At 39.4% G+C, this 144,179-nt stretch overlaps 5 protein-coding genes and 1 long non-coding RNA gene across 6 annotated transcripts in view; 5 read left to right on the forward strand and 1 right to left on the reverse strand.

Moving 5' to 3' along the window:
* Positions 1–2,587, forward strand: part of LOC117288050 (sodium-coupled monocarboxylate transporter 1-like) — a 16,469-nt gene extending 13,882 nt beyond the window's left edge. The window contains exons 10-11 of the mRNA XM_033768732.1: positions 2,154–2,284; positions 2,495–2,587. Of these exons, the coding sequence (XP_033624623.1) occupies positions 2,154–2,284; positions 2,495–2,587 (224 nt within the window). The remainder of the gene's footprint in view (positions 1–2,153; positions 2,285–2,494) is intronic.
* A 13,709-nt stretch (positions 2,588–16,296) lies between these two features.
* LOC117288056 (NADPH oxidase 5-like) lies at positions 16,297–33,262 on the forward strand. The gene is made up of 14 exons (XM_033768748.1): positions 16,297–16,497; positions 18,057–18,177; positions 19,260–19,410; positions 20,185–20,395; positions 20,909–21,114; positions 21,792–21,992; positions 23,275–23,465; positions 25,397–25,591; positions 26,472–26,604; positions 27,532–27,872; positions 28,956–29,051; positions 29,713–29,925; positions 31,158–31,418; positions 32,149–33,262. Exons 1-14 carry the CDS (start codon positions 16,445–16,447, stop codon positions 32,278–32,280), a joined length of 2,505 nt encoding a protein of 834 aa, XP_033624639.1. The 5' UTR covers positions 16,297–16,444; the 3' UTR covers positions 32,281–33,262.
* A 4,679-nt stretch (positions 33,263–37,941) lies between these two features.
* LOC117288431 lies at positions 37,942–41,119 on the forward strand. Its single transcript, XR_004518880.1, has 3 exons — positions 37,942–39,020; positions 39,727–39,807; positions 40,990–41,119. It is a non-coding gene; the product is annotated as an uncharacterized LOC117288431 (long non-coding RNA).
* Positions 41,120–51,941: 10,822 nt separating this feature from the next.
* LOC117288339 (ATP-dependent RNA helicase DHX29-like) lies at positions 51,942–92,192 on the reverse strand. The gene is made up of 31 exons (XM_033769158.1): positions 92,160–92,192; positions 90,942–91,047; positions 88,500–88,696; positions 87,054–87,183; positions 85,391–85,536; positions 83,808–83,933; positions 83,283–83,409; positions 82,108–82,317; positions 81,716–81,890; positions 80,902–81,025; positions 79,483–79,584; positions 78,802–78,939; positions 78,206–78,316; positions 77,463–77,624; positions 76,256–76,381; positions 75,268–75,411; positions 73,998–74,174; positions 72,939–73,085; positions 72,255–72,293; positions 71,828–71,917; positions 70,227–70,363; positions 68,427–68,600; positions 66,913–67,041; positions 64,926–65,001; positions 63,434–63,658; positions 61,916–62,052; positions 59,153–59,243; positions 56,040–56,402; positions 55,420–55,551; positions 53,819–53,915; positions 51,942–52,558 (listed from the first exon to the last, which is right to left on the reverse strand). The coding sequence occupies exons 2-31, from the start codon at positions 91,033–91,035 to the stop codon at positions 52,509–52,511; spliced, it is 4,176 nt and encodes a 1,391-aa protein (XP_033625049.1). The 5' UTR covers positions 91,036–91,047; positions 92,160–92,192; the 3' UTR covers positions 51,942–52,508.
* Positions 92,193–120,659: 28,467 nt separating this feature from the next.
* On the forward strand, positions 120,660–132,822 carry LOC117288443 (solute carrier family 49 member 4 homolog). Its single transcript, XM_033769308.1, has 12 exons — positions 120,660–120,712; positions 121,993–122,258; positions 123,467–123,577; positions 124,343–124,433; positions 125,342–125,542; positions 126,282–126,349; positions 127,010–127,139; positions 128,866–128,977; positions 129,580–129,647; positions 131,268–131,386; positions 131,832–132,017; positions 132,640–132,822. Exons 2-12 carry the CDS (start codon positions 122,009–122,011, stop codon positions 132,774–132,776), a joined length of 1,473 nt encoding a protein of 490 aa, XP_033625199.1. The 5' UTR covers positions 120,660–120,712; positions 121,993–122,008; the 3' UTR covers positions 132,777–132,822.
* A 2,688-nt stretch (positions 132,823–135,510) lies between these two features.
* LOC117288369 (solute carrier family 49 member 4 homolog) overlaps positions 135,511–144,179 on the forward strand; it is an 11,783-nt gene continuing 3,114 nt past the window's right edge. Inside the window, exons 1-8 of the mRNA XM_033769207.1 lie at positions 135,511–135,766; positions 137,396–137,506; positions 138,770–138,860; positions 140,359–140,559; positions 141,381–141,448; positions 142,000–142,129; positions 142,875–142,986; positions 143,739–143,806. Coding sequence (XP_033625098.1) covers positions 135,511–135,766; positions 137,396–137,506; positions 138,770–138,860; positions 140,359–140,559; positions 141,381–141,448; positions 142,000–142,129; positions 142,875–142,986; positions 143,739–143,806 — 1,037 coding nt within the window. The remainder of the gene's footprint in view (positions 135,767–137,395; positions 137,507–138,769; positions 138,861–140,358; positions 140,560–141,380; positions 141,449–141,999; positions 142,130–142,874; positions 142,987–143,738; positions 143,807–144,179) is intronic.

Consider the following 144,179-nt stretch of genomic DNA (forward strand, 5'->3'; position numbering starts at 1 on the left):
ATGGCTTCCTCTGAAGTAGCGTATAGGTTTTGAGAAATAGGTAGTTTCTCACTCATTAAAGCAATTGGACACTATTGGCAATTACTCAAAATAATTATTAGCATAAAACCTTTCTTGGTGAAGAGTAATGGGGAGAGGTTGATGGTATAAAACATTGTGAAAAACGGCTCCCTCTGAAGTACCATAGTTTTCGAGAAAGAAATAATTTTCCACGAATTTGATTTCAAGACCTCAAGTTTAGAACTTGAGGTCTCGAAATGAACCATCTAAACGCATACAACTTCGTGTGACAAGGGTGTTTTTTCTTTCATTATTGTCTCGCAAGTTCGATGACCGATTGAGCTCAAATTTTCACAGGTTTATTATTTTATGCATATGTTGTTCACCAACTGTGAAGGCTAGTACCAATAGTGTCCACTGCCTTTAAAAGACTTCAGACCTGTAGCCTTTTGATGTATCTAATCTGAAAGTACATTTTGTGCAACAAGGGTGTTTTTTATTTGTGATTTTATTGCAACTTGGTTTTCACAGATGTATTATTCCTATGCTTGTTGAGATACACCAAGTGAGAATACAGATCCCAATTTCATGGCTCTGCTTACCACAGAGTTCTGCACTTACGGAACCCTTGTAGCACACAATGTTATGATACGTAAGTGCAGAACTCCGCGGTAAACAGAGCCATGAAGTTGGGCCCTGGTCTTTGACATTTACCAAACGTGTCTAGTACCTTTAAAGACACTGGACACTATTGATGATTATCAAAGACCCGTCTTCTCACTGAGTTTATCTCAACATATGCATAAAATAACAAACCTGTGAAAAACTTGAGCTCAATCGGTCATTAAAGTTGCGAGATAATAATGAAAGAAAAAACACCCTTGTCACACGAAGTTGTGTGCTTTCAGATGCTTGATTTCGAGACCTCAAAATCAAATTCTGAGGTCTCGAAATCGATTGGTGGAAAATACTTCTTCCTCGAAAACTAAAGTGACTTCAGATGGAGCCGTTTCTCACAATATTTTATACTATCAACAGCTCCCCATTACTCGTTACCAAGTAAGGTTTTATACTAATTATTTTGAGTAGTTACCAATTCAATTCAATTTTCAATTAAAGAACACATTTATTTCCATACTCTCATAACAGAGTAACAACAGTTACATGTATTACGAAGTAAAGCAAAACATATCTTTAAGTAAGAGTAAACATGAATAAATAAATAGAGTACGGGCCGTTTTGGTAAGCATGAGCTTGTAAAAAAACAACCAGACAGACAAGAAAACAAGACAACCAGACAGACAGACAAAAGGACAGATGAGCATAATACATGACACAACGAATCCGTAATAAAAGTGACAAGATGGCAGAACAGTAGTGTCCACTGCCTTTAACAAAGAAACAGTATTCAATCAACCAACAACAACATTAAATAAGCAACCTGTATTGTTAAGTAGGATTTGAAACTTTGCATGGTGGAAATAAGATATAGAAGAGTTTGCGGTAACACCATGTAATGACTTTCTCTAAATGAGTTGGGGGTGGTTCTGAAAAGAACCGTTGGATTAACTCGACGTTTCGATCAGTATGCTGTGATCGTCTTCTGGAGAATGCTGGACTCTTATGCTGCATGCTGCTTCGAGTTCAACTTCCCGCCTGTATTTCCCGCCTGTATTTCCCGCCTTCGTGCATCACCAAGCTAATCCGCCGCCCAGTACTTAAGCAGCATGCAGCATCAGAGTCCAGCATTCTCCAGAAGACGATCAGAGCATACTGACCGAAACGTCGTTTTGGTAAGCATGAGCTTGTAAAAAAACAACCAGACAGACAAGATAACAAGACAACCAGACAGACAGACAAAAGGACAGATGAGCATAATACATGACACAACGAATCCGTAATAAAAGTGACAAGATGGCAGAACAGTAGTGTCCACTGCCTTTAACAAAGAAACAGTATTCAATCAACCAACAACAACATTAAATAAGCAACCTGTATTGTATTGTCTGTCTTTTCAGAACCACCCCAACTCATTTAGAGAAAGTCATTTAATACATGGTGTTACCGCAAACTCTTCTATATCTATACAACTTGGTTATTAAACACTGGTTATAAAACAATTTAATGTATTGTTTGTTTTTCCTTTTTAACAGTTTTAGTTGCATCAGTGAGCACTCTTGCGGTATCGTTTGTTATCCCCTTTATTGGCGATATTGTTGCGGTAAGCGATGACATCTTTGCAATGTTTTTCTTTTTCGATCCTGTTCAGTGTTCAATGCAGCCTGTAAGATTTGAAACTTTTCACATGTGATACTACAAAGTAACTAATAGAAGAACCCGAAGAAAACCTTGGTTTATGTTTGACATTTTTTACGGGGTTTAACGTCACGTCAATGTATCAGTAATTGTAAAATGAATCATTCTTAATTCTGAAAAGTATCTGGATAAGAGTTGACCCGGATTTCCTGTCCCATGGGCCCTGACCCACTTCTAGGTCAAACTCCAAATCTGTGTGGAAATGACCTCTGAGTGGGTCAAACTGACGCATAATCCGTTGGACACAGATTCCGAGTTAATTCTGACCTAGGAGCTTTCGGGTGTTGGTTGTAGGAGGTAGATCCACATTTTGGGCTATAACCTGACCCTTTTTGGGTTACTACAGAATCTGAGCCACAAAATACGAAACATGAGATTGCTGGCTAATTATCGAAACGGGTCAAGCTGACACACAATCAAACGTTGGTCTGTCTTCTAGGCCTAACCCTGATATCAGAAATTGCTCTGTCTCATCGGAACTGGATCAAGCCCAACCCTGACCACAAAACACAAAAATAGCCTCGACTCCTTTAGACCCCGCTCCAGGTCAGTTTTGACCCGGAACTTTTCAGAATGCGTACGCTGCATTTGGGAGTTCGTTAGAAATGTTTATTACTCTTGCAAGAGAGTACAACGAGAATTTTGGGAGAGAAAGCAGACTTATTTTTTTCAAATCCTCTACAATGCACCCAACCCCAATAACATCAGTTGAATAAAATTATCTTAATTTTGATGAATTACAGATTTCACTGACAATAGGTGCAGCTTCTCAGGGAACCCTTCTTGCGTTGTATGTGCTCGGTGCATTTTTCCCCTTTTGCGGTTCAAAGGTTAATATGTTAATGTTTGTCATGTGTAACTTTAACATCATGACATCTATATAGGGCCATTTTAAAATAATGCTGAGCTAAGTTTGAAACTGAATAACGCAGCTATTTCTTTGCCGTAACATGCAGTGCTATACAGAAACGCAACCCTGTGTACTCTTAGCGGAGAATTCCAACTTTTGTCTGTATACTATAGTACACTCTATTGAAAAAGTTGCCTGTATTCTGACAAAACGCTTGGTGGCGCCCTATATTATGAAGCGCCCAAATAAACCAATGTGCATTTCCGCCAAACTTTACGACATTATTTAGTGAGTCTTTGCAACTCACATTGATTGCCAAATCAACTTTACATTAAAGTATAAACAACGAACAAATTGCACTGTTTATTGTTAATTATTTGGCGTAAATTGGGTGTGTTTTATGATTGACTTAAAATGACGTCATGCATTAGTCAGGTCACGGACGTGATAAGATGTGCCAGTTTGTTTTTGACGGCTGTTCTTTTAATTACAGAATGCAGTGGCTGGTTACGTGCCTGGGTTAATCTTAGGTGTGGTCCTGTCGGTGGGTGTTGTCCTCTACCAGGAACATAGCGAGAATCTGCCCCTCTCTGCAGAGATGTGTATGAATGGCACTGCTACGTACCTTTACAATGAAACCGTAGCAACAGCTACGTCATGGACGACAGATGACGTCACATTGTGGACCGCCGACGTCACTCAGACGGTGATGACGAAAAGGTATCGATAGAAGTTTGTTGAATCCATTGACATTGGCCCAATTTCCCAATAGCTCAAAAACTTGCTCAGCACAGATAACAACTTACTGAAACAGGTTACCAGCCGAATTTTCATAAAATTTAAATTGTTGCCACTGGTTCCTAACTATTTTTTTTTTCGAGCAAAGACCTTTTCTGAACAGTATTTTCTGACTTATAATTTTATGACATTGGGCTATGATGGCAATGTTTTGTTGAAGTATAATGACTTTTATGTGGTGACCAAGGGCCGAAAGAACGGCTTTAACAAAAATGCAAACAATTAGTGACCTTGGCTGAAACTTACTAATTGTGTTAATCCAATACGGAAATTTGGTTCACATGAGAGTAAACAGACTTTAAATTTTAAGCAAAAAACATTTTGAATACCCTCCTCCAGTGCTTTTCAGAAAGATTTGCGAAAAGCCCTGTTACGTCATCACTCATGTGCCATGTTATGTCATTTGTGGGATCTCCGTTTTGTATAACCGCTTTGTCGCAACATGGAGGTATGATTTTTGTTATTGTGTTCTCAATAGTTTCACTTATATTCATGATTTCACGTTTTGGTTTCAACGGCTTGGAAATTCAAACTAAAAGTGATTAGAGCTCTTTCTCCCTCAGCACACCGGTGATTTTTACCTTGTCCAAAATATGGCTTGCAGTTCCCACTTTTGTAACAACAATGCTCGTGGCTCTGGGGACAGTAGTAATAACAGGTAAGCTAATTTTGCTAATGTAAGTTTGCTTTGGTGTTTTTTGTTTGTTTGCTTGCTTGATGGGTTGTTTGTTTGTTTGTATGTTTGCTTTTTTTTGGTATTCGTTGGGGTCTTTATTTGTTTGTTTTGCTCTTTGTTTGTTGTTTCGTTTGTTTTATACATGCTGGTTAGTGGCTTGAACTATTGCGTGAAATAATGCCAATAATAAGAAGAACGCGCCGGTATCCGTCAAGTCTTGACCCTTATGGCGGCAAAACAATGTAAACCAGAAAATAGTAATTTAGCAACATTCCAAGACAACTATCTAAAAACAATATCTGAAACTAAGTCAAACTACGTTGCTGGAAGAGAAGGTTTTTGAGAGCAAGTATGAAATCACTAAGGGCAGGATAGGCTACGATGGGAGTTGATTCTCAAGGTAGTGCTAGCTTTACAAAATGATCTACCTCAAGAAATGCGTGGTATTGGTAGGGGATGACTTATAATAGTTTTTTATGAGCTAGGTCTGGGAGAGCACATCTTTTTGATGACAGTTTTTGGATTTTTGCCATTCCCTGGACGGCCTGTGCTTGTTTTATTATTTTGCTTTTTTTTTGTCCGAAGAATTAAAATAAAATAAATAAAGAACTGATTGAACGATTCATCGGTTAGTTTTTTATTTTCTGTGGCTTTTATTTCTAATTCAGGAGCTAATGACACCTCCAAACTGGATCCTCGACTAGTGGTGTGGAAGATCAACAGTTCATACTCACCAGCACCAACGGATCAAAAGGTAGACGATAACATTATCTTAGTAAAATACATCAGCATCAAATCAATTTTAGACAAATTGATCATAATTTTTTTTATATGCAAACATTTCATTTGATACATTAAGTGACACGAAGAAAATACTGAACATTTAGAGGCAGTGGACACTATTGGTAATTAGTCAAAATATTTATTAGCATAAATCCTTTCTTGGTGACGAGTAATGGGGAGAGGTTGATGTAAGAAACATTGTGATAAACGGCTCACTCTGAAGTGCCATAGTTTTCGAGAAAGAAGTAACTTTCCACGAATTTGATTTCGAGACCTCAGGTTTAGAACTTGAGGTCTCGAAATCAACCATCTAAACGCACACAACTTCGTGTGACAAGGTTGTTTTTTTCTTTCATTATTATCTCGCAAGTTCGATGACCGATTGAGCTCAAATTTTCACAGGTTTGTATTTTTATGCACATGTTGAGATACACCAACTGTGAAGGCTAGTTTTTGACAATTACCAATAGTGTCCACTGCCTTTAACATATTAAATGTGGTTTACATTAGGGAAACTTACTAATTCGGAGGTCGTTGGTTCAAGACCCGCTCTAGTTGTTGTTTTCTTTGTTCAACCCCAAGTTATTCAAAATATCAATACATTAAACTTAAACAAGAGAGCTAACAACCAGGGGAAAGTTAGTAGCATGAAGTTCCAGTATCATTTACTCGTGGTAAATAGAAAGCTATTAGTATGGAATTATTCTGTCAAGAGCAACACCATAGAATTGATAGAACGATGAATTGATAAAATGATGTCGGCTCAAACCGAAGATAATACATTACATACCTTTACCCTGGAGCCACCATCGTTGTCTTGGTCCCTGTATTCAGTAAAAATAATGGATGCCTACATGCATTGTACAAAAAAGGAACCTGACCATTTCTCTGTGAAGCCTCGAATTCGTTACATTGAGTTGAATGGCAGAACAATGCCACGTGTCGACTTGCTTTTGTCAACTCGACACTTTTCAAGAATGTCGACAAGTCGGATAACATTTCCAGGCACAAAAACAAGCTAATCAGAACAAAATTATGCTTACCAGAATAAAGGTTACCAGCCAAAATTCCATGTCACATGTACAGTTCCCTGCTCAGCCATAACGAGCAGGATGCTCGTTATGGCTGAGCAGGGATTTTTAAGCAGTATTTTCTGCCTAAAGCAGCTCGAAGAAATTGGGCCGTGACCTCTGGACAGAACACATAAACTTATTGTACTTTTTGTGCGTGTCTGTCATTCCTGTAGAGTTACAGCGCTGAGTATTCAGACGAACACCATGAGGAAGCCACCCATGACCAATTCTTGAAAGAATTGGATTCTAGAAAAGCTTCAACAAAGACTCGAGATAATGAACACACTGTTTCTGTTCAATTTGAAATTGAAGGCTGAACAAAACCTGCATCTAATAGTCTTATTTTTGGCATAGGTGCCCACTCAAATGACCCACGATATAGCAAACCAAACGGGGCACAATAATATTGGAACAGAACCATTTGGGCCGGGCAAACGCATTATGATTGGGCCCTATTTTTGTGGGTGATAGGGGTTAATTCTGGATGAGTCCCATAAATTATAGATTAGATTAGATTAGATTATAATTCTTTATTGTCCGCATAACATATACAGATAATTGTTTTCCGTTGGCAATTGGAGACATTAAACAATTATTATTATTATTATTATTATAATAAACATGTTCATAAAACTGAACAATAAAATGTAAAGCACAATACAAAAGCATTTCATGATATTGGATGTTAATGCAATCGGACGATAATCATTTAACACAGTAGCCTTCTTTTGCTTTGGCACTGGGACTATCATTGACATTTTCCAATTTTTGGGGATAGAACCTTCATCTAATGTCATTTGAAAAATTGATGTGAGTACATTGGCAAGTTGATGGCTACATGACTTTAAAATTCTGTTACTAATACCATCAGGTCCAACAGCTTTATTTAACTTCAGACCTGAGAAGACATTCCTAACATCAGCTTCATTAATGGTAACATTGTCAGTTAGTGAAACATTTGCTAATGAATTGTCCAATAAAGTGTTCTCTGCAGTAAAATCGCGAATATCAAATCTACAGTAAAAATTGTTCAGTTCATCTGTGAAGTCCTTTGAGCATTCAGGCAAGCGTTTCTTTGATTTGTATCCCGTTATTGTTTGCATCGCCTTCCACGCAGCTCGAGAGTTATTTTGTTGAAAATTCTTCTCTTGTCGACGTTTATAGTCTGCTTTGCAAAGTTTAATTTGTTTTTCGATGGACCTTTGCAACTCCTTCACACGTTGTAGCTGGCCAGCTGCAAACAACCGTCGTTTCTCTTGAAGTAACGCTTTCAGTTCACGGGAGATCCATGGTTTGTCGTTAGGGTATACCTGTTTGGTGCTTGATGGTATTAGCATATCAGTGCAGAACTTAATGTAGTCAGTTACAACAGTTACGATTTCATCTATTGAGTTCGAAGTGTCTGTGAAACTGTCCCAGTTGGTGCAGTCAAAACAAGCACGTAGCTTTTCTACGGATTCACTGGACCACAGTTGTTTCACCTTTGTCACAGGTTTTGATCTTTTAAGGACCTGCCTATACGTTGGTAGCAGGAGAATGGTATTGTGATCGGAGTTGCCCAGTTGGGGACAAATCCTGGTTTTATATGCAGATTGTACATTACCATAACAGAGGTCTAAAGTTGCACCATTCCTTGTGGGTTTGTCGACATATTGGTGATATGATGGCAACACTTTATTCAATCCACACTGATTGAAGTGTCCCCCAGTATAAATTTGGCAGAATCGGGAGAAACTGTTTCAAGTTCTTGAATAATCAAGGAAATTGCATCGCTCGCAACTTGCACATCCGCCTTGGGTTGGATGTATGTAACAGTGATGAAGATTTGATTAAACTCCCTGGGTAGATAAAATGGCCGCAGGCCAACTGTTAGTATTTCATAGTCAGGGGTACATACTTTCTTCTTCACAGACCAATTATTACACCATATTCGGTTAATGTACAAGCACAATCCCCCTCCCTTTGATTTCCCAGACTCCGGTGTTCTGTCCCCCCTTACAATGTCAAAGTTGGGAAGTTCAATGTTGCTATCTGGGATTTGGTCATTCAGCCAGGTTTCCGAGAAACACATCAGGCAGGATTCACGAAATTCATGGAGGTAACGGGTAGAGGCATTCAGTTCATCCATTTTATTAGCTAATGATCTTACATTACCAAAAAGGATGGTCGGAAGCGGTGGATTTATCCGTCCAACATAGTCCAACATCTGGCAGGAAATACTGTATGTTACAGCGCCAGGAGCGTCAGGTGCGCTATATAAGAAGCCACAATTATTATTATTATTCAACACACGGGCAATCCCATAAGGGCAGAATATGCAATGGTCTATCGAAGTCGACCTGCCGCAGGCTTTTTCATTTGCAAATGAACATTATGGTGACTGAAGTATAGTCTGTGTCGCCCATTATTATACAATAATAATGTAGTAATAATAATTACGACATTTATAGAGCGCTAAATACGGATGTTTCTAAGCGCTATAACCAGATTGTCAAAACAGATGGATTTTAAGTTGAGATTCGAAAGTGTCCAATGAAGGAGCTGCTCGAACGTCGGTGGGTAGCTTGTTCCAAAGTGTTGGAGCTTTGACTGGAAAGGCCCGATCGCCATAGCGTGCCATAGTGCGGGGTCCCGGGGAAAGCTGGATGTGAGCAATTGAAGAAGAGCGAAGGCGACGGGTAGCTGATGAAAGTGAAGAAGAACGAATGGCTATAATGTGGTCTTGGCGATATACCGGAGCCAAATTATGAACAGCTTTAATAAATGTTGATACACAAAACATTGTTCTGGTATTTTATTTTGTACAAAGGATAAAAATGTGACTCTGTTAACAACTACATGTTTGACGCCCTAAACACTTCAGGCACCATTTAGTTTAATGATAAGTTGATTATGATTGTGACCATTTTGTTGGCGAATAGCATGCTCTAGAGTCTGAAAAATGTATGTGACATGTTTGTCTTACAACTGGATTTCTTAGGGGATTCGAACTAGTCGCCAGCAAAATTACAATTTTGTGACAGCTGAAACGCTAACAAGATAACTCAACGGTCTTTGAATAAGGGAATCAATGTGTGAAGAATAGGTTTTAAACTAGTGGTTTAATCCCGCCGAGGCCTGGTTCTTTATAATTTTACCGAGACGAAGGACCAATGTTGGCTCCAGGTCGTCATTAACACATTGTTTTAACGCCGGCACTCACTGCCGAGCCAACATAGGTTATTAGTGAGAAAGCCATAACGTTTTTTTTTATGGTGACGAAGGACCATTGTTGGCTTTAGAATGGCAACATCACCATTGTTTAACGTTTGCGATCAGTTTGATTTCAAGAAATAACAGTTTTGGTCTTTGCCCAAAGAGTCTATCACTGAAAAAAATCGTTTGTGTAGTTCTTGAGTTATGGCCCTATTTCCGGTTGACCCGGGAGTTAAGGTCATCATGGGGTCAAGCTTACACAAGGCTAATCTCCAAACCCAAGGAGTCTTACAGCGAACATTTATATTGGCTCGATACTGGTGGTTACATTTGCACATTGGCACTTAATCGGCCCAGTACAGTTGCCATAACTCACCATCCCGTTCATGTCGATGCTGACACAATTCTTTATTGGACCATTACAGTCATGTCACTATTGACCCAGAATCAGCCCGTTATCTGGCCAGATATGGCCCACTGCTGGCAGAAGGCTGGTCCAATACTCTTTGCATAGGCCCAATAACGTTCATGTCGATGCTGGCACAATTCTTTATTGGACCATTACAGTCATGTCACTATCGGCCAAGAATCAGCCCGTTATCTGGCCAGATGTGGCCCACTGCTGGCAGAAGGCTGGACCAATACTCTTTGCATAGGCCCAATAACGTTCATGTCGATGCTGGCAAAATTCTTTATTGGACCATTACAGTCATGTCACTATCGGCCCAGAATCAGCCCGTTATCTGGCCAAATATGGCCCACTGCTGGCAGAAGGCTGGTCCAATACTCTTTGCACAGGCCCAATAACGTACGCGCCAAATACTGGCACTTCTGTTTTTGGTCATTACAGTATGGCACCATGGCCCTGAAATGGCAAGATAATGCCACAGCTGGCCAAAGGTTGGCGAAAATACTGTTTGCACAATAACAGTTGCCATCACTCACCCAGTAGGTTTTACAGGCCCAATAACGTTCATGATGATGCTCACACTTCTGATTTGGCCCATAATTGGCCCGTTACTGGCCAGATTGTTAAGTGTGTAATTAATACGTTAATTAATTAAATATTCTACTAATTGCACCCTTAAAGTCACCTGGAAGTGGTATTTTTTCAAAATAAAGCTTTTGTCACTAATATATGTGTTTTGATGAGTGGAATGTGAATAAACAGTTAACTAAGGTTTTAAAAAATCAGTTCTTATGTTATTTACAAATTTAAGAGTAGACCCCGACCCGAGAGGGCGCTGTTCATGACGTCAATCGAGGCAGACTTTGCCTGTAATGCGTAGAGTAAACACAATTGCAAAGTACATGTACGGACCAGTTTGTAAGTTTTTTTTCCCCGGCAATTCCGACCAGGTGTATTGCTGCTAAATGCAGAAAAACACTTTTTGAAATGTACCAACTCACGACTTGGACGTACATGTACTTTGCACGTGTGTTTACTATACGCATTGTAGGCAAAGTCTGCCTCGATTGACGTCAAAAAAGGGGTAGGCGGAGTCAGCCCCCCAAACAACTTTGTACATTTTTTAAACATAAAAATCGTGACAAACAATTACTAAAAAAATTGTTTTATTGTTCGTTAGCATATACTCTTATGTTTGAAAGAAAAAATTATATTTCCAGGTGACTTTAAACACATAATACATGTAATTCTACTACTAGTAAAACACACAATACAAGCAGCCTACAGCCTAATATGCTGTATAATAAGCACCGAGTGATAAAACATATAAGTCAACTTCCGTTGAATGTGTACGAATGGTTGTAATATTGATTATCAGCTACTTCAAATTATTACATTATTGCAATCAAGAAAAAAAAAAAAAAAGGCTCGTCAAATAATATTTTCAATTTTGGAGGTATTGTCTATAGCTAAAAATCCCAACAAATTACATTACTTTGTCAGTTTTTAATATTTTTCACAATCTTAAGCCATCTTGTGGCACAGCTTTGACACCCTGCCTTGAAATTAGCATATTATGACTAACATTGGTTCAATTCTTGCCCAATGGTGCGCCGTTACAAAACCAGTATGGCACAGAAAAGTTGTTTTTATACCATTATTTGCCAAAATGGTGTGCCGCTTCGAAACCGTTAATGGCCCAGAAAAAGTTGTCTATACCATTTTGCCAAGAATGGCGTGGCGCTAAAAAAAACCCAGTATTGTCCCAGAAAAGATTTGCTATAGTACAGCTACAAAAACAGTATTGGCCCAATAGAGGTTTTCTACCATTTTGCCAAAATGGTGTGCCGCCAAAAAAATCAGTAAACAGATGTCATCAATTATTCTGCGTTGAATCAGACGAAAATCCAACCAGCATTTAAACTCTTCAGTTTTGACCAATAAAATAAAAATGCAAAAAGTATATCAAGTGTATTGAATTTAAATGAAATTACTTTGCAATAAAAAAGTCCATTACAATAAAGTGTAGTTTTCCATGATATATATAGAAAAAATAATAATAAAAAACAGCAGCAATGAATAAATGAATTTAAAAATGCTATGTAAAAACAAATAAAATAATAAAGGAGGTATACACTTTAGCACATTAACAAAAAATATTAACTTGCATGGCCTGATTCCTTTTTAAATATTCCATTTTAGTAATAAGAACATATTTTCTTACTGTTTGGTCAAAACCAGTATTGGCATGATTGGCCCAGAAACAGTTTTCTATATGATACCATTTTGACAAAAATAATGTGCAGCTACAAAACCAGTATTGGCCCAATAGAGGTTTTTGGCCTGTTTGCCCAATTAATGGTGTGCTGCACAAAACCAGTATTGGACCAGTGCGGGTTTTCTACCACTTTCCCAAAATGGTGCACCGCTACAAAACCAGCATTGGCCATTAAAGTTTCATCATTTTGCCGAAATGGTGTGCCTTCAAAAATCCAGTATTGGCCCAGAAAAGGTTTTCTACCATTTTGCCCGAAATGGTGTACCTTTCTAAGGCCAGTATTGCCCCAGTAAAGATTTTCTATCACTTCGCCAAAGTGTGCCCCAAACAAAACCAGTGCTGGCCCAGTACAGACAAACCTCCGTCAACGTTGGGCCAACACTGGGCCAACTTTTACTTTGGCCCAAACATAAGGCCGATGAGCAAAAGTACGTTGGGCCAATGTTGACAGCCAATGGTGGTCCAATGACAGTGTTCCGTTTGCCCAACGTTGGTCCTATGTTGTGATGCTATCATAGACCAGAAGAAATACAACGATAACATTGGCGACAAGATGACAGAACAGTTTAAGTAAGCAGAAGCACTACAAAATAGTTATGTTGCGAAGTGGATGTGGTTGAATAGGGGAAGCTAACATGCATAGTGGGAGATATAGTCACGATTGAAAGAAGAAGATTTCTTTCGATACCGAAGTGTTCCGTTTGAATTCAGAGCAGTCTGGTGCTTCCGACACATATTAACCCGAGTTACAAGGTCCATGTTATTGCACTCATTCTGCCATATGGTTCCATGCGTTGAAAGCGGTACTTGTGTGATTCCAAACCACTTTGACGCGCTGTGTGCATTGTGAGTGGTGTTTGGTGGCCGCCATCCGGTATGAGCTTGACGTACTTAGTAAGTAGTAAAGTGCTTCCATTGTTTGTTAAAGTTCACCATAGACCATCCCGAGTTGCATTAAAGCCATTGGACACTTTCGGTAAAGAGTATTATCCAAAGGCCCACACTTCGTGTATTAAAACTTATATACAAAACAACAAACCTGTGAAAATTCAGGCTCAATCGGTCATCGGAGTCGGGAGAAAATAACGGGAAAACCCACCCTTGTTTCCGCACGTTCCGCCGTGTCATTACATGTGTTTAAAATAAATCCGTTATTCTCGATATCGAGAATTGATCAGTGTTTTAATGTTTTCACCAAAAATAAAGCATTTCATGGAATAATATTTCTAGGGAAGTCTTTCACCATTACCTTCTGTAAACCCTGTAAGTTATTTGTAAATCTGTGAACTTTTTTTGTTTCTATCTGTTCCGAAAGTGTATAATGGCTTTAATCTTCAAGTGTTTCGGACAAGGTTAAATCGTGAAGAGTGAGGTTAAGATATTTTCTACACAGATGTTTTGGGTGGGCTTTATTTTATACATCACATGTGCAATTCTTTTGCTCCAAAAGTTATGCTCCAAACTTAAATTTGTTAAAAATAAACAAACAACGGCGCCATATAAAACAAACCGAATCGATTTGGGGCTTACGAAAGCCTGTTGCACAATTGACATTCGATGGTATTTTTATAGAACTTTTACCATTGCTTATTAGGAGTGCGGACATGCTTTGAAGATCAATCTGCTAAATGGCTATGGACGATTATGACGGGAACACAACCATAACGTACATATAGTATAACACTCAACATACCCTAATGATATTATTTTAAGAGCAAGCAGATGCCTCAATAATTACCTTTTCTCAAATCTCGTTACTGCTCATACCACCGTAACCAAAAACTAAGCTGTACATCTGTTCGTACTAATTGTGTCCGTCTATTAATACTCGCGAAAGACCGCCTTCTCATAGTCTATACCAGATTTCCAAAAAGGGCTCTAGTTCAGGAAGAGAGCGGCATTTTTTACTAAAAGTTGGTAACATACCTGATTTAACTAATTTGGGGGTGCTGAATCCGAAAATGATGGATACCAAAGGCTGATATTTAGTCCTTGTCCCTGAAAAATCAAACTTAAAACAATACAGAAAACCTAGCACACGACGGACTTCTCACGTGAAAAATAGTCAGGTTCAATATTGATGTTGTCATGATACCATACAGGGCAGGTACCCGGGTGCAGGTCAGGTATCCGTAACAAACTTTTGATTGTACTGGATAGATCTACAACCAAATTGCACTTTCAGAGGGACCAACAGGTGCTTTCAATGTCAATTTGAAACTATCTGAGTTAGTGGTTTTTTCTAATAAAGAGTTATTTATTATTTGAACATTAAAAGCACGTTGGTTATTTTCTCTTATAATGTAGGCCTACACTACTTAAACAGGTATAGGCCAACCAGGTGTAGTCTAGACTCAACAATGATACTTCATGGCTTGAAATTATCTTACCATTTTCGGATTCAGCACCCCCAAATTAGTTAAATCAGGTATGTTACCAACTTTTAATCAAAAATGCCGCTCGAAGTTTTTTTTCTTCTCAAATCTGGTCTAGACTATCACAAGGCCAGGCCCGTATATACCAGGAATTTCTTTTTGAAAAAGTACATCTCGGCGCGTTAGGGCTAGAAATTGGGCGTGTGATTGACTTGGCAGCTTGGCCCACACGCAAGTTGGCGAATCATTTTCGATAAGTGAACCCCCCAAAATACATACTTAAATTTCTTGGAAGAAACGAAAGTTCGTGAAATTGCGTTTTGGACGACCCCCCCCCCCTTTTCATCAACAGCAAATTTCATGGATTCGTAATCTTTGCAAATATCTTTGCAAATATCTTTGCAAATATCTTTGCAAATATTTGTGATGTCGCAAATATTATTGCATGCTTGTTCGCATATTTCGTCGCCTAGTTTGCATATTTGTCTCCGATATTTTTTCAAGAGCCTAAAAGGTTGTTTGGGTTCCAGCCTTCATTCCATTACTGTATGTACACAGCGAGTTGTATAGTATATTTGGTTGTACTGTGTACACAACGAGTTGGTAACGGCGATTCGCGGCTTCGCCGCCTCGCGGTGATGGTCTTTTTTCGTGCGTTACATTTTTGGGGCTGTGCGTGCTATCCGGTGTGCCGCGTGCTCCTTGACTAAATGCTAGTGCAAGTTGTAATTGCATCAAAAAAATACACGCGCGGACTGTATCCGACTATCCACCCGTGTGTACATGTTAATGGAATGAAGGCTGGAACCCAAACAACCTTTTAGGCTCTTTAAAAATGTCTCGCCACAAATATGCAAACTATGCGACAAAGTATGCGACAAGGTATGCGATAAAATGTTCGACATCGCAAATATCTGCAAAGATATTTGCAAAGATATTTGCGACATCACCAATATTTGCAAAGATATTTGCAAAAATTTTTGCAAAGATATTTGCAAAGATATTTGCAAAGATATTTGCAAAGATATTTGCAAAGATATTTGCGACATCGCAAATATTTCCAAAGATATTTGCGATGTGCGATGCCCCTTCAGGGCCACCATAATACAGGCACCTGGGAGTTTTACGTACAAACAGACACGTTACTTGCATTTATATATTATATATACGATTTACGTAGTTGTTTTGTCTTTGTGCCTAGTACCTGACTTATGTCATGTCCACATCAATGTTTGTCAGTGGAAAGTCACTGCACAATGGTATCGACCAATCGGGTACAGCAACCGTTGCTGCCCCCCCCCGAACTCACGAATGGCCACGTCTCTGGCTACTCTTGGATAGCCATTCGTTGAAGTATAATATAGGACGTCCTTAGAAACTGTCGTAGCCATTGCTGTATAGCCGGCCGCCGATTCGGATACATCCTTTTTTGTGGGCTGCTATTAAAAACCAGTCTCCAGGGATAGGTTGACATTGAAAATGCATTTTTGTATCATACGTTTTTTTTTGTATAGAAAGTTTCATTACGAAACAGGCAGTTTTAGAGAGGAGTTCAGCTACACCAGTGAGTCTCTTTTCACCCGACTAAAGAGCCAACCGCGCGTTTTGTACAATCTAGAAATTAAACTGAAGGGTTTTGTGCGGGAGGCGGCTTTCTTGAACCTACGTTACTATTCATTGTACCATAAACAATGGGTAAGGCCAAAGATAGATCTGTTAAAAGGAGACGAAGTCAGGAAGGAAGGTGAGTTTATTTTCTTTTAAATTTATTTTTGTCTATTACTACTTCTGTATTTTACTGTTAACAATACATTTATACAGTTGTAGATACTATTTTTTTTTTGTTAATTTGTTTTCCCGAATTCGGCCCTTGTATGGTCGCGATGGAAAATGTAATTTCAAATGAATGTTAAAAACCAATAATAATATATTACGCTTTTTATTATATACTTTTTAGTTAATGTTGTGGGAATACTATTCCCATGGAACCATGGTGGACCATATATTTTCTATGGACCGTAGATTATTCTTGTCGGGGACACTCGGGCAAGCCGCTCTCCCCCTCACCCCTCTCTTTCTCGTACAATTTTTAGTCCTATTGTGTCTTCGTTATTTGGAATCTCGAGAATTCCTTTGAGGACTTTATGGGGTAGGCATGTGTACAAAAGATAGTGTTATAAAGGTGTATGAACATTAGGGGATACCTCTGCCCTCTGTCCCTCATCGAGCCTGAAATGTTTCCATTGAAATGCATTGGGTGTGTTCGTTCAGATTCCCTGGGTCGACCCCGGTCCTGCCCCTGTACGTTCGAATAGCTTGGACGTCATTCCGAGGGCTCACCCGGGTGAGCCCCAGGTGCCCTGCTTGTCGACTGGGTCACTTGGGGGTGACCTGCCGTGCATGGCGTCACCACGAGACGTGATCGTTCGATTAGGACTTGTCGGGGGCTCACCCGAGTGAACACTGCGGGGTCGACCCAGGGAAGCTTATCAAACGCACCCATCGAGGAACACATGGGACTACGGCTTCAAACCTTGGCCAAAGCCACCATTGCCATTGAGTCTGGTTCTACGATACAATTTGACACCACCGGAAAGTGAACACATGGTCTTGTAACACCAAGAGATACAGTAAAGCGCACCACCAGATTGCGACAGTTTTATGATACCCCGTTCTAATAATATACCATGATGGAAAAGTGACCGAGATCGTGGCCACTCGTGGGGCCAATCGCGGGAGGATCTCCTTAAAAGCAAGGTGTGGTCGGGTGGGATCTCCTAGGTCTGGAAGCTGCGTTCTCTACCCACGCTTATTTTGTGTTCAAAATAAGCGCAGCCGGGTCTTGGCCAACAATAACCGGGGCAAGTAGTGTGGTAGCATCCTGGTGAGATCTCTGTGGTTCGTAACGTGTACCGTCGGCAACCAAGTAGAAACAGCTGCTTGGTCGGTATTGACCTATAGGCGTACCGTAGTGGCAGCGAGTCAGCAATGCTTTTGACGTAGAATCAGTACCGTCGTGATGCAGTCCTTAATTTACCAAATTGCTGGATTTGGACGGCGATTGTGTCCCAACTTAATAACTTTTAGAGATCGGGGTGGTCGGCTGGTCTTCGTAAAAAAAGGTCACAGAGCTGCAGTGTGAACGGGTATTAACATTTCTAATGTTAATTGATACAACAACAAAAACCACGCTGATTGACATCGACGCCCGCATGTATGTGAGCAAAATATTCAATCATCTTTAAAAACAGGTATGTGGTAAGTTCAAAACTATTTGACAGAAATTGCTCCTAATTTTTCCAGACGTGTAAGGGATGTTGACTCCGAATGGCTTCAGTGGGCGGAGTCACAGTTTGCAGAAATCGCAGGAAAAGATTCAGATATTGACAGGGAAAGCTTCAAGAACGCTTTGGGGATACGAAATGTAAGTGAATGAAAATTCATTTTATTGTAACCTCGGGTACGAGTACCAATTGCGAGTAGGGCCTACCTTCAAACCGGTACTCAAGTTGGACTCGGGTACGAATACCAATTGCGAGTAGGCCTACCTTCAAACCGGTACTTAAGTTGGACTCGGGTACGAGTACCAATTGCGAGTAGGCCTACCTTCAAACCGGTACTTAAGTTGGACTCGGGTATACCAAGTGCGAGTAGGCCTACCTTCAAAACGGTACTCAAGTTGGACTCGGGTACGAGTACCAATTGCGAGTAGGCCTACCTTCAAACCGGTACTTAAGTTGGACTCAGAAACGAGTACCAATTGCGAGTAGGCCTACCTTCAAACCGGTACTTAAGTTGGACTCGGGTATACCAAGTGCGAGTAGGCCTACCTTCAAAACGGTACTCAAGTTGGACTCGGGTACGAGTACCAATTGCGAGTAGGCCTACATTCAAACCGGTACTTAAGTTGGACTCGGGTACGAGTACCAATTGCGAGTAGGCCTACCTTCAAACCGGTACTTAAGTTGGACTCGGGTATACCAAGTGCGAGTAGGCCTACCTTCAAAACGGTACTCAAGTTGGACTCGGGTACGAGTACCAATTGCGAGTAGGCCTACCTTCAAACCGGTACTTAAGTTGGACTCGGAAACGAGTACCAATTGCGAGTAGGCCTACCTTCAAACCGGTACTTAAGTTGGACTCGGGTATACCAAGTGCGAGTAGGCCTACCTTCAAAACGGTACTCAAGTTGGACTCGGGTACGAGTACCAATTGCGAGTAGGCCTACATTCAAACCGGTACTTAAGTTGGACTCGGGTACGAGTACCAATTGCGAGTAGGCCTACCTTCAAACCGGTACTTAAGTTGGACTCGGGTATACCAAGTGCGAGTAGGCCTACCTTCAAAACGGCACTCAAGTTGATATCGGGTGGGTACGAGTGCCAAGTACGAGTAGACCTACCTCCAAAATGTTACTCAAGTGGTAATCGGGAACGAGTATAAAGTCTGAGTAACAGAGTCACAAACGCTGCATTTTTAGTGTTTGGTTCTTCCGTCTTGCTGTAGGTGTTTTTTGCAGATCGTTTCTTTGACATGTTCGACGATGACAACAGTGGTACGATATCGCAGGTCGAGATGCTGAATGGTTTGTTCCTCCTCAACGAAGGTACAACGGAAGACAAAATCAAATTCTTCTTCGACGTGTACGATGCGGATCGTAAGTATAAACATTTGTATCTATGACAGTAGGTTTCGGGTCACAGATTGGTAAATACCACAACGATTAATGACCATTCATAAATACCTCAGACAGTTTCGCTATTCTTACTGGTGGAGAGCGCGTCACGTGGGGGTATTTAAACGTTTGATAATAACCAGCTGGTCAGGAGCTGTTTATAACCGGTTGTTTTCGGATACAACGCGTTAGTCTTCGTGCAGGACTTTTTTCGCTACGGGCCATGCGGGCGCTGTTGGTGAGCTGGCCGCGCTGTGTGTGAAAGGAAAACGAACAAATCTTGCACCAAGAATAGCTACACGCACGAATGCATATCCAAAAACTGTCTCCGTCACAAAAATGCAAAACACACGTACCATGAAGGAAGGTACAGAGCTCAAGGACGCGGAAAACTGATAGGTTTTACAGAGTTTCTTACTTTTTTACGCCTTTCAACCAAAAAGGCATTCATGAATGGGAATACAAGAAGAGTGACTCGTTCTTAAACTACCATTTGTTTCCCTTATTCAATGCACTTGTAATCCACCGTAGACATAATATTATTTTGTATAGAGGACCACAATGGAAATAAGCTTATTTTAGCTTTTTTGTGTTATCCTCGACAATTCCTCAGATTCAAATGTCTTTTCCCTTGTATTTTTTATCTGTTTTTGTCCAATTGTTGTATTTTATAGAATTCTGTGGAGATTGTCTAATAAACAATAATAAACAAACAAATAATACAGCCTTTCTCTGCACCCCCCCCCCCCCCCTCAGATACTGGGTTCATCGATAGAGATGAGCTACGATGCCTCGTGAAGACCGGGATGGAGGAAAGTTCAGTGCGTCTCAGTGAGGTGAAGATGGATCACCTGACAGATACCCTGTTTACGAGTGCCGACAAGGACAACAGCGGTACTATCTCATTTGATGAGTTTATGGGCTCCTTGAGGCGGTATCCAGATATGATCGACAACTTCTCCATTGGGTGTGTTTATATATTTATTATTTGTTTATTTATTTATTTGTATTTGGCGTGCCATTTCCTAGCGGTTAAGAACACCGGACTCAAGCTCTGGTGATTCTAATTAACAGAGTGTGGGTTCGAGTCCCAGTCGTGACACCTTAGTCCTTAAGCAAGACGCTTAACCATGATGCTTCGTCCTTCGGATGGGACGTAAAGCCGTTGGTCCCATGTGCTGTGTAGGCACGTAAAATAAGCCAGTGCACTTATCGACAAGAGAATGGGTTCGTCCCGGTGTTCCTGGTTTGATTTGCAAGCACCGTGTAAAAAGAATGTGTCTCAGTCATAATTCAAAGAGAGTCCCACACGCCTTGCAGGAAAATAGTGAATGTTCGCTTAGGAGCAACCATATCAAGCACCCAATAAATGCTGTGTATTTATTTACAAGATCATCCACGTCTAGATTTTGGGTACAATCTTCACAGCTCACTAAATCAATATTTATTACTATTTCTTTGTTAATTTCTTTGATCACAGAGCCACAGCTTGGTTAAGATCTTCTGGTTCTAAAGCAACACACCGCAAAGAAAGTGGTTGGCTGACGCGAAAGGCCGTCTACATTAGGAACAATGTCAAGTTGATTGTGTTCCTCCTCGCCATTGTTTTAGTGAATTGCGCCCTCTTCGCCTATTCCGCGTATCGGTATTCGTTAGTACCAGACACTAATGCGTTTTTAATCATTGGTGAGTGATCGACGAGGTAAAAGTATGTATTTCTCGTTGTATTTCCTGTGATCTATCATGTGTGTCAGAGTAGCTGTTATGTCTTTTACCCGTCTGTCCTTTTGTTTGCGTGTCTGTCTGTTTGTTTTGTTTCTGTGTCTGTCTGGGTTTTGTTCCTGTTTTTTTTTAAATAATTATTTTACATGCTTCTGCTTCTGAAGACAGTCCCATACTCAGTATTATAAAATTTATCCTGCCAACTGCTACATCTAACTCTTTTTTTCTCAATTAGTTACATGTACTGTTTTTTTCATGGAAGTATTGAAATAAATGTGTATTTGAATTGAATTGAATTGAATTGAATGTTTGACGCCATGATTCATAGACCATGTCTAGGGCATAGATCATGCCAACCGGGCCTAGTGTCTGAGGATTGAACTGAAACTGTTTTTGCCAAAAACTGAGTAAATTTTAACTAAAATGTGCTTTCGGTTTACTGGCTGCAAAACCGGTGGGCCATCGAAGGAATTAATATATTTGGTGGTAAATTTTACAATGACTCTTAATGTAGAGATAAGAAATTACGTCAAATTTTCCTCAATATCTCAATTTATTATAACACTAAAAAACTTTACTGGAAATACTTTGTTTGTGACACCACTCACCTGGGTTGTATTTTTCTTTAAATCGCACTTCAGCTCGTGGTTGTGGTATGGCGTTGAACTTCTCCGGTGCAGTGGTAGGGATTATGATGCTTCGTAAAGCCTTGAGTTTCCTGAGGTCGACTTGGTTGATCCGTATACTTCCCTTTGATCATACTATTGGAATTCACAAAAAACTTGGATATCTTATTCTCACCCTGTCGTTCATACACACAGTCTGCCATGTCGGCAATGCATGTAAGTGATTTATTTTGCACAAGACTTGTCACCCTTACTAAAAGATCAACACACATCACTCCAACCCTCAAGGCCCTGCACTGGCTCCCGGTTCAAAAGCGCATCCACTTCAAAATTCTCCTTCTTGTGTATCAGTCTCTCCAGGGCACGGCACCAACATACATTCGGAACCCGCTACATCTTCATGCTCCACCCAGGCACCTCAGATCATCGTCCACCAAACTTCTAAACATTCCACGCACACGCCATTCATGGGGAGCCCGTTCCTTCTCACACTCTGGCCCATCACTATGGAACGAACTTCCCCCCTAAACTCCGACAACTCACTACATATTACAGCTTCAAAACCCATTTGATAACTTATTTGTGTGCTTAACTATATTCTTTGCATTCTGGCTTCGGCATCTCTCCTGCGCCAGGAGTGTCTTTTAGACAGACATGGCGCATTATAAATTGCCACTATTATTATTATTATTATTAAGAAGCTAATTATCCCAAAAAGGACGGAAGAATTACTACACAGCAAAAAACAAATAAACAAATGGACAGACAAGTGTAACAGCTGGTGGTCATTCATTTGACCGCCATGGGGGTTATCATTCGGTTCAAACAGCTAGCAAATGGGAGTCTTTTGAACGCTAGGTGGCAGCAGACTTACCAGGTAAATTCCCAAGGTATATATTACGCAGTGGTCATATCACCGAGAACAATGCATTTATATGTAAGTCTGCTAGTAGATAGGATAAAGACAGGTACCAGCTACTCAGATCCAGTGATTCCATTGGGTATAATGATACCATTGGATAAATGCAGTGACCGAAAGCTACCGTAGCTGGGTTTGTTTTGATTGGTCTGAGGTCCCCTCGGTTGGCCAATCAAAACACAGATATGGAAAGCTTACTTTCGGTCTTATGGAAAGCTTACTTTCTTACTTTCGGCACGTGTGTGTCCAGGTGTGTAGTAGTATGTATACAGTACATGCATGGTGGATACGGTACTTGCTTGGTCATGTTGGTGTAGAATTTGTGCGTATCTCTATGGGAGGTCAAAGGTCAAACCACACCCCGGTTTTTGGCCGGTCACTGGTGTTATTCACGAGCCTCGAAGAATGGCGTCAGTAGCACCTATCGTCCAAAAAAGTAACAATACATGGTCAGATACAAACTCACACACTTGTAGGTCTCAATGTTCGAAATACGCGCGAGACTTGAAATGTCTATGCTGACGTCGACATTTTAGTATAAACACCTTGGTAATTGGCCTGTTCTGTTTTGCCGTATAGTTACTTTACAGAGCTACAAGAACTTCACGGCACTCGAGTTGCTACTCACCGACCCGTCCCTCGTACCGGTAGGACTACAGGTCGGTAGGCTAGAGGGGAGCGCCTTCATCACGGGCTGGCTCCTTGATGCCGTACTGCTCGTCCTCATAGTCGGATCTCTCTCATTCGTCAGACGATCGGGTCACTTTGAGGTCAGTATGGAGATTAACGGCAGTGGACACTATTTGTAATGACTCAAAATAATTATAGATCATAAAACCTTTCTTGATTACGAGTAATGGGGAGAGGTTGATAGTATACAAATATTGAGTGGCTCAGAGTGGAATGGGAGGAGTATTATCGCAAGGTAAAATGTGGAGACGAGTGAACTGGAACAGTCCAAATTTTACCGAGCGATAATATTCCTTCAATTCCACGGAATGAAGCCACTCTATATTTGTTTTATATAACTGACATATAGATCCTTGTCATTTGATGTGTTTTAAAAGTATAACATTATGAAAAATCACACAAATTACTGACAACCAAAAATCATATAGCACCGCGTAGCGTCACAACCTTTTGCACAGGTGCTCCTTTGTTTTAGCAGCGGCGCGGCGGCGCTGTAGGCCTACTGCTCAAAAACATTTGGAACAAGGATGATCCTAACTGTTGGGTGGGAAATGCTATTCCCCATAGGCGAATAGGTCTTTTTGATCGCCGGTGCGGATGGGAGTAAAAGTGAATGTCACGTGAAGTATTAGTTCCACCAATCAAATGACAAGGATCTGTATGTCAGTTATATAATATACAAATATTGTGAGAAACAGCTCCCTCTGAAGTGACGTAGTTTTCGAGAAAGAATTAATTTTCCACGATTTTGATTTCGAGACCTCGAGTTTAGAATTTGAGGTCTCGAAATGAAGCATCTGAAAGCATACAACTTCGTGCGACAAGGTTATTTTTTCTTTCATTATTACCTCGCAACTTCGACGACCAAATTGAGCTCATATTTTCAGAGGTTTGTTATTTTGTGTATATTTGTTGAGATACACCAAGTGGGAATGCTGGTCTTTGACAATTACCAATCGTGTCCAGGTCTTTAACAGTTATAGTTTGATTGATACTCACTTAGTACAGCGAATATCAATGTTGCTTTTGAGATATTGGATATTGGAGATGGTAACGGCTTTGATTGGTTTTGTTACCCAAACTGACGTTAGAGTAGACATTCGCTGTGCAAATATATGTAAACCAATATCCAATATCGATGTACAAAGTAAACTTTCGCTGTACACATCTATGGGAATGTCCAATATCCAATATCGATGTACAAGGTAGACATTCGCTGTACAAACCTACGGGAATGTCCAATATCCAATATCGATGTACAAGGTAGACATTCACTGTACAAATCTATGGGAATGTTCAACATCGATGTACAGAGTAGACTTTCGCTGTACACATCTATGGGAATGTCCAATATCCAATATCGATGTACAAGGTAGACATTCGCTGTACAAACCTACGGGAATGTCCAATATCCAATATCGATGTACAAGGTAGACATTCACTGTACAAATCTATGGGAATGTTCAACATCGATGTACAGAGTAGACTTTCGCTGTACAAATCTATGGGAATGTCCAATATCCAATATCGATGTACAAGGTAGACATTCACTGTACAAATCTATGGGAATGTTCAACATCGATGTACAGAGTAGACTTTCGCTGTACAAATCTATGGGAATGTCCAATATCCAATATCGATGTACAAGGTAGACATTCGCTGTACAAATCTATGGGAATGTTCAATATCCAACATCGATGTACAAGGTAGACAAGGTAGACACAGAATTGTGTTTTAAAATAACAAAATAAAGTTTCGTTGGAAAACTGGAGAGTGTAACTGGGACTCCACACATTAAATTGAGCAGAGGGTTAACGTTCAAAAGTCAATGAATATTTTTTTCCCTTTACTGTAAAAAGCTGTGAGACGGTTAAGTATTTTCGAGTATTTTAGAATATTTTATATGTAGCATGTTGAACTGTTTGCTATAAAAGTTTACTTAGTGGATGGGGTGCACCCTTATTTGCCCATGGTCGATCAACCGAACATATTAAAATGTTCCCTGTATCAGGTGTTTTTCTGGACTCACAAGATATGTTACATGTTGTTCTGGGTCCTTCTCATACTACACGGGCCGAACTTTTGGTGTTGGTTTGTTGGCCCCGCCGTGTTGCTGCTTCTCGAGGCGTTCAGTGAGACAACAATCGTCAAGGCACTTCGCTTCGGCAAGACATACGTGAAGGAGGTTAACTTATTACCTTCTGGTGTAAGTATTATTAGTTGCTTTTGGTTTAATCAAAGACAAATGAATTGTAACTGCACTTGAACCAACGGATTCATGATGTATGGCTTCTGACTGACACCCAAGACAAAAGAAATCGACTTATTGGGAGAACGACAACATAATTATAGAACATGTACAGCTCATCAGTTGGTGATGACCCTTTTTATACTACAATCACCACCTTCATATTATAAAAACCTGCAGATAAAGTAAAGAATGGGAGACTTTCTGGGACGATAGAGGGCAGCAGACTTACCGGGTAAATCCATTGTTCTCAGAATTATGCGCATGTTCAGAACTACGTAAACAATGGAAATTTACCCGGTATGTGTGCTGCCACCTAGCGTTGGAAAGTCTCCTATTATACGTTATTTTCTTGTGGATGTATCCATTAGAATGGGACCATACCTTTAACTCTACGATGACGCTATTATCTTAGGACTTTTGAAACGCTAGGTGGCAGCAGATGGACAAGATAATTCAATGTTCTCTGTGCGCATGCTCATGCAGAGTAATGAAAATTTACCTGGTAAGACTGCTGCCACCTAGCGTTTCAAAGTCTGTCATTGATCTGACGGTACCGAATTATTTGTATCGTCTTTAACTAAATTTAGTTGAGATAATGTTCGGAAAGATGTCTTTCTCCGTCAGTCAAAAGACTGAGATTGCGGACCTCCAAAGGTAGAAAAAAAAAAAAAAAAAAAATGAATACAAATCCCCAGTTACTGGGTCTAGTTCCCTCTTCAACTTTTCAGCAGTGACATGGGAAATGTTATAACTGTTTCCAGTAACCTGACCCCTTCATATTAATTAAACTACTTGCTTCATTCATGTATTTCGTTCAACCTTTGTGTTTGCGTAGGTTACTCATTTGGTCTTAACGAGACCATCTAACTTCAAATATCAAGCAGGTGATTACATCTTCATACAAATTCCCAAGATGGCACCCCACGAGTGGCACCCGTTTACAATAAGCAGCGCTCCCGAGCAAATGGGTGCGTATATTTTGAAAATGTCATGTCCATCTTCGCATCATGCTTTTAAGTTGCCCTCACTAGAGACTCAGTTAAAGGAGTACCGGAGGCCCTAGCCCAAGAAATCTAACAAAACACAGGAAGGTTTGACTAGTTCATAATCATAATCATCATTTAGGCTGTGTTCAGCTAGTGTAAGATGTAGCCCACCTTATGTAAATGCACTTTCATTTATATTTGTTGCAGTTTTGGCCAAGTTGTTTCCCGTTTCCTCTTTCCCGTTTCCCTGTTCCATTAATATTGTCATTTCGCCGGGCAGTGTCCAGCCCATCCCAATTTAGCTTGTTTTTCTGCCCTATAAGGTCTCTTTCTCCAGTTTTTCTTTCGTATTTCTGTGCATTAAATCCTGTCTGTAATTGAGGTGTGTTGCATTTCTCTCTCCATTGCTCACTGGCTCACAAATATTCAAATAAGGAGGATTGTTGGGAGGGCGTTGAAAACCTCAGAACTTAGCACTTCAACTGAACTTTTAAACAAAACAAAAGTTTCCCTAAAGGATTTGGGTACTTATTCAAAATGTCCATAGATTTACATTAAACTTACAGGGTTTGAAGATAATGATATTGGAAAGCTTCCCTTCAAATATTACTTACTGAGGTGCTGTAGTTTTTGAGAAATGAGTAATGAAAATACGTGTGTAAATGCTTAAAATAATTTTGGTCTCATGACATTGTTTGACTCATTTCCCTAAAACTACAGCACCTCAGCACGTACTATTTTCAGGGAAGCTTTCTACTATCATTATCTTCAAACTTTAGTGTAAATCTGCGGACATTGAGTTTTTTTGTCCTACAAAAAGTACGTACACCCTTTAAACGGAAGCATAGTTAAAAACTAGGCTAAGTATAGCCTAAATTATTTTTTGTTTTTGAACCCATGTTTTCGTAGATGTTATTTCTGTCCACGTACGGTCGGCCGGTAACTGGACCAAGTGCATGTATCAGTACTTCGATCTGATGACGTCATTACAGCGTCCTCACAAGGTATCCGTTCGAGGGAATGTCAACCGTGGTTTTGAAATGTCTTCGGCAACAGAGGGGGTAAATGATGGGACCATCGCTACTGTATTTGAAACATCAATTGAGATACTGGATGATGACGGAGATTCGGAGATCAAAGATGTTCACGAGGATGGACCGCAAGTCTTGAAGATCCGCAAGTTTCAGCCGCCCTCAAAAGTGAACCCTAGTGGCCCAGATATTGCACCTGGATCAGCTGCGGAGAACCAGGTAAAGGCCAATGCCGATACTTTGAAATTGAAGTTGGTGTTTAAAGACACTGGACACTATTGGTAATTGTCAAAGACCAGTCGTCTCACTTAGTGCATCTCAACATATGCATTAAATTACATACCTGTGAAAATTTCAGCACAATATTGGTCATCGAAGTTGCGAGATAATAATGAAAGAAAAAAAAACCCACCGTTGTTACACGAAGTTAAGTGCTTTCATCAGATGCTTGATTTCGATACCCTAAAAATCTGTAACCTCTAAAATCTGTCAACCTGTCCCCATTACTCATTACCAAGTCGGGTTTTGTTCTAATATTTATTTTGAGTAATTACCAACCGTGTCCACTGCCTTTAAAGAAAGGAGTTACACCCGGGTACGAAGAGCGTGTAAGTGCGTTAATATTTTACGGATTTGTTTTGTTTTTGTTCTATTTAATCATGTCAAGTATCAAACGTCCATGTGATTTTCAGGATAAGCAAACAACAGCTGAACAGCAGTAACAAGCAATATGCAACAAATGTAAATTTGGATGGTTAACCTGTTTTTTTCCCATGGAAGAAATTTCATGCTAAGCAAATTTTTGTGCTTAGCAGCTTTATGAAATTGGGCCCTGGACACCAAAACATGGAAGAAGAAATAATATGTGAAGAAAAATGCTCAGCTATACAGATTTAGTTTTAAGGGTCATCGGAGTTTATCCAGCTGTTTCCCCCCCCCCCCAACTTAATGAGGGATATACAAAAATTGATATATCTCGACATGATTCCTACCTCTGTCGACTAGAGAGATATTTTTCTTGTTTAATATTTCAAAACATTTGTCTTTAATCCCTTTGTTCATAAATATCTCAGACAGTTTTGCTATTCCCATTGGTGGAGCGCGTTACAATTGGGGGGGGGGGGGGGGTGTTTAAACCCTTGGTATTGACCAGGGTCGTCGCCGCGTGATAAAGGCCCTCGCCTTCGGCTGGGGCCTTTATCAAACGGCAACGACCCTGCCTGTTTTTAATGGCCGTGAAAGAACGAATCACTACTCTTTTATTCCCTTATTAATATTTGATTTCTTTTTCTTTCATCAAAGGAGCCAACTGTCAAGCCTACAGAAATCCAGAACGAAGAACAAAAACGAAACTCCAGCAACATGAAGTTTGATTTGAAAACCAAGGGTAGAATACGTGTAGGTACCAAAGAAGACCCATGGTATTACATTTTTGAAGTGTGTTGCAATGCGATTCATGATATTTTTACGATAAAGAATTGTTAGTAACTTTGATGGTGAAAAGATCTAATGAAAACAAAGGCTTTCCTAAAAATTTTATAACATAACTTTTTGCACCACAGGTTCAATTGTTATAGTTCTGAAAAGAACCGAATAATGTAATATAATCCATTTGTTATGACTACAAGGGCATGTCTTATTGTGACTATAAATTTGAACAATTACTTTCTTTACATGTATTTTCAATGACCAAGATGTTTCAGAGCTAATAACTTTGAGGAGTTGTTGTTGTTTTCGATCAGTGCCTTAACTCATTTCATGGATTTAGCTTTTATTTTTATTGTTTATGTTTCCTCCCACCTCTGGGAAGGAACATAGCTTTACTGTTTTCCCTCACTCGTGTCTCCATAATGGTCGATTAAAAAAAAATATTCTCATTTAGGACTAGTCCTGTGAGATGTAAAAAACAAATTGCGAGTGACTCGGTCTATTACTCGATACAAGACTCGATATTAACTCTATGTGAAATCTACCCCAGAGTTTTAAGTGTTAAAGGTGTCCGAGGATCCGATGGTTTCATTTCTATAAAAATATTAAATACTTCCATTATTTTGTTTAGGTTCATATCCAAGGGCCATACGGTACCCCAAGCACCAGTATCTTTCAGTCGGAGCATGCCGTACTGATTGGAGCAGGAATTGGTGTCACTCCATTTGCCTCCATTGTCCAATCCATTATTTACAGACATCATAGTATTCTAAATGAGTGTCCAAACTGCAATCATTCCTGGGTGGACAACGAGAAACAAGAGCGGGCACTCAGAGTAAAAAAGGTACACATTTATGGTTTCCATAACTATTTAAAAGGCACTGATATACATCCCCATAGAATTCAAAAATCTATCTGAATAGACCTTATGCATTGACGTCATCAAGCCGCCATCTTTGAGGTCAAACGTGACGAAACAATCAAAACGCACATAGATTGACCAATGAACAATCTCCTTTTGACCTCAATGCGGGGGCGCCGTACTGAAATGACGTCATGTGCATAAGGTCTATAGTTTCAAACACGGGATCTGTGCCAAGAGACCTGTGGAACATAGACATTGATGTCCTTGGTCTTAACGACACTGGACAACTTTGGTAATTGTCAAAGACCAGTCTTCTCACTCGGTGTACCTCTATGTAATTTATGCATGAAGCAACAAATCTGTGATTCGTCTTCGAAGTTCCGAGAGAATAAAGAAAATACACCGTTGTTGCACAAATTTGTGTGCTTTCAGATTCCTAATAATAAAATACTTCAGGCCTGAAGTTTTCTTATATATTTGAGTGAGAAATTACTTCTTTTTCAAAGACTACGTTACTTCAGTGGGAGCCGTTTATCACAATGTTTTATAGTATATCAACAGCTCTCAAGTGCTCGTTTCTAATTAAGTTTTTATGCTAGCAATCATTTTGAGTAATTACCAGTGTCTTTAAAGGCAGTGTACACTATTGGTAATTACTCAAAATAATTATTAGCATAAAACCTTACTTGGTAATGAGTAATGGGGAGAGGTTGGTAGTAAAAAAAAACATTGTAAGAAATGGCTCCGTCTGAAGTGGAGTAGTTTTCGAGAAAGAAGGAATTTTCCACGAATTTGATTTCGAGACCTCAAGTTTAGAATTTGAGGTCCCGAAATCAAGCATCTGAAAGCACACAATTCCGTGTGACAAGGATGTTTTTCTCTTTCATAGTTATCTCGCAACTCCGACGACCAATCGAGCTCAAATTTTCACAGGCTTGTTATTTTATGCCTATGTTGGGATACGCCAAGTGAGAAGACTGGTCTTTGACAATTACAATACGTGTACCTTCCCTTTAAGTTAGAAAGGGTTTTGGGCTCTTACCAAAGTAGGACATGTTTAGCCCTGCGTATCTTTTGTGGAAATTTTGACTTAATTGGTAATCAAAGTTGCAATAGAACAATGAAAGAAAAGAACCAAAGGTCCTTTTGATTGATGAGCAGTTCGCAACAGCTAATTTATTAATTAATACAATGGTAACACATTTCAACAGGTAGATTTTATTTGGATGAACCGGAACTACATGGCCTTCGAATGGTTCGTCGACCTGCTGTTACATCTGGAGAACGAACAGAGTCACTATTCACTGGATCGGTTCCTAGACATCCACCTCTTCATGACCGGTATGAAGCGATTTGACATGAAGAATATTGGCCTCCAGATGGCGCTAGACTTGGTTCACGAGAAGGAAGAACGTGACTTACTGACGGGGCTCCGGACCAAGTTGCAGGCTGGTAGACCTGACTGGAAAAAGGTATACATTTCTAGGCTCTTACCCCCAAATGGGAGACTTTGAAACGCTAGATGGCAGCAGACATACCAGGTGAATTACCACTCTTTACATTTTCTGGGCACGTGCACATAACCAAGAACAATGGATTTACCTGGTTAGTCTGCTGCCACCTTGCGTCCCAAAAGACCCTCAATATTGTAGTCTGAACATCGGACGTCATACCTTGAGGCTCTTGAACTACGCAAGAGAGATGCAATTAAGCCTTCGTCAATCCCCTTTCCATATTAATCGCCTTCCACATTCATTTCAAATGTTGAATCGAGTCAAATCCTGCATTTTAAAACAACATCACATGCAAATACATGTCCTGTACCACAGTGCACACACACTGCATTCAGGGAACGAAAGTAAGCTCCCATATCTGCGTTTCATTGGTCCGAGGTGATGTTTGTCATGTTGCACCCACATCACTCGGACTAATCGAAATACAACACTGCACGTGTATCCAATGAAATCATTGTATCCAATGAAAATCACTGTTTCTGTAAAACCGATACCTGTTTTTATCCGGGGCTTATCCTCGCAGATAAAGACAGGAGACCAGTTTACCAATTGCTTAGATTTGGTTCAGCCATAGGTCAGCTACCTTGCGTTCCAAAGTTTCCCATTGTTGATTAGTCGGTGATTGTATTTGTCAATCCTGTATTTGAAAAGATAGAACTGAGAAAAGGTTTGTTGTTCTCATTATCAGCTCTTCAACAAGCTCAAGTCTGAGAACAAGGGGAAGGTATCGGTGTATTTCTGTGGGGCGCCAGCGCTGGGAGCAGTCATCAGGAGCCACTGCAATGACTTCAACTTTACTTTCCACAAGGAAAAGTTCTAAAAGATATAAGAGAATCACAGAGAAAAGGATATATTTTTGCCCGTATTGGATTGCCCATGTTTCCCCCATAATGATACCCACAATATGGGCCACTGCATACTCTGCCCATAATATGGGGTTGCCCACATAATTCCCAAGATACCCATTATGGACCCTTATTCTTGCCCATTATGGACCCTTATTCTTGCCAATATGGGAATAATCACCATAACCCACGCACAGAAGGGCCCATATAGGCCTAGGTACCACATGGGTTGGCCCACAGCCCGGCCCATATGGCCCAGATATTTACAATATGGGCCACATAAGGGCTTGCTAGGGATGGATTCCACATCGTCTCTTACATGGACATAAACAGATTGGTATACACAAAATACTTCTATTTCCAAGTAAAGTGCAGACTTCATGGTATGAGTATCAATATGCCAGCAAATGACCAATCTATTGGTTCTGCTCACTGCCGTATATTAAATTAAATTATACTATATTATGGGTTAGTAATTCTAAGAACGCTTTTGTTTTTATTGTTTCTTTGCATTGCGCTTCTTTTTAATGTCATGTATGCATAATATTGTAAATAGAAAAGAGTTAATAATTGTATTATTTCCGAATAATATTGTTGGTATTATTGGTAATTTTTGTTGTGACTACCACTGATTAATAATTTCACCCCAATTCCCCAAGAAAAGAGGACTTCCACGTTTGTAAAAATAATAAACTTATAAGATCATTTTAAGAATCAAGATGTTTGAAAAAAAGTGCACTCAATTTCAAACCAACGCTAGGCCAATATACAGACTGTGTCTTAAAAGTTTAGCCCATGCAATGTGCCTCTTGTTGTACGTGTCCTGTGCTTTCTCAATGATCTAAATTGTTAACAGGGAGATTTGAGAATTAGAAGCGAGTGAATTTAAAGACACTGGACATTATTGGTAATTGTCAAAGACCAGTTTTCTCACTTGGTGTATCTCGACATAATATGCACAAAATAACAAACCTGTGAAAGTTTGAGCTCCATTGGTCGTCGAAGTTGCGAGATAATAATGACAGAAAACACCCTTGTCACACGAAGTTGTGTGCTTTCAGATGCTTGATTTCGAGACCTCAAATTGTAAACCTGAGGTATCGAAATCAAATTCGTGGAAAATTACTTCTTTCTCGGAAACTATGTCACTTTAGAGGGAGCCGTTATTCACATTGGTTTATACTATCAATCTTTCCCCATTACTCGTTACAAAGTAAGGTTTGATGCTAATAATTATTCTGAGTAACTACCAATAGTGTCCACTGCCTTTCAAGACTATATGCTTCTAATAAAGTAGATCGATATTGTTTTAAAGATGTAGATCGATAGTATCAAAACAAGGTAATTGGAAACATGTATCTTAGAGCTGCTTCACTTGTTTTTTAACATCTTTTCTTCACCCACGATTTGTCGATTTATAGTAGAGCTGCATAGTTGCATTGTTCATTTTATTGCTGTGGCAGGATGTTCCGTCCCCCTGTATGGTGAACTGTGTACAAAAATCTTCTGGTAGCGCCCTCTATTGAACCATCGTCCTTCAGCCAACGCTAATTTCTCACATGGGGGACATAATCTCCGTCGGACAGATCTCCCTGGGACATTTGCCAGCCATGATTTTGTGTAAAAACGTAACAATACATTTTAATTTAATAATGATACGATTCGGCGTTTAAAATAGTCAAATAAATCATGATCTAAAAACTTGTTGAGAATGAGAACTAAGTAATTTACTTGAGATATATTAAAAATCTTACATTATTATTGAACTTTAAAAGCCTATCATTCCTATAAGTGTGAGAGTGTTCCCCATAAGAGGCCTTGACACCTGGAGCCACGGCTTAAGACACTGGCCACTATCAGTATTTGTCAAAGACCAGTCTTCTCACTTGGTGTATCTCATCATATGCATAACAGTACAAACCTGTAAAAATGTGAGCTCAATTGGACGTCAAAGTTGCAAGATAATAATGAAGAAAAAAAAACCTTGTCACACGAAGTTGTGTGCTTTCAGATGCTTGATTTCGAGACCTCGAATTCTAAATCTGAGGTCTCGAAATAAAATTCGTGGAAAATTACTGCTTTCTCGAAACTACATCACTTCAGAGGGAGCCGTTTCTCACAAGGTTTTATACCAACAACCTCTCCCTTACTCGTTGTACCAAGTAAGGTTTTATGCTAATAATTATTTTGAGAAATTACCAACGGTGTCCACTGCCTTTAAACTCCGTCAGTTATTCTGAAAACGTGAGCTTTCCTTACGAAGTATCAATCAGGGGCCTATTTCATAAAATATGCTAAGCACGGACAAATACTGCTTAGCAGAAACTGGGCACATCAAAAATTCCGTAAGGTTAACTTGTTACAACTTGTGCCCCAATGCACTTGATTTGCAAAGAATTCTGCTAAGCAGTATTTGTCTGCTTAATAATGACAGTAATGACAATAATGACATTCCCGAAATAAAATGTTGATCAAGTTAGTAAACGCATCAAAAACCATCTGAGTAAAAAATGGCAAATAACCATTTTCGGTATCATTCATTCGAAATAACTTATTGACTGTAATTAAATGAAAGCATAGCATTCATGTCACCCCCCCAAAAAAAAAAAAAAATAATAATAAAATAAAATAAATAAATAAATAAATAAATAAATAAATAAATAAATAAATAAATAAATAAATAAATAAATAAATAAATAAATAAAAAAATAAATAAATAAATAAATAAATAAATAAATAAATAAATAAATAAATAAATAAATAAATAAATAAATAAATAAATAAATAAATAAATAAATAAATAAATAAATAAATAAATAAATAAATAAATAAATAAATAAATAAATAAATAAATAAATAAATAAATAAATAAATAAATAAATAAATAAATAAATAAATAAATAAATAAATAAATAAATAAATAAATAAATAAATAAATAAATAAATAAATAAACAAAAATAAAAAATAAAAATGGGATGGTACAAATATCATTTAAACGAGAATAAGGGAATACAACAGGAGTAACTATACCAACCCCTGCCCAGAGAAAAGGCATTCCATTCCCAATTACTTAGTTCTTTTGAGTCAACAAAGTTCGTCACAATAGACCCTGCTGCATCACTGCCTTTTGTTCACGACCATTGAATAAGTTAATTCAGCCGTTCAAGATTGCGACTTATAGACAACGTGCCAATTCTGTGCTTTCATTGGACGGGGTCATTGTGGAATGTCACCCCATTGAAGATCTCCACCATTGTTATACTCGTTGTAAGGAGTTTTGCGCTTTTTTTTTTTGAGACACCATTGCAGCCATTGACCGCATGACATTTCTCACCGTGTCGGGCACTGGAGCAGCAGGCCGTACCACTCGGCTCTTGGACGTCGCGTTTTCTGATGAACTTTACTCGTAAAATGAGTCGATATTCTTACCCTTGCCAGCTATGTGCATTAAGACAAATTTCTACAATAACTGTTGCACGTGTGGTATCAGTTTGGCCGAGACTTGAAGTAGGCCTACAAGACACCAAGTATGAAAATTGTGCATCACTGCATGACCAAACAGGTTTTAATAAAAACTGAAGCCTTCAACACAATATTCACAGTTGAGCCTTTTAGTACATTCGAGAGTTCCTCAAACTTCCTAAGTTCCGACTACAGACTTTGAAAGCAGAATGTTAACTTCGGTGTTTGTGAGTGGCTGGGGAGCTCTGCTGAATTGCCGTAGACTGCAGTGTGAAAATCACACCCCCACCTGGACTCGTTGACCAAAGACATCTTGTTGAGGTAGGCTTGGGAACACTAAAAAGGGGGTCGGAGTGGGCGGGGGGGGGGGGTTGAACCTCAACCGGCAGTTACAAGTTGTATTGCATCTGAAGGTCGTTGTAAATTTGTCCTTGTTCAACCCCAAATATCTCTTTCATTAATGACGGACTTTATACCCTTTTAAAAAAAATTTCATTTTTTTTATTTGATTTGTTTTAGAGACTGACCAGATGGCTGTTGAAGATCTATGGATATGTGGTTTGTGGACGTACACTGGAGGTCACCAAAGGACCAAGGTAAAAACAGCTTTGCCGTATATCTGACCTCCACTTTCAAAGCCGCTGGTTTACACTTAAAAAAAAAAGCATTTCACCTGCATGATACATGAATTGAATTGGATTAAATGTGCACTTTTATGAGTTGTGATGTTTTGAAACAAAAGAACTAGGGCTTAAAAAAAGTCATATAATTGATAAAGCGAAAAAACCCAAAAACAACCAAACAAACAAATCTTCCCCACACGAAACATGAATTGAATTGGATTGAATGTGCACACAACTTTCTTTAATGAGTTGTGATGTTTCTGAACAAAAAAACTAGCGCTTAAAAAAGTCAGATTATTGATAAAGCACAATAGTGGAGGTTGGATAACGCAAGTTGACCCTCAATATCAAGATCAAGACAAGATGAAGACTGCAAAGAGTAAGAAGAGATCTAACCCGTTCTCTTGCAGAGTCCCACCCCTCGTACCACCCCTTCCCCTTCATGATATGTTCTGCGATCTTGTTGATGTTGTCCTTAGTTGTCAATTTTTCAAGGTGACTTCAGAGTTTCTTGGTAGTTCTTGATTTGCATATTGGTCGAAGCCAATGATGCTTTTTAATTAGGAGACAAGTCTCACTGGACATTTACGTTGGGTTGATATTTCAAGTCATCAGTTGTCATGTTTATTTATAATTGACATGATTTAAAATACATAATGTTAGCTATACCAACTTAGGATGAATACAAAATGCAGCTAAAACTTCATAAATAATAATTTTCAATAGTTCTGATAAACCCATGATTTTGTTTTTTGTTTTTGCCAAAGCATTGCAGACAAATTTTATTTAAATCAAAAGCAACTATTAGGCACGTTCTCGTCTGCAAAACCACCACAAAAAGTAAAAGTAATCACGCAGTTAAATATATCAGTCAAATTAATTATCATTCATTCATTCATTCATTTGATAAATAATGCTTGATTTAAGAGTATCATAAATAGATAATTTAGACAAGCTAAATTAATATTTACATACTCCTAATACCAGCATTACATCAATCTGAATGAAGAACTTTTCAACTAACAAAGTCTAATTTTAAAACCATGCAGTCAAATTATGTAAGTCAAATTACTATTCATTTGATGAATAATGTTTGATTTGGGAGTATTAAACAAATAATTTATACATTAGCTAAATAAACATTTACATACTCCTAATTTCAGCATTATATCAAATTCAGAATAGAGAACTTTTCAACTAATAGTAATAAAGTCTACTTTTAAATTTAAAAAAGTTACCATGCAGTTAAATGTATCAGTCAAATTAATTATCATTCATTCATTTGATAAATAATGCTTGATTTAGGAGTATTATAAATAGATAATTTAGACAAGCTAAATTAATATTTACATACTCCTGATATCAGCATTACATCAATTCTGAATGGAGAACTTTGTAACTAGGTACGACTTTTAAAATTTCGAATATAAATACATACATACATAACAATAAAAATAACTGTAGGTCTCATCTCTTGCTCATTTAGATCAAAGTTCAAATAAAAGAACAAATGGGGGAGGGGTTGGCGGGGGGGGGGGCGTTCACCTGACAGCATCAAACCTCTTTTAAAGCTGTTGTCTCAAAATGCAAATCTGTTATAATAACTTTCCTAAACCATTTGTTTTTCAAGCGCTGCGAGCAACAACAAAAACAAACACGAAAAGGACAAAAGAATGGACGGGGAAAAAGACCGAAGAGGGTGCAAAAAAATGAAGGAGTAAGACAGAGCAGATCACCCATGGGGGTGCTGACTCGAGGTTTGTATGATGGTAAGCCAGCGAAGGCCTAGAGTATTTAAAGTATTGGCCTAGAGATAAGACTAACTCACCATTTTTCCAGCAGGTGTACTGCATGGCAATGGGTAAAGTATAAGATGACTGGTGTAGTTCTTAGTCTTGGTTCAAGATATTCGATCTTGAAGCAAAACTAACAGCTACCCAGTCGTCAGTAAATGCCGAACTTTAGTAGACTCTCCATTTGATGTCTCTGAAGAGTGACTGGAGGGAAGTGAGGTCAGGTGCTCGCAAAGAGGTTAAGTATAACAGGTGTAGTATCGGTTAACAATTTCAGGACAAACATATCAATACCTTTTTCTCACAGCTTTTAACCAAATTTCCTCAACAGCTTTTAACCAAATTTCCTCAACAGCTAACATGTAAAATACCTGGGTGGTAAGACAGAAAATTAAGTAAACCGTTTCCTGACAGCTTTTAACGGTGTTTTTACATTGTGTTTGTTTTCAACAGATTGTAACGTGTTCTTCCCTGTGAATGTGGTAATTAGTGACCTGGGGTCAGAGGTTGACCTGGGGTCAGGTGCTGCCAGCAAAGGTTAAGTATCTGGTGAAGTATAAGATAGCGTTCAAAATGGTGCCTCTCTTGAAGTCTTAGTTTGAAATCCTCCCTTAAATCGATTGTGACAATCGAAGATGAGTTTTTCTAGTTTCAATCGATGAGAGCGAGTTTCAGTCTAAAAAAATTAAGAGAGATACAAAAAAACATTTCTTTTCCCTCATTAATCTACTCAATTGTTTTTGTTTTTCACAGTTGGGAAACCTGGTATCGCTGAAGTGTGTATTGTGGCAAGCGGCAGATGGCAGCTCAGGGACACCGTAGATGACATTGGTTTGGTAAAGTATTGGAATTATCTAACGTATTGCATATGGTACACAAGGCAGTGGCTAATAGGGGACTTTGGGATGCTAGGTGGCAGCAGACTTACCAGGTAAATTTCCATTGTTTACGTAGTTCTGAGCGTGCGCACATGACCGAGAACAATGGATTTTACCTGGTAAGTCTGCTGCCACCAAGCGTCCCAAAAGTCTCCCATTGATGTGGACCTCCCAAATGCTAAAACCTTCTAGATAACATTTTCCCAAAAAGCAGACCATGTTTTTACCTTGAGGATAACGAAGTAGGTGGTACAAACTTGGTAATATCGGAATATAAAGTGACGAGTTACTGGTGAAGATATAACCTTCTCATTTGACCGAGATCTCATTCGAGAAGTTAGAAAGGACCACAATCGAATCTAGTTTAGTAAATTGATAAACAAAACAAAACATAACCACATCAGACTTTGAATTCATTAGTTGTATTGACAGCAGTCCAAATACCGATATCATTTGAGATGCTACAACAGCAACATGAACGACCAGCTAAAAACCGACCTAAACAACTACAGACCCACTTCACTTTTTTGTGTCTTTGCAGTACAGTAAATCCAAAATTTGAAATCTTTCTGAAATGATAGAAGTCGGCTCATCTTGCAATTTTAAAATAAAGATAAATAAATCAAGATGCATTTGTTTGTTGTACTAACCATTATTTTTCAAGGTTTTGTGAAGTTGTGACTACAACCGGACCTGTTTGCAGTGGCAATGTTGAAGGATTCACGTGCAAGGAGTCAATAACTAAGTAAGTTATAATACGTATACCGTGTGTCAAAAAAAAAATATATATATACACTTTTAATATGACTGTGCTCACTCAATTGTGGATTTATTGTCGGACTTTTTTTGGTCATATGAAATTTGAGTCCATAAGCTATCCATACATTTCAACTCACCCCCAAGAATCATATATTTTTGTATTCGGTAGCAATTTAAAAGGTAAAGTTTTCTTTAGACGCGGTAACACCATGTGTTCTACAAAGAACTGTCCTGCTTTTTCAGACCTGAGAAGTCTCCTGATAATCTACGCCGTGGTAGAGTAGAATGTATAGCAAGACAGTTCCCTAAAGAACAAAACCTACCCAGCAAGTAGACACACACAATAGGGTGTTATCGTAAACCAAATATATATTTAGAAAGTACTTTAAAAACATTTCTATGAAGTGAGAAAGTTCACTCAACAATATTTGCAAAGGATCAGTGTTACAATTTCTTTCATAATAAGCGTCTTTGAAGGTTTAAAAAAAAAAGATTTGAAAAAAATCATTTAATCCCATTATTAAGTGTGTAATAAACACACAAAAACCGACTGATGAAAACTTAATCCAAGTATGAGTTAAAAAAAAAAAAAAAACACACACTGAGAATTTTAAACTGAATTGTATTATCCTTTTTCGTTGGGTCTATGTATTTTTGTCTAAGACAAAACACAATATCCACAGATTTACATTAAACTTACACAGTTTGAGGATGATGATAGTAGATATCTCCCCTTGAAATGCTCCTTTTTTTATGAGAAAAAAGAATGCCACGAAAATATTTCTGTTTTCAGTTTTAGCATGTAAAAACGTATTAACCTGTAATGGGTTTGTTATGGTATAACACCATAACTGGTTAATTAGTTTTTAAATGCTAACATACTTTTCGTCTCACTGAGACAAACATTATTGTGTGACTTGATTTGCTCATTTCTAAAAAACTACAGCACATCAGTAAGTAATATTTGAAGGGAAGCTTTCTAAACCCTGTAAGTTTAATGTAAATGTGTGGACATTTTGAAAAGGTACACGAATCCTAAGCAATGATTGGAGCTGGAGGAGAATTTTCGTGCACATTCAAGCATAGACTGAACTATTATTCCTCAGAACAATGGTACTTGTTTCGAGTTAATTAAAATCGATCTCTTTGTGATTATTTCCTACTGCAGATTGAGCCGATAGCCATGGAGTAAATCAACGCTTCTTGGACTGTGTGCCACCAGGGGCCAACTTCATAGAGCTGCTAAGCACAAACATTTGCTTAGCATGCAATTTTTGCCTTGATAAAAACAGGATAAACAACCAAATTTCTACGTGATTTTCAAAATAAGCAAACAACAGCTGAACACCTGCATCAAGCAGTATGCAACACATGGAAATTTTGGTTGGTAATCCTGTTTAAGTCAAGAAAGAAATTTCATGCTCGGCAAATAATTTGTGTGCTTAGCAGCGCTATGAAATTGGGCCCTGCCGAAGAACACCTGACTCTCTTCTTCAAGTGACAGAGGGATGTTTTGAAGCCAATCACCATGGACCATAATGGCGCCTCACTGTTTGAAGATACTAAAGAAGAGGATCATCTTTGGCCATTAGTTGTATGAGTGGGTTGTGTCTATGTCTGCGGATGTTGCTATGGGCCTTACTTTATAATGCCTTGACCCAATTTCATAGAGCTGAAGTAAAGGCACTGGACACTATTGGTAATTACACACAATAATTATTAGCATAAAAGCTTACTTGGATAACGAGTAATGGAGAGCTGTTGACAGTATTGTGAGAAGACTGGTCTTTGACAGTTACCAATAGTGCCCAGTGTCTTTAAAAAGTAGCATACAAAGTAGCAAGTGCTTGAATATGGTTACCAACCAAACTGCCATGTTTCATATGCAGTTTGTGGCTGGGATCCTGCATGCTCATTTGTGCTTATAGCAGACGATTATTGTGCAATATTCACAGCTCTTTGAAATCAGGCCCTGGGGTGGATTTCACAAAGGTAGTCTTAACTTAGGACTAGTCCTAGGCAATGCTAAGAGATAGGACCAGTCCTAAGTTAGGATGAGTTACTGGTCCTAACTTAGGACCAGTCCTATCTTTTAGCATTGCCTAGGACTAGTCCTAAGTTAGGACTACCTTTGTGAAATCCACCCCTGTTCACATGACAATCAAGCGGTATTCACAGTGACTCATTCAGAACAACCCTAAAGGAATACGTTGCCTGGGATCGGTCGAGAACAATTTAAAAGTAGAAAAAAATGGTCCTCACAAACATGGCTCAAATTGCACCGGTTTTCCCTTTACGTCGCAAACATACACGGTCGGCCATTAATTTTTGTGGAGTAATTGACTCCATAAAATGGCGTGCTGAGGCATGTCTGTGTGGGTCAATATATTCTACTTTTAAATTATCTTTCCAAACCATTATGCATTTTATAACAAACAGTTTCAAACACTTTTTATAGACCAACTCGCCCGATCCAAGGCAACGTTCCCTTTAATGATTTTCTCAAAATAGGCTGTTCTTGAACCCGCCAGAATCCAACACCATTTTCTATACCACTTTAAAATAATGTAGAATAGCTTTTTTGTTAATTAATGTAAAACTTGATTTTTGTAAATTAGATTTGTACTTCTCATATAATGTCAACATTATTGATATCACAGTTTAACGGGGACACAGTTGACCATGGACCTGTTACACGCGGAACTTCTAACTTACTTCTGCCATCAAACAAGTTTTTATGAAAATGTACCAAACTTATATCGGAATGAAACATAAGTTCAAACAATGGGTGTCTTGTAATTCAGCCATTTTCAAAGAAAAATTTCTGACTTAGGACAGAAAGTAAAAGCTAGAAGTTCCGCGTGAAAAACAAGACACATCTGCCCCCAAATATACAATTACACTGTAACTCAAATAGCCTTTCCCCTTCTTTACCCTTTCTTTACTTCCATCAAACATACCTTCATTGTTTGAAGGCACTGTACACGTTTGGTAATTGTCGACGAGCAGTATTATTACTTGGTGTATGCATACAATAACAAACCTGTGAAAATTTGGACTCGATTTGTCATTGAAGTTGCAAGAAAATGATGAAAGAAAAAACACCCTTATAGGTATAAGGCTTTTGGTCACAAATAAACAACACTTGCTTCTTACCAAGTTAGATTGTATGCTAACATATATTTTGAGTAATTACCAAACGTGTACAGTACCTTCGAAGTAATAGTTTACGGCATATATTTTTCTGTAAAATCCAGTCATCATCATGGACACTCTTAAGGTTATGCCATAAAATAACACTTGGTACACGCACAATTACTCCTTTATGCCATGAAACTTTCCTTCTCTTCACCCAGTACGTTTAATTCCAATAAAATATGTCATAACCAATTAATATTTTTTGAAAACATTTGATTTGTAAAAATGCATATCTATGACAGAAATAAATTAATGGTTCAAATCAACCGTTTGTAAAAAGTTGGATATGACTGTTTTAAATTGTGTATGAAATACAAATCACCACGTATACCCCCATCATTCATAAAAAGAGCCACCCAAACGAATTAAACTTTAAGATACTCCCTTAACTTGGCATTGACCCCCCTTATTTATAGAATGACACATACTCTCTAAATGAAAAACACCACTCTTAACTTTTCGAGCTGTCCTATAATTATATGGCTCTTCAAAAAGAATGGTGGTTATTTCACTCTTTTAGAGGGGTTTCATTCCAGGACCGAGTCAACAGGATGTCAATCACTCGACAGGATGCAAACTTCAATCTAAGAGTGGAAGACCACTCGAAAAAGAGTTGTCTTCCATATGGCTCTTCAAAGATTCACTCTTTTACACTATTAAAGAGTACATCCTTTGTTTCTTTGTACAGGAATATTTTATCTTTATACTATTTGTTAAAATCTTGGCCGAATGATAATAAAAAATTTAGTAAAAGTAATATTTCCAATTCGAAACTTGTCGTTCCTGCTGTAGGCCCTACACATTGCTGCCATTTTCAAACTGTTCTAGACCTTTCTTTTGCAACGTCACAGCCAAGGTTGGAAAACTATGAAAGCCATCAATGCTTAAATAAAAAAAAGATGGCTTATCTGTTTCACAGTCTTTTTTTTCTTCAAAAATGTGTTGATTTGATAAAAACAAAGCAACTATACGAGAGGTGTTTAATTTATTTGAAAGCTTGAAGAAAATGTTGACTTTGGTTAAAACATTTGTTTTTACGAATGAGTCTTTTACTAACATTTGGTCGACCATGCCGACAAAGGCGGTTTGTTTATCAACAAAAGAAAGGTCTTAAAGAATATGGCTAATTCCATAGCATGCGCATTTGTCCATGTGCCTGTGTGTTATGATAACGGTTGCAACGTGCTCTTAAAGGCAGTGGACACTATTGGTAATTATTCAAAATAGTTATTATAATAAAACCTTTCTTGATTACGAGTAATGGGGAGAGGTTGATAGTATAACACTTTGTGAGAAGCAGCTCCCTCTGAAGTGACGTAGTTTTCGAGAAAGAAGTAATTTTCCACGAATTTGATTTCGAGACCTCAAGTTTAGAATTTGAGGTCTCGAAATCAAGCATCTGAAAGCACACAACTTCGTGTGACAATGGTGTTTTTCTTTCATTATTATCTCGCAACTTCGACGACCGATTGAGCTCAAATTTTCACAGGTTTGTTATTTTATGCATATGTTGAGATACACCAACTGCAAAGACTAATCTTTGACAATTACCAATAGTGTCCACTGTCTTTATTGGGGGAGTCTGTATGGCCTGATGAGGAAGACCGCACTGGACAGGGACGCGTGGAAGGAGTTCACTTCTCGCATCACCACGGGACGGCTGACGCCCTAAAAGAAGAAGAACAACAACGGGCACCGCACTCTATTTCGACGCAACTGAGAAGGTATAATAAACTATACATCCATCTAAACAGAAACAGAATCACCATCTCTTCGGGCTTGAAGACTTGACCCAATCAAGGATTCAAGTGGAGAAAGTTTTGTGTGATATTGTTTCCCTTAATTTGGCACAAATTTTCGCCGTAGTTTTCTACGTCCTGCCCCTGAATGGAGAAAGGTGTTACACCTTTCAGGCAAAATCTTCTACAACACACAAGTATAACCTTGTACACTTTTTCAGTCAAAATCGGCTATGCACATGAGGCTATAGCTTTGTACACATTTTCACGCACAATCTGCTAAGCACACAAGGCTATAGAACCTAGCCTTGTACACATTATTTTACAAATCTGCCCAAACACACAAGCCTTGCTATTGCTTAGCTTGTTCTTTTTTCCCCCGCAAAAATCTGCTACGCACAATAGGACACTTTTTCAAGCAAAGTCGGCTTAGCACACAAGGCTATAGCTCTGTACACTTTTCAGACAAAATCTGCTTAGCACGTGAGTGTACACTGTTTTATACAAAATCTGCTAAGCACACAAGGCGATAGCCTTGTACACTTTTTCAGTCAAAGCTTTTTGAGGCAAATTTTGCTTAGCACACGAGGCTATAGCCATGTGCACCTTTTTGGACAAAATCTGCTTAGCACACAAGTCTATAATTATAACGAAACCAGGTACCCCGCCTTTAAACCGAAATATTGAACAGATTGAAAATAAAATGACAGTAAGATTTCTGAACACAAAACATTCGTTCGTCTTCCCTTTGAAGTTCGTTTTTTTCTTACGGATAAAGACAGTGCCAATCCGATGCATCAGATTGCATTACATCTCAACAAATCGTAAATGGAACCGTAGCCCGCGAGGTTAGAGTTGGTCTTCAATGGTACTGACCCGGGTTCGAATCCAGCAGCTACCAATTGGTTTTTCTTTTTCACGTCGTTGCCGTTAATCGCAGTACATTATATAAGTAGTGTTTAAAATCACCTCCAAACACCAACGGGCACTGTGGCGACACAGTGCACTGGATCGTTCAATTGCGTGCGTTCCAGAGCTGGTACACCCGGTTCGAATCCCGCCCCGTACCAAAGGGACATGACTTTTACTGCTAGCACCAGTATGATTGGGGTCCGTCATGTCTCTCCCCAAATTAGGGTAGGGTGATTATTCCGGGTGGGAAAGTAAAGGAGGGGCCGGGACTAGCCATCCCTGAAGGGTTCTAATGGGTGATCACCACGCTGGTTTCGACCAGACTTTGAGTCCCCTGAAAGCCTGGTCTTCACTCCGACTAACTTTCTGCACAAATTTGCTTCATTTTAATTCATTTTAATTCATTTTAACATATTAAAGTAGCCTTTAAGGTAATTGCACGTGTTTTGTATTCACTAGAGCGGGTTTGCAATGGTGGTTGATAAAAAAAAGAAAACAAAAATTAAAACAGCCTAATTTACCTCTTGTGAATTATTTATACTTCTGCCGGCCGCGGTTCTCCTTATTTCTTCCACATGTGGAGCGGGGAGGGATTCTTTGGGCAGCTTTGAAGTTGTTATTTTTGTATTTATTTGCGACTACAGATTAAATATAAAAAACAAAAAACATCTACTTACCCCGTGTCTTTTTTTTTTTTTTTGGGGGGGGGGGTATGAAAATTTAATGCAAATGCAGGACTTACCAGGTGTAGTTTTTTTTTCCATAGACCCAAATTTCATTAAAATGCTGGACTTGCCCCTATGATGTTTTTGCTGAGCAGATTTTGCCTGAAAAAATATACAAGTCGTAAGCCTTGTGTGCTTAACAGATTTTGTCAAAAAAGTGTTTAAGGCTAAAGCCTCATGTGATAGCAGATTTAATTGTGCGAGAAGATCGTGTACAAGGCTATAATATAAGCCTCGTGTGCTTAGCAGATTTAAAACTGAAAAAGTGTACATTGCTATAGCATTGTGTGCTAAGCAGAGTTAGCCTGAAAAAGTGTACAACTCTATTAACTTGTGTGCTTAGCAGATCAAATTGTGTGCTAAGCAGATTTGCCTGAAAAAGTGTACAAGGCTAAAGCCTTGTGTGCTTAGCAGATTTAAAACTGAAAAAGTGTACATGGCTATAGCCTTTTGTGCTAAGCAGATTTAGCCTGAAAAAGTGTACAACTCTATTGACTTGTGTGCTTAGCAGATCAAATTGTGTGCTAAGCAGATTTAAACTGAAAGAGTGTACAAGGCTATCAGCCTTGTGTGCATACTATATCTTTGCTTGAAAATTGTACAAGGCTATAACCGTGTGTGCTGAGCAACTTTTGCCTGAAAAGTTAACAATTTCTTGTGTGCTTAGCAGATTTTGCAGTGTACAAGGCTATATAGCCTTGTGTGCTAAGCAGATTTGGCGAGTAAAGTGTACAAGGCCTCGTGTGCTTATCAGATTTGAACTGAAAGAGTGTACAAGCCTATAGCCTTGTGTGCTTAAAAGATTTTGCCTGAAAAGTGTACAAGGCTATAGCCTTGTGTGCTTAGCAGATTTTGCCTGAAAAAAGGTACAAGGCTTGTGTGCTTAGCTGATTTTACCTCAAAAAGTGTACAAGGCCTTATGTGCTAAGCTGATTTTACCTCCAAAAGTGTACAAGGCTATAGCCTTATGTGCTAAGCAGATTTCGCCTGAAAAGGTGTACAAGGCTATACCTTTCTGGCTTAGCAGTTTTTGCTATAATAAGTGTTCAAGGCATCTTGTGCTTAGCAGCTTTGCATGAAATAGTGTACAACTCTACTGACTTGTGTGCTAAGCAGACCTAATTGTGTGCTAAGCAGATTTGGCGTGGAAAGTGTACAGGGCCCCATGTGCTAAGCAGATTTAAACTGAAATAGTGTACAAGACTATAGTCTTGTGTGCTTAGCAACATTTGCCTTAAAAATATACAACTCCTTGTGTGCTTAGCAGATTTTGCCTGAAGTAGTGTACAAGGCTATAGCCTTTTGTGCTAAGCAGATTTGGCGAGGAAAGTGTACGAGGCCTAGGCTTGTGTGCTTAGCTGATTTTACCTCAAAAGGTGTACAAGGATATAATCTTGTGTGCTTAGCAGATTTTGCCTGAAAAAAGTACAAGGCTTTTGTGCTTAGCTGATTTTACCTAGAAAAAGTGTACAAGGCTATAACCTTGTGTGCTTAGAAGATTTTGTCTGAAAAGTTAACAATTCCTTTTGTGCTTTTTTGATTTTGCCTGAAGAATTGTACAAGGCCTTTGTATAGCCTTATGTGCTAAGCAGATTTCGCCTGAAAATGTGTACAAGGCTTTAGCCTTGTGTGCTTAGCAGTATTGTTATAATAAATGTACAAGTCATCTTGTGCTTAGCAGCTTTGCATGAAAAAGTGCACAACTCTATAGCCTTGTGTGCTTAGCAGATCAACTTGTGTGCTAAGCAGATTTGGCGTGGAAAGTGTACAAGGCCTCATGTGCTTAGCAGACTTAAACTGAAAGAGTGTACAAGACTATAGCCTTGTGTCCTAGGCAGATTTTGCCTGAAGTAGTGTACAAGGCTATAGCCTTGTGTGCTAAGCAGATTTGGCGAGGAATGTGTACAAGGCCTAGGCTTGTGTGCTTAGCTGATTTTACCTCAAAAAGTGTACAAGGATATAATCTTGTGTGCTCAGCAGATTTTGCCTCAAAGTGTACAAGGCTATAGCCTTGTGTGCTTAGCAGATTTTGCCTGAAAAAAATACATGATTTTTGTGCTAAGCTGATTTTACCTCAAAAGGTGTACAAGGCTACAGCCTAATGTGCTAAGCAGATTTTACCTGAAAGAGTGTACAAGGCTATATAGCCTTGTGTGCTTAGAAGATTTTGCCTGAAAAGTTAACAATTCCTTTTGTGCTTAGCAGATTTTTCCTGAAGTGGTGTACAAGGCTATAGCCTTGTGGGCTTAGCAGATTTTACCTTAAAAGGTGTAAAGGCCATAGCCTTATGTGCTGAGCAGATTTTGCCTGAAAAGGTGTACAAGGCAAAGCCTCGTGTTCTTAGCAAAATTTGCCTGAAAAAGTGTACAAGGCTACAGCCTTATGTGCTAAGCACAAGGCTAAGCACAAGTGACAAGGCTACAGCTGATTAGCTGATTTTACCTCAAAAAATGTACAAGGCCTTATGTGCTAAGCTGATTTTACCTGAAAGGTGCACAAGGCTATAACCTTGTGGGCTTAGCAACTTTTGCCTGAGAAGTTAACAATTCCTTTTGTGCTTAGCAGATTTTGCCTGAAGTAGTGTACAAGGCTATCGCCTTGTGTGCTTAGCAGATTTTATCTGAAAAGGTGTAAAGGCCATAGCCTTATGTGCTAAGCAGATTTTGCCTGAAAAGGTGTACAAGGCTAAAGCCTCCTGTTTTAGCAATATTTTGCCTGACAAACATGACAGAGTTCCCGTCTGACATTTGAGGGCACTTTATTTATCATTGACAAGTCCAATAAAGCAAACCCATGCTGATATAAAGCTAGGCATATTATTGTATCCTCCCCCGAGAAAAAAAGAAAAAAGAAAAAAAAAAAAAAACATTCATTGAATATTTAAGTATGTTTCCGTGAAATAAATGGTTAATGCTGACCTCTTTTGATGTTTAAAGACACTGGACACTATAGGTAATTGTCAAAGACTAGTCTTCTCACTTGGTGTATCTCAACATATTATACATAAACTAACAAACCTGTGAAAATTTGAGCTCAATCGGTCGTCCAAATTGCAAGATAACAATGAAAGAAAAAACATCCTTGTCACACTTGCTTATAGATGCTTGCTTTCAGGACCTCAATTTCTAAATTCTCTTTCTCGAAAACTGCTTTATTTCAGAGGGAGGTTTCTCACAATGTTTACACTATCAACAAGTCTCCAATGCTAGTCACCAAGTAAGGTTTATGCTAAAAATTATTTTGAGTAATTACCAGTAGTGTCCAGTGCCTTTAAACACAACAGACACATCTAAAATAACCAATAAGTATGTAGTTACATATTTGGTTTGCGGTAATGTCATGTGTCTCCTGACGATGACTAGAGCAAGCTAGCCGAAACGATGAGACCAAATCTGCGGTAGTACAGTTAATTACGATCCTATAAGCTAAAGTAATAGTTAATAAGTGGGACAATTCTTTTCAGAACTGAGAAGTCTCCCCAACACCCGAACAATCTACTGCGCAGTCGTAGAATTAGGCAAGACACTCCTCTTAGAACCAACTCTACCTGGTAAGTAGATACACACATGGTGTTACCGCAAACCAAATATATATTGATACCTCACCATGCAATGCCTCAAATCCTATATTATATGTTAAAGTATATAATTGACAAACTTTGACAAGATACTTTTGAGATATGCTGTTGAAAAGGCTGATGCTGGGTAGGCTTTTTGACAAGTAATTGAATAGATGTTGATGTAAATGTCTCAAGTTTTGCTAATTAAATATATTCAAGTCACTATAACAGGTCAATATTTTAACTATGTTTAGCTTTTTATGTTTTTGTTAACCCTTGTTAAAGGATTTGGGTACTTTTTCAAAATGTCCACAGATTTACATTAAACTTACAGGGTTTGAAGATAATGATAGTGGAAAGCTTCCCTTCAAATATTACTAACTAAGGTTGTGTAGTTTTTGAGAAATGAGTAAACAAGTCAAAAAATAGTTTTGGTCTCATGAGACCAAAACTATTTTAGCAAGTAAAATCCCCTTAACCAGTTATGATATTATACCAAAACCATAGCGTAACTGGTTAATACGTTTTTACATGCTATAACTGAGACGAAAATTATTACTTTTACTCATTTCTCAAAAACTACAGTACCTCAGTAAGTAAAATTTCAAGGGAAGCTTTCTACTATCATAATCTTCAAACTGTGTAAGTTTAATGTATATCTGTGGACATTGTGTTTTTTGTTAGGAAAAAGTACATATACCCTTTAAACAAATAAGTATGCTTTCAGATGCCTGCAAATATCTTCAGGCCCAAAGTTTTTCTCGATTCAACTAAGTGTTTTTAGATTACCTCTTTCTCAAAATCTACATGTATGTTACTTCAGAGGGACTCGTTTCTCAAAATGTTTTGTACTATCAACAGCTCTCCATTGCTTGTAATCAAGTAATTATTTATGCTAATATGTATTTTGAGTAACTACAAATAGTGTCCAGTGTATTTAATAATGATTTAAGTTATAAATCTAAACAAACAATTTACAAGATTTTTCTCCACTTTCATGACACAAATACAAAGTCCATACATAACTCTTTATACGATTTGTTGTAAAAGTATGGATGCAAAATGCAAAAATAACTTTTGTGTATTTTTAAATACACAAAAAAAATTCTTGAAATAAAATTGCCTTTTCCAATGTTCTATTTAAGAATAACATCGTTCACCATTATCATATTCTGTGTTTTCGACTTGACCAAGTTGGATTTCTGTTTGAATTAGGTTTTTAAACAAAAGAAATTTCTTTAACAAAAATAGATTGTAGATTAAATTAGTTTTAGTGTCTATGTTATTTGCACACAATCAATGGACACTAGTTGCTTTTCTATTTGTCAAAAGTACATGATTAAAAAATCATTTTGTTATTTGGGAGTAACTTGGAAATTGAAGGACCAGTTTTAATGCCAAGCCCGAAAGAACAAAGTAAGACCAGGGGCCAATTTCATAGAGCTGCTTAAGCAAAAAATTTGCTTAAGCACGAAAATAGCTCGCTTATTTTACACATGTTACTGGCCAGAATGTCATGCCATATACATTGCTTGTGACTGGTATTTAGCTGTTGTTTACTTAGCATAACAATTGAGTGGAGTCTTGGCCAGTAATCTGATTTTACGAAGCAAGGATTTTTTTGCTTAAGCAAAATTTTGTGCTTAAGCAGCTCTATGAAATTGGGCCCAGTTCTGTGTCTTGCTTAAGGACACAAGTGTCATGACTGGGACTTTAAAGACACTGGACAACTTTGGTAATTGTCAAAGACCAGTATTCTCACTTAGTAAATCTCAACATATGTATGCATAAAATAACAAACCTGTGAAAATTTGAGCTAAATTGGTCGTCGAAGTTGCAAGAGTAAAAAGGAAGAAAAAACACCCTTGTTGCACAAAGTTGTGTGGTTTCAGATGCTTCAGAGCAGGCCGTTTCTCACAATGTATATACTACAAACAGCTCCCCATTAATCATTACCAAATAAGTTGTTATGCTAGCAAGTATTTTGAGTAGTTACCAAAGGTGTCCAGTGCTTTTAACCCACTCTGATCAGAAATACCAGAGCTTGAAGTCCAGTGCTCGGCGACGACTTGCCATAATGATTATTACAAGAGAAACTTCATCCCTTGGTGGATTCCGGAAAAAATAAATTTCTGTTTTCTCAAGTCTCAATTTCATTGAAGGTTCCTCCAAAGGTGGCCAGACTTTCACAGTGGAAGAAGAGGTGCATTGCCGGTAACCGTCACGAGAAGCTGCTCCTCCAAGGACTGGAGAACATGGAAGTCCCTCAAAAGACAATGTAAGGAGGTTGCACGATGCAAGACAAACATGAAGAAATGGGGATATACCGACGATGATGACAACAATTGCGATTGTGGCATATCACCCCAATCTATGCCACACCTTCTGAATGCCCAGCCCTTGAGGAGCAGTGCTGTCTTGAGGACCTGATAGCAGTAAACGAGAAGGCTGTGAGATGCACCCAATTCTGGCCAAACATTTGAAGAGTAGATGATGGATTGGAATACTCCAAGCTTTTACTGTTGATCACCCATTGTCCGTCGATTTCCTTGAATCACCTCTCTGATTGGATGAGCTCCATTAGAATCTGGATGATCTTTTCATCTAAACGGTAAGACAAAATTAAGGACATGTCATGGTTGCATTTCGTTGTGGTACTTTGACATGGAAGATACGTGCCTCCAAGAAAGACTGTGCATGTCCCCTGCACTTTGCACCTACTTGAGGTACTCGAGGTACGGGCAAAGAGCAATCACAGTCAGTGCACAGACATTGTGGAACAATTTACCTCTTCATATTGGCCAGGCATCATCACCAAGTGATACTCTTTACCCCCCTCCCCACAGAAATTTGCAAGTTTAAAGGTTAATGTTGCCTTGGATCGGTCAAGTTGGTCTTTTTAAAAGCGTTTGTAACCGTTTGTTATAAAAATCATATGGGTAGACAGTTGTTGTGAAAGTAGAATACAATAATTCACACAAACATGCCTCGAAATTGCACGGTTTTCCTTTTACTTCGTCGACTAACACGGTCAGCCATTTATGAATCCAATAAATCGCTGTCCGTGTTGTTCCCAAAGTAAAAAGAAAACCTCCCAATTTCGAGGCAAATTTGTGTGGATCATTCTATTCTACTTTTAAAAAATCTTTCCAATCATATGCATTTTATAACAAATGGTTACAGAACGCTTTCTATAGACCAACTCCTCTGATCCAAGGCAACGTGTTCCTTTAAAGCCTTTATACACTTTCGGTAAAACAGTATTGTCCAAGTCCCACACTTCGTGTATCACAACTTATATATAAAATAACAAACCTGTGAAAATTTAAGCTCAATCGGTCATCGGAGTCGGGAAAAAATAACGGGAAAACCCACTCTTGTTTCCGCGCGTTGCGCCATGTCATGACATGTGTTTAAAATAAATCTGTAATTCTCGCTATCGAGAATTGATATTGTTTTAATGTTTTCTCAAAAAGTAAAGCATTTCATGGAACAATATTTCAAGAGAAGTCTTTCACCATTACCTTCTGTAAACCCTGTAAAATATCTGTAAATCTGTGAACTTTTTTTTTTTTTTCTGTACCGAAAGTGTATAATGGCTTTAACATGTTATTACATTGTTGTGGTACCTGCTTCTAACATATGATTCAACTGCCTCTAGCTACTGGTTAACCTTGGTGGTCTATTGGTTTGACATCTACTCTAGAATGGCAAACTGTTGGGTTCAAATCACACTCAAGTAATATGAGTGTGGACTTTCTTTTCACAGGACCCGGGTAAGTAATGAACATAAAATGCTGTACACACATTGGTGTTAGTGTAAAACCAAACAATACTTTGATTGTTCTCTTAATCAATTCTTACCTTGTATATGTAAACTAGGTTGAGACAGCTTCTTTATTAACATCAAATTGAGTAGATTGCGTAGCTCTTTAAATATTACAGCCGTCTTGGCTGGTGCCTGTAAATAAGCAAGAAAGGGCAATGTTATATTAGTCATCAATTTTTAAAATACATAAATGTAATCAGTATGAATCTAATTTTTTTTTTAAAGGGGAATAATACCTTTGGACTTTTTAATCATTTGGTCAAGTTTTTGAGATATTGCCAAAACCCAGAGCTATTATGTCCACCAAGGAAGAACAATCCGTAATTATGTTTTAAGCAAGCATAAGCAGAATTTCTACCACATAACCACTGCGTATCATAAGCAAAGCAAGAAGCTCGCTAACTCACTTAGGTCAAGGTAATAGACAGATCCATTCAGCTCCGCCCCATTGGGTATTGACCAATAACAACGCAACGAAGGTCCGACAAACAAGGTCCGACAAATAAGGTCCGACATGCGTGAGCGTATCTTGGTGCACGGCAGAGTTGTGCAGAAAGGCATTGGAGAGCCCCACGTGTTCTTGCTCACACGTGCGTCGTGGGCAGAGCCTACTGGATCGGTCTATTAACCATAATTGCTGCGTAAAAGTTGGGAAGGTACATGTAGTGCGTTCTCTTCTGCTTTACCCACTCTTCTCCTAGTGGATGACACCCATGTCTTCATCCTTGTAGACTGTGAAGGGGGTGACCCTGTTTCAGCCCCAGGAGTAGGTGGCATTGTGTACCAGGTGGCAGTTGATTTGGACGGACAGCCCAAATCAGTTGAGCTGTAACCCTCACCTTCAAGTGGTCGGCAGGCCTTTTGAGTGTTCAAATTCAAAGGCAGTGGACACTATCGGTAATTACTCAAAAAAATTATTGTCAAAAAACCTTTCTTGGCGACGAGTAATGTGGAGAGGTTGATGGTATAAAACGTTGTCAGAAACGGCTCCCTTTGAAGTGCCATATTTTTCAAGAAAGAAGTAATTTTCCACGAATTTGATTTCGAGACCTCAGCTTTAGAACTTGAGGTCTCGAAATCAACCGTCTAAACGCACACAACTTCGTGTGACAAGGGTTATTTTTCTTTCATTATTATCTTGCAACTTCGAGGACCGATTGAGCTCAAATTTTCACAGGTTTGTTATTTTATGCATATGTTGAGATACACCATCTGTGAAGGCTAGTCTTTGACAGTTACCAATAGTGTCCACTGCCTTTAAAATGTTGGCTTAATGGGTAGTATAATAATAATAATAATAATAAGCATTTATATAGCACCCTCTATCTTGAAAACTAATCCGAGGCGCTGGAGAGGAAAAGAAACCGAAACAAAGAAGTTTATACAAAGAAAAGGATCAAAAGAGTTCCTCTCTAGTAGTTGATTTTGGAATTGAAAAAGCCTTTAGAGCACCCTGGCAGATCAGGGTTGTACATGTATACTCCACAGGGAGCGGACAAAGTTTAAAGGAATGTTATTGGCCCAATGACCAGGGTGCTGATGTAAGGCGCATGGATACAGTTATCGTACAATGCGCTTTACAAGAACTTGCCATTATTATCAAATGCCTGTGCTTTATTACCCATAAAAATTATACCTGAAATTTGATCCAGTCATCTACACTGATGACTTTCTCCCTGTGTTGTACAGCCAGAGCACCACCAAATAACAAGAGTGGATATGGTGAGACTAAAGAACTATCTCGTATGAATACACGAGACAACTTCACCTGCAAGGAGAAACAGTTTGATTAAAGGCTTTTGGTCCTTTAGGTATGACACAAAACACAAACGTTCACAGATTTACACTAAACTTGAAGAAAATGATGGTAGGAAATCTTCCCTGAAAATATTACTTGCTAAGGTGCTGTTGTTTTGAGAATCGAGGAAAACAATTTCATGAAAATTATTTTCAGCAAGTACAACGTTTTAAGCCACTCTCCTGAAAACATTGCTCTGTGATTTTAATCTGAGTGTTTTCAAACAGAAGATTCTGAGTCCATTATGAATCATAGACCATGTCAGTTGGACCTTTCTGAATACATGATTAGAACCCAAGTATTTAGCGCAAATGTTACACCTGGTTTTTTATTGATTAGCTACTCTTTTATGGCTGCCTACCTCATGCTTTAATATGAATAAACCAGAATAATAATTCTTTTCTTCTTAACTTTTTGTCTCCACTTTTAAAACAAGGACAAGAAAGCCCAACACTTGCCTTCTCAAGGAACAGTAGCCAACCATTAGTGAGTAGACCTTTGTTAACAGAAGCTGGATGCACAGCCACCGGACCCTTGGTCGTCTCAGCCACGCAGAGTTTCTTGGTCTCCCGTGCACCCTCCAGCGGCTTTTCGTAAGACGTCTTGGCAACATTTGGGTACAGGCCAGCAGTGAGTACAGCCTTGAGGAGTGCAAGGTTTCCCTGAGTGAGAGGGAATTTGGGTCCCTTGACTCGAGCCTTACTTATTTCTAGGACGCCGTCCGAGGTGACTGGGGACTTGATCCCTGCTTCGTCAGGACGCCTTAAGCCGTCTTCAAATCCTATGGATTGGATTAATCGGATCAGATCATTCTTCACATCCTGGAATTAAAAAAAAATAAACAATTTTGACAGAAAACTTGGTACAAATCTCACCTATTCCTGGTGTGTATGCACATCTAATGGTGGTATACCAAAGGCCTGGAATTTCATCTTTTTAAAGACAGTGGACACTCTTGGTAATTGTCAAAGACCAGTCTTCTCACTTGGTGTATGCCAACATATGCATAAAATAACAAGCCTGTGAAAATTTGAGCTCGATTGGTCGTCGGAGTTGCGAGATAACCATGAACGAAAAAACACCCTTGTCACACGAAGTTGTGTGCTTTTCTATGCTTGATTTCGAGACCTCAAATTCTAAACTTGAGGTCTTGAAATCAAATTCGTTGAAAATCACTTCTTTCTCGAAAACTACGTCACTTCAGAGGGAGCCGTTTCTCACAATGTTTTATACTATCAACCTCTCCCCATTACTCGTTACCATTTGAGGTTTTATGCTGGTAATTATTTTGAGTAACTACCAATAGTGTTCACTGCCTTTAAAGAGCAAGCCCATTTTCATTTTGCAAAGGGCACTTCTGTTAGAAAATCTTGAAAAGTTAATGAGAAAGATTTGAACGGGCACCAAGACAAAAACCAGGGGCAACAGAGTCCGTGGCCTTCATGTGATCCAGGGTACAACTTTCAAATGGAATCATCAGGCTTCCATTGTGCGTCTTTCAGCGTTAACAACCAGCTAAAGAACCAGAGTCAATAAGAGTTCCTGTGAAGAACGGATGTGATAAATCACACAGAAAGATTGTGAGAACAGCTTTGCCTTAATTTCTTCAAATCACTAATGAAATCAGAGCGTTTCCATAGTTGGGTCCCTCCAAAGAAGAGTACCATCCACAATAGAGACCTAAGGAACTCAAACAAACTGTCCGTTCCTAGATGTAGAACAACTCGCTGTCAGAAAAACCCTCTCATATAAACTGCGCCAATAAAGTATCTAAACACTTACAAATGGTCAGATGTATCGGAACCTGAAACAGTATGCCAAAAAATAATTATTCATTTCGAGTCACCGTTAATTTCTGCACATTTTGACACATCTTGTGTTGCGCTACGATGTTGTTTGGTGGATTTACGGGCACTTGAGTGGCTTAAGGTCGAATTTCAAAAGTTGCAAAAGCCCCTATTCAAGCTAAATCGTTGTATTGTGGCGAGTAACATCGGCGTTTCTTTTGCTCGCCTTTTATAAATGATGTTTTTTTGGTCGCGTTTTGGATAAATCGGTTGCGATACACATACTCACCAATAATTGTCAGTATCAAGCAAAGGGGTCAAAGATGGGAGGCATACAACAATGGTAAGACAGGGAAAGGTGTTTCAAGATAACAGGAAAGATGGCTCAAACGACCAAACAGGAAAGAGGACGGATCGTTGGTTTGATAGAAGCCGGTACGTCGATGCGAGGTAAAAACGTCACCAGCGACGGTCAGTAAATGGTGGAATCGCTACCAAGCTCAGGGAAATGTGGACGACCTGCCAAGGAGTGGCCGTCCGAGGGTGACTTCTGCAGCAGAAGAAAGTGAACAAGTCCATAAAGCCTGACACCACTCTCGAGGGGTTTGCGACGCATCCTGATCAGGAAATGGCAGGGGATTGACCAGGGACAGATCAGATGTCTCATTGAGAGTATGAGAAGACGACTCCTTGCCGTTCAGGACAATGATGGAGGACACACCAAGAATGGAGGACAGGATAACAGCAGTTTTAGAGTTAAAGATACGGCAATTAATTTCATGGTCATGTAAACGAAACGAGTTTGTGTCTTTTGTCTTGATTTTGTCTGAGTGTGATGCTTATGTGAGTTCCCTTTTGGAATTGGGGTGAATAGGGGCTTTTGCAACTTTTGAAATTCGACCTTAAGCCACTCAAGTGTCCATAAATCCACCAAACAACATCGTAGCGCAACACAAGATGTGTCAAAAGGTGCAGAAATTATCGGTGAATAGAAACGAACAATTAAATTTTTGTATACTATTTCAGGTTCCGATAAATCTGACCATTTGTAAGTGTTTAGATACTTTATTGGTGCAGTTTATATGGCTAATGTGGAACAACAGTTCTGTTTGACTTTGATTTATTTTTCAAAGGTTTTTTTTTTTTTTTTTTTTTCCATCCGGACCCCAGTGTTCTCCGGCCTGTGCTTATGACTCATGGCTTGTTGTATTTTGTTACCTGGTTCGATTTGTACAATGTTAATTTTTTTTTATTGCATTCCGTTTTATAAAGCTCTTTTGGTCTTGTTTGTGTTGCAGAGTTCTGGTTAAATGATGTTTTTGTTTAGTCCAAGTGTGTACATGCGTTTTTGTTCCTTTTTGTGTGTGCTGGTGTGGTGTGTGTCTTGCCAAAGGTGTGTGGTTGCTGTTTAATTTTATTCCCCTTTTTGCTTGTGTATTTTATATAATTTTTTTTTGTATATTGTTTGTTGTTCTCTTAATGATGTCCTTTTAATCTTTTTAAAATATTGGATCATAGTTGCAATTCAGTTTTTATGCTGTGATGGCAATTGTCAATAAACCTTTTATCTATCTATCTATCTAGATTTTATAAGGAAGTAGGGTAAAAGGCAAGACCTATAGTAGATATACACGTAGTGTTACCGCAAACCGAATATACTTTGAAACCTCACCATGCAATACCTCAAAAACTATATTCATGCATGGTGTATTACAATTTGTAACCCATGTCAATCCAACACCACGCAACACCTCAAATCTTACAGCGGCTGAATCAAAACTTACCTTGATTGAGAGAAGTGTAGTTCTACTCAAGAAATTCTGATGACAGTAGGACATCTCCGAGACCTTCCCCCTGGCAATAGCCTCTTCCCAACTACATAGTAAAATCAAGTTGAGGTTAAATCCTCATCAAATCTTACAAACAATTCCAATTGCGAATTTAATGGTAAAGAGCTAAAGTGCACGATAAATATTCTGGGTAATTTTTCATTCAGATTGAATGAACTTGTAACTTTACTGGAATTGAACTTGAACCTAGATTAACCTTCATCAGAATCTGTACCATGAAAATAACAACTTTGGAACGTCTGGTATATAAAGTTTATAACTGTTTTATCACTAAAACTCGAACTTGGGCCTAAAGAACATCCATTTTGTTACTAAGACATTTCATTTGTTTATATCTTTGTTTTACTAGTTGTATCAGTTCTTGAAAGTCCTTCAATGCAAGCTTAGAATCCAAACTCTGCTGATCAAAAACACACATTTTCTGCTTTCATTGAACCCAAAACCATTTAGTCATTCCAGTTATTTTTTGGGGGCATTTTAAGGGCAATGGGAACTATTGGTAATTGTCAAAGACTAGCCTTCACAGTTGGTGTATCTCAACATATGCATAAGTTAACAAACCTGTGAAAATTTTAGCTCAATCAATCATGGAACTTGCGAGATAATAATGAAAGAAAAAAACACTCTTGTCACACAAAGTTGTGTGTGTTTAGATGGTTGATTTCGAAACCTCAAGTTCTAAATCTGAGGTCTCAAAATCAAATTCGTGGAAAATTACTTCTTTCTCCAAAACTATGGCACTTCAGAGGGAGCTGTTTCTCACAATGTTTTATACTATCGAGTTCTCCCCATTACTCGTTACCAAGAAAGGTTTTATGCTAATAATTATTAATTACAATAGTGTCCACTGCCTTTAAGTGTGTGTTTTTTCTTGGTAAAATTCCTGGAACCCGAACCTGACCCCAAACCTGACCTATGTGTACTTGCTTGAAACCTAACAGAACCATTAAAGCTCACAATGGTCCTGAAGTGGTGGCAAGTAACGTTACTGTCTGGTGCTGCTTAAGCAGTCATGTTACGAATCTCAAACACAACCAATCTGATCAACACCAAGTTAAATTTTTTGTTAATAAGGAAACCCTGAAAAGTGCAACCTGCAGGCCGGTACATTAAGTACTTGTTTTGTAGTGTGGTGTAGTTTTATTATTATTATTACTCATTATTTAATAACATACTGCAAAACAGCCGCTAAAAGCCGAAATGTACAGTTTACAAAAACTGTCATTACAAATATTAAATATATTACATAAAAAGAATGAAATATCAAATAGTTGTTATTAAAAACATATAAATAGACAGGCAACAAATTTACCGTACCACAGAATAAAAATAAATTGCCTTGCAGAGTTTTATTGTTAAAGCCATTGGACACTTTCGGTAAACAGTATTTTCCAAAGGCCCACACTTCGTGTATCACAACTTATATATAAAATAACAAACATGTGAAGATTTAGGCTCAATTGGTCATCGGAGTCGGGAGAAAATAACGGGGAAACCCACTCTTGTATCCGCGCGTTTCGCCGTGTCATGACATGTGTTTACAGTAAATCCGTAATTCTCGCTATCGAGAATTGATAATTGTTTTAATGTTTTTTCAAAAAGTAAAGCATTTCATGGAATAATATTTCAAGAGAAGTCTTTTACCATTACCTTCTGTAAGCCCTTTAAGTTATTTGTAAATCTGTGAACTTTTATTTTTTTTTTCTGTTCCGAAAGTGTATAATGGCTTTAAAGGACTACGTATCTCTAAAGTTAGGCGTGTCATGTCCAAGCGGTCCACAATTCACCGGATCCAAGCTCTGGTGCTGTCAGCAGCAGAGTGTGGGTTCGAATCCTGGTCATGACACTTGTGCCCTTAAGCAAAGCACTTAACCAAAATTGCTTCTTGGGACGGCAGTGCATTCTGCTCTACCAGCCAGGCTCCTAGTGGATGATACCCATGCCTACATCCTTATGGACTACGAAGCGGTAACCCTGTTTCAGCCCCAGGAGTAGGCGGCAACGTGCCCCTGGTGGCAGTTGATCTTATTTGATAGCCCAATTTAGTTGGCGTGTAGCCCTCACCTTGATGTAAGGCGAACTCTCATAACAAAACAAAATAAAAAAAAATAAAAATTCCTGAGGCCTCTCACCCGAAATCTATTGGACTGCTGGAACATTTGTGTCAAAGTAAGATAATTATCCTCGGCTTGGCCTGCACGTTCTTGTCATAGAGAGACTGGCTTCGGAGGGACTTTCTTTGGCTCAATGCTGCAGGTCTGGTTGTGGTTTCCCTCCTCTGATTTCTTCGCATTGTTTTTGTTTTTAAATGGTGTTATTATTATCAATTGTTTAGCATTCACTGGATATGTACATGTATTGTTGTGTTTACATTGTCTCGGCTGCGCCTTGAACATCTGTAGAGATTGATTTGGCGCATTACAAATACCTACTATTATTATTATTATTATGAGTGAATATGCGCATTAGTATTTTGAAGGATTTAAGCGATTGTTCTGGCGGTCCAATGGAACAGTAGGAATTTTATCTTTAAAAGGGCAAGGCATCTTAATTTTGCAAAGGGCACTTCCATTTGAAAATCTTAAAGTCAATGGAAAACAGTCCTTGAGTACACGCTGGGATACCTATCCGATCCAAATAGATCGTTCTCACCATTCCCACTTTGGAAACGTGTTCCCCAATTATTATAAATCTTACCCAGCGAAGACCTTGTAGACTGTGATGTGATCTGAGTCAGCTATAGCCAAGGCCTTCTTAGCTAGATCAGCTTGTTGTCGTTTACCCATCGGAACAACAAAGGGTTGTTTATCAGTCATTGCAGCTGCCATCACAGCCTGTAGTCAACAAAAACGCCACAAATAAGAAATACAAAATTCTGTTAAAAGTGTTTGGATACTTTTTGTAGGACGCAAAACACAATTTCCACATATTTACATTAAATTTTACATGTTTAAAGATAATGACGGTTGAAAGCTTCCCTTTAAATAGTATAATAGATTTTACATAACACCGATGGGTGTTAGCACTGTATACTCAGTTCTTTCCCGAGTCCTGTGAAAAAAAAAACAGGCATGTTACTCGGGTGGGATTCGAACCCACGACCCTTGCAATTCTAGAGCAGTGTCTTACCAACTAGACTACCGAGGTTATCCGGTAGCTAGAGGCAGTTCGAATCTTATGTTTTGGCAGCGGGTACCGCAACGATATAATAGATGTTAAATTTGCATCGGGATAAAGAATATTAATTTTGGGGGTTTTTACCCATACATCGATGTGTATTAGCACTATATACTCAGTTCTTTCCCAGAGTTCTGTGAAAAAATATCACTTTAAATAGTACTTGCTGAGGTGATGTAGTTTTTGAGAATTGAGTAAAACAATGTCACCAAAATAGTTTTTGCCTCAGGAGACATAAATTAGCTTAGTATGTTTAACATATTTACGCATACATCAGCGGGCAACTCTCCTGAAAACATTGCTCTGTGGTTTAAACTTGTTTTCTCAAAAGCTTGACGCCTAATGAAGCTGAAACTTCTACATGGAAAATACTACATACATTTACATTTTCATTCACAGTGAGTAGGGATTCATGTCACAGCCCCAAAAAAAGGTATCAAAACCCTTCAATGAAAACTATATACTAAGGGAATCAGTGTGTGGTGAAGAGGTTTTCAACTAGTGGTTTAAACCACTAGTTGAAAACCGATTCAACACACTTGATTCCCATTCATAAATACCTTTTCGGCCAAAAACATCAACACTTTTTGATCAAAAAATGAAATAAATGCAAACATTATAATTGTCCAATGATTTCTTTCAACACAACACCCCTCCAGCTATGAAATGGTAAGGCCCAGTCAAGGCCCTCGGGTAAATGACTCCTTATGAGGGAACGCGCGTATCACGTGATGTGGCACAACTGTCTCGGCCGTTGCTCTCGACCAATAGGAATGAAGAAACTGTCTTATAAGCACAGGTGCAAACTCGCGTGTCTTGCCATGTTTTAACACTCTTTACTGGTCATAAACAAAGGTTTATACACACCCACGTGACGCACTCTCCACCAATAGGAATAGTGGAACTGTCTGAGGTATTCATGAATTAAGGACAAGCATCTGCTCCAAAGAGATGCCAGTTTAGTGAAAAACAACAATCACCTCAGGTTCATGTCTTTGTTCAGGTTGTTCAAACCCAAATTAAATAAATAATACTCACAACTGGCTCCAAGCATCCAAACATGGCAGCAAAGAGCAGCATCTTACCGACGCGGACGTTGACAGGCAGGGCTGCTAGGTGCTGGCCGAGAGGGGTCAATGTGGGGTCATCGACCTTACATGCCCCAACCTCCCTCAGAAGGCTCATGGCAGCCCGGATTGTGTTGAGCTGAGGTGGGTCCATGGATTGCTGCAAGAATGCCTCGGGTGAACCAAGGTCACATTTCTGAAATATGAGATCAAATGGATAATGTTTAAATGGTTGGTCCCAGCAGACAAAGTAGAGATAGAGGAATGTTACAGAAATGGTAAGAAACAAAAATCATGAAGATCACAGATTAACATAAAACTTACATGGTGTAATGATGATAGTAGAAAACATCCCTTGAAATATTTCTGTCTGTAATGTCATATTTGATGAAAAACAAATAATCTAATTTCGCATTTGGAGTTTATCGCTCAGTGATTGTTTTATTCGTTTTTGTCTTGGCATCGATGCAATGCAAAAATTTTAATCGGTTTTTCAATATTCTCTCATGACCCAGATGGCCGGTCAATCTCAAACTTCTACAGGTGTGTCAGTTTATGTATATGAAGAGCGGCCCCGGTGCCCCCTTTCAATGTTGGCTCTCATTGTGCGGTCGTCTGCTTTCCAGTAAACATTGAGAGGGGTGGCAGGGGGAAGTGAATGTTTATTGTCAGGGGGAAGTGGACAGGCAATGTTTATTGTATTGTAATTTTCTTGGTTGGGTTTGGGTCCTTCTTCCTCACGTACTTGCAGAGTAGTAGTAGTAAGTTAATCGGGAGGGCTTGAACTTGAAGTTGACATTGAATAATTAAAGTTCGCCACAGAACAAACAAATGACACAAGTTGAACTCAAAAGTAAGTTGATGTCACAATAAACGATTTTATTAAGAGTTCTCTGCGAATGGGTGGCCCCAGCACTTTTGTCGTGATTGTAGCATTTAAAAGAGCTCTCACTCAGACTGCATAAAGAGTAATTTAGACACTATGCCATCGTGCACTGCGTTGCACCACAGTTGCTTAGGTGCTGGCAGTGTGAGGTTTTCTTTATAAAGTCACGGGAAATTATTCTTAATAACTAGTTCTTATAATGCATTTCACGCTTTACACAAGTGCCATGGTCATCGAGCCAATAACATTCTTTTAATCTTTCTCAGCTCTCTGGGGGAATATACAGCCCAGAGCTGCCTTGGCACCCAGTGGTTTTTTTCATACACAATATCAACCTCTAACCCTTGCAGGTACACACTCACCAAAGCCCGGATCATACACATCCTGCGAATCTGAATGCGAATACGTCACATGGCTGTTTTCGTAGCGAATTATTTGTTGCGAATTAATGACGTGAAAACTTGTATCGCATTTGCATTCGCAGGAAGTATGAACGGCTTCAGCACACAGTTTCTCTACGAGGAAAGCATGTATGATGTGTTTTCCAGTAAGTGACTCTAATATTGTTAGAACCTACCATGATGTGCAAGCAAAGATCTTCCAGTGGAACTCGTAGAATCTCAGGCGGAGAAAATGACTTGAAAGACTCGTACCTGGTCAAAAGTTAACATTTCATAACAAAGTTACCAAATTGATTTTTTCCTGTCACAGGTGTTTCGGTTATAACAAGTGTTTTATTGGCCCCAACACACAGTTCCCTATGAAGGCCTCTGACTCTGCCGTGCTCCGGGAAGACTGTCCTTGCACCAAGTCCAGAATCCCCAATCCCCAAACCCAGGCGGGCAAGGGCTTTGCCCGCCCTCTCGGCCGTGCTGTAATAACGGAACATCGTCTTCAGTGCAGGCTCATGGGGGACGGAGCTCCACTGGCCCCATGTGCAGTCCCTACCAAGGCCTCCGGCTCAAAGAACATGCCTAGTGCATCAAACTAATCACCCAAACGTTAATTTTACCCTCAGGAGTTGCCCAAACTCTTCCTGACTCTGACCAATATCACTTTTCAGTAAAAATATCATTTTCTAATAAACCCATTCAGGAAACATGTCCCATAATTTTCTATTTATTCCGCGTATATATATGTACAGTGTATGCTCCTTTTCAGTCTATCTCATTTATTAATCAATTAGTTTTCCTCCCTCTTCCCACCTTTGATTTTGTCCTTTGTGATTCCAACTTCTTGTGGTTAAAGCCTCTTCCCTCCAATGCCCCCCCCCCCCCCCAATTCCATAAACCATCTCAGCTCCAGCTTGTGATGCCAAGTATGTAGCGCACTAAGCTAAATCAACCACAAGAACCATCTGTGCCGTTACACGTACCCCTTTCTAAGGAATCGTAATCAAGAACAAAAGTGCTATGACTTGGATTTGAACCTACAACCTGATGACTTAAAGGCTCTGGCGGCCACTATTGGTAATTACTCAAAAAAGATGCTCGCAAAAAAACATACTTGAAAACAAGCAATAGGGAGCTGTTGACAGTATAAAACATTGTGAGAAACAGCTCCCTCTGAAAGTAACATAGTTTTTGAGGAAGAGGCAATTTCTCACTCACATAATAAAATGCTTCATACATGTATGCATCTGAAAGTTGTGCAACAAGGGTGTTTTTTTTCATTCATTATTTTCTTGCAACTTTGATGACCAATTGAGCCAAAGTTTTCACAGGTTTGCTATATTATGCAAATTATGTTGGGATACACCAAGTCAGAAACGGGTCTTTGACAATTACCAAACGTGTCTAGTGTCTTTAAAGGAACACATTGCCTTGGATGGGTCGAGTTGGTCTATTAAAATCGTTCTGTAACCGTTTGTTATAAAATGTATATGGTTAGAAAGATATTGTAAAAGTAGAATACAATGATCTACACAAATATGCTTCAAAATTGCGTGGTTTTCTTTTTACCCTGTCGACTAACACGGTCCGCCATTTTTGGGAGTCAAAATGTTGACTCCCATACATGGCCGACCGTGATAGTTCGCGACGTAAAAGGAAAACCGTGCAATTTCGAGTGATACTTGTGTGGATCATTGTATTCTACTTTTACAACATCTTTCTAACCATATGCATTTCATAACAAACGGTTTCAAACGCTTTTAATAGACCAACTCGTCCGATCCAAGGCAACGTGTCCCTTTAATAACGCCACCAAACTGATGCAAGAAGCCGCATGGCCACAAATGACACACACATGTGCGGTCTTGTGAGTAACATTTGTTGCCTCCTATCATTTCACGTATTTCAATTAGTACAAATAAAACAAACACCCTGTCAACATATAAGAAATGCAATAAACCATTAAGGCCGAGTCACCCTGCAGCGATAACGAAAACTTTAACGATAATGACGCAAAGAGAACGCATTCTATTGGTTGAATTGCTCCACGCACAATATGCCCACTCTAATTCAACCAATTGAGGGCGTGCATTTTAAAAAGTTATCGTTTTCGTTCTCATTATCGAGGCCTGTATGACTGGCCCCCAAAACTAAGAAAGAGTTTTTACTGACTGCTGTTTGGTGTAGAGCCTGAAGCAGAATCCCTCTCTAACCCTACCAGCTCGGCCTTGTCTTTGCTTAGCACTGGCCTTGCTGATGTTAGTCTCCACCAGGGCACTCAGTTGACTCATCTCATTGTACCTAAACACAGTCCAAAACAACATTCTTAAAGATTACTTTAATATAGAATCCCTCTCTAACCCTACCAGCTCGGCCTTGTCTTTGCTTAGCACTGGCCTTGCTGATGTTAGTCTCCACCAGGGCACTCAGTTGACTCATCTCATTGTACCTAAACACAGTCCAAAACAACATTCTTAAAGATTACTTGTGCAAAGGAACACCGGGTTTACTAGGGGCAGTTCACAGTTATCAACATTTTATCAAGCCTACAAACCGTACAATGTTTCAATACCCCTCCATCCCCCCTAAAACGGTACATTATTCTACAAAGGGTGCGCGCTCGATTACCTTCCCCAGGTCGACTCGGTCTGCCCCCAGTACACTCGAATAGCTTTGACGCCACTCAAGAGGCTCACCCAGGTCAGTCCCGAGTGCCCTCCTTGTGGAGCATGACATCACCATGAGAGGGTGACTGATGGTTCGATTAGCTCTTGTCAGGGGCTCAACTAAATGAGCACCGCGTGGTTGACACGGGGAAGCTAACTGAACGCACCCATAGAGATACTTGAATGTGAATGACATGTAAGCCTTGTTTATTGTTAGCCGGATTCTGATTAAAGAAAGATTGCATGTGTGTCAAACAGATATGCAATGCAATGGTAAAGTCTTATCTTATGGGCAAAAAGGGCCATGAACGTATGCTTTCAAAGATCCATATTATTTAAGAAAATGAATTTAATACAGCGGGCATTAACCCCCTCTCTCCCAGCATGTGGTTTGTATGATGTGAACAGCCCCTTACCAACAAATTAAAGATCATTGTAACAAAAACATTATTAGTACTGCTCTTTTATTATAGACGGGTAAACAGGTATGCAATGATAACATGTACACAACCATCTCCATTATGTAAAGACAGTGGACACTATTGTAATTGTCAAAGAACAGTCTTCTCACTTGGTGTATCTCAACACAGACATAAAATAACAAACCTGTGAAAATTTGAGCTGGTCGAAGTTGCGAGATAATAATGAAAGAAAAAAAAAACTTGTCACACGAAGTGTGCTTTTAGACGTGTTAGATGGTTGATTTCGAGACCTCAAATTCTGAACTTGAGGTCTCGAAATCAAATTCGTGGAAAAATACTTCTTTCTCGAAAACTACTCTACTTCAGAGGGAGCCGTTTCTCACAATGTTTTATACTATCAACCTCTCCCCATTACTCATTACCAAGTAAGGTTTTATGCTAATAATTATTTTGAGTAATTACCAATAGTGTCCACTGCCTTGAAACTAGCTCTAGTCATCATCAGGAGACTGTTCCATTCTTTTTGTACATTACTTTATCTTCTGAGCATGTTGTGTCTGCAGAAGAAAGCTTTAGTCTCCATTCAAACAATGCATACCTTGTTTCTTTTACTTTCCCGGCGTCGATCACAAACACAACATCAGGAATAGTGATTCCCGTCTCTGCTATGTTTGTTGCTATGACAACCTTACGCACCCCCGAGGGCGGTATTCCAAACGCTGAGCTCTGATCTTCGGAGGACAGCACAGAATGTAAGGCTAGAATTTGGTATCTGTGAGTACAAAGATTAAGAGATGTTTAAGAAGGCAGTTAAGCCCAGTCCATACTGTGAATGCGAAGGAAATGTTGACTACACAAATTCGCAACAGATAATTCGCAGCAGGTGCTCAACTCTCTTGCGAATATCGCTGCGAAAACAGAGTTGTGACGTCAAATTCACGTCAAATTCGCCTTGCATTTGCATTTGCAGGAAGTAAGAACCGGGCTTAAGACAGGAATGTTTGCAGGAATGCAAGTCTTTATCTGTCTGTCTGTTTGTCTTAAAGATGCTATGTCAGATTTTTGGCCAATTTGACCCCAAATGTTTTATTTATAATTCAATAGGTATTTTGATGGGGGTCGAGAGAGTTACAAGCTTTCATTTGAGCCATTGCTTGAAAAAGTCCGCCAATTATTAGTAGCAGTGAAATAAAGTGCTCAAAATTAGTTTCTGTCGGGCTCCCGACAATATATCACGTGACCAATTCTTATGTGTTTTATAAGAAGCGTTTTAAATTTTTGTCATGGTTCCAGACCATTTAAAGTAAAAGTTGATACAGGTGATACTCTTTGAAATTCCATTCACTCACAAAAATCTATTTTTTAATGTTTGGGGCAAAAAATCTGGCATAGCATCTTTAATGATCTTCCTAATGAGGGAGCTCGGCAACTCCCACAAGGGGATAGAAACACCAATCTGGCAACAGCCAATCTCTCTCATACAATCATTGGTTTAACGTCTATGATTATGAATTGCACAAATCAAGAAACTGTGATTCAATTACTAGACGACAACACTTATTCTAGTCATTGTGAAACCAGCGATTAGCTTGGTAGGATTCGAAACCAAAACCTTGTGATAGCAAGTCCTGCCGTCTAGTTAATTGGCACAAAATGGTTTAACTTCTTTGATTATGAACTGCACAAATCAAGAAACTGTGATTCAGTAACTAGATGACAATACTGATTCTATTCATTGTGAAGTCAGCGATTAGCTTGGTAGGATTCGAACCAACATCCTTGTGATTGCCATTTGCCACCTCGGGTGTACAAAACACCATGGATCCCGTCACAGTGTGCAACAATTGTATAATTGTATAATGGTCTCTTAATACACATCAGTTGATACACAGCAGTAAATACAAATAATCAATAGTGTTGTATTCCCTTCTCATTTAAGAAGGGTAAACTACAACATGAAAGTGAAGTAGAAAAATAAACCTGACTGATTGATTATCCTTGAAGGCACTGGCCACCTTTGGTAATTGTCAAAGACCAGTCTTCTCACTTGGTGAATCTCAACATATGCATAAAATAACAAACCTGTTAAAATTTGCGAGATAATAATGAAAGAAAAAACACACTTGTCACACGAAGTTGTGTGCTTTCAGATACTTGATTTCGAGATCTTGATCAGAATCTTATTCTGAGAAAATCAAAATCAAATTCGTGGAAAATTACTTCTTTTTCGAAAACTACGCCACTTCAGAGGGAGCCGTTTCTCACAATGTTTTAAACTATCAATCTCTCCCCATTACTCGTTACCAAGTAAGTTTTATGCTTATAATTATTTTGAGTAATTACCAATAGTGTCCACTGCCTTTAAGCTACAGTCTGATTATTTGAAGGGTCAGCTTACTTTTTCTCTGGGAATCTGGAATCAGTCTGAAGGAGTTCGTAAAGTTCTTGAATGTTAGCGAGTCCAGGCATGAATATAAGAATGGCACCGTCTATGCCTCCATACAGGGGGTCTTGATCTAAGAAGCTGATCAGTTCCTGTGGTGAGAAGCAGACAACAAAAGTTAGTACAAACCGGGAATCAAGTTGGCTCAGTGGTTAACAGAGGCGTGACGGGACCGAGCAGTTAAGAGCACCGGACTCAAGCTCTGGTGTTTCTGATCAGCAGAGTGTGGGTTCGAGTCCCAGCCGTGCAATTGTGTCCTTAAGCAAGACACTTAAGTGTCCTTAAGCAAGACACTTTACCGTTGCTTCGTCCTTGGGATGGGACATAACCATGCTTCGCCCTTGGGATGGGACGTAAAGCCGTTGGTCCCATGTGTTTTGTAACTCATGTAAAAGAACCCAGTGCACTTATCGAAAAGAGAAGGGGTTCGCCCCGGTGTTCCTGGCAGTGGCTGCTGAATGCGCCGTAGCACTTTGTAAACCATTATAAGGTGCTACATATTTGGGTCTCATAATTCATCACTTCAATAACCTATCTTTCTGAAAGTTTGTATATACTCAGCGCCTTGAGTGCCTTGTTTGGAAGATACATGTACAACTTTGATATTATTACAAACAGGGGGTTCAGGTTGACTCAGTGGTTTCTTTCTCTGCCTTTCACTTCTACGGACCCTGGTTCAAAACCCTATACAAACCGGAGCCGAGCATGTAGATTGGTTTTTCACACCCCACTTCTACTGACCCGGGTTCATAACCCATCACCATGGTGCATGGTGATTGGCTTTTCAGACCCATACCTGGGCCCAATTTCATGGCTCTACTTACTGCTGAATTCTGTGCTTACAATCATCGTGGCGCCGACTTTCTCCGCTTGTTGTGTAACCTGGAGTACGCACAAGCCAAAATTCCCTGCTAACTTTGAAATAAGCTTGAAGTAAGCAAATAATTCCCTGCTTCCGCAAGCACTGTTTCTTTGAATATGGTTTTAGCAGAGCCATAAAAAAGGGCCCAGATTGCAAGTGATGCTCAGAACTGTGAGAATGATGACAAAATGATATTAAATAAGCTGAAAATCTCCTGTAAAAGGCACTGTACATGTTTGGTAATTGTCAAAGACCAGTGTTCTCAATTGGTGTATCTCAACCATATGCATAAAATAACAAACCTGTGAAAACTTGGGCTCAATTGGTCTTCTAAGTTGCGAGATAATAATGACATAAAAAAAACACCCGTGTCACACGAAGTTGTATGCTTTCAGACAGGAATAAAAGACTTCTAGCTAGAAGTCTTTTAATATTAGTGAGAAATTACCTCTTTCTCAAAAACTACGTTACTTCAGAGGGAGTCGTTTCCCACAATGTTTTATACTATCAACAGCTCTCCCAGGCTCGTTACCCAGTCAGTTTTTAAGTTAATATTTGTTTTGAGTAATTACCAAACGTGTACCTTCCCTTTAAGAGCGGACAGGCATTTATCATTTCAGGCATGTTCTTTAAACACAAACTAAACACAACGAATCTTGAATGTTTATATTCTATTTCCCTCAAGGCAACTTACCACAATTAAGTCCATGTTAATTCTGTCTTGGTTTAGTCTGGTAACAACCTGCCTTGTACGCTTACTGTAGAGGTCTGGGTCCAAACCACTCTGTTAAATGTGAAAGCAAAATATATCAAACATGAATAAGGAATAAATAGTGGCTTGGCAGACAATTCCATAAAAATACTTTCTGAAAAGTTATCTTATTCAAAATACATCAAAAATAATAAAAAATTATGTTTTGTGTGCGTTGAGTTGTGTGTGGTACTAATACTTGCAGCCAGAAATTGTGTTTCGCGTAAGTAAATTGGTTTGCATGAGGTTGTGCACCCAACATGCGAAGACAGCTGATTTTAAACAGTTCCGGCTATGCCCTTATCAGCCGTTAAAACACCCCCACGTGACATTTCTGGGGTAAATATTGAACTGGATTATACTTTCTTACCTCATCCATGACTGAGATGTCTTGTATTTCCCAGCTTACCTGGAAAAAAAAAGAAGACAAAAAAAATAAACCATATGACTTGTTAAATTCGCAGACAGTAACAAACTTTATGCGATACTTAATCACCACCCACAACTCCGAGCGATGTCTTTATGTCATATTTCTCACTCATCAAGTCATAACGTTTTATGGGTTTGGGTATTAATGGCGGTAGAAAGCTTCCTTTAACGTTTTTGATTTATGTCATTTTGAGTCGAGTTAAGTGTTGGTTCGTTGCTGTCATTTTACCACAAGTGTTTTTACACTGAGCCATTTGGTTTTTCTCCCACATTGAACAATTTTGATCTCTGGCTGTGCTCTATGGTTTATATGTGGCTGGCTACCAAAGGCGCCCCTAGCATGCCTGTGGCTCGAAGCGTTGTAGGAACATCCTTTGCAATTCAGCTTCCCAGCTGTGAGTAAGGATTATTAAAATCTCCCAAATTGTTATTAATTTTAAGTTATGAATATTGGGCTCAGTACTTAATTTCATTTAGCAGCTATGCACAACCAGTTTGCTTGTCAGCAAAAATAGTTACCAGCCAAAATACCATGCATTGAAACTCTGAACGTGGAAGATCTGTTCTCGTTTACCAGTTTTTAGTATTCAGCTTAGATCTTTGGGTAATCATGAACTACACTTACATGGACATCTCTAGACTGGCCAGCCTTGCCTGTTATAGACACAGTGGTGTGTTCTTCTTGTGTAAGAGACTCGTATCGTACTGCGTAGGGAGAGTCACCATCCAACACGTAGTTGGTGTTCTCAATCACATCTTCTACATGAAACACCTGTTAGAAAAATCAAAGCAAACAGTCACAGGTATATAAAAATAATATAATAATAATATATCATTTGCAGTACCCGCTGCTAAATATAGGACTCGGACTGCCTCTAGCCATCGGGCAACCTCGGTGGTCTAGTTGGTAAGACACTGCTCTAGAATTGCAAGGGTCGTGGGTTCGAATCCCACCCGAGTAACATGCCTGTGAGATTTTTCACAGAAATTGGGTAAGTACTGAGTATGCAGTGCTAACAGACATCGGTGTATATAGGTAAAAAAAAAAAAATGATTTTCTTTAGCCACGATGCAAATTTAACATCTATTACAGTATTAATAAGAATGTTGGTTAACAGTAACAGTCACCATGTATTTTATAAGTGGATGTTATTTCCGATAAGAACTTGTCTCTTTTGCACTACTTTATTTTTGTCCATATGATTCTGTCGTTTTTTATTGTGAGTACAGAAATAAATGTTACAATGAATTCAATACCTGTGGTGAGCGAAAGGGCCACATTTCGTAGAGCTGCTTAAGCACAGACAGTAGCTAACACAACAAAATATGCTTACCAGAATAAGGCTGGAAGCAACATTTGTTTTGCTTGAGCAGCATAAGGCCGTGTCCGAAATAAGCAATGGTCCCTGAAGGCATGAACGTGCATTGAGACACATACTAATTACACATAAGGTGAACAAAAAGGTCAGCGGGCGAGGCGAGATAAATAGTTAAAAATAGTAAAAATAAATCTCAATGCACATGCATGTCAACTTACTAAGAAATTTAAGTAGACACTTAACAACAAACAGACGAAGAGTACAAACAAAACACTGGACAAAAAAACTAAACACAACGGCTTTGCAGGTCTGCTAGTTAAGTACCGACCGAATATGGGCCCATATCTGGAACCCCGACTGCATACCTGTACTGGGAATGTCCTGCCCGGTATATTAACCACCGGGCAGTGATGGAAGTAAGCAGAAAGCTTAGCACTCTCTATGGTGGCACTCATCAGGATCACACGAAGGTCTCTCCGAACCTTGAGTAGAGTCTTCAGGATGATCAGTAAGAAGTCTGACTGTACACTGCGCTCATGTACCTAAAAAACAAAATCCACAGAAATCTAGTATTAAAAGAAGTGTAACTTTTGCCTTGTGGTTCCAATAATTCATTTTTCTGCTTCAAGTACATGGTTTGCCCTTATTTTCAACGACTAGCCAGCATAAAGCCCGGTTCATACTTCCTGCGAATGCGAATGCGATACCAATCTTGACGTCACAAATTTGCAACAAATTATTTGCAGCAGTTCAACTTTGCTCAACTCACTTGCGAATATCGCTGCGAAAGGAGGGTTGTGGCGTCACATTCACGTCAAATTCGCTTCGCATTTGCATTCGCAGGAAGTATGAACCCGGCGTAACTCATTGTTTCCCTAAACCCCAGTTTTTTCAGTGGACTATGTATAAATTGAAGGTAGGGTCATAGATTGGTGAATACATCAAAGTTGCATTACTATAAAAACACACTTGGGAGCCACTGCAACTGTTGGTATACAGCTATAGCTAAGGCACTGTCCAACTGTCTGCATCCCAAAACCAGGATGTGAATAAGATGCGAATTTGACGTCACAACTTTGTTTTCGCTGCAATATTGGCAAGAGAGTTGAGCAAAACTCAACTGCTGTGAATTATTTGTTGCGAACTTGTGACGTCAACATTCCTATCGCATTCGCATTCGCAGGAAGCATGAACCGAGCTTAAAGGCAGTGGACACTATTGGTAATTGTCAAAGACTAGCCTTCACAGTTGGTGTATCTCAACGTATGCATAAAATAACAAACCAGTGAAAATTTGAGCTCAATCGGTCAATCAAACTTGCGAGGTAATAATGAAAGAAAAAACACCCTTGTCACACAAAGTTGTGTGCGTTTAGATGGTTGATTTCGAGACCTCAAGTTCTAAATCTGAGGTCTCGAAATCAAATTCGTGGAAAATTACATCTTTCTCGAAAAATATGGCACTTCAGAGGGAGCCGTTTCTCACAATGTTTTATACCATCAACCTCTCCCCATTACTCGTCACCAAGAAAGGTTTTATGCTAATTATTATTTTGAGTAATTACCAATAGTGTCCACTGCCTTTTAAAAGATGCCATAGTAGTTATGTTGTTATTACAGACTACAAATTGCTCACCTCATCCACTATGATATGGCTGATATCCTGCAGTTTGGGATCCAGTTGTAATTTACGTAGGAGCACCCCCGTGGTACAGTAAAGTAAGCGAGTTGTATGGCATTGCTGGGACTCCATACGTATCTGATAACCACACATGGATTCCTGGAAGGAAGGGGAATGTAAAACAACACAATTTTTAATAATCAAACATTTCTAAAATATTTACTAAACTTTTTGCTTTTGAGGTTTAAAAGCCTTATTTTATTAACTTTTTTTCTTTGTTGGGAGTGTTTCAAAGATTATTACAGAATTGGTAAGAAATAAACTTGCCTAATACCTAAGATCACAGGGTAACAACAACACTACAATGTAAACTTAATGTAATTCGGGCTGGTAACCTTTTTTTTATTGATAGGCAATACTTGTCTGTGCTCAGCAAGTTTTTTTCTCTTAAAGGGTCTATGTACTTTTTCCTATAAACAAAAAACACAATGTCCACAGATTTACATTAAACTTACACAGTTTGAAGATTATGATAGTAGAAAGCTTCCCTTAAAATTTTACTAACTGAGGTGCTGTAGTTTTTGAGAAATGAGTAAAACCAATAATTTTCGTCTCAGTTTTAGCATGTAAAAACGTATTAACCAGTTATGCTATGGATTTGGTATAACATCACAACTGGAAAATGGGATTTTACATGTTAAAATAATTTCGTCTCATGAGACGAAAATTATTTTGTGACTCAAAAACTACACAACCTCAGCTAGTAATATTTGAAGGGCAGCTTTATCTTCAAACCCTGTAAGATAAAAGTAAATCTGTGGACATTTTGAAAAAGTACCCGAATCCTTTAATAGGCTTTCTTTCAGAAGCACCCCCAACTCATTAGAGATAGTCATTACATGGTGTTACCGCAAACCTTTCTATATCGTATTTCCACCATGCAAAGTTTCAAATCCTACTTAGGCTTTCTGGGCCCCGGTGTAAATTGGCTGACAAAGCTTACCTTGGTGCCGGGACCTCTCTCAGCCATTTCTTGAGAGACCCTTCTCGCTAAGCTAGTTGCTGATATCCTCCTTGGCTCTGTGCATACAATACTACTGTGACCTCCGGCTCCGGACATTATTAAATCCTGCACAATAAAAAAAAAAAAATTAAAAAAACATAATTCAAGTGTCTGCTGATGATGCGAAGGACCCCCCCCCCTCCCCTTCCCACCCGTGTATTATTACCAAATGCCTGCTGATGTGATGACTCAGTGCCTGTTTTAATAAAAAGCAATGTCATTAAAAAATCGATAAATAATTGTGTTGCGACAAAACTAAGTAAGTCCTTAGTCAGATATATCATTATGGAGAACAAGCATTTTTTCTTCTTTTTAAATTACTCGTTAGTCAGATATACGTGTATCATTATGGAGAACAAGCATTTTGTTTCTTTTTAAATTAGTCGTTAGTCAGATATACAAGTATCATCATTGGAGAACAAGCATTTTTTTTTTATATATTTTTTTTAATCGCTTGGGATTGTGCCTTTCTATCACAGCACCAAGGTTGAGGCAATTTACTTCATTATAAATCTCAAAAATTTGCCTAAATCTCACTTTTTTTCAAAAGCCTACTGTATGGCGCTATGAGCCACGATTGTTGACTTAGCGCCCTATAAATATAACGATTTATCCACTCCATCGTTACTGGTTGTTCCCCAAACCAACAACAATTGGGGTGACAGGGCTTTTTCTCATGCTGGTCCTTTACTTTGGAATAATCTGCCTCTTAATATCCGTAACATGTCCTCATAAGTTCAAAGAGGCCCTCAAAACCCACTTTTTCACAGCTGCTTTTCATTAATTTTGTGTTTCTTCCTTGCGCCATGAGCACCACTTGTGGTGGATACCGGCGCACTACAAGTGTTCATATTATTATTATTATTAATTGATTGAAATGCCAAAATGTATCTCATTTTATATTGGCAACTTCCATCCTGATAACAAGCATCAGAAAGGAGGTTAAAATGAACATTGAACAAAAAATTGTGCTGATGCATGTTCGATAAACAACTGAACTATAAACTCCTTTTTTTTTAAAGTAACGTTCTCTCATATCTCTTGGTGTTTCTACTATGCTTTTATGCTAACAATTATTTTTGAGTAATTACCAATAGTGATGAGTGCCTTTAATGAACCGGTCTATTCTAGGGTAACTTCAATTTACCTCAAGTAAAAACTGTGGAACCTGTGTGCTCTTCCCGCTCCCAGTTTCCCCTGCCACAATGACCACCGGACTGGTCTTGAGTTGATTGACGATGGCGTCACGATGCTGGTATACCGGTAGGGTTTGGCGAGATACCAACATCTTATGGTACGCTGCTGATTTCTGTCAGATGGATTTAAAGTGATTTAACACATCTCTACAAATATAATTAACTCTGTCGGTTATCATGGGCAGTTTTCATAGGACTTTTAACTTGGTTTTTGGAACCATTTGATATATGAAATATGCGATCAAACTTACTTGTGAAAAGTTCATTTCAAAAGGAAGGTGCTCTAAATTTTGTAGTAAGTAATGTGGAGCGATTATGTCCACGCAGGAGGAGTAATCTGAAATTAGAATACATTATCTGAGAAACCTCAGAATACATCATCTGAGAAACCTCAAGTTGATAATTTATTTATTTTTATTTTTCTCTATTTTATTTCTTGTTTATCCTGGGAAATCCATTCAGTAAGAAAAACTCACTGATCTCCCATGGATCCCAGCTAATAACAATCAACAGAAGTGCACATATTTTGGGGATACGTAAAACTGTTGTAATTTTCCATAACCAGTGAAATGACTCTAATTAAACAGCGTCATAACCAGTCACATGATGGACTGTAAAGATCCATTTTGGATTCCTAGATCCAAAGAGGAATTACATACATGTATATGAACAGTTCTGACTTAACGATGCTTACTTGTCTTGTCTGCATAATGGTGCGCAGAGTGTCTCCACCAACCATGTGTTTCGTACCTAACATCGAGGGCGCTTTTGATCGTTTCTGTTGGTCAGTGTTTTCCTTTACAGTCTGTAAAGGCAAAGAAATAAATTATTTTTAGAAAATCTTCTCCAAAATAAACACATCAGGGAAATATTTGATTTTTTTTTTATTACCCAACCCTGCCCGATTGACTTATTTTTAGCCAGGCAGCTTTCGAAAATATTTGAGCTATTTGAACTCCGCACAAAAGCACAAAATGTTTTCCACATGCTACTTATTTCCAAAGCTTTGCACTTTTGACAGGAACCCACTTCCCTAAAGACATATCATGGCGACCACCTACTTCTGGGGCTGAAACAGGGTAAACCCTCTTCACAGTCCGTAAGTAGGCATGGGTATCATCTGCCAGGAGCATGGCTGGTTGAGCAGAATGCAATACCTTCCTGACTTGTTTACAAAGCAATTCTGGTTATAAGTGCCTTGCTCAATGGCACAAGTGTCATGACCGGGATTCGAACCCAGACTGCTGACAACACCAACGGCCATGACCACCCCTTATAAATTTCACTTACCACATTCCCAGCATGATCTTCCCACGAGTCTTCAATGTCCTCATCACTGTCTCCTTTACCCTGGTCAGTGAAGGCCCCCTCTGTCTGTGATTGCAACTTGAGTTTCTTCAGGAGCTGTGAGACAAACTGGTCTCTTGGCTTCAGGATAAGAAAAAAGGGATGTTATTTTGATGGTGAAAAAGATACAAATGACAGTATTGGTCATTTTGACTTTATCCTACAGTTGAAGACTTGGAAATACCAATAGCACATCGCAAGCACACTTGTTTATAGGTTTCTTCAGGCTTGCTAGACACAGTGATAAAGTTCCTTAATTATGCAGCCGTTTTGTTACTAGAAATATTTCGAAACAAATTTCTATTGTTTTTACTACCATGTCATTCTGGTAATGAAACAAATTAAAAGACTCCTCAAGTTAAAAGACTTCTTAAGTGCCTTGCACTGTTTTTACAAACTTATTGAGTTGAAACAAACTGAAATGAACTGATATGAACTGAACATTGAAATGTGTATGCATGAGGATACCTGTGGAGAGAAGAAGGTGATAAAAACATTTCATTCTTAGGTGTTTTTTTTTTTTTTTTTTTTTTTGTTGGTTAACAAAAAAACCAGGATATTACGTTATAAACGGAGAAATCACATTCCTGAAAATAACACCCGGCTTATACTCATTGTTTGTACCTTATTTTCTTCAATCTTGACTTCCTCCTTAGCTTTGTTTTCTGCATCTCTCCACTCAAGCCATACATCCCTGTAAGGAGGTGGTAGTAGTTGATGGATGGACTGTGCAGAAAAACATAGAAAGATCAGTAAAGGTAAAGTATACCTTTGATATTCACAACAGTTCAATTGTTTGAAACCTATATAAAATTTATATAGGTTTATAATGTAGATGTATCTCGCAACTTTGATGACCGATTGAGCTCAAATTTTTACAGGTTTGTTATTTTATGCATATGTTGAGATACACCAAGTGAGAAAACTGGTCTTTGGTAATTACCAAAAGTGCCCAGTGTCTTTAAACTAACATCTGAAAATCTAATTTATAAAAGTGGTCGTGTCTTTGAGATATTGTCGAAAATTCCGAAGCATTTCATTATGCCCATGCAGGAGGAATAATCCCCAATAGGAATACACAATCTGAGAAATGTTTTGCATTGATGCTTCTCAGATTCAAATTTTGGGGCATAGAGACTGATATCTGTTAAGGTAACCACATTACATTGAAGTGAACTGTTTTTCAAAATGCTGTATACTATCAAACAGCTTCAGGCTTCTCACCAATAGTTTGTAATGCCATTAATTTAACTGTTATCAAAACATACACCTGCCCTTTAATGCAATAGGACATGTAGGACAATGCTACAAGCGTCTTCAAGTTGGGGGTTATTATCAGAAACCACTGCAATGGCAGCATCTCTTGGCTCTATGATCTTTTTGTCATGTTAAGTCCCGTGGTTAAAGCACCTAGGTCTAGTCCTCCTACACTTGGTAACAATTTCCTGTCATTTTAAAGAGTAGTTTAAAGGTAGTGGACACTATTTGTTATTACTCCAAATAATTATTATCGTAAAACCTTTCTTGATTACAAGTAATGGGGAGAGGTTGATAGTAAAAAACATTGTGAGAAACAGCTCCCTCTGAAGTGACGTAGTTTTCGAGAAAGAAGTAATTTTCCACGAATTTGATTTCGAGACCTCATATTTAGAATTTGAGCTCTTGAAATCATGCATCTGAACGCACACAACTTCGTGTGACCACGGTGCAACAAGGGTGTCTTTTTCTTTCATTAATATCTCGCAACTTCGGCGACCGATTGAGCTCAAATTTTCACAGGTTTGTTATTTTATGCATAACAAATTATATTGAGATACACCAACTGTGAAGACTAGTCTTTGACAATTACCAATAGTGTCCAGTGTCTTTAAGAGTTGTGTGTTTTTTTTATAGCTTTTGCACTTGTCCAGAACTAAAAAAAAAAAATGATTTTCAATATTCAAAGGAACAAGCAAGCCAGATTAATCGGAGTGAACTTTGACTGGACCTCAAGTGTTTTAAGTGGCACTTGTAAAAGGACACCCGAAAAACATGTAGTCTTACCGCTGTTTTAGCAAGGTTCCAGAGAGCTAAGACACTAGCTAGATGCTGAGCTTCCATTGAGTTCTCTGTTAAAATCTCTGGACATACAACCAATGGAGGATCCTTCTTACGGTCGACGGTTAACCTGAGGGGGAATTAAAAAAACAATGAAACTTGACGGATACGCACACTTGGGAGATGTTTCTTGCCCATTGAAGCAAACCCTAGTTTGACAAAAAAAAAGGTGAATATCACAAAGCACTGTTTTCAGGAGATTCGCGTAATACATTATACATGCTAAATTGGTTTTTGTTTCACTTACACACAAAAATTTTTTGTGCAATTGTTTTACTCAACATGCTCATCTCTCAAAAACTACATCACTTCATCATTAAGTTTAAATCTTGTAAGTTTAAAGGCAGTGGACACTATTGGTAATTACTCAAAATAGTTATTAGCAATAAACCTCATTGGGTAATGAGTAATGGGGAGAGGTTGATAGTATAAAACGTTGTGAGAAACTGCTCCCTCTGAAGTAAAGTAGTTTTCAAGAATGAAGTGATTTTCCACGAGTTTGATTGCAAGACCTCAGATTTAGAATTGGAGGTCTCGAAGTCAAGCATCTGAAAGCACACAACTTCGTGTGACAATGGTGTTTTTTCCTTTCATTATTATCTCGCAACTTCGACGACCGAATGAGCTCAAATTTTCACAGGTGTGTTATTTTATGTGAGAAGACTAGTCTTTGACAATTAACAATAGTGTCCACTGTCTTTAATGTAAATCTGTGGCATTTGTGTCGTACAAAAAGTTCCCAAACCCCTTTAATCCTTACTTGCACTTCCAGTTTCCCCTGACCTCTTTCTTGTGATACTTTGGAGCAGCAGAGTTTGGAATATTTTTTCGGCACCAGTCGATCAGGAACTGCTTTGGCGACTTCGCTGTCCAGTTTTTCTGACTGTAGGCGAAGCTTCGTATGTCATCCTGTGGGACAGTGGTGTTTGATGCTGCTGAAAAAACACAGAGACAAATAATTCTCATTTAATAGTATAGTGCCTGCGTTGGACAGAGCAAACACATATTTGTTTCTGCTTCAACACAGTTACTTTTTAAAAACTCTGCTGATTGCTAGATAATGACACTCCACCCATGATGCACTCCCCCCCCCCACCCCCATTTTTTAAGGCCAGTTCTGCAAGTGTTCAAAATCATTTCTTTCAGTCTAACCTGTTTTCTTGGATGAATCCACTTCCTCGGCAAATAGATTAAACATCCCCTCGTCTTCAACCTCATCGTCCTTCTTCTTCTTTGGTTTCTTCTTCTTGACTGGAGCAAAGACAACTCCTCCATCTGCACCGTCTTGAGACTGGTCCCTCTCTAGACTTTCTATCTTGACTCTTGGGTCAAAGTCAGGGTGCTTCTCCACCTTTGTAAGGTCTGGAGAAATGTAAAATGATTATATGTTTCAAGTTGGTTTTGTTAAGTAAAGTTTGTCCAAAAGTGAGAACAAAAGATGGAGCTATTTAACCATGTTGAACATAGCAACTACCTTGTATCTGTGCTTTTGAATTATGTGCATTAACCCCCTTTCCCATAGACTTTAAGACTTTCCAATAGCAGTGCCCTTTACAAAAATTTAAATGGCCTTGCCCTCTTGAAGATGAAATTCCAAGTACGTAAGACTGTGGAATATCATTGTAGTTGTGTGTCTTGAGAACATTGTTGTGTTTATGGATCTCAACATCTTCTCTAAAGCGACCAGTTGAAACTTATTAATGTTGGTTTTTACCCATACACCCATGTGCGTTAGCATTGTATACTCAGAACTTTCCAGAGTCCTGTGAAAAAATATCACAGGCACATTACTCTGGTGGGTTTCGAACCCGCGACCCTTGAAATTCTAGAGCAGTGTCTTTCCAACTAGACTACCGAGATTGCCCGGTAGCTAGAGGCAGTTCAAATCCTATGTTTTGGCGGCGGGTACTGCAACGGTATAAGAGATGTTAAATTATAATAACTTTGAATTTTACCCATACACCGATGTGTGTTAGCACTTTATAAAATGTACTCAGTACTTTCCCGAGTCTTGTGAACACTGCGTAAACTTGGGTTTAAGCTTGTTCCCAATCAATGACATGGTCTAGAGAGAGTGTTCGGCAAAGGCAGACTTGTCATATTCCTCTCCGCAGCCATAGGCTTTGTCTCAGGGTACTTGTCGTTGGATAAATGGATACATGTAGGTCCATTGGGGGAGAGAGGTGGGGAGGGGGGAGGGGGTTGCTGGTGACTAGCAGGAACCAAAGAAGCAAAACCTATACCCCAAACCTTTCTAGATACTCAAAATATTTTGCATAATTTTAAGGACACACAATGAGGCCGAAACAGCTTAGATTGAAACTAACCTCTTGCTAGTCTGGCAATCTCCTTGCCAGTCTGAGTCTGCATGACCTTGTTGCCTTCTTCCTTTGCTTGACCGGCTGCCATCTTAGCATCCATGAGTTTGGCCATCAGAGCCAGGTATCGCTCCGTCTAGACAAATAGGACGAAAAGTGTACATTCCATAAAGCTGACATTGTTGCAAATGCAACTGGTTCCCAACTCATTTGTAGCTCATCAAAATTATTTGCTAAGCAGTACTTTCAACTTAACAGCTTTATGAAATGGGAGACTTTTAGACGGTCCTTTTCCACAGGATTTGCCTGTAGTGCGCATGCTCAGACCTAAGCGCGCATTACTTAGCATGAGCACGCACGCTCAAAGCCAAAAAAAGGACCAGTATGTCTGCTGATGCCAGCGTCTCAAAAGTTTGCCATTGGTCCCAGACTAGGGCTTGAATCTGGTGTTCTTATCAACTTGGCCACTACGAGCCATTGAGGATTAATACATAATGTATTTCTACCTCAGGGCAATGACCGCTATGAACTTACTGGGTCAACCTCCTCCTGTTGGATGGATTCTGGTGTCTTATCCTCTTCCTCATCCTCACTGTATGCCTCAGCGTATTGCAAGATCCAGTTCTTTACATTCACCTTTGGGTCTTTCTGGCTTTCCTCCTTCACAAATCAAAGTGAGAACAAGCATTTTATTTAGCATAGATATGTCTTAAAGGCAGTGGACAGTATTGGTAATTACTCAAAATAATTATAAGCAAAAAAAAAACCTTACTTGGTACTGAGTAATTGGGAGCTGTTGATAGTACAAAACATTGTGAGAAGCGGCTCCTTCTGAAGTAACAGAGTTTTCAAGAAAGAAGTAACTTTCCACTTATTTGATTGTGAGACCTCAGACTTTGAATTTGAGGTCTCGAAATCAAGCATCTGAATACACAACTTCGTGTGACAAGGGTGTTTTTTCTTATATTAACATCTCGCAAATTCGACGACTGTTTGAGCTCAAATTTTCACAGGCTTTTATGCATATATTGAGATACACCAAGTGAGAAGACTGGTCTTTGACAATTACCAATAGTGTCAAGTGTCTTTAAAGGGTTTGAGTACGTTAAATACGGCACAAAACACAAACGTCCACAGACTTACATACACAGAAAGCTACCTTTAAAATATTACTTGCTGAGGTGCTGCTGTTTTTGAGAAATGAGTAAAACAATTTCATAAAAATAATTCTAATTTCAGTGAGACAAAATTTATTTTAGCAAGTACAATGGATTTACGCGACTCTCCTGAAAACATTGCTCTGTGATTTTCAGGTTTTTCACATACATCTTCATTGACAGTGAGTCGGGATTCATGTCATGGCCAACAACTTGATCTACAAAAGTACTTTAATAGGAAATGCATTTTCAGTTTGAAGGACAAAACATTTTTCAGACATACCACTTTCACAACTACCCACACAAAACCTTTTGTAGAAAACTTTTGATGACAATAATTGTTTTCATGGCAATATTAGATTTGAAAGAACAACAGTACGTCAGCCACTTCAACTGAAAAATCTTGAAGTCTATGGAAATTTTTTAAGGGGCCAGCAGCAGCAGCAGCAGCAGCAGCAGCAGCAAGGCCAATACCAGGATAATAAGTGGAACTGTCATGGCCGAGCAGTTAAGAGAACCAAATTCAAACTATGGTGTTCAGCAGAGTGTGGGGTCGAGTCCCAGTCATGACACTTATGTCCTTAAGCAAGACACTAAACCATTGCTCCGCCCTTCGGATGGGATGTAAAGCCGTTGGTCCCATGTGTTGTGTAAACGCATGTAAAAGAACCCAGTGCACCTATCGAAAAGAGAAGGGGTTTGTCCCAGTGTTCCTGGCTGGATTGGCAGCATATTGCGCCACAGCACCTTGTAAACCATTGCATGGTGCTAAGGATTAGGTCTAATATCTCAAACTTCATCCCACTCCTTGCAGTAATAATACCTGGCGCTTTCCTTTGGCAAAAGGCGCGTTATAAATACAATTATTTTTACTATTATTATTATAATATGGCCTTCATGTAACCCTAGGCCAGCACCTTTCAGTATCGAAAACAAGCTCTTTGCTCTATAAACTCATACCTGCACTGGTTTCTTTTCCTTTTTCCTTTGTTTTCCACCTTCTCTTTTTCCAGCCTGGTCTTCCATAAATGTTTTCCTGACCTTATCCTTCATTTCCTGTCTATCTTCCTCGAGGAAAGTACCGGCAAACCCTGCTGGGAGCTCGTCTGACATGAGTGAAGAATACACAGTGTTTTAGGTATGGTTTTAGAAAAGGGGTAACTCTTAAAGGCACTGGACACTATTGGTAATTGTCAAAGACCGGTCTTCTCACTTGGTGTATCTCAGCGTATGCATAAAATACATGTAACAAACCTGTGAAAATTTGAGCTCAATCGGTCATCGAAGTTGCAAGACAATAATGGGAGGAAAAAAAACCCTTGTCATAGAAAGTTGTGCGCTTTCAGACATGTCAGATGCTTGATTTCGAGACCTCAAAATCTAATTCTGAGGTCTTGAAATCAAATTCAAATATTTTAGTGAGAAATTTCTTCTTTCTCGAAAACTACGTTACTTCAGAGGGAGCTGTTTCTCACAAAGTCTTATCAACAGCTCTGCATTGCTTGTTACCAAGTAACTTTTTATGCTAACACTTATTTTGAGTAATTTACCAATAGTGGTCCAGTGCCTTTAATCACAAGATGCACCAGTGCACAATCTATACAAGGGAAGTTGACAGTTTTGCACTGACACACAATAAAATAACATAACATAACATGACAATTAAAATTTATAAAGCGCTATTCCATCAAGATCATAGCGCACTACAAAGAAATTAACTTGGAAAAAGGTGAGTCTTAAGGACTTTACAAAAAGCAGATAGAGTATTAGACTCCCTAATGGCAGTTGGGAAATTGTTCCAAATCATTGGCCCAGCCACACTGAAAGCCTTCTGACCTAGAACTTCGTTTGCCCGGGGAACATTCAAGCGAGTGATGTCAAGTGTGGACCGAAGAAATCGTAGAGGAGTGTAATGTGACAGTAAAGTGGTAATATAATGAGGTGTAGTTTTGTTAAAGCATTTAAAAACGAGAAGAGCAATCTTTAAATGGATTCTTTCTCTAATTGGTAGCTAATGAATGTCCCTAAGTGATGGGGTAATATACAAATATAACATGGTTTATTTCGGGTGACTAGTCGACATTCCCGAGGTATTGAAATAGTTCCCTCGGCTTCGCCTCGGGAACTAGTTTGTCAACTTCCAATACTGAGTGGAGCTCATCGACTAGTCACCCGAAATAAACCATGTTATATTTGTTTTAGTATACTTTATACATATTCAGTTACTGGAACATGAGTTTTGAGGAACATGAGTTTTGAGCAAGAGAAAATGATTACTACTGTGAAACAAAATGCACATGATAAGTTTGTTCATGTGTTGGATGTCGCTTAGAGAGCGCTGTTCGTGTGTGTATACAAAACGGTGCCACGATCAATAGCGCCCGGGGATGACGTCGCGCAAGGGTAGTGCGCATGACAAGTAGAATAGCTCCCGGGAAACTATACATGTATTACTTGTCGTGCACATTTACCACTTGCATGAATACTCACGTGCGCGCTTGGTAGTTAGCAAAATTAACACCTGGCACGTGATGATGAGTGGACCAATGAGAACTTGACTCTCTGTCATGAATATGTATGAGGTGTAGTAATATGTAATATAAATATCTTAACCAATACATACTGTCCGGTAGGTTGAGGCACAACCAATCGAGAGCCGAGTGTAGGTCTCCTCCTTGGACGAGGTTATTACTCATCGCCGCGGTGATCTGGTCATGCGTGAAACCCACCACAGCCAAAGCCATGTAAAGATCCTACAGATGAAAAAAACAACTCATTGCATCATAATAACTAGTTCTTATATAGGCCTAGAGGGCATTTTACAATAACCGTATCAATGCGCTTTGCATTATTGCCCTGGTCATTGGGCCAATAACATTCCTTTAATCTTTCTCAGCTGCCTGGCGGTACACAGCCCGAGCTGCCGTCAGTCGGGCGCTAAGAGGGCTTTTTCAAACACAATATCAACCTCGACATTCATAGCAGGTACCCATTGATTCTCATTGGTTCCTTTCTTTTCTTTTCATCGCTTCTCTTTCCCTTGGTGAAGAGAAGCGATTGTAGTAAAGCATCTTGCTCATCAAGGACACATGTGTCACGACCAAGATTCAAACGGAAACCCACCCTCTGATGAATTAACCCACCGGAACTTAAAATTTATGCTCTTAACTGCTTGGCCACTACACCCTAAACATCAAATGAATCAAGGTTACAAATGACTTAGTTAAACAAAAAATTATCACATCTTGTGCTGTTGAAAACACCAAATTGGTTCAATGCAAAAACAGAATGCGGCGTGTTGTCGCCGAGTGGTCAAGTTCACCGGACCCAAGCTCTGGTGTTGTCAGCAGCAGAGTGTGGGTTCCATACCTGGTAATGACACTTTCCAGCAGTCTTGTGATTTTCAATTCCATGGGTTCTGACTGGGACCCCGTACAACGATATTGGAAAAATATGAGACCGCCAACATAGATAGTGATAGATTGCTCAGTTGGTAGAGTATCGGCACATTTTCAAGAGGGTGGAGCAAACTTGGAATTACATGCAGGTCACGAAGGCTATTGCCTGCATTGCCCCTGGTGTTGCCTTGGTGTCCTTCAAAAGTTTCTCATTGACTTTAAGATTTTCCAATGAAAGTGCCCTGTGCAAAACTAAAATAGCCTTGCCTTTTTGAAGATGAAATTCTAGGTGTGGTCGAGGTTCAAATCCACTCTATATTTTTTTGCATCAATCCAAACTTAAAAGGATTTGGGTACTTTTTCAAAATGTCCATAGATTCACATTAAACTTACAGGGTTTGAAGATAATGATAGTGGAAAGCTTCCCTTCAAATATTACTTACTGAGGTGCTGTAGTTTTTGAGTAAAACAATGTCATGAAAATACGTTTGTAAATTATTTTCATGACATTGTTTTACTCATTTCCCCAAAACTACAGCACCTCAGCACGTAATATTTTCAGGGAAGCTTTCTACTATCATTATCTTCAAACTGTGTAAGTTGAGTGTAAATCTGTGGACATTGTGTTTTTTGTCCTACAAAAGTTACATAGACCCTTTAAGGAAACTTACTGTCAGCTTCTTGGCAGACATCTTCTTAGAGACAATTCCTTGCTGTTTGGAGGTCTTCTGCTGTTTAAGAATCTCCTCCAATATTGCTTTCTCTAAATCGGCTGGTAAGGAAACCTTAATAACCTTCTTGTCATTGGGTTTAACTGCATCCGCACTGCCATCGGGCTCTTGAAATCTGTAGTTCTTTTGAACTGTGGCTAGACAAAGTAAAAGATTGGAAATCATCAAAAGTCAATTGAGTAAGATTTGTCTGAAAGCACTAAAATCAGTCACTCAGTGATGTAGTTGCGATAACGTAACCCTCCCCCTGACGGCCGCCAGGCCGGAGGGTTACGAGATTCTTTTGAGCGGCAAATGACAATCTGTTCCAACACGTATAATTTCGACAGCTAGTCAACAGATTTGCCCCATTTTTACCATTTTCAAAAATCATGACACAAATTCTAAGGGCACGAACTTAATCCTCAATGTCTAATGAACACTCAAAACACCATTGAGAAAATATTTTTGAAGAAAAAGGACAAAAACTTACCAGATCCCGGAGCGAATTCCGAGGTTTATATTTTGAACTTGTCGCATCGCTTTGCAAAAATTACGCTTTATTTTGTTGTTGGACTAAACCATTCTGCGAAAGGGGTGTTACAAGGCAGTGCGTGCGCGCTGTCCTTTTACATTGCCCGCCGTTCACTCATCTGCATGGCATGGCGTGCACGAGCTGCAGCACTGCAACATTGTTTCACATAATGGTTTAGTCCAACAACAACATAAAGGGTTTGCAAAGCGATGCGACAAGTTCAAAGTATAAACCTGGGAATTCGCTCCCGGATGTGGTAAGTTTTTGTCCTTTTTCTTCAAAAATATTTTCTCAATGGTGTTTTGTTTAGTGTTCATTAGACATTGAGGATTAAGTTCGTGCCCTTAGAATTTGTGTCATGATTTTTGAAAGTGGTAAAAATGGGGCAAATCTGGTGACTAGCTGTCAAAATTATACGTGTTGGACCAGATTGTCATTTGCCTCTCAAAATAATCTCGTAACCCTTCGGCCTAGCGGCCGTCGGGAGGATGGTTACGTTATCGCAACTATCAGTGATGCTGATGTCGCTTCAACATTCTATTTATTTAACCCTGTTTAAATACAGAATACAGGGTTTAAATGGAGATACTCAATTTATCAAGTCTGTTAGTCTATGAGAATCACACAAAACATATTATTCGAGTCACATGCTTTGGCAAAGAAATTGCTGGCATATGGAAATCTCCCCCACCCAATCAGCAATCTCCCCCACACCACGTCAATGTCTGCCCAATGCCATTTTTGTCGGTACAACAGAGATTAGTCGAGAAAAGAGTAAACCATTGAATTGTATTGAATGATGGGGAACAAGAACATGATCATGAAGATGACTTTTTATAGCTCCCTCCATCATGTCCATAAAATCGATGGACCATATGGTTATATTAGCCCCACTTGTGTGGCCAAGGATAGGATTCAGCTAGCCTTGGCCACACAAGTGGGGCTACAATAAACGGTTATTTTGTTAGGGTCGCACTAAATACCGACAACTCACGACCCCTGACGACAACTCACGACAAAAATTTTTAAATGCACTTTAACAGAACATTTGAACATAAGTCAACCGTTAAATATATGCACAAGAGTCATATGCACCCAAATCACTTTCAAACTGTTGAAAAAATTGTATTTTTAACTGTACAAAAGGTGTTTTTTTACTCCTAATTTAGAAACGAACAGTAATATCCGCCATGTTGTCTTTCAACGCACTTGGACGATTCTATTATACCGCAGGGGTGATAAAATATGCAAGATGACTATTGGATAACTTTCCATATGGCGCCACCACTTTTTCACTCATTTTTACACAAAGGGATATATCAATCAGGTTAATTAGATACTATATTATTTTATTTCGAATGAAAAAGTGGTGGCGCCATACGGAAACTTTTCCTGACTATTTACCTTTTTTAAACATGTATTTCATGGAGTTTAAAACAATATTATATTTAAGTTTCCCCTTTTAATTTTACCTTCGAATTCCAGAGTGGCGGCTTAGTAATTAGTTACTAACATTAACAAGAAAGAAAAACGAAAAAATTAAACTCGGCCCTCAGAAACTACCTCGCCCCCTACGGTGTAATAGAATCGTCCAAGTACGTCGAAAGACAGTATGGCGAATATTTCCGTTCGTTACTAAATTCGGGGTAAAAACCACCTTTTTTACAGTTAAAATTACAATTTTTTCAACAGTTTGAAAGTGATTTAGATGCATATGACTCTTGTGCACATATTTAACGGTTGAATTACGTTCAAATGTTCTGTTAAACTTGTTATTAAAGTGCATTTAAAAATTGTTGTCGTGAGTTGTCGGTATTTAGTGCAACCGTTATGTTGTTATGACTTATGGAAGATGTTTTTGTACGAACCTGTTTTTGCATCACTCCCGCCTTCCACATTCTTCTTGCTAGGAACACTTACGGATGCAATTGGTTTCGGGGCTTTATTCTTCTTTTTCCCCATGTTGATCAAAATCTGAATGTCAACAAAGTAAACAAGATCTCATGTCATAACAAAACCTTCTTTAGTCCTATTTAATGTGCAAAAGCCTACACGTCGGTTCACTCAATGGAGGCTGCCATCTTATGTGTGGGCTTTTGGTGACACTAGGTGGCAGCAGACTTACCATGACCCGCTCTAACGAAATAAGGATTGTCTAGTGAATTTCACTTTTGCATTTTTCATAATAATCCAAACAAACAAATCTTAATATTTTAAATGAAATAAAAATCAAGACCATACGACCTTCCTGTCTGAAATAATGTGGAATTTTCGACGACCTTGATGCTTAATTTTACGACCCGTTTTGGAAAACACAAACTCCAGAAAAATTAATTTGAAAAAACGCGACGTCTCACACACTCATTAAAATAATATTAATATTTGTTTACGATAATGAAAACATCAATTTTTAACCCCCCGTAGTCAGGCAAACAAAATTACCAAAATGAACAAACAACTCAACGAGAAGTTAGATTATAATGTGTAGACAATTTCAACAATAAGTTTGACAATGTTTACCTGAAATTTTAGAGTCATTTGCGTTGATATTTCCAACTTGAAATGCGAGTTTTGTTCCGTCAAGTCAAAACATAGTAAAGACAGCTGTTACTCAGCGCATAGCATCAACCCCCACGGGTATACTCGGCTTGAAGACCCGATTTCACGAAGCGCTGCGACGCGTTGCAAGTGCAAGTTGCGACCGGTTACACGTCGTAAGTTGCGATGCGTATGAAATCGATTTCATCAAAGTTACGATGCGTTGGATGCGTCGCAAGTTCCTTGACAACGAGGAAGAACACGTCGTAAGTTACGAAAACCCATGGGTCGTCGTAAGAATGCTAGGTTTCATTTGTTTACGCACAAAATGCATGAAAGAACATAACAATTACCACACGTAACTTCCGTGAACCAATCGGGAAGATACTAGACAACAAAATGGAAATTTACCCTCCCCACAAAAAAAAAAAAAAGGACGGGTAAAAGAAAAGAAAACAAACACACGCATAACAAACGAACACACACAAACTAAAACAACTAAACAAATAAATAATTATAACCCCCCCCCCCAAAAAAAAAAAAAAAACCTAAACACTAGTCCGAAACGGTGTAGTGTCTGCCATCTTGAATGAACTATAACACACGACTGTTTCATGACCAAGTTGTACACAACATAAAACAGCCGAAGAACTTTAGCAGTTCATCCTCGTCCAAAGGGTTGTTTTTATTAAGAGTGAAAATAGTTTGTATTGCGACTCGTCGCGCTTACGACGTGTTTGGTGAAATGTATTGTGGAGCTCGTAGCAGCCGCGACGTGTCTTAGGTCTGCGACGCATCGAAAACCCTACGATGCGTCGCTACTTGCGATGAGTTTCGTGAAATCGGGGGCCGGGTGCGTTCCACTCGCGCAAACGTTGCCAACAGTTGCGCACGAGTCGTTTGCGCGAGTGGAACGCACCCCCGGGTCGGGCGATCGGACTCTCACGCTGCATCGCTCGCAACTGTTCGCGCAAACGTTTTTTTATCGTTTGAACGATTGGTGCGTATACGCGATGTCAATGTGGCGGCGCCCTGAAATGAAGATGGCGCGCACCATACGTAGGTTTTTTTTAAACTTCGTTTTTGCTGCAATAGTCCTCTTTTTGACATCATTACATCAACTAATTTTGTTATTAACTTTGTTATTCCAAATCTGCATTATCATCCACCAAAAATACAATGTAATTATGTTTGTGACAAAGAAATAATACCGTATGCTTGTCCGCCATTTTAAAAATCACTCGCCAACACCTCCGAAGTATGTTCGCCTAAAGTTGCCAACGTTCGCCAACGGTGGCGGCGAACAACTCGTTCCACTTGAAATTGTTGGCGAACGTGCGCAACTGTTGGCAACGTTTGCGCGAGTGGAACGCACCCCAGGGTTTGCGTTTGGTGACCTTTGAACCCCTTTCAGTGTTGACACATGTTTTTGGTGGCTATATTTAGACACCTCTAATCTTTGGCTTTCCAATGGTACTCTTGGTGGCGCTATGCAAGTTGTGTGAAAAGTTTTGCGACGCTCGCCAAATTTGGTGTTTTCAATTAATGTTCGCTGTCTGTCCCGTGGGATTTGGAACATTTTTGGATAATTACGTCGAGAACATGGCTCAGAAATCGTCTGTTTTTACATCTTTAGTAATCTTTTGACAAAAAGGTAAGACCATAGTAAGTTTAATCAAGATTTAGGCAACCTAAAAGTGTAAAAATTAAAAAATTCAATAATTTTCAATAATTGTTTGTTATGATTATGTTCGGTGTCAAATTGCACGAAATGAGACTTTACTAGACATTCCTCAATCCGTTAGAGCGGGTCACCGAAGTTGTTCTTGGAATAAACTATAAGCCGACGCATGGCCAGTCTAGCTCTGGGAGAAATCATCACGTGGAGCGAAGTGCACTGGAATTATCGCTCCTCAAGAAGGTTCTACCAAAAATTATTATAGCGCCGCAAGGAAGGCGCAAGATGCGGAACTCGGGCTGGAATGTGAAATCCCACTGGACGCCATTTCGGCAAGTAACTATTTTGATACAACAATAGACCTGTGCAGATCAGTGCAGACAATGACCATTCCTATCAAAGGGATTCACTTGCTGAAATGGCGCCCATGCGTATTTCACGTTCCAACAATAGATACAGCCTCAGTTCCGCATCTTGCGCCTTGCGGCGCTCTATAATCTTTGGTTCTACAAACAATTACTGAAATTGTATTACAATTATGCGGCACAAATGGCCGAGCGGTTCAGCGCACCGAATTGGTGTCTTATCAGCAGAGTATGGGTTCGAATCGGCAGCCGTGTCACTTGTGTCACGTCCGCAAGACACTTAAACCATTGCTTCGTCCTTCGGAGTGGACGTAAAGCCGTTGGTCCCGTGTGTTGTGTATAAACGCATGTAAAAGAACCCGGTGTTCCTGGCTGTGGCTGCTAGGTGCACCGAAGCACATTGTAAACCCTTCATAAGGTGCTAAATAATTGGGTCTCAGAATTCACTGATCACTGCAATAACCTATCTTTCTGAAAGTTTGTATATACTCAGCGTCATGAGTACCTTGTTTGGTAGAATAAGATACGTGCGCTATATAAGACTTTGTTGTTATTATTATTTACAACAATGATTGTGCCTACGCAAAAATAATAGCACAGTAAGACAGACAGGGAGTGTTGAAACTTCGGGCGGCAATTATTTTGACATTGGGGAAACAATCTTGGAAACAAATCCCAATACCGACTCGTACCTGCCGACAAACAGGAACACTTTACCGGGCCTAATACAGGTAATCTAAAGTCGGGTTAGTTAAGGTGCTGGGGCTGCACTCATACAACCCGGTCTGGGTTCGAATACCGTACATTCGAAGACGTAGACACTGGGGGCTCGTGCGGTAGCTGGAGACAGGTCGGATGCTGTTATATGCTTCACAGGCACTAGCACTATGGGGGCCAATAGTAACGCCTCGTTCTTGAACTTTGTCTGCTTTCAACCTATCGTGCATAATCTGTCTCATTAAAGGCAGTGTGCACTTTTGGTAAATAACTCAAAATAATTGTTAGCAGAAAAACTTTCGTAACCCCAAGCAATGGAGAGATGTTGATAGTAATGACGGGAAACAGGGTTGGTCTTACAGTGCAAAACTTGAGCCTCATGATAAAGATGGTCATGAACGTGGAGGGACATTTGATATTAGTCCCCCTCAAATAGTGGGGGACTTGCCCCCGCCCTTACTATAGATTGATGCCCATGACGGGACACAGGGTTTGTCTTACACAGTGACTTGAGTTTCATGATAAAGATGGTCAAACACACGGTAAGGGGGGACAGTTAAATCGTGTACCACACCCTTCAAAAGTTGGCCCTTCCCCCCCCCCCACACTGCTGTTTGAGCTATATTATTTTATAGCTCCATGGTAAGAGCATCATCGGAGGACGTAGTCTTGGCCACGTCAGGTGAAATTTCTATCTTCAAAGCAGATGATGTTGTGTTTATTGAGAATCACGAGTTCAGACCCAGAGTCTATGGAACGCCAAAGAGGCATTTAATCATCGGTGATGGTCTTTTGCAACCGGTGATCAAATTTGTCATCGGTGGTGGTCCTATGCGATCGGTGATCAACTTTAGCGAGCGGTGATAAAACACGATCGGTGGTCCATTTTAGCGATCGGTCATGCATATTCATGATCGGTGATGGTATATAGCGATCGGTCATGCATATTCACGACCGTTGATGGCTTTTTGCAATCGGTGGTCAACTTTAGTGATCGGTGGTGGCTTTTTGCAATCGGTCAACTTTAGTGATCGGTGGTGGCTTTTTGCAATCGGTCAACTTCAGGGATCGGTGATGGCTTTTTGCATGCGGTCAACTTTAGTGATCGGTGGTGGCTTTTTGCGATCGGTCAACTTTAGTGGTCGGTGGTGGCTTTTTGCAATCGGTCAACTTCAGGGATCGGTGATGGTTTTTGCAATCGGTCAACTTAAGGGATCGGAGGTGGCTTTTTGCAATCAGTCAACTTTAGGGATCGGTGGTGGCTTTTTGCAGTTGGTCAACTTAAGGGATCGGAGGTGGCTTTTTGCAATCAGTCAACTTTAGTGATCGGTGGTGGCTTTTTGCGATCGGTCAACTTTAGTGGTCGGTGGTGGCTTTTTGCAATCGGTCAACTTCAGGGATCGGTGATGGTTTTTGCAATCAGTCAACTTAAGGGATCGGAGGTGGCTTTTTGCAATCAGTCAACTTTAGGGATCGGTGGTGGCTTTTTGCAATCGGTCACATTTTGCAACCGGTGATGGGATTTTGGGATATCCGAATTTTGCGTCCGGTCGGTGCAGGCCTACTTCAAAACCTATGATTGTGTAGATTGTGGATATTAGTTGTTGTTATTTTCTAGTTCACACCACCATGGAGGAATAAATTACACTCACCAGCGGGTTGACTGACTTGCCAAACATTTGTAGAAGAGTACCATTTTATAACTATGTAAGGGGGAACGCAACAAACATCAAATTAATCAGCTCTTTCTAAAAAAGATAATAATAATAATAACAAATGGGTAGGAGAGGGTGTGGAAGGGTTATCTATGTCCCACAATTGGTTGTCGTCTTCCGGAAATGGTGTTTGCCGGGGAAATACAAATATTTATATTCAGTGAAGGGAAATGTTTTTGAACAAGAGTCTCTACCGATAGTTTTGTGTGTAAGGGGAAATCTGAAATCATACAAGTAGCCCTGTGTAAACAGACCCGGAGGTGAGAACATTATGACCACACAAAAACCGTTTTGATGGAAAACACATATTATGTGCATCATGAATGTGATGGACAAACACAGACCGGGACGCACTCAACACGTTTTATAAAAGGCTAGGTAAAGTATTATACAAATATTTCCTTGTAATAAACGGAGAGGCACGTATTAATTGAATCCAAAGCGAAAAACGTACTATATAAAGTTCTTAATTTAGGGGGGGGGGGGTGTATAAAAGAGTTAAATCTGATATAAAATTGAAGCTTTAAAATAAGCTTAACTCTAAACGTAATTTTGTTTTAAATTATTAATTAATCAATCGGTCAACTTCAGGGATCGGTGGTGGCTTTTTGCAATCAGTCAACTTTAGGGATCGGTGGTGGCTTTTTGCAATCGGTCAACTTTTGCAACCGGTGATGGAATTTTGGGATATCCGAATTTTGCGTCCGGTCGGTGCAGGCCTACTTCAAAACCTATGATTGTGTAGATTGTGGATATTAATTGTTGTTATTTTCTAGTTCACACCACCGTGGAGGAATAAATTACATTCACCAGCGGGTTGACTGACTTGCCAAACATTTTTAGAAGAGTACCATTTTATACCCAGATAACATACATACATTGGGCAATCAGTTATTTCAAATTATTACATTATTGCAATCAAGATTTATTAATATCTACAATTTTGGGGGAGATTTTATAGCAAAAAAAATCTCAACAAATTACATTACTTTGTCATTTTTTAATTGTTTCGACAATCTTAAGACATCCTGTGCCACAGCTTTGACACCCTGCCTTGAAAATTGCATATTATGACCAATGTCGGTTCAATGCCGGCCCAATGGTGGCCGTTACCAAATCAGTATTGGCACAAAAAAGTTGTTTTATACCATTATTTGCCAAAATGGTGTGCCACTTCGAAACCAGTATTGGCCCAGAAAAAGTTGTTTATACCATTTTGTCAAAATGGTGTGGCGCTAAAAAAAAAGTATTGGCTCAGAAAAGATTGTCTATGGTGCAGCTACAAAACCAGTGTTGGCACAATAGAGGTTTTCTACCATTTTGCCAAAATGGTGTGCCGCCAACAAACCAGTAGACAGATGACAGAAAGTAAAACTGTCATTATCAGACGAAAATTCAATCAGCATTTTAACTCGTAAGTTTTTATTAATAAAATAAAAATGCAAAAAGTATATTAAATATATTAAATTTAAATGTAATTACTTTGCAATAAAAAAGTTCATTACAATAAAGTGTAGTTGTCCATGATAAACACAAAACATAAAAAATAAAAAAAACAGCAGCAATGAATAAATCAAATTAAAAATGCTATGTAAAAGCCAATAAACTAAAAAAGGAGGTATTAATTTTAGAATTTTGTTTTATTAATAGTATTCGGTTTCTCAAAATGCCGGTACCATCAGGGGTCGATTTCACAGAGAGTTAGGCCTAGTCCTAACTTAGGACATAGTCCTTGGAGATATAAGAAACGTATGGCTAGTCCTAAGTTAGGACTATTAACTCTTCCTAACTCGAGATAAGACTAGTCTTACCTCTTTGTGAAATCCACCCCAGCTTCAATAAATAACTTGCATGGGCTAATTCCTTTTTAAATATCAAGTCGGTTTAGTCATTAGAACATATTTCTTTACCGTTTTGCCAAAGCCAGTATTGGCATGATTGGCCCCGAAAAGGTTTTCTATAATGACACCATTTTGACAAAAAATGGTGTGCAGCTACAAAACCAGTATTGGCTCAATGAGAGGTTTTCTGCCTGTTTTCCCAAATGGTGTGCCACAAAACCAGTATTGGACCACTGCAGGTTTTCTACCACTTTCCCAAAATGGTGCACCGCTACAAAACCAGCATTGGCCCATTAAAGGTTCATAATTTTGCCGAAACGTTGTGCCGCACAAAACCAATATTGGCCAAGACAGGCAAACCTCCGTCCTAACTAAAATAGTTTGCCTCTATAAAACCGACATTGGCCCAGTGTGGGCACTTTACTAGCAAGGACATGACGCTTGACCGGAAGAAGGCCAGCACTGGCCCAATTCTGGCTCAATATCATCATCATAATTAACGGCACCGTATCGAAACTCGACGCCGGTACATGCCACCATTGGCCCGATACTGTATTGTTTGTTAGGCTATAACTGAAAAAAGGTTTGAACATAGGTTGTGAAGTTCTTGGGATATTGTCCCACTTCCGGTTGACCTGGAAGTAGAGCTAGGTCAATATGGGGGCCAAATTTTGTTAAGGTTAATCCTTAATGCTCAAAGAGTCTCTAAGTAAAAAAGGGTTTGAAAATCGGTTTTATAGTTCTTGAAATATGGTCCCACTTCCGGTTGACCCGGAAGTAGAGGTCAACATGGGGTCGCGGAAACTGGAACAAGTTTGAAATAGGTTGTATAGGTCTTGAGATCTGGTCCCAATTCAGGTTGACCCGAAAATAGAGGTCAACATGGGGTCACGGTTTTCCAAAGTAAAAATTTGAAAGGAGCCTATAACTGAAACAAAAAATGAAGATTGATTGTGTAGTATAACTGAAACAAAAAATGGGCCAACTTCCGGTTGACCCGGAAGTATACTTCTTGAGATATGGCGCTCTACTAAGATGTACTAATTAAATATGCAAATGAAGATCACAATGTTAATTAATTAATAATTTAAAACAAAATTACGTTTAGAGTAAAGCTTATTTTAAAGCTTCAATTTTATATAAGATTTAACTCTTTTATCTTTATACTTTATACACCCCCCCCCCTAAATTAAGAACTTTATACAATACGTTTTTCGCTTTGGATTCAATTAATACGTGCCTCTCCGTTTATTACAAGGAAATATTTGTATAATACTTTACCTAGCCTTTTATAAAACGTGTTGAGTGCGTCCCGGTCTGTGTTTGTCCATCACATTCATGATGCACATAATATGTGTTTTCCATCAAAACGGTTTTTGTGTGGTCATAATGTTCTCACCTCCGGGTCTGTTTACACAGGGCTACTTGTATGATTTCAGATTTCCCCTTACACATATCGGTAGAGACTCTTGTTCAAAAACATTTCCCTTCACTGAATATAAATATTTGTATTTCCCCGGCATACACCAGGGACTTTTCGTTGTTTTCGATGACGGATGGTTCTGCGACGGTAAAGATGACATTTGGCATCATCTGCGCATGCGTCAGCTTTGAGGACGGTCGTCCCTCAATTTCTACGACAGTACTTGGGATGAATCTTCGTTGTGCTGAAAACGACAACGTTTAGCTGAACAACCGTCGCAGAACCATCCGTCGTCGAAAACGAAAAGTCCCTACCATTTCCGGAAGACGACAACCAATTGTGGGACATAGATAACCCTTCCACACCCTCTCCTACCCATTTGTTATTATTATTATTATCTTTTTAGAAAGAGCTGATTAATTTGATGTTTGTTGCGTTCCCCCTTACATAGTTATAAAATGGTACTCTTCTAAAAATGGTAAGGGGGGACAGTTAAATCGTGTACCACACCCTTCAAAAGTTGGCCCTTCCCCCCCCCCCCCCACACTGCTGTTTGAGCTATATTATTTTATAGCTCCATGGTAAGAGCATCATCGGAGGACGTAGTCTTGGCCACGTCAGGTGAAATTTCTATCTTCAAAGCAGATGATGTTGTGTTTATTGAGAATCACGAGTTCAGACCCAGAGTCTATGGAACGCCAAAGAGGCATTTAATCATCGGTGATGGTCTTTTGCAACCGGTGATCAAATTTGTCATCGGTGGTGGTCCTATGCAATCGGTGATCAACTTTAGCGAGCGGTGATAAAACACGATCGGTGGTCCATTTTAGCGATCGGTCATGCATATTCATGATCGGTGATGGTATATAGCGATCGGTCATGCATATTCACGACCGTTGATGGCTTTTTGCAATCGGTGGTCAACTTTAGTGATCGGTGGTGGCTTTTTGCAATCGGTCAACTTTAGTGATCGGTGGTGGCTTTTTGCAATCGGTCAACTTCAGGGATCGGTGATGGCTTTTTGCATGCGGTCAACTTTAGTGATCGGTGGTGGCTTTTTGCGATCGGTCAACTTTAGTGGTCGGTGGTGGCTTTTTGCAATCGGTCAACTTCAGGGATCGGTGATGGTTTTTGCAATCGGTCAACTTAAGGGATCGGAGGTGGCTTTTTGCAATCAGTCAACTTTAGGGATCGGTGGTGGCTTTTTGCAGTTGGTCAACTTAAGGGATCGGAGGTGGCTTTTTGCAATCAGTCAACTTTAGTGATCGGTGGTGGCTTTTTGCGATCGGTCAACTTTAGTGGTCGGTGGTGGCTTTTTGCAATCGGTCAACTTCAGGGATCGGTGATGGTTTTTGCAATCAGTCAACTTAAGGGATCGGAGGTGGCTTTTTGCAATCAGTCAACTTTAGGGATCGGTGGTGGCTTTTTGCAATCGGTCACATTTTGCAACCGGTGATGGGATTTTGGGATATCCGAATTTTGCGTCCGGTCGGTGCAGGCCTACTTCAAAACCTATGATTGTGTAGATTGTGGATATTAGTTGTTGTTATTTTCTAGTTCACACCACCATGGAGGAATAAATTACACTCACCAGCGGGTTGACTGACTTGCCAAACATTTGTAGAAGAGTACCATTTTATAACTATGTAAGGGGGAACGCAACAAACATCAAATTAATCAGCTCTTTCTAAAAAAGATAATAATAATAATAATAACAAATGGGTAGGAGAGGGTGTGGAAGGGTTATCTATGTCCCACAATTGGTTGTCGTCTTCCGGAAATGGTGTTTGCCGGGGAAATACAAATATTTATATTCAGTGAAGGGAAATGTTTTTGAACAAGAGTCTCTACCGATAGTTTTGTGTGTAAGGGGAAATCTGAAATCATACAAGTAGCCCTGTGTAAACAGACCCGGAGGTGAGAACATTATGACCACACAAAAACCGTTTTGATGGAAAACACATATTATGTGCATCATGAATGTGATGGACAAACACAGACCGGGACGCACTCAACACGTTTTATAAAAGGCTAGGTAAAGTATTATACAAATATTTCCTTGTAATAAACGGAGAGGCACGTATTAATTGAATCCAAAGCGAAAAACGTACTATATAAAGTTCTTAATTTAGGGGGGGGGGGGGGGGGGGTGTATAAAAGAGTTAAATCTGATATAAAATTGAAGCTTTAAAATAAGCTTAACTCTAAACGTAATTTTGTTTTAAATTATTAATTAATCAATCGGTCAACTTCAGGGATCGGTGGTGGCTTTTTGCAATCAGTCAACTTTTGCAACCGGTGATGGAATTTTGGGATATCCGAATTTCGCGTCCGGTCGGTGCAGGCCTACTTCAAAACCTATGATTGTGTAGATTGTGGATATTAATTGTTGTTATTTTCTAGTTCACACCACCGTGGAGGAATAAATTACATTCACCAGCGGGTTGACTGACTTGCCAAACATTTTTAGAAGAGTACCATTTTATACCCAGATAACATACATACATTGGGCAATCAGTTATTTCAAATTATTACATTATTGCAATCAAGATTTATTAATATCTACAATTTTGGGGGAGATTTTATAGCAAAAAAAATCTCAACAAATTACATTACTTTGTCATTTTTTAATTGTTTCGACAATCTTAAGACATCCTGTGCCACAGCTTTGACACCCTGCCTTGAAAATTGCATATTATGACCAATGTCGGTTCAATGCCGGCCCAATGGTGGCCGTTACCAAATCAGTATTGGCACAAAAAAGTTGTTTTATACCATTATTTGCCAAAATGGTGTGCCACTTCGAAACCAGTATTGGCCCAGAAAAAGTTGTTTATACCATTTTGTCAAAATGGTGTGGCGCTAAAAAAAAAGTATTGGCCCAGAAAAGATTGTCTATGGTGCAGCTACAAAACCAGTGTTGGCACAATAGAGGTTTTCTACCATTTTGCCAAAATGGTGTGCCGCCAACAAACCAGTAGACAGATGACAGAAAGTAAAACTGTCATTATCAGACGAAAATTCAATCAGCATTTTAACTCGTAAGTTTTTATTAATAAAATAAAAATGCAAAAAGTATATTAAATATATTAAATTTAAATGTAATTACTTTGCAATAAAAAAGTTCATTACAATAAAGTGTAGTTGTCCATGATAAACACAAAACATAAAAAATAAAAAAAACAGCAGCAATGAATAAATCAAATTAAAAATGCTATGTAAAAGCCAATAAACTAAAAAAGGAGGTATTAATTTTAGAATTTTGTTTTATTAATAGTATTCGGTTTCTCAAAATGCCGGTACCATCAGGGGTCGATTTCACAGAGAGTTAGGCCTAGTCCTAACTTAGGACATAGTCCTTGGAGATATAAGAAACGTATGGCTAGTCCTAAGTTAGGACTATTAACTCTTCCTAACTCGAGATAAGACTAGTCTTACCTCTTTGTGAAATCCACCCCAGCTTCAATAAATAACTTGCATGGGCTAATTCCTTTTTAAATATCAAGTCGGTTTAGTCATTAGAACATATTTCTTTACCGTTTTGCCAAAGCCAGTATTGGCATGATTGGCCCCGAAAAGGTTTTCTATAATGACACCATTTTGACAAAAAATGGTGTGCAGCTACAAAACCAGTATTGGCTCAATGAGAGGTTTTCTGCCTGTTTTCCCAAATGGTGTGCCACAAAACCAGTATTGGACCACTGCAGGTTTTCTACCACTTTCCCAAAATGGTGCACCGCTACAAAACCAGCATTGGCCCATTAAAGGTTCATAATTTTGCCGAAACGTTGTGCCGCACAAAACCAATATTGGCCAAGACAGGCAAACCTCCGTCCTAACTAAAATAGTTTGCCTCTATAAAACCGACATTGGCCCAGTGTGGGCACTTTACTAGCAAGGACATGACGCTTGACCGGAAGAAGGCCAGCACTGGCCCAATTCTGGCTCAATATCATCATCATAATTAACGGCACCGTATCGAAACTCGACGCCGGTACATGCCACCATTGGCCCGATACTGTATTGTTTGTTAGGCTATAACTGAAAAAAGGTTTGAACATAGGTTGTGAAGTTCTTGGGATATTGTCCCACTTCCGGTTGACCTGGAAGTAGAGCTAGGTCAATATGGGGGCCAAATTTTGTTAAGGTTAATCCTTAATGCTCAAAGAGTCTCTAAGTAAAAAAGGGTTTGAAAATCGGTTTTATAGTTCTTGAAATATGGTCCCACTTCCGGTTGACCCGGAAGTAGAGGTCAACATGGGGTCGCGGAAACTGGAACAAGTTTGAAATAGGTTGTATAGGTCTTGAGATCTGGTCCCAATTCAGGTTGACCCGAAAATAGAGGTCAACATGGGGTCACGGTTTTCCAAAGTAAAAATTTGAAAGGAGCCTATAACTGAAACAAAAAATGAAGATTGATTGTGTAGTATAACTGAAACAAAAAATGGGCCAACTTCCGGTTGACCCGGAAGTATACTTCTTGAGATATGGCGCTCTACTAAGATGTACTAATTAATATGCAAATGAAGATCACAATGTTAATTAATTAATAATTTAAAACAAAATTACGTTTAGAGTAAAGCTTATTTTAAAGCTTCAATTTTATATAAGATTTAACTCTTTTATCTTTATACTTTATACACCCCCCCCCCCTAAATTAAGAACTTTATACAATACGTTTTTCGCTTTGGATTCAATTAATACGTGCCTCTCCGTTTATTACAAGGAAATATTTGTATAATACTTTACCTAGCCTTTTATAAAACGTGTTGAGTGCGTCCCGGTCTGTGTTTGTCCATCACATTCATGATGCACATAATATGTGTTTTCCATCAAAACGGTTTTTGTGTGGTCATAATGTTCTCACCTCCGGGTCTGTTTACACAGGGCTACTTGTATGATTTCAGATTTCCCCTTACACATATCGGTAGAGACTCTTGTTCAAAAACATTTCCCTTCACTGAATATAAATATTTGTATTTCCCCGGCATACACCAGGGACTTTTCGTTGTTTTCGATGACGGATGGTTCTGCGACGGTAAAGATGACATTTGGCATCATCTGCGCATGCGTCAGCTTTGAGGACGGTCGTCCCTCAATTTCTACGACAGTACTTGGGATGAATCTTCGTTGTGCTGAAAACGACAACGTTTAGCTGAACAACCGTCGCAGAACCATCCGTCGTCGAAAACGAAAAGTCCCTACCATTTCCGGAAGACGACAACCAATTGTGGGACATAGATAACCCTTCCACACCCTCTCCTACCCATTTGTTATTATTATTATTATCTTTTTAGAAAGAGCTGATTAATTTGATGTTTGTTGCGTTCCCCCTTACATAGTTATAAAATGGTACTCTTCTAAAAATGGTAAGGGGGGACAGTTAAATCGTGTACCACACCCTTCAAAAGTTGGCCCTTCCCCCCCCCCCCACACTGCTGTTTGAGCTATATTATTTTATAGCTCCATGGTAAGAGCATCATCGGAGGACGTAGTCTTGGCCACGTCAGGTGAAATTCTATCTTCAAAGCAGATGATGTTGTGTTTATTGAGAATCACGAGTTCAGACCCAGAGTCTATGGAACGCCAAAGAGGCATTTAATCATCGGTGATGGTCTTTTGCAACCGGTGATCAAATTTGTCATCGGTGGTGGTCCTATGCAATCGGTGATCAACTTTAGCGAGCGGTGATAAAACACGATCGGTGGTCCATTTTAGCGATCGGTCATGCATATTCATGATCGGTGATGGTATATAGCGATCGGTCATGCATATTCACGACCGTTGATGGCTTTTTGCAATCGGTGGTCAACTTTAGTGATCGGTGGTGGCTTTTTGCAATCGGTCAACTTTAGTGATCGGTGGTGGCTTTTTGCAATCGGTCAACTTCAGGGATCGGTGATGGCTTTTTGCATGCGGTCAACTTTAGTGATCGGTGGTGGCTTTTTGCGATCGGTCAACTTTAGTGGTCGGTGGTGGCTTTTTGCAATCGGTCAACTTCAGGGATCGGTGATGGTTTTTGCAATCGGTCAACTTAAGGGATCGGAGGTGGCTTTTTGCAATCAGTCAACTTTAGGGATCGGTGGTGGCTTTTTGCAGTTGGTCAACTTAAGGGATCGGAGGTGGCTTTTTGCAATCAGTCAACTTTAGTGATCGGTGGTGGCTTTTTGCGATCGGTCAACTTTAGTGGTCGGTGGTGGCTTTTTGCAATCGGTCAACTTCAGGGATCGGTGATGGTTTTTGCAATCAGTCAACTTAAGGGATCGGAGGTGGCTTTTTGCAATCAGTCAACTTTAGGGATCGGTGGTGGCTTTTTTGCAATCGGTCACATTTTGCAACCGGTGATGGGATTTTGGGATATCCGAATTTTGCGTCCGGTCGGTGCAGGCCTACTTCAAAACCTATGATTGTGTAGATTGTGGATATTAGTTGTTGTTATTTTCTAGTTCACACCACCATGGAGGAATAAATTACACTCACCAGCGGGTTGACTGACTTGCCAAACATTTGTAGAAGAGTACCATTTTATAACTATGTAAGGGGAACGCAACAAACATCAAATTAATCAGCTCTTTCTAAAAAAGATAATAATAATAATAACAAATGGGTAGGAGAGGGTGTGGAAGGGTTATCTATGTCCCACAATTGGTTGTCGTCTTCCGGAAATGGTGTTTGCCGGGGAAATACAAATATTTATATTCAGTGAAGGGAAATGTTTTTGAACAAGAGTCTCTACCGATAGTTTTGTGTGTAAGGGGAAATCTGAAATCATACAAGTAGCCCTGTGTAAACAGACCCGGAGGTGAGAACATTATGACCACACAAAAACCGTTTTGATGGAAAACACATATTATGTGCATCATGAATGTGATGGACAAACACAGACCGGGACGCACTCAACACGTTTTATAAAAGGCTAGGTAAAGTATTATACAAATATTTCCTTGTAATAAACGGAGAGGCACGTATTAATTGAATCCAAAGCGAAAAACGTACTATATAAAGTTCTTAATTTAGGGGGGGGGGGGGGGGGGGGGTGTATAAAAGAGTTAAATCTGATATAAATTGAAGCTTTAAAATAAGCTTAACTCTAAACGTAATTTTGTTTTAAAATTATTAATTAATCAATCGGTCAACTTCAGGGATCGGTGGTGGCTTTTTGCAATCAGTCAACTTTTGCAACCGGTGATGGAATTTTGGGATATCCGAATTTCGCGTCCGGTCGGTGCAGGCCTACTTCAAAACCTATGATTGTGTAGATTGTGGATATTAATTGTTGTTATTTTCTAGTTCACACCACCGTGGAGGAATAAATTACATTCACCAGCGGGTTGACTGACTTGCCAAACATTTTAGAAGAGTACCATTTTATACCCAGATAACATACATACATTGGGCAATCAGTTATTTCAAATTATTACATTATTGCAATCAAGATTTATTAATATCTACAATTTTGGGGGAGATTTTATAGCAAAAAAAATCTCAACAAATTACATTACTTGTGTCATTTTTTAATTGTTTCGACATCTTAAGACATCCTGTGCCACAGCTTTGACACCCTGCCTGAAAATTGCATATTATGACCAATGTCGGTTCAATGCCGGCCCAATGGTGGCCGTTACCAAATCAGTATTGGCACAAAAAAGTTGTTTTATACCATTATTTGCCAAAATGGTGTGCCACTTCGAAACCAGTATGGCCCAGAAAAAGTTGTTATACCATTTTGTCAAAATGGTGTGGCGCTAAAAAAAAACGTATTGGCCCAGAAAAGATTGTCTATGGTGCAGCTACAAAAACCATGTTGGCACAATAGAGGTTTCTACCATTTTGCCAAAATGGTGTGCCGCCAACAAACCAGTAGACAGATGACAGAAAGTAAAACTGTCATTATCAGACGAAAATTCAATCAGCATTTTAACTCGTAAGTTTTTATTAATAAAATAAAAATGCAAAAAGTATATTAAATATATTAAATTTAAATGTAATTACTTTGCAATAAAAAAGTTCATTACAATAAAGTGTAGTTGTCCATGATAAACACAAAACATAAAAAATAAAAAAAACAGCAGCAATGAATAAATCAAATTAAAAATGCTATGTAAAAGCCAATAAACTAAAAAAGGAGGTATTAATTTTAGAATTTTGTTTTATTAATAGTATTCGGTTTCTCAAAATGCCGGTACCATCAGGGGTCGATTTCACAGAGAGTTAGGCCTAGTCCTAACTTAGGACATAGTCCTTGGAGATATAAGAAACGTATGGCTAGTCCTAAGTTAGGACTATTAACTCTTCCTAACTCGAGATAAGACTAGTCTTACCTCTTTGTGAAATCCACCCCAGCTTCAATAATAACTTGCATGGGCTAATTCCTTTTTAAATATCAAGTCGGTTTAGTCATTAGAACATATTTCTTTACCGTTTTGCCAAAGCCAGTATTGGCATGATTGGCCCCGAAAAGGTTTTCTATAATGACACCATTTTGACAAAAAATGGTGTGCAGCTACAAAACCAGTATTGGCTCAATGAGAGGTTTTCTGCCTGTTTTCCCAAATGGTGTGCCACAAAACCAGTATTGGACCACTGCAGGTTTTCTACCACTTTCCCAAATGGTGCACCGCTACAAAACCAGCATTGGCCCATTAAAGGTTCATAATTTTGCCGAAACGTTGTGCCGCACAAAACCAATATTGGCCAAGACAGGCAAACCTCCGTCCTAACTAAAATAGTTTGCCTCTATAAAACCGACATTGGCCCAGTGTGGGCACTTTACTAGCAAGGACATGACGCTTGACCGGAAGAAGGCCAGCACTGGCCCAATTCTGGCTCAATATCATCATCATAATTAACGGCACCGTATCGAAACTCGACGCCGGTACATGCCACCATTGGCCCGATACTGTATTGTTTGTTAGGCTATAACTGAAAAAAGGTTTGAACATAGGTTGTGAAGTTCTTGGGATATTGTCCCACTTCCGGTTGACCTGGAAGTAGAGCTAGGTCAATATGGGGGCCAAATTTTGTTAAGGTTAATCCTTAATGCTCAAAGAGTCTCTAAGTAAAAAAGGGTTTGAAAATCGGTTTTATAGTTCTTGAAATATGGTCCCACTTCCGGTTGACCCGGAAGTAGAGGTCAACATGGGGTCGCGGAAACTGGAACAAGTTTGAAATAGGTTGTATAGGTCTTGAGATCTGGTCCCAATTCAGGTTGACCCGAAAATAGAGGTCAACATGGGGTCACGGTTTTCCAAAGTAAAAATTTGAAAGGAGCCTATAACTGAAACAAAAAATGAAGATTGATTGTGTAGTATAACTGAAACAAAAAATGGGCCAACTTCCGGTTGACCGGAAGTATACTTCTTGAGATATGGCGCTCTACTAAGATGTACTAATTAAATATGCAAATGAAGATCACAATGTTAATTAATTAATAATTTAAAACAAAATTACGTTTAGAGTAAAGCTTATTTTAAAGCTTCAATTTTATATAAGATTTAACTCTTTTATCTTTATACTTTATACACCCCCCCCCCCTAAATTAAGAACTTTATACAATACGTTTTTCGCTTTGGATTCAATTAATACGTGCCTCTCCGTTTATTACAAGGAAATATTTGTATAATACTTTACCTAGCCTTTTATAAAACGTGTTGAGTGCGTCCCGGTCTGTGTTTGTCCATCACATTCATGATGCACATAATATGTGTTTTCCATCAAAACGGTTTTTGTGTGGTCATAATGTTCTCACCTCCGGGTCTGTTTACACAGGGCTACTTGTATGATTTCAGATTTCCCCTTACACATATCGGTAGAGACTCTTGTTCAAAAACATTTCCCTTCACTGAATATAAATATTTGTATTTCCCCGGCATACACCAGGGACTTTTCGTTGTTTTCGATGACGGATGGTTCTGCGACGGTAAAGATGACATTTGGCATCATCTGCGCATGCGTCAGCTTTGAGGACGGTCGTCCCTCAATTTCTACGACAGTACTTGGGATGAATCTTCGTTGTGCTGAAAACGACAACGTTTAGCTGAACAACCGTCGCAGAACCATCCGTCGTCGAAAACGAAAAGTCCCTACCATTCCGGAAGACGACAACCAATTGTGGGACATAGATAACCCTTCCACACCCTCTCCTACCCATTTGTTATTATTATTATTATCTTTTTAGAAAGAGCTGATTAATTTGATGTTTGTTGCGTTCCCCCTTACATAGTTATAAAATGGTACTCTTCTAAAAATGGTAAGGGGGGACAGTTAAATCGTGTACCACACCCTTCAAAAGTTGGGCCCTTCCCCCCCCCCCACACTGCTGTTTGAGCTATATTATTTTATAGCTCCATGGTAAGAGCATCATCGGAGGACGTAGTCTTGGCCACGTCAGGTGAAATTTCTATCTTCAAAGCAGATGATGTTGTGTTTATTGAGAATCACGAGTTCAGACCCAGAGTCTATGGAACGCCAAAGAGGCATTAATCATCGGTGATGGTCTTTTGCAAACCGGTGATCAAATTTGTCATCGGTGGTGGTCCTATGCGATCGGTGATCAACTTTAGCGAGCGGTGATAAAACACGATCGGTGGTCCATTTTAGCGATCGGTCATGCATATTCATGATCGGTGATGGTATATAGCGATCGGTCATGCATATTCACGACCGTTGATGGCTTTTTGCAATCGGTGGTCAACTTTAGTGATCGGTGGTGGCTTTTGCAATCGGTCAACTTTAGTGATCGGTGGTGGCTTTTTGCAATCGGTCAACTTCAGGGATCGGTGATGGCTTTTTGCATGCGGTCAACTTTAGTGATCGGTGGTGGCTTTTTGCGATCGGTCAACTTTAGTGGTCGGTGGTGGCTTTTTGCAATCGGTCAACTTCAGGGATCGGTGATGGTTTTTGCAATCGGTCAACTTAAGGGATCGGAGGTGGCTTTTTGCAATCAGTCAACTTTAGGGATCGGTGGTGGCTTTTTGCAGTTGGTCAACTTAAGGGATCGGAGGTGGCTTTTTGCAATCAGTCACTTTAGTGATCGGTGGTGGCTTTTTGCGATCGGTCAACTTTAGTGGTCGGTGGTGGCTTTTTGCAATCGGTCAACTTCAGGGATCGGTGATGGTTTTTGCAATCAGTCAACTTACGGGATCGGAGGTGGCTTTTTGCAATCAGTCAACTTTAGGGATCGGTGGTGGCTTTTTGCAATCGGTCACATTTTGCAACCGGTGATGGGATTTTGGGAATCCGAATTTTGCGTCCGGCTCGGTGCAGGCCTACTTCAAAACCTATGATTGTGTAGATTGTGGATATTAGTTGTTGTTATTTTCTAGTTCACACCACCATGGAGGAATAAATTACACTCACCAGCGGGTTGACTGACTTGCCAAACATTTGTAGAAGAGTACCATTTTATAACTAGTAAGGGGGAACGCAACAAACATCAAATTAATCAGCTCTTTCTAAAAAAGATAATAATACTAATAACAAATGGGTAGGAGAGGGTGTGGAAGGGTTATCTATGTCCCACAATTGGTTGTCGTCTTCCGGAAATGGTGTTTTGCCGGGGAAATACAAATATTTATATTCAGTGAAGGGAAATGTTTTTGAACAAGAGTCTCTACCGATAGTTTTGGTGTGTAAGGGGAAAAATCTGAAATCATACAAGTAGCCCTGTGTAAACAGACCCGGAGGTGAGAACATTATGACCACACAAAAAACCGTTTGATGGAAAACACATATTATGTGCATCATGAATGTGATGGACAAACACAGACCGGGACGCACTCAACACGTTTTATAAAGGCTAGGTAAAGTATTATACAAATATTTCCTTGTAATAAACGGAGAGGCACGTATTAATTGAATCCAAAGCGAAAAACGTACTATATAAAGTTCTTAATTTAGGGGGGGGGGGGGGGGGTGTAAAAAAAGTTAAATCTGATTTAAAATTGAAGCTTTAAAAAAAACTTAACTCTAAACGTAATTTTGTTTTAAATTATTAATTAATCAATCGGTCAACTTCAGGGATCGGTGGTGGCTTTTTGCAATCAGTCAACTTTAGGGATCGGTGGTGGCTTTTTGCAATCGGTCACTTTTGCAACCGGTGATGGAATTTTGGGATATCCGAATTTGCGTCCGGTCGGTGCAGGCCTACTTCAAAACCTATGATTGTGTAGATTGTGGATATTAATTGTTGTTATTTTCTAGTTCACACCACCGTGGAGGAATAAATTACATTCACCAGCGGGTTGACTGACTTGCCAAACATTTTTAGAAGAGTACCATTTTATACCCAGATAACATACATACATTGGGCAATCAGTTATTTCAAATTATTACATTATTGCAATCAAGATTTATTAATATCTACAATTTTGGGGGAGATTTTATAGCAAAAAAAATCTCAACAAATTACATTACTTTGTCATTTTTTAATGTTTCGACAATCTTAAGACATCCTGTGCCACAGCTTTGACACCCTGCCTTGAAAATTGCATATTATGACCAATGTCGGTTCAATGCCGGCCCAATGGTGGCCGTTACCAATCAGTATTGGCACAAAAAAGTTGTTTTTATACCAATTATTTGCCAAAATGGTGTGCCACTTCGAAACCAGTATTGGCCCAGAAAAAGTTGTTTATACCATTTTGTCAAAATGGTGTGGCGCTAAAAAAAAAGTATTGGCCCAGAAAAGATTGTCTATGGTGCAGCTACAAAACCAGTGTTGGCACAATAGAGGTTTTCTACCATTTTGCCAAAATGGTGTGCCGCCAACAAACCAGTAGACAGATGACAGAAAGTAAAACTGTCATTATCAGACGAAAATTCAATCAGCATTTTAACTCGTAAGTTTTTATTAATAAAATAAAAATGCAAAAAGTATATTAAATATATTAAATTTAAATGTAATTACTTTGCAATAAAAAAGTTCATTACAATAAAGTGTAGTTGTCCATGATAAACACAAACATAAAAAATAAAAAAACAGCAGCAATGAATAAATCAAATTAAAAATGCTATGTAAAAGCCAATAAACTAAAAAGGAGGTATTAATTTTAGAATTTTGTTTTATTAATAGTATTCGGTTTCTCAAAATGCCGGTACCATCAGGGGTCGATTTCACAGAGAGTTAGGCCTAGTCCTACTTAGGACATAGTCCTTGGAGATATAAGAAACGTATGGCTAGTCCTAAGTTAGGACTATAACTCTTCCTAACTCGAGATAAGGACTAGTCTACCTCTTTGTGAAATCCACCCCCAGCTTCAATAAATAACTTGCATGGGCTAATTCCTTTTTAAATATCAAGTCGGTTTAGTCATTAGAACATATTTCTTACCGTTTTTGCCAAAGCCAGTATTGGCATGATTGGCCCCGAAAAGGTTTTTCTATAATGACACCATTTTGAAAAAAATGGTGTGCAGCTACAAAACAGTATTGGCTCAATGAGAGGTTTTCTGCCTGTTTTCCCAAATGGTGTGCCACAAAACCAGTATTGGACCACTGCAGGTTTTCTACCACTTTCCCCAAATGGTGCACCGCTACAAAACCAGGCATTGGCCCATTAAAGGTTCATAATTTTGCCGAACGTTGTGCCGCACAAAACCAATATTGGCCAAGACAGGCAAACCTCCGTCCTAACTAAAATAGTTTTGCCTCTATAAAACCGACATTGGCCCAGTGTGGGCACTTTACTAGCAAGGACATGACGCTTGACCGTGAAGGAAGGCCAGCACTGGCCCAATTCTGCTCAATATCATCATCATAATTAACGGCACCGTATCGAAACTCGACGCCGGTACATGCCACCATTGGCCCGATACTGTATTGTTTGTTAGGCTATAACTGAAAAAGGTTTGAACATAGGTTGTGAAGTTCTTGGGATATTGTCCCACTTCCGGTTGACCTGGAAGTAGAGCTAGGTCAATATGGGGGCCAAATTTTGTTAAGGTTATCCTTAATGCTCAAAGAGTCTCTAAGTAAAAAGGGTTTGAAAATCGGTTTTATAGTTCTTGAAATATGGTCCCACTTCCGGTTGACCCGGAAGTAGAGGTCAACATGGGGTCGCGGAAACTGGAACAAGTTTGAAATAGGTTGTATAGGTCTTGAGATCTGGTCCCAATTCAGGTTGACCCGAAAATAGAGGTCAACATGGGGTCACGGTTTTCCAAAGTAAAAATTTGAAAGGAGCCTATAACTGAAACAAAAAATGAAGATTGATTGTGTAGTATAACTGAAACAAAAAATGGGCCAACTTCCGGTTGACCCGGAAGTATACTTCTTGAGATATGGCGCTCTACTAAGATGTACTAATTAAATATGCAAATGAAGATCACAATGTTAATTAATTAATAATTTAAAACAAAATTACGTTTAGAGTAAAGCTTATTTTAAAGCTTCAATTTTATATAAGATTTAACTCTTTTATCTTTATACTTTATACAACCCCCCCCCCCTAAATTAAGAACTTTATACAATACGTTGTTTCGCTTTGGATTCAATTAATACGTGCCTCTCCGTTTATTACAAGGAATATTTGTATAATACTTTACCTAGCCTTTTATAAAACGTGTTGAGTGCGTCCCGGTCTGTGTTTGTCCATCACATTCATGATGCAATAATATGTGTTTCCATCAAAAACGGTTTTTGTGTGGTCATAATGTTCTCACCTCCGGGTCTGTTTACACAGGGCTACTTGTATGATTTCAGATTTCCCCTTACACATATCGGTAGAGACTCTTGTTTCAAAAACATTTCCCTTCACTGAATATAATATTTGTATTTCCCCGGCATACACCAGGGACTTTCGTTGTTTTCGATGACGGATGTTCTGCGACGGTAAAGATGACATTTGGCATCATCTGCGCATGCGTCAGCTTTGAGGACGGTCGTCCCTCAATTTCTACGACAGTACTTGGGATGAATCTTCGTTGTGCTGAAAACGACAACGTTTAGCCTGAACAACCGTCGCAGAACCATCCGTCGTCCGAAAACGAAAAGTCCCTACCATTTCCGGAAGACGACAACCAATTGTGGGACATAGATACCCTTCCACACCCTCTCCTACCCATTTGTTATTATTATTATTATCTTTTTAGAAAGAGCTGATTAATTTGATGTTTGTTGCGTTCCCCCTTACATAGTTATAAAATGGTACTCTTCTAAAAATGGTAAGGGGGGACAGTTAAATCGTGTACCACACCCTTCAAAAGTTGGCCCTTCCCCCCCCCCCACACTGCTGTTTGAGCTATATTATTTTATAGCTCCATGGTAAGAGCATCATCGGAGGACGTAGTCTTGGCCACGTCAGGTGAAATTTCTATCTTCAAAGCAGATGATGTTGTGTTTATTGAGAATCACGAGTTCAGACCCAGAGTCTATGGAACGCCAAAGAGGCATTTAATCATCGGTGATGGTCTTTTGCAACCGGTGATCAAATTTGTCATCGGTGGTGGTCCTATGCGATCGGTGATCAACTTTAGCGAGCGGTGATAAAACACGATCGGTGGTCCATTTTAGCGATCGGTCATGCATATTCATGATCGGTGATGGTATATAGCGATCGGTCATGCATATTCACGACCGTTGATGGCTTTTGCAATCGGTGGTCAACTTTAGTGATCGGTGGTGGCTTTTTGCAATCGGTCAACTTTAGTGATCGGTGGTGGCTTTTTGCAATCGGTCAACTTCAGGGATCGGTGATGGCTTTTTGCATGCGGTCAACTTTAGTGATCGGTGGTGGCTTTTTGCGATCGGTCAACTTTAGTGGTCGGTGGTGGCTTTTTGCAATCGGTCAACTTCAGGGATCGGTGATGGTTTTTGCAATCGGTCAACTTAAGGGATCGGAGGTGGCTTTTTGCAATCAGTCAACTTTAGGGATCGGTGGTGGCTTTTTGCAGTTGGTCAACTTAAGGGATCGGAGGTGGCTTTTTGCAATCAGTCAACTTTAGTGATCGGTGGTGGCTTTTTGCGATCGGTCAACTTTAGTGGTCGGTGGTGGCTTTTTGCAATCGGTCAACTTCAGGGATCGGTGATGGTTTTTGCAATCAGTCAACTTAAGGGATCGGAGGTGGCTTTTTGCAATCAGTCAACTTTAGGGATCGGTGGTGGCTTTTTGCAATCGGTCACATTTTGCAACCGGTGATGGGATTTTGGGATATCCGAATTTTGCGTCCGGTCGGTGCAGGCCTACTTCAAAACCTATGATTGTGTAGATTGTGGATATTAGTTGTTGTTATTTTCTAGTTCACACCACCATGGAGGAATAAATTACACTCACCAGCGGGTTGACTGACTTGCCAAACATTTGTAGAAGAGTACCATTTTATAACTATGTAAGGGGGAACGCAACAAACATCAAATTAATCAGCTCTTTCTAAAAAAGATAATAATAATAATAACAAATGGGTAGGAGAGGGTGTGGAAGGGTTATCTATGTCCCACAATTGGTTGTCGTCTTCCGGAAATGGTGTTTGCCGGGGAAATACAAATATTTATATTCAGTGAAGGGAAATGTTTTTGAACAAGAGTCTCTACCGATAGTTTTGTGTGTAAGGGGAAATCTGAAATCATACAAGTAGCCCTGTGTAAACAGACCCGGAGGTGAGAACATTATGACCACACAAAAACCGTTTTGATGGAAAACACATATTATGTGCATCATGAATGTGATGGACAAACACAGACCGGGACGCACTCAACACGTTTTATAAAAGGCTAGGTAAAGTATTATACAAATATTTCCTTGTAATAAACGGAGAGGCACGTATTAATTGAATCCAAAGCGAAAAACGTACTATATAAAGTTCTTAATTTAGGGGGGGGGGGGGGGGGGGGGTGTATAAAAGAGTTAAATCTGATATAAAATTGAAGCTTTAAAATAAGCTTAACTCTAAACGTAATTTTGTTTTAAATTATTAATTAATCAATCGGTCAACTTCAGGGATCGGTGGTGGCTTTTTGCAATCAGTCAACTTTAGGGATCGGTGGTGGCTTTTTGCAATCGGTCAACTTTTGCAACCGGTGATGGAATTTTGGGATATCCGAATTTTGCGTCCGGTCGGTGCAGGCCTACTTCAAAACCTATGATTGTGTAGATTGTGGATATTAATTGTTGTTATTTTCTAGTTCACACCACCGTGGAGGAATAAATTACATTCACCAGCGGGTTGACTGACTTGCCAAACATTTTTAGAAGAGTACCATTTTATACCCAGATAACATACATACATTGGGCAATCAGTTATTTCAAATTATTACATTATTGCAATCAAGATTTATTAATATCTACAATTTTGGGGGAGATTTTATAGCAAAAAAATCTCAACAAATTACATTACTTTGTCATTTTTTAATTGTTTCGACAATCTTAAGACATCCTGTGCCACAGCTTTGACACCCTGCCTTGAAAATTGCATATTATGACCAATGTCGGTTCAATGCCGGCCCAATGGTGGCCGTTACCAAATCAGTATTGGCACAAAAAAGTTGTTTTATACCATTATTTGCCAAAATGGTGTGCCACTTCGAAACCAGTATTGGCCCAGAAAAAGTTGTTTATACCATTTTGTCAAAATGGTGTGGCGCTAAAAAAAAAGTATTGGCCCAGAAAAGATTGTCTATGGTGCAGCTACAAAACCAGTGTTGGCACAATAGAGGTTTTCTACCATTTTGCCAAAATGGTGTGCCGCCAACAAACCAGTAGACAGATGACAGAAAGTAAAACTGTCATTATCAGACGAAAATTCAATCAGCATTTTAACTCGTAAGTTTTTATTAATAAAATAAAAATGCAAAAAGTATATTAAATATATTAAATTTAAATGTAATTACTTTGCAATAAAAAAGTTCATTACAATAAAGTGTAGTTGTCCATGATAAACACAAAACATAAAAAATAAAAAAAACAGCAGCAATGAATAAATCAAATTAAAAATGCTATGTAAAAGCCAATAAACTAAAAAGGAGGTATTAATTTTAGAATTTTGTTTTATTAATAGTATTCGGTTTCTCAAAATGCCGGTACCATCAGGGGTCGATTTCACAGAGAGTTAGGCCTAGTCCTAACTTAGGACATAGTCCTTGGAGATATAAGAAACGTATGGCTAGTCCTAAGTTAGGACTATTAACTCTTCCTAACTCGAGATAAGACTAGTCTTACCTCTTTGTGAAATCCACCCCAGCTTCAATAAATAACTTGCATGGGCTAATTCCTTTTTAAATATCAAGTCGGTTTAGTCATTAGAACATATTTCTTTACCGTTTTGCCAAAGCCAGTATTGGCATGATTGGCCCCGAAAAGGTTTTCTATAATGACACCATTTTGACAAAAAATGGTGTGCAGCTACAAAACCAGTATTGGCTCAATGAGAGGTTTTCTGCCTGTTTTCCCAAATGGTGTGCCACAAAACCAGTATTGGACCACTGCAGGTTTTCTACCACTTTCCCAAAATGGTGCACCGCTACAAAACCAGCATTGGCCCATTAAAGGTTCATAATTTTGCCGAAACGTTGTGCCGCACAAAACCAATATTGGCCAAGACAGGCAAACCTCCGTCCTAACTAAAATAGTTTGCCTCTATAAAACCGACATTGGCCCAGTGTGGGCACTTTACTAGCAAGGACATGACGCTTGACCGGAAGAAGGCCAGCACTGGCCCAATTCTGGCTCAATATCATCATCATAATTAACGGCACCGTATCGAAACTCGACGCCGGTACATGCCACCATTGGCCCGATACTGTATTGTTTGTTAGGCTATAACTGAAAAAAGGTTTGAACATAGGTTGTGAAGTTCTTGGGATATTGTCCCACTTCCGGTTGACCTGGAAGTAGAGCTAGGTCAATATGGGGGCCAAATTTTGTTAAGGTTAATCCTTAATGCTCAAAGAGTCTCTAAGTAAAAAAGGGTTTGAAAATCGGTTTTATAGTTCTTGAAATATGGTCCCACTTCCGGTTGACCCGGAAGTAGAGGTCAACATGGGGTCGCGGAAACTGGAACAAGTTTGAAATAGGTTGTATAGGTCTTGAGATCTGGTCCCAATTCAGGTTGACCCGAAAATAGAGGTCAACATGGGGTCACGGTTTTCCAAAGTAAAAATTTGAAAGGAGCCTATAACTGAAACAAAAAATGAAGATTGATTGTGTAGTATAACTGAAACAAAAAATGGGCCAACTTCCGGTTGACCCGGAAGTATACTTCTTGAGATATGGCGCTCTACTAAGATGTACTAATTAAATATGCAAATGAAGATCACAATGTTAATTAATTAATAATTTAAAACAAAATTACGTTTAGAGTAAAGCTTATTTTAAAGCTTCAATTTTATATAAGATTTAACTCTTTTATCTTTATACTTTATACACCCCCCCCCTAAATTAAGAACTTTATACAATACGTTTTTCGCTTTGGATTCAATTAATACGTGCCTCTCCGTTTATTACAAGGAAATATTTGTATAATACTTTACCTAGCCTTTTATAAAACGTGTTGAGTGCGTCCCGGTCTGTGTTTGTCCATCACATTCATGATGCACATAATATGTGTTTTCCATCAAAACGGTTTTTGTGTGGTCATAATGTTCTCACCTCCGGGTCTGTTTACACAGGGCTACTTGTATGATTTCAGATTTCCCCTTACACATATCGGTAGAGACTCTTGTTCAAAAACATTTCCCTTCACTGAATATAAATATTTGTATTTCCCCGGCATACACCAGGGACTTTTCGTTGTTTTCGATGACGGATGGTTCTGCGACGGTAAAGATGACATTTGGCATCATCTGCGCATGCGTCAGCTTTGAGGACGGTCGTCCCTCAATTTCTACGACAGTACTTGGGATGAATCTTCGTTGTGCTGAAAACGACAACGTTTAGCTGAACAACCGTCGCAGAACCATCCGTCGTCGAAAACGAAAAGTCCCTACCATTTCCGGAAGACGACAACCAATTGTGGGACATAGATAACCCTTCCACACCCTCTCCTACCCATTTGTTATTATTATTATTATCTTTTTAGAAAGAGCTGATTAATTTGATGTTTGTTGCGTTCCCCCTTACATAGTTATAAAATGGTACTCTTCTAAAAATGTTTGGCATGTCAGTCAACCCGCTGGTGAGTGTAATTTATTCCTCCATGGTGGTGTGAACTAGAAAATAACAACAACTAATATCCACAATCTACACAATCATAGGTTTTGAAGTAGGCCTGCACCGACCGGACGCAAAATTCGGATATCCCAAAATCCCATCACCGGTTGAAAAAGTTGACCGATTGCAAAAAACCACCACCGATCCCTGAAGTTGACTGATTGCAAAAAGCCACCTCCGATCCCTTAAGTTGACCGATTGCAAAAAGCCATCACCGATCCCTAAAGTTGACCGATTGCAAAAAGCCACCACCGATCAATAAAGTTGAATGATTGCAAAAAGCCACCACCGATCACTAAAGTTGACCGCATGCAAAAAGCCATCACCGATCCCTGAAGTTGACCGATTGCAAAAAGCCATCACCGATCCCTAAAGTTGACCAACTGCAAAAAGCCACCACCGATCCCTAACGTTGACCGATTGCAAAAAGCCACCACGGATCGCTAAAGTTGACCGATTGCAAAAAGCCACCACCGATCACTAAAGTTGACCACCGATTGCAAAAAGCCATCAACGGTCGTGAATATGCATGACCGATCGCTATATACCATCACCGATCATGAATATGCATGACCGATCGCTAAAATGGACCACCGATCGTGTTTTATCACCGCTCGCTAAAGTTGATCACCGATCGCATAGGACCACCACCGATGATTAAATGCCTCTTTGGCGTTCCATAAGAGTCACGCGTTTATTACCAATAACTCCATAGATTTTGCATTGTTGGAACTACAGTAACTCAGTATATCATAGACTTGGTTCCAAGTTGGCGATCGTGGCTTTTATGTCCTTTTATTTCGAAACCACGGCTTCGGATTTGGCTTCAGGCTCCGTCCTCTCGTCTGATCGCCTAAAGCCAAAGCACGCGCAAACTGTCAAAACAACCGCGGGGCCAATCTAGCCTGAGCCAAATCCAAAGCCAAAGCCGTGGTTTCGAAAAGGGCCAAACCCGGTTATTGCCTGAAATAGCGCCCTCTTGATAGATTAACCTCAGTCGAGGTACTGCTAGGTGTGGCGTGTGATAGCTTATCCGTGGGGATGTTTTTTTTCTAGGCTGATACAAACGAATAAATAATCTCAGACTTGAGATCAAGCCTATCCCATAATGGCAAATACTAATGCTGGAAAGTGAAACCGGACGGAGTGAAATACACTGCCTGGAGGCTACCGGCTACCGGCTCTGTGTATCAGTTTCCTGTTGATTCGAAGAGGTTGTTGGGTGAGTCCTGTATTATAGCTCTGGTTAAAGCTAAAACTCGTCTAATAATGGCTGATATTGATATAATAATACTAATAATGATGGCTTCTTATTATAACGCACGTAATCCGTCACTCATCAGTGACACAATTCGACCCTGCGGAACCCTCTCATGCGCAAATTATTTTCTAAGTGCAATTAAACGGTCGTGTACGAACTCGTGCGGAATACCCTTTTGTTCCCTTAGTAGCATGTTTAAATTCCTCATCACTCGGTGACGCTTATGGTATGGGGCTAACGTTTTAAAAGCAATAGGACCTTTTTTGAATGTTCCCAAGTGTAGACGTAAATACAAAATACGATTTGCAAAATAAGGAAGCGGTCCCTTAAAACAAATTGTAAGCTTATTATAGGCGACAATGGCCTATAACCAATGTGTGGAGGTCATGGAAACGGATACAGCTGTAGCTTATAGTTTCGCACTGTTTGCCTACAAACAATCAAACCAAGGGACCAGTGTACAATTCCGGCTAAAATGCTTGAGCCACCCATTCACAGCGTGGCAATAAACATCTCTCCCACCCCCACCTCCACCCCGCCCCCAAAATGTTGATGGGAGCTCAGACCGCCAAATGAACGCCAAACATTCATATTTTGGGGTGCGTTTGATTAGCTTCCCCTGGTCGTCCCCGGTGTGCTGGACGAACGTGTGGGCAAATAATTACCCTACGTTCGTCCTGGAAAAAGTCGCCTATTTTTGTTTCCAGGTCGAACGTGTGCAGATAATTACACACGTTCTTTCTGGAAAAAATACGCGTCATCACGTGACCCTTCTCGTGGTGACGTCGGTGCACCTCGGGCCAACCCCAAGTGCCCCGTTTTGTGTATCTGCAAACGTCCGTCCTGCGAATTAGTTTAACTTGTGAGCTGCAATGCACAATGCGTTAGGGAACTGAAAGCTGACCAATCTGTATGGAAGAAAGACAAAAATCGGCCGGGATGGTAGACCTAAAATAAATTCCATAAAGTCCTGCTGCAATTACTTTTGTTGAGGATAAACAATCTCATTATTTGCGGGTCTATAAATGCACCCCCTGTTGAAGGTCACCGCGTTTCAATTGACATGTTTCACTTCTGTGCTTTGCGACAAAAGGTATTTGTTAACCTCCATGGTCTGTGGTACTTTGTTGTACAGTAGTTATACTCCTTCTGTTGGCTACCACTCATGGGGTCTGTCACCCACCATTCAGTTGTTGATGTGACTCTTTGGCTATAACGATTCAATGTATGATTTCTCGCAGTGTGTAGAAGTGCGACATGGAAGAGGACAGTTCAGAAACGAGTGTAACCCTACCACTGCTGAGCAATAACGAGCAGGATAAGACACATTCATGTAAAGAGAACAGACATGACCAGGAGCACAGCTACGGTTCCAGTGGGCATCATGGCATTCACAGTGAAACCTACGTAGCATACAAAACACGGTGGTATATACTGGCAATATTTTCACTGCTGTATGCGTTCCAGGCTAACGCATGGAACGCATGGGGACCCATCGCTGGCACAGGTAATAATTATTTATGTGAACACTGCAAAAACTGGGGTGTTAAACTAAATCCATGGATGTTTTTACAAAATTTAACCATATAAAGGTGTTAAAATAACACCAATTTCTATCAAAACAACTACATTGACCTTGTTAAAGTTGGTTCTTTGTTCGGTATCTTTATAATGTCAATTTAAACACCACAGTTTTTGCAGGTACACCCAACCAATAACATGTTATGTTGTTTTGTCTTATGCCCTTTTCGAAGGGTTCCGGCGCCAGATTTGGCTCTGAATAGCTTGGCCCCACGGTTGTTTTGACACATTGCGCGTGCTTTGCGTACGTGCTCAGGGCTCCAGACGAGAGAACGAAGCCTGAAGCCGAATCCCACGCCGAGGTCGTGGTTTCGAAAAGGGCCATCTACATCTATGCTGGTATTCAGCAAAGTCCACTTCTGGATGTAAAAGCTGAGGTGAACACTAAGTGTGCTTGAAACAGGTGGAAAGTTGTGCTTCGAAAAAAAAGTGCAATTAAAAAACAACACTAGTTAAAATTAGATGTACAGTGACCTGAAGACAGTTACCGATGGAGCGGTGATGACGTCTGCAGAGAGTGCGTTCCATAGTCTGACTGCTGTGGCATGAAGGAGAACTTGTAGATACCTTTAGAGGATTGAGTTGTGAGGAGCTGGTATTTTGCTGGGTGGTAGTTTCTTAGTCTAGTATCCAGTCCGAAGACAACACGTAGGCCTATGTAAGAAGTCCTCGCGGATTCAATTGTATTCAAATTAGTACCGCATCCCAGTAGATGGCAGACCTGATATGGAGGCAACGAAGGCGATTGCCTTCATGCCCCCTTGCCTTTCTTGGTGCCCTTGAAATGCTCCAGTTGAAATTTACTCTTTTCTCATACAGTGCCATATACCAAGGATACAAAATTTACACAAATGTGTGCACTTTCAGATACCCAAAATGGCTTCAGACCTTAAGTCTTTTAATACTTAAGTGAGAAATGACCCATTTCTAAAGAAATACGTTACTTAATTAGAGGGAGCTGTTTCTCATAATGTTTTATACCAATAATGCTCTCACATTGCTCGTTACCAAATAAGTTTTATTAAGTAGTTACCAATAGTGTCCACACAGTCCTTTTTTAAAGTTTATAAACGCGAGAGAAAATGAATACATTAGCATTTCCAAAACCAATTTATTATAATACTATTTGTACAGTTCAAGTTGTTCTGCAGTGGTCCCAAGCGGAAATCGACCTCTGTATCAATTGGGGACCAGTCAGCTACGTCATCGCTGGCTTATTTTTCTCCTACATACTGACTATCAAAGGTAAGCCCCTGACATAATGGGTACAACATTCTTGGGGAAATGATTTTGGAATTTATTTGGTACAAATATCCTGGGGTTAACAAATTCAGGAACTCCTTTCAGTGATGTTGGATTAGTAAGCTTTCCACTCGTCTAGATTTCACGAATGCACACAGTCCCCAATATTGGTGGCACCATGGTGTGTCGAGTACTTGTGTACGATAGAGGGGAAAAGTGTTCTCACCAGACTGTTTAAAATAATGTACCCTCCCGTTGGGGCAGATGGTACGCACAATGTTCCCAAACTTAACACTATTATACAGAAGTACATTCAACAAAGATTGACTGGCGACGTTCATTCTGTTAACGTTAGAGTCGCCGATATCGATATCGCAACACGAATTATGTTAAACCCATTGCTTCTAATGGGAAACCCATTGCTGATGGGAAACCATTTGCTGCATATCTAGCCTTTTGTCAAGGCCGTCATGGCTTGGACAGTTTTGTATTAAAGCCAAGCGACTGGAAAGGGAGACCACGCACCGAGTGGCGAAGCGAAGAAACGAGATTCGCCACTCGACTTGCACAAGTTGGTCTCCGGGCCTTCCAGTCGATTGGGATTGCGGCTCTACGAAGCTGTCCAATCTACGAAGGCCTTGACAAAAGGCTACCGCATTTTAGGCTTGGTATCAAGCTCCGATGAATCAAAATGATATTTAGCCATCTACTTATTTAATGTGGACCTTCGTACGCGTAATCTTAAGACATATTTGTTTGCCTCCCTAGGTTTTCGGTTTGCCTTGATTGCCAGTGCACTATTTCTACTATCAGGCACTGCAATCCGCTGCCTACCCGTTGGCATTGAAAACATCAAATGGTACGTCTGATTTGTAATATTCTTCCCCGCTATGACATAGACCTTAAAAGCAAGATGATATACCACGTTGTCTCCATTCTAAACACTAGAACGGAAGAATAGTCTGGTCACCGTTTATGAGGGTCTGCAACCAACCCTCCAATAATTATAATATACGGTTAACTTGACAAAGTGGTGGACCCATAAATATTTGCACGGGTTGTGGTCGGGGCCCAATTTCATAGCTCTGCTTACCGCCGAATTCTGCGCTTAACGCTTACGGTCACGATTCCCCGCTTACGTGCAAGCGCCGAATTTCTGCGCTAGGATAGCCTTGTATTAGCGTATGCCTAATAAAGTGGAGTACGCGTGCGCATGCAGAAGCCAAAATTCGCCGCTAGCCCGTGAAATACGCTTGCCGTAAGCACAGAATTCTCTGCTTCCGTAAGTGCCGATTCTGTGCTTACGGTAAGCAGAGCCATGAAATTGGGCCCAGGTTTGTCAAATCATGAATATTAGTACACGACTGACTTTGAATCGTTTGTGTACGAGTCAATGGGGAAATTTCCTGCATTGAGACAGTGGACCAGTCTATGTTGTATTAAGTTCAGCGGGTGAACGACCTTGAACTGGCCGGTCAAACTTTAAGTTGTATTTCTCAAGCGTAGTCTCTTAAAAGTCCAAATGGATTCAACTAAATTCAAACGCAAAATAATACAACGAATGCTTCAACAATTAGCTTGGTAAGTTGCTTATAGCAGCGTAACGCACTAGAGTAAGAAGGCAACACAAAACACGGGACTTTGGGGGTCACAAGTTGTGAGCAATATTTAGTCATACTCAACCCTTCGTTACTTCACATAATTATGGCCACTTTAAAAGAAACTCCGCCGTCACAAAATTTCAATTCGTTTTCAATTGATGAACAGGACAGCTAACATTGGTCAAGTGTTCATCGGACTGTCTGCCCCTATACTTCAATCAGCTCCAACACATTTGTCAGCGATCTGGTTCCCGCCTCATCAACGAACCACGTCAACTGCCATAGCAGGATCAGCAGGATGCCTCGGTTTAGCCTTATCCTTCGTCCTTGGTTCGAATATCGTCCCCACCTTGCCAAAATCTATCACGTAAACAATCTTTGTTTTCAAAGCCGTGTCTGAAACGGCGACTTCGGCCAACGGCTAGATTACAAGCTGCCTGTTCGTTAACACGACGGGCAGACTCGCTGATCTAGACGTAGCTGTAGCCAAAGTCGCCGTTTCGGACACGGCCTTAGGCTTTCTAAAGGAGTTGCTGATACATGAGGTACATGCGAACAAGACATTTTAAAATATTATTATTACATTGCAACCAGTACAAAAATAAACTTCCAACTTGTATTTATTTCCCGATAATATGTGGCAGAGGGCGTCCCACACAAAAATGTTCTTATGTCTTAATCAACAAAGATTTGGCCAGGTATTACTTGTACAGAACAAGTGATGTCATTGGATACAATGTACTTACTTGAAACAATTATTTCATTGGTGGAATGCGCAGTGACGTAGGCTTCCCGTACTGCGTTTTGATTGGTCCGATGTGATGTGGGTGCAGCTGACAAACATCATCTCGGACCAATCAAAACACAGAATATCGGAAAGCATCCTTTCGGACGTCTGCATGTAGTTTTCACATTGTAATGTACAGGACTTGCATGTACTACGTTGATTGATATCTAGGATTTGACTCGATTCGCCGTAAGAACGAAATGTGATTATGGACGGGGATTGAAGAAGGCTCACTAGCAGATATCTGGCAAAATCACCTCACGTAAAAACCCCAACAATCAGCTACTTATAAGTATTTTTTTCATTTTATATTTGGAAGCGCTGATAACATCACTGCGGTTCAACGAGAGACTTATTTCAACTCCATCATGAATTTATTGTACATCCGTAAGTAATATTATTGAGTTTGTATTGACCATGTACAACAAAACGCTATGAGATCCACAATACCTTCTGACAGTGCAACCAGTACAAAATAAATCTTTTACTTGTTTCCCATTCCCGATATATGTGGCAGTGGGCGTCCCACAAAATAAATGTGACTTCTATAAAGAAGGAAAAGCACCCCTTAATAACATCCTCTAAAGATTTGATGATGTTCCAACAACAAAATCAGAACACATATTATGGGTGGGGGAAGGGCCACTCTGTGCCACAAATAATTGAGCCGCGAAGGCCCAATAGGAGGGGCGGTGCTATCTTTTGGGGATCGATTTGTTCGTCTAAATCGATTAAGAAACGGGAGTCCTGGCAATTCTGTATCACAACAAAAAAGTACGGGCGGGTAAAGGGGTACACCACGCCAATCAAGCACCAAATGATATTTTTGAGCGCCAAATTAGTGTCATGGAATGATTTCATTTTCTCCTTTTTATTTTGTTTTCATCATCTCTCCCTCTCTCTGTATATCGTTATATGGGAATCACACGAAGGTCAATTTATTTGGTCCGGAAGAATCTTAATTTTAAGTAGCACAATTTGTTTTGCCAACAGACCACTGCTCTTACCTATTGCCATTAAACATCACTTCCAATTTACTTTTCTAAGAGTGTGCCATGATTGCAGTCATTGTGATAGGAGCTCTGTTATACTTGCCCGACAAGCCACCAACGCCACCAAGCGTCTCAGCCACTGAAAAGCGAGAAGGTTTCGTAGCCGGAACCAAAGCGCTAATCAAGTAATTGACACTAAAATTGATTTATCTTTTATATTTGTTTTCTTGGGTAGATAAAAAGTACTATAATAATATAATAATATTAACATTACCTATATAGCGCTTATTACAAAAGCGATACAAAGCACTTACGAAATACAATAGCAACCAAACAAAAGATAAACTGCATGTTTTACAGACAAAACAATGCAATTAACAATGATACAATCTAGAGTAACTTAGGATAGAGGTGGGTTTTTAATTTGGATTTGAAGGAACTCAGGGAATTGGCTAAACGAACAGATTGAGGAAGACGATTCCAGCATTTTGGCCCAGTTGCAACAAAAGCTTTAAATCCTACATTGGTACGTGATCGTGAGGCATTCAAAACAACAGCTGAAGTGGATTTTAAATTAAGATTAAGACTATGCACATTATTTAGTTAAAACATTAAACAAATACAGCAACGAATACAGCAATTTAAATACAGATGAAGGAAAAGAAACAGCTGGAGCCCGAAGGATTGTCTAAGGAAACACAGTTCCCGCCTATAGAGGCTCGCTCCTCTCCGGCTGGTCCAAAAGAGCACAATACTTATTGGTAAAAGTTAAAGGAACACGTTGCCTTGGATCGGTCGAGTTGGTCTTTGAAAAGCGTTCTGTAACCGTTTCTTATAAAATCGGTATGGTTAGAAAGATGTTGTAAAAGTAGAATACAATGATCTACACAAAAATGCCTTGAAATTGAGTGGTTTTCGTTTTACCTCGTCGATAAACACGGTCGGCCATTTATGGGAGTTCGCGACGTAAAATGAAAACCAAAAAGAAAATTGGATCATTATATTCTACTTTTAAAACATCTTTCTAACCATATACATTTCATAATAAACGGTTTCAAACGCTTTTCATAGACCAACTCGTGCGATCCGAAGCAACGTGTTCCTTAAAAAGTTATCGCTGAAATTGGCCGAGAAAACCTTTAGTAAACCACGAGGGAAACTGAAGGATAAATTGATCAATTATTTGGGGTTAAAAAAAATAAACCATCACTAGACAGGATTTGAAACAATGACCTCCGGATTAACATGCTGGCGCTCTACCAACTGAGAACATGTAAAGCCCTATAAAATTACCATATATATATATTTTTTTTACCCATACACCGATGTGTGTTAGCACTGTATACTCAGTACTTTCCCGAATCCTGTGAAAAAATATCACAGGCATGTTACTCGGGTGGGATTCGAATCCACAACCCTTGCAATTCTAGAGCAGTGTTCTACCAACTAGACTACCGAGGTTGTCCGGTAGCTAGAGGCAGTTCTAATCCTATGTTTTTGCAGCGGGTATTTTGACTTTGTTTGTGAATATTGTTGGAACAACCATATTTAAAAATATTGTTAGCAGGAAGTATAAGATCTCCGAATAATTAGTTGTCTCGACGTTTCAACAAGGTCGGTCTAGTCAACTAACAGGAGACAGTGCAGGCCTTAAATTTCCAGTTTGCAAACGCAACCTCTGAAAAATCTTCTAGAACGTTGAAGGGTCACCAGGCCAAGACCAGAGCAAGGGAGTAGTAGGGCCTTTGTTGAATTACAGACCTGCAATAAACGGTCTTACATACGGTGAAAAGAAAAACCCAAATCTCAACTTGAATAATATCAGTTTGAAAACTTGCAAAGCCATCAACTAACTTGCAAAAGCCATCAACTATAAATCAACTATTTTTCATAATTTGTTTTTTTTTTTAGGAGTGCATCTTTCTGGATACCTGCTCTTTCCTATAGTGTCAGTACTGGCATTTACGTTGGTTGGGACACTCAGCTAGTTCTTATATTTAACAGCGCACTGGGCGTGACACAGGTGAGTGTACTTTTTAGGAATGGTCCGATTCATCAGCGTATAATAGGGAGACTATTAAGCGATTCGCAAATCCTCTTTGTTAACACACCCGTGGACCTTTCATTACATGGTGTCGACGTGGTTTAGAAATATCATTAACATACATCTCAAAAATAGATTTTGGGCATGAAGTTTTCACAGGTTCATTTTGTGGTGTATATCTACAATCATATACGATTGAAACGGACCACAGTTCAAAATAACAGACGTTATCCAGAGTCTTTAAATCGTTCTTGGTTTGATTTGTTGCAATTAAATTGCGCAACAATGCAATGTAATTTTTTCTTTTCTTTTTGAGATACTGATTACAGTAAAGTTAGTTTTATATTGGATATTGGACATTCACAGAGTTATATTTGTACAGCGAACATCAACGTTGCTTTTTTGATATCGGGAGGTTTATTGTACAGTGGAATATCCTCATTGTATGTACTTTCAAAATATCAAACCAGCTTGACTGTTGTCAAAAAAGCATATGGGTTGAAAAAGGTTTCCTTTGAGATTACAAGTGGTAACTGTACGTCATTTCTGAGCCCCTCAATAACAAATTTTCTCCACTGCAGACTACAGTAGGATGGATCGGTTTCTACGCCAACATTGCGGCAACAATAGGAACATTAGTTCTTGGAATGTAAGTCCACTTTAACAAATCCAAGCAGGTCTGGATTTACCCGGATTCTCGTTTCATGGGGGAATGATTTCTGGCTCACTATGACCCGGAAACTGTGTCAAAATAATAAATACCCTGTTGTTGGTCAAAGTGACTCATAATCTGAGTTTAAGGTCTCATTTTACCCTCCTTCTTGGTCAGGCTGACGAGGAAATGAGTCAGGTCTCGGGACCCACAATGGGGGGGGGGGGGGGGGGGGGAAATAACAATAACAATAACAATACTTTTATGTTTCACTTATAAGGACACTAAACTAACGGAAGACTAAAATGAACCTCTATGAATTATAGTTTCAATTCATTTTAAGCGAAAGGTTTGTTACCATAGTAAATCAATGAATACGAAATAAATACACTATGTGGTGCGACCAACGCCCTGGAGTCATCTGCACCAGTTCAATGGGCACATGTTGTTTTATATGGGGACTAAACAATGAGGTTGTGGTGGGTTTCCCGAGCTACAGAAAAGGGCTCCACAACGATATCAACACTTATATAGCGCCCCATGTAATAACAACAACAACAACGACAACGACAACGACAACGACAATATCGAAGTCTTATAATTATGGGCGCAGAATAAGGCACTAGTAAAAAAACAAAAAACCCAAGCAAGTACAATTGTCAGGACAAAATTAATAAGGGAATCAATGTGTGGTGAAGAGGTTTTCAACTAGTGGTTAAATCCTAACGAGGCCAGGGGTCGATTTCACAAAGAGTTAGGGCTAGTATTAACTAGGACTAGTCCTATGAGATATACAAATTGCATGGATAGTCATAAGTTAGGACGAGTAGCTGGTCCTAACTCGAGATGAGACTAGTCCTAACTCTTTGTGAAATCCACCCCTGGTTTTTGATAATTTTACCGAGACGAAATCGAGATAAGTAAATTATCAAGAACCAGGCCTCGGCGGGTTATAGTAGAAAACCGATTCAACACACTTTGATTCCCAATCATAAATACCTTTTCGGTCAAAAAACATCACCACCTTTGGTCAAAAAGTAAAATAAATGCAAACATTATAATTGTTCAATGATTTCTGTCAACACAACACCCCTCCAGCTATAAAAAGGCCCTCCGCCGCCCTCGGGTAAACAACTCCTCATAAGGGAATGCTGTGCGCGTCGCGCGTATCGCTTGATGTGGCACAACCAACAATCTTATTCTGGCCGTTGCTCTCGACCAATAGGAATGAAGAAACTGTCTTATAAGCTCGCGTGTTACTCATTATTGTTAACACTTTTTACTGGTCATAAACAAAGGTTTATACACACCCAGGTGACGCGCTCTCAACCAATAGGAATAGCGAAACTGTCTGAGGTATTTATGAATGAAAAATAAGAAACATCATTAGAACAATTAGAGTACACATTCTTAAAAGCATTCAACCTGTTAGTAAAACATGTAACTCGTAGAGTGTGGTACATGAATGATCTTTGTGATAAGTGAACTTTAACGTTGAAACTACTCAACAAAAAAGTATGACATCTGCAAGCTTTATGCATCTCTGTCCAAAGAGAAGTTACATCGATTGTTAAGACTGCAATTTCATTTCTCAATTGTTGTTTGTTTCCGAAACAGATTTGTAGATTTCCTTGGAGGGCACATGAAGTTAGTTCTCTTGGTAGCAATGCTGGGATTGGTGGGCAACTGTGTGTGGTGCGTTCTACTGTCGATGCACTACATCCAGTTTAGTATGGGTAAGTAAATTTCCACTTCTGATGTCCTTCATCAAAGCCGTTTTGCAACAAGCTCAGTATACAGGAGGATATAAATCTTTGTTCTAATAAAGGCACTGGAAACGTGTGGTTATTGTGTCAAAGACCAGTATTCTCACTTGGTGTATTACATCCCAACATGACAGGAAAAACACGCCTGTTGCACAAGTTTGTGTGCTTTCAGATAATAAAAGGCTTCAGGTCTGAAATGAGGAATTACCTCTTTCTAAAAAGAGAGAGCCGTTTTTCACAAAGTACTGCACCATTGCTCGTTACCAGGTAATTTTGTATGCTAGCAATTACTTATTAATTTCTCGTGGTCCCTTACCTAGTGGCTTTAGATATTATTTATAGGACGAATTTGCATTACAAAATAATACAAACAATAACAATACTTAAATTATTTTATGAATTTTTCAATTAATAGCGAGTTTGTACATCTCGTGCATCGCCATTGGTTTCTTCGCAAACGCCCCAATTCCACTGTATTTCGAGGTCACCGTTGAGGGCATGTATCCAATAGCCGAAGGAACCGTAAATATGTGGATGGGGTGGCTGAATAACGCTTTTATGCTGATATTTGTGCTACTGCCGCAAATTCTTCCAGGAATAGGTAAGGACTTAAGGAATCATGCACACAGCCTTTCCGAGACGCCTGATTTTCTGGCTCAGTCACCGGTATGCAGTCATGCCCTTTCAATGCGAAGTGCATTGTGAAGTTATAGGGGCTGGAATTGAATAGTCTTGGTTTGGAAAAGGTATGTTCCAAAATTGTGACTCCTGTCTAAGTTAGTGACAAGAGCTATATATTGAGCCAATTTTATTTTTTAAGAAATGTTTATGAACCCTAAGGGAAACTGACAGAGTAAATATACTTCAAGTTTGTGGTGGATAGAGTATAGTACATCAGGTTTTGAACTATAACCTCCGGACTTACGTGGCGTAAAGAAATGAAAAAAAAAGACCCCTGTTGAACAATGTGCATTTCCAGATGTCAAAAAGGGCTTCAGGCCTGCGGTCTTTAAATAATTGAGTCAGAAATTACCATTTTTTTTTTTAGAACTATACAATACTTCAGAGGGAGCAGTTTCTCACAATGTTTTATGCTGTCCCTTTGCTCGTTACCATGTAAGTTTTTATGCCTACAATTATAGTTTGAGTAAAATTATACCAATAGCATCCAGCGCCTTTAACAAGATATAAATATTTTGTTTTTGTTCTTTTCTTCAATCTAGGTGTCGCATGGTTGAACTGGGTATTTCTAGTCGCCGTCATCCTCTGTCTTCCATTACTTCTGGCGTACAAAGAGAAATACAAACGATTTGATCTTGACACTCGTGACGAAATAAATGCAGCATCAGACACAGAGTAATATAATGGAGAGACAAATGATACATAATCTCAATTAGAAAAAGGAGTACATGGCTTGCACAGAAATATGAAAAACTGAGTTAAAAGACATCACAAGAGACAAAAAAAAACAAGCTAAAATGGAGATGGGCTGGACACACTGCCCGAAGAAAAGGCAGTATGTTGACAACAAGAATAATGGATTGGCAACCAAGGACTGGGAAAGGGAAAATAGGTGGACAGAGAAGAAGATGGCGAGATGAAATCAGGGTTTATATGCAGGAAAAACATGGACCAGAACTGCAAGAATTAGAAATGAATATCAAGAGGGCTACATCTTACACTGGGTGAACACGGGTATGGTGGTGATGATGATGATGATGTTGATCATAAACTTCTTTGCAATTAACTAAAATAATTGAGAAAAAAAAATATTCAAACAAAGTTGAACAATTGCATGTTAAACTTATATGCGGCAATTCATTAAAAAAATAAAATAAAACTCCCACAATAGAGCAGTAACAGCAATTTTTTTAAGACAGTGTTTTATACAATTAACTTTTTTAAAATTGGTCTTAGGTTGTTTGGTCGATTAGTCACACTGAGTGACGTCATATTTGATTATTTAAAACATAGTTGTGCAGTAAGCACAACAAGTAGCTAAGCACAACAAAAATGCTTACCAGAATAATGGTCACCATCAGAAAAAAAAATACTTTAGCTGTCACATCATGAACGTAACAATTTGTGACTTATAATATTCTGGCTTGTTTCATGCTTAGCAGAAACTGTTTGAGCACAACAAGTAGCTAAGCACAACAACATTATGCTTACCCAAAAATGGCTACCAAACAAATTACTATGTCACATCATGTACAACCTGTAACTGGTATCTGCCTTTGTTTGCCAATCAAATGTTTAAGCTCTATGAAATTGGGCCAAGGGTAAGGGTACGTCATAATTAAGCACACACTTATATTAAATACTATTCGGTGTGCTTTGTGGAGTTAATGTTAGTAACGTTCATTTCGAAAAATTAATGATGGTTTATTCATTAAAACAGTTTTTTTTTTAGTGGTGATTTGCAAACGGTGTGAAATTTCCATGTACTCGTTAATGGAAGCTAGATGGGCTTGTTTTGGGCATCTAATAATACGCACAATATTTGTTGGTGTAATAAGTTAATAGTAATACGTATACTGTAATAAAAGATGTATTTTTTAATTGAAATCGATTTTAATAAGTTTTGAGTTACTGCTTAGTGCATTCTGTTCTATTTATAAGGGAATACAAGGGTACATAGCGACGAGTTCTTAAACCGCCGTTTGAAACCGGCAGGGTCATTGCCGTGTGATAAAGGCTCGAGCCGAAGGCGAAGGCCTCGCACGGCAACGACACTGCAAAGTTTTAAACGACCGTTTAAGAATGAATTTCTTAGAGACTTTTTATTCAACTAAGAAGATGACTTCCAAAACTCAATTCATGTAAACAAATAAATAAATCAATCAATGAATGTTGCTATTTTGACCAAACCATCGAACCATACAATTAAAGACACTGGACACACTATTGGTAATTGTCAAAAACCAGTCTTCTCACTTGGTGTATCGCAACATATGCATGAAATAACAAACCTGTATGTGAAAATTAGAATATACGGGGGGAAAATCTCCGTCGGACAGTTTTTTTTTTTTTTTTAAAGGAAAGCAAAGTATCCCAAGGGGATAGTTTAGTGCATATTTCCCTGTTACACCAGCAGCGTTGCCCTGATGTCCCCTGAAAAAAAATTCGGGCTAGCCGCTCTTCCTTTGCTTGCCCTAGTCACAGATAGTGGGCGCAACATCTATATAAGAAGCCACCTATTACTATTGTTATTAGGTGTTCGGGCAACGGCCCGGAACACGTGTTTTTTTTTTCTTCTTTTGAAGATCAATAAAGTTTTCTTATGTCTTATGTCGTATGTCTAAAGACTATTACCCCCGTCCCTCCGAATACCACCCTCACCCGTCATTACATTTCGCAATATTTGTAAACACTAAACTATACTAGCGGGGTGCCGTGCGAAACGCGGCATCCCGCTCGTTGTGTTACAATTATTTTACTGTGACTGCCAACAATGGTGCTATTCATCAATATTATTGTCTTCTGTTGAGTAATGTATAATTTGAGACGTCCCCGCCCCCTGCCCAAAACGTTTAAACGAATCCAAGGCCGACGATTGTTGTTTTCCCATCTGGGAGGGTGCATGTATTTTTTTCCAGAATGCTCAGCAATACATTCAGTCACATGATTTTGATCATCATGAATTGTGAATTGAAATAGTGTGTGATGAAACTTTTTCGGTGGGCAAATATTTTTATATGGCCTCAACATTATGACATGTTTTTGAACCTTGTAGAAATGCCTAAAATACCAAACTTTTTGCATTTACAAGTGCAAATGACCAGTATAGCCTTACGTGTTTCTAAGTTTTGGTCAAGGGAGAGGAGACTCTTTGCTTGGCAAATAAAACCACACAGTTTTTATCTAGGGACTGTTTACATCGCGCACAGAGAGGTAAAAGATTTGCCACGATTTTAGGGACACCTCGAAAACAGGACCTCCTACGATACAGTTTTTGCCGTGCGTAATCGGAACGTTGGTTGTGTGTGACCGCGCAACACTGGTCTTGGAACCAAGACTACATGGCTATAGGAATCCGGAGTAGATATTTTTTAGAGTGTAGCTTTGCCTACACATCGGGATGACCCCAAAACATGGCCGACAGGGACTCACTGTTGCCGCAGGCTCCACCAATAAAGTCAGTGCAAAGAAGCACACTCGACCCAGGTGAGGCCGACCACAGCCAGCCAAACATCAACTACAGTGTCAACGAAGACCACTCCGAGGACACGGTTAAGCAAACTGAATACAAAACTTACAAGGGACGATGGTATATACTGGCGGTCTTTTCTCTACTGGGTTGTCTGCAGGCTTGTTCATGGAATACATGGGGCCCTATTGCAGACACAGGTAAAAGTGCTTCTTCTGTTTCGAATAGTGTCCTCGGTCAATAATATTTTATAATAGTATATAAATACCAACACTTATATTATAGCGCCTTGTTGACCTAGGGCACTGAACAAGGCATATGCAAGTACAACTGTATTGGACAAAGTAAAAAATAGGGAACAGAATTATAACAATAGGAGTAAACGTTCCTAAATCCATGATATTTAATACGGATAAGTTGTCCCCGGAGTTCCTGGAAGTCCTCACATCCAACATCCAGCTGTCATAAACCGTGTCACTTGTAATAGATCAAATTCAAGACCACGATCTCTTTGGACTTCACCATGGGGACAAGCTTGAAGGCTGGAAGCTCAGGGTGGCGATATATAGGCTAGGAGTACCATTCAAACTCACTCTAAATACATTAGTCGGACTATATCGAAGGTTGTTTTGTTGAACCTCCATTGATTCTATCCATTATGGTGTGGTGTCTGGTCTCCCTATATACCCTATACACCCTGCTAACAACCAAACTACCATAAAAGTCCCATTAATCATAATATCAAGCAGTCTTGAGAGCATTTTTTACAAACTATGCTCGATATTTGGCAGAGGGTTAAAGGGACACGTTCGGTTCAAGGAAAAGTGTCCCTTTATAACGAGTATCACAGAACAGTCACGAGGACCGGGGACCGCGGCGGGTATGTCACATACGTATCGACCACAAAATAAACCAAATACGACCTTTGAAAAAGTCTGATTCTCCATTGTTTTGTACAATATTGGTTTAGTAGTCAATGTCAAGTCCCTTATCGTTGCCACTAATAATGGCATACACGTCTATAATAACATTCTTTTTACATTGTGAACGCAATGGCTCAAGATAAAGAAAAAATGGGGTGGGGGTGATTATAGAACAACTTTACCGGTATAAACGGTTTCTAATAGCTGTGTTGTGTTTTGTTAGTGCACGCTTTGTACACGCTTGGAACCCATGTTTCGGTCAGAATATGGTTGAAACCAAAAACTGTGTGAACATTTCTATCCAAAAAGGTTATCACATGTTTGAGTTTGCATAAAAGCCGGATCGGTTCGTGTATGTCCATTTACAATCTGAGAAACACAAGATATCAGTAATGCTTCTCAGGTTTAAATTGTGGGGGATACAAACTGTCTCATTTTCCCATCACATTACTTGTGAAATGATTCTCAAAATGCGTTTTAACTTTCGAAAGCTGATAATAATATATAGGCCTACTTCTAAGCAGAAGAGTGGTTACCGAAAGTGTAACTTCCCTTCATCACCCAAAGAGGGGGAGAAAATGCCAACCTAGTTTCTGAGATTTGTTAAAGTGCAAACAATAACTGACTTCATGGTTTGCTAATTTCTTTTTTCAATTGATTAGTGATGAGTTGACTATATTAAAGTGAATGAATTTCTTTTCCAGCGAAAGTTGTTCTTATTCAGGCCTACTTCTAACCAGAAGAGTGAACGTGTAACTTCCCTTTAACACCCAAAGAGGGAGAGAAAAGTGTCTTTACTAGTTTCTTAGAGTTGTTAAGTGCATACATATACTGACTGGGTGCCGTTTTTCTTTAACAAACGTGAGTGGTGTTGGGTGACTATTAGTGAGTGAATTTGTTTTCCAGCTAAAGTTGTTCTCGATTGGGACAACGGTGACATCGCACTGCTGAGCAACTGGGGCCCAATCGCCTTCGTCTTGGCGGGTTTTTATGTGTCCTATCTGCTTCTAGTCAAAGGTAAGAGAGAACTTTTAGTACATCAAATCTGTTTCTACCGTAACCTGCTGAGTAGTAAGGGAATAACAACGGCAATTCGACCCTGCAAGGTTTTAAACGGCCGTGAAAGAACTAGTAGCTACCCTTTCATCCCCATTCATAAATACCTTTTTGGTTATTAGGCGTAACAAAGTAAGAAACTATGCACAACTTATCCGTCTCCGATGTGCTTGAGCTCTGTATGCTTCTACTTCCATGGTATGTACATGTTTCATGTACATGTAAACGACGTCCGTGTGTTGCATGCCTATTTCCGACCGGTTCCGTTCGTGCGCATGCGCGTATAGTCTAGGTGCAACACGTTCTGGTTTTCCTTTCACACACAGCGCGGCCAACTCACCGACAGCGCCTGCATCGCCCGTAACAAGAAACGTCTTGCAACAAGACTAGCGCGGAGTATCCGCTCACAACCGGTTATAAACAATGGTCATTATCTAAGGTTTAAACACCCCACGTGACGCGCTCTCCACCAATAGGAAATGCGAAACTGTCTAAGGTATATTTATGAATATTTAATATAGGTTGTCCTGGTCAATTTAAACAAAACAATCCATTCTTTTCGTTAGAAAATGAATGCTCCTTGGGGCATGGCTGGATTGTGCGTAAAGCGCTCGCCTCTCAAGGTGACCCTGGTTCGATACCCGGCCAGGGCAATAATCTGAATTGAGTTGTGCGTTGGTTCTCTGCTGTGGCACGAGGGTTTTCCAAACCATCCGGATTTCATCCCGTGGGAAAAATCAAACACTTTCGATCTCTGGTTGTGCTCCGTAATGATTATTGGTTGATGTGGCTGCTGGCTGCCAAAGGAGCCCTTGTATGTGCCTGCCTGTCGAACACAATGTAGCCTCGTCCTCTTCGCAATCAGCTCTTAGCTGCGTTTATTAGGGTGATAAGCCGCCCAAATTATTGTACACTAATCAGCCTTCAACAGTGAAAAGGAGTAATAAACATTTTATCAATCACTGGTCAAAAAGAGTATTCAATTTCACTTGGCCGGAATATTCATTGAATTTTATATTAATATAAAAGGCCGCAAGCTGGCCAATACTTTGTATGGACGATTAGCTAAGATGGAGAAATGCGTGAATTTTATTGCGTTTCAATGCAATTAATTAATTTTTTGTTGCTGAAATTGGCCGGGGGAAACATAAGATTTTCAATGTTACTATCTTTTGGGTATGATAAGATTTTGTTCGTAACAATTTATTTTACTCCACACGACAGGTCTTCGCTTCACTGTCTTGGGGAGCTCCTTGATTCTTCTACTCGGAGTGTGTATAAGATGCCTTCCGGTCGGTATCGACAACATCAAATGGTAAAAGCGGCACGGGTTTAGTTTCGTTTGGATCAAAGTGAAAGTTTGGAACGCTAGGTGGCAGCAGACTTGCGAACTAATAATTAGCTGTTCTGCAGCCGATTTCACGAAACGTTAGGATTAATCCTAACTCGAGTTAGGACGAGTAACCCATCCTAACTTAGGATGGGTTTAATGCGTCCTACGTATTTGGATACGGAACTGAACCCGTCCTAAGTCCTAAGATTAATCCTAAGTAAGGAAGAGTTTGGTGAAATCGACGGCTGACCTCATGTTGAACTATACTTCCGGGTCAACCGGAAGTGGGACCACTTCACAAGAACTATTCAACCGATTTTCAAATTTGTTTTCAGTTACAGACTCCTTAGGCATTAGTAATAACTTTGACAAATTGTGGCCCCTTGTTGACCTCTACTTCAGGGTCAACCGGAAGTGGGACCATACCTCAAGAACTACACAACTAGTTTTCAACTGTTTTAGTTAGGACGAAGCTTTGTCTGTACTGGGCCATTACTGGTTTTGTTGCGGCACACCATTTTGGCGAAGTGGTAGAAAACCTAAACTGGGCAGATACTGGCTTTAAAGGAAGGTACACCATTTCGGGCAATACTGGTTTTGTAGCTGCACGTCATTTTGTCAAAATGGTATAATAAAAAAAACATTTCTGGGGCAATACTGTTTTTGTAGCGGTGCACCATTGTGGCGAAATGGTAGGAAAAGTTGCGCTAGGCCAATACTGGTTTTGTGGCGGCAAACCATTTTGGCAAATGGTGGAAAACCTGTTTTTTTTTAAGGATATTTTCTCTGACGGGCTATTTCAAGCAGTTTTGAAATTTAAAATAAATTATTATAAAATCATATGTGCCAATGGGATCGTCCAATAGTCAATAACTTTGTTTTTTGTATGCATGTCGCCTGACACACAAGGCCTGAAGGCCACTTCAAGGTGTGGGCTACAATTATTTTTTCCAGAGGCCGTTGTCACCTACTCCTAGGGCTGAAACAGGGTTAACCCGTTTACAGTCCATACGGATGTAGGCTTGGGTATCATCAATTCGAAGCCTGGCCGGTAGAGCAGAAAGCACTACCTCCCCAATTTTATGTAGCAAGTGTCACGACCGAGATCACATGGTCAGCCGCATTACACTTTTCTGTGTCATTTCTTGATCTTGGTTCTAGTGGTTTCTATGTGAAATATTCTTCACACTTAGTTATAGACTGGTTTGTACTTGACACCCAAGGCTTCGCAATGATCAAATGTTGTGGGCTTTGTGATCTAGATGTTATTTCAAGCGGTTAGTCGCATTACACAACGGACATGGTAAAAACACACTAGCCACAATTCAAAAGTTTCCTCTAACTAAAATACTTGCGAAAGTTTTACTACATGTAACCATGGAGGAATAATCCTGATGTAACAAGCACCTAATTACACTTGACACTTAACACTTGTTATTTGTTTTATTTTCCCAACCACTTATGTTCCGATTCTAATCAGGACAATGAACATCGGTCATGTTGGTATTGGTCTGGCTGGACCAGTCTTAATGGCTGCACCGACCGCTGTATCATCTGTCTGGTTCCCGCCTCATCAGAGGACAACATCCACGGCTATATCGGTGTCAGCAGTAGCCTTAGGTATTGGCGCATCGTTTCTGATCGGTCCGTATTTCGTCACAAGTGTGCCAGAAAATACAAGGTAGCCTGTGCATCACTTTAAAATTACTCTGAACCGGGAGAAACAGAAGCAATATTGTTCCATTTGAAACGCACAGAGTTAAAACGGACAGGGTATTAAAGGGTAAAATTATGTACTTTTTCCTAACAAAAAACACAATGTCCACAGATTTACATTAAACATACACAGTTGAAGATTATGATAGTAAAAAGCTTCTCTTGAAGATTTACTTACTGAGGTGCTGTAGTTTTTGAGAAATGAGTAAAAGTAATAATTTTCGCCTCAGTTTTAGCATGCAAAAACGTATTAACCAGTTATTCTATGGTTTTGGTATAGTATCAAAACTGGTTAAGGGGATTTTACATGCTAAAATCATTTTGGTCTCCTGAGACCAAAATTATCATTATCTTCAAACCCTGAAAGTTTAATGTAAATCTGTGGACATTTTGAAAAAGTACCCGAATCCTTTAAAAGAACTATTACGTGCCATCGAAATTTTATTTCATTGAGCAAAAAAACACTATTTCGTTACCTCGAAATAATATTTCGTTCCCACATAATTAATGAATTGTTTTGTTCCAAAAGTGATAAAAAGGTGAACTTTGTTATTAATATAATTTTATTTGACTACTATGTTTTGGCTTTATTGCGAACGTTATCTAGTCTTACATGCAAACTGTCTCAGAAACAGTAACTTGATAAAGAATGTCAGCCGGACATTCACAATATTTTAGCGGAAACATTTGATATATTTGTCGGTGTTTTTATTCACCTCGCCAGATAACCCTATGCACTCAAAATATTTGACGTTTTGTTTTTGTTGTTCTTGCCTCAATCAATAGCTCTGCCAATCTGGATCCTGCCAAGCGTAAACAATATTTTAGTGAGATTATGACACTTATGTATGTAGGTATGTATTATGCAAACTCCATTTCATTGCATCTTATAACATTCTGGTTTTCCTAGTTCGGATGGACCTGACCCCTTTATGGGTCATGATGACCCGGAACATGTGTCCAGCTCACCAAAAACTGCATGTGTAAAACTGACACAGAAATAATGTTTACACTTTTTGTTTTATATAGTTACCTGTTCGTGTTTGTTGTGTTGTCATTCAGCCTTCGAGACAGACTCGCTAGGGTCGAAACGTCAGGCCATTAACTATTTTTTGTACAGATATTTATGGTCGGAATCTCAACTTTTTTTTAAACTGTGTCAATCTTGACCCAGATTTGGATTGACTCATATCTGGTTCAGGTTGACCCGGAAACTGTTTAACAAATGTGTCAGTTTGAAACAGTTACTGTCACTTTTTGACACAAACTCCGGGTCATCCTTGACTAGAAGTCAAGCCCCCATGTGACTCAAAATCTGGGTCAGTTTTTGTGTGTACACTGCTAAACAGGTTTAGTGAGTGATACCTTCTTGTTTTAAGAACATGTTATTCTTTTATGTGTATAGAATGTGGGGCTACTGCCATTGTAGTTATTGCTGCCCTGTTATATTTTCCAAATAAACCACCAACATCGCCGAGCGTTACGGCCTCCAAACCCCGGGAGAGTTTTAAGGAAGGAGCAATCAAGATGATCAAGTAAGTTTTAAAAAATAATGCAAAATTGTATACATCACATAATATAATAATTTGTAATGTCTATCCTAGTCCATGCGTGTAGAGGAATACAGTTGCATCGGGATACGAACCTGGTCAATTTATTTGAAGATGCATACACATTCCAGTATTATTTGTATTGAATATAATAATGGTTTAGTTTATCTTTGCGTAGTTGTGATTCATGTCCCTTTAGGGCAACCGTAGACTTGATTCAAGTCCCATTCTCGTGTGAGGGTCCCTAAAGAAGGATTCAGTTCGTACGGTGTCACCTTCAGGGCCACTATATAGCATCTGTTTAATGACCAATTCTTACTTTCCCCTTTTTTTAAAGACGACGTCATAAATAGAATACTTCTCAGACTGCAAAACTATAACATCATTGAAATCACCCATACTTTTGAGAACGATTAAATCTGTAGTTTTGAAAAAAGAACAATCGTTACTAAAATGTTTAACATGCGCGGGTGATTGCCTAAACATCTTCGTCAAAATAGACCAACTTAAGAGTTATCATTACTCAATTTGTTGTGACTACGAAAACACAAACAAGCTTTGGTTTCACCAATAACATTGGGATTGGAACAATAATAATTGGTTCTTCGTTGTTGTCGCGATCAAGGATTGACTTCATGACAAACTGTTCAGCACAAACAGTGTTTTGATGACTAAAGACGCAGGGTATGACGAACATTTATTGCTGAAATTGTTTCGCTGTTATCTGTAGAAGTGGGAATTTCTGGATACCAGCGTTTGCATATAGTTTGACGACGGGAGTATACAGCGGCTGGACAACGCAAATGCCCATCATATTGAGCCAGACGCTTGATGTTGGACAGGTACATTAAATTTACACTTTATAAATTATCCGTAAAATTTAAGGAACTTTACCTGGCAGCTAGGGTGCCATTGAGGGTGCCAGGTAAATTCCTATTTCAAGGTGGAAGTTTCAAGGCACAACTTACATATCTTCCACACTGTGAAATCTACGGCACTTTACCTGGCACCCTAGCTGTCAGGTAAAGTGCCGTAACTTTAACGGATATTTTTTTTACAGTGTAGACTGTTACCCCGTCTTTATTCGCAAGGATAAAGGCAGGTTTTTAGAACCAGTGATTTAATATGATACAATTATTTCAACGCGCAGTGACGTAAGCTTTCCATATCTGTTTTGATTGGCCTGAGGTGATGTGGGTGCAGCTGTCAAACGTCACTTCGGACCAATCAAAACACAGATGTGGAAAACTAACTTGATTTGACTGCGAATCTCAATGTGAAATGAATATAGGTCAAAGGTGATTTTGGACGAGTATTGACTCTCTGGCATAACTCACGAGGCTCGAAGTATGACGTCAGCCCAGATATTCACGCTATATTGAATAGCCCTACTTATTTTAGTGTCAAATGGCAGCAGACTGACCACGTATTCAGTGCGACTGTAGTGAAAATTGAAAAAACTTCAAAACGAATGAATGTATTATGCCTTTATCAGGCTGCACCATCTTGGCCATCTCTCCTTTGTCATATGATCGTTTACTCCTCGCATAAGTAGGTTAAACTTTCTTTTAATGTTGTTCTTTCGAATCTGCAGAATGTTGCTGGCTGGATTGGATTTATCTCGAATGTCGCTATTATAATAACAAGCCCGATGGCCGCCAGGTAGGCCCTATTAGCAAAACATACATTCATAAATACCTCAGACAGTTTCGCTATTCCTATTGGTGGAGAGCGCGTCACGTGGGTGTGTATAAACCTTTGTTTATGACCAGTAAAAAGTGTTAATTCATGGGCGTGGCACGCGACCTTGCACCTGTTCTTATAAGACAGTTTCTTCATTCATATTGGTCGAGAGAGCAACGGCTAAAAAAAATGTGCAACATCACGCGATACGCGCAACGCGCACAAAATTCCCTTATAAGGAGTTGTTTACACTGAGGGCGGCGGAGGGCTTACCATTTCATGGCTGGAGGGGTGTTGGGTTGAAAGAAATCATTCAACAATTATAATTTCTGCATTTATTTTACTTTTTGAC

The sequence above is a fragment of the Asterias rubens genome, chromosome 3, assembly GCF_902459465.1.
Source record: "Asterias rubens chromosome 3, eAstRub1.3, whole genome shotgun sequence".
NCBI lineage: Eukaryota > Metazoa > Echinodermata > Asteroidea > Forcipulatida > Asteriidae > Asterias > Asterias rubens.

What these genes read in the sequence shown, in the direction of transcription:
- LOC117288056 (XM_033768748.1), top strand. Translation starts at nt 16,445, where the DNA reads ATGGGTAAGGCCAAAGATAGATCTGTTAAAAGGAGACGAAGTCAGGAA. An exon ending in CTGCCATGTCGGCAATGCAT is followed by an intron (nt 21,993 to 23,274) that starts GTAAGTGATTTA and finishes TTTGCCGTATAG; the next exon opens with TTACTTTACAGAGCTACAAG. An exon ending in AAACCAAGGGTAGAATACGT is followed by an intron (nt 29,052 to 29,712) that starts GTAGGTACCAAA and finishes TATTTTGTTTAG; the next exon opens with GTTCATATCCAAGGGCCATA.
- LOC117288339 (XM_033769158.1), bottom strand. Translation starts at nt 91,035, where the DNA reads ATGGGGAAAAAGAAGAATAAAGCCCCGAAACCAATTGCATCCGTAAGT. An exon ending in AGAGAGGTCCCGGCACCAAG is followed by an intron (nt 75,412 to 76,255) that starts GTAAGCTTTGTC and finishes CCTTCCTTCCAG; the next exon opens with GAATCCATGTGTGGTTATCA. An exon ending in ACATCTCAGTCATGGATGAG is followed by an intron (nt 71,918 to 72,254) that starts GTAAGAAAGTAT and finishes CACATTTAACAG; the next exon opens with AGTGGTTTGGACCCAGACCT.
- LOC117288443 (XM_033769308.1), top strand. Translation starts at nt 122,009, where the DNA reads ATGGAAGAGGACAGTTCAGAAACGAGTGTAACCCTACCACTGCTGAGC. An exon ending in CATGAATTTATTGTACATCC is followed by an intron (nt 126,350 to 127,009) that starts GTAAGTAATATT and finishes TACTTTTCTAAG; the next exon opens with AGTGTGCCATGATTGCAGTC. An exon ending in GCAAATTCTTCCAGGAATAG is followed by an intron (nt 132,018 to 132,639) that starts GTAAGGACTTAA and finishes TCTTCAATCTAG; the next exon opens with GTGTCGCATGGTTGAACTGG.